The following is a 133569-nucleotide window of genomic DNA, read 5'->3' as shown; positions in this document are numbered from 1 at the left end:
CAATCCCACAGATGGGTTTGCCTTTCCCTGAAGCAGGGCTAACTCAGACTGTCTTCCCCAACATATTCATGTGCACTGTGGGGACTTTATCCCCTTCTACAGAATGTGCAGGGCCAGCTCGACTGGCAGACCCCCTAGTGTTAACTAATCAGGTGGCCTTTGCTAAATGTGTTCCCCAATGTTTGAAAGCCCCATTAGCAGTCCATTGTATCATTTGATGTTCCCAGAGGCTGGTGCATGATAGGGGATGTGATACACCCACTCAATGCCATGCTCTTTGGCCCAGGTGTCTATGAGGTTTTTTGGAAAACGAGTCCCATTGTCTGACTCAATTCTTTCTGGGGTGCCATGTCACCACAGGACTTGCTTTTCAAGCCCCAGGATAGTGTTCTGGGCAGTGGCATGGGACACAGGATATGTTTCCAAACACCTGGTGGTTGCTTCCACCATTGTAAGCACATGGTGCTTACCCTGGCGAGTTTGTGGGAGTGTGATGTAATCAATCTGCCAGGCCTCCCCATATTTCTATTAAAGCCATTGTCCTCCATACAAGAGAGGCTTTAGCTGCTTGACTTGCTTGATTGCAGCACGTTTCACATTCATGGATAACCTGTGTGATAGTGTTCATGGTTAAATCCACGCCTCGATCACGGGCCCATCTATATGTTCCATCCCTTCCTTGATGGCCTGAAGTGTCATGGGCCCACTGAGCTATAAATAATTCACCCTTACGTTGACAGTCCAAATCCACCTGAGCCACTTCGGTCTTCACAGCCTGATCCACTGCTGGTTGTTTTGATATTCCTTAGTGGCCTGACTCTTGGGTAGGTGGGCATCTACATGACGTACCTTTACAACCAGCTTCTCTAGCTGGGCAGCAATATCTTGCCACAAAGGGGCCCCAGCCCAGATGGGTTTGCCTCTGTGCCTCTGTCACCTCCTCCTCTGGCAACATTCCAAAATCTTTCCCTTCTGGCCAGTCTGAGATCACTTCTAGAATTCCTGGGAGACTGGGGTTTCCTATTTAAGCCCAGTGATGTGATCAGTGTGATCCATTTACTCCACGTAGCATCAGTTTCATGGTGTGTAGAGGGGGCCCTCTCTTTGAACATCCAGCCCAGCACCAGCAGTCAGGGTGCCAGGAGGAGCTGTGCTTCAGTACCAATCACTTCTGAAGCAGCTCAAACCCCTTGATAGGCTGCCAATATCTCTTTTTCAGTGGGAGTGTAGCGGGCCTCAGGTCCTCTGTATCCCCAAGCCCAAAACCCCAGGGGTCGGCCTTGAGTCTCCCCATGTGCTTTCTGCCAGAGACTCCAGGTAGGGCCAGTCTCCCCAGCTGTGCTGTACAGCACAATTTTTACGTCTGGTCCTGCCTGGACTGGCCCAAGGGCCACTGCATGAACTATTTCCTGTTTAATTTGTTCAAAGGCTTGTTGTTGCTCAGGGCCCCATTTGAAATCGTTCTTCTGAGTCACCTGATAGTGTTTATGATTGTAATTTGGGATATGCATCCTCCAGAAAGTTTGTGTTTCCTTTTTGTTAGTTGTTGGAGACATGGCTGCTATTTTGTTGATCACATCCATTGGGATCTGATGGCGTCCATCTTGACATTTTATTCCTAAAAACTGGATGTCCTGTGCAGGCCCCTTGACCTTACTTCATTTTATGGTGAAACCAGCTTTCAGAAGGTTTTGGGCTATTTTCTTCCCTTTCTCAGAAACTTCTGCTGTGTTGCCCCATACAATGATGTTGTCAATGTATTGCAGGTGCTCTGGAGCTTCACTCTGTTCCAGTGCAGTCTGGATCAGCCCATGGCAAATGGTGGGGCTGTGTTTCCACCCTTGGGGCAGTCAGTTCCAGGTGTACTGGACCCCCCTCCAGATGAAAGCAAACTGTGGCCTGCGCTCTGCTGCCAAAGGGATTGAGAAGAATGTATTTGCGATATCAGATGCCGAGACAAGGGAGGAAGAAAGACTCTCTTCATATTGCCAGAGTCGGCCAGCACCTTCATGTGCTGTTGGTGCCTCTTCACTTGGCTGCCTTTGACTCTAGTTCATATTGAAGTTCCAGCATGTCTGGCCTGGCAGCATTAATGGGCATCATGTCTTCATTCAGGCCACGATAGTCTACTGCCAGCCTCCACTCTCCATTGGACTTCCACACTGGCCATATGGGACTGTTAAAGGGTGAGTGGGTTCTGCTGATCACTCCGTGGCTCTCCAGTTGATGAATCACCTTATGGATGGGAACCAGGGAGTCTGTGTTGGTGCGGTATTGCCGCTGGTGCACAGCTGTGGTAGCAATTGGCACCTGTTGCTCTTCAACCTTCAGCAACCGCACAACAGAAGGGGCCTCCAAGAGTCCAGGCAAGGTAGACAACTGTTCAATTTCCTCTGTCTCCAAAGCAGCTATTCCAAGGCCTTTGGGTCCTTGAAATACCCTCTCTGGAGGTAGTCTATGCCAAGGATGTACGGAGCCTCTGGGCCAGTCACAATGGGGTGCTTTTTCCACACATTCCCAGTTAGGCTCACTTCAGTCTCCATCAGAATCAACTGTTGGGATCCCCCTGTCACTCCAGAAATAGAGATGATCTCTGCCCCTTTATAGTTTGATGACATTAGAGTACACTGTGCACTGGTGTCCACTAGAGGTTTATACTCTTGTGGGTCTGACATGGCAGGCCATCGGATCCACACAGTCCAGTAAACCCAGTTGTCCATTTCCTCCAGCTGGCTGGAGGCAGGGCCCCTCTAGTCCTGGTCATCATATTTGTTACCAACAAATGGGTTCGTGTGATGCACGTGGGTTCAAATCCCATCCTTGTTACTAACTTCTCATAAGTACGAATCAGAAGCTCCTTCCATAAGATCAGAAGTAAGATCAGTCCTCCTACTCTGTCTGGGGAACTGCACACTGGAGACTGGAGCAGCAATTTTCCTGGAAGAATCCCCATTTGAGATTGTTTTTCCCTGCCACTCATGTACCCATGCCTCTAGGGTTGAGGTAGGTTTTCCATCCCACTTTCTCATGTCCTCTCTGTGGTCACGCAGGTAAAAACCACAGAATGTCTTGTGGTGTGTACCCTCTATATCCTCTCTCTTGAGCAGAGGAGCACTTTCTCCTAGTAGCTGAGATACTGGTCTGTACAAGCAGGGAATTGGACATATCCTCTTTGAGTTGCTGGACCTGCTGGGACAATTTCTCAAACAGGCTTTCAGATTTTTCAGGTAGTCTTTCCACAGCTGAGACACAGGCCTGTAGGGAGGAAGAAAGATTTTCTTCATATTGCCAGGACAAGAGGGAAGCAATAACGGGAGATAAGCAGAGTTTTTAATCCTTTAGGGTAAGAAATTTAGATACAAAAGTAGTCTTAACCTTTCTGAAATAAATGACACTTGTCTTTTCCTATCTTTTTTTTTAAGTTTTGGGATAAGAAGTAGTATTTTTGTGCAAGACACATCTTCTTTTCACTGGGTTCAAGGTTGAGCCTAGTCATTCTTCTGGACCCACTGGTTAATTGCATTTTATATAGCGTTATTTATTGGGAATTAGCAACTCCTAAAAGCAGATGTAGATTCCCTTTCATGTTCTCAGGCCATTTCAGGCGAAAGATATAAAAACTTGTAGTACATGTTTTGTGTTTATACATAAAAACAATCCAGGAATTTTCAGTGTCACAGGAATGTTACCTAAAATGAATGAGTGTGCAGGTTTACCTGATTTCAACTGCAGCAGAGGTATGAACCTTTTAAGAGAGATATGAAGAGGTTGGCAAACTAAAGAGGTGCAGTGCAGGTGTACAGGAAGCTGGGAACATGAAGACACAAAATAGGAAGGAAGAGTAGGGAAGAATCCCAAATTTGTTTGGTTATGTAGGGTTTTGGAAGTGAGAACAGAAAGCATGACTGTAGTACTGAGAGAAAAACTGGAGCTTACGTGTGCTGTTAAGACTGGAAAAGACTGCTTCAATTAGACAAGAACAGTAGGTAAATTTGAACCATACTGTAAAAACTATACATAATCAGCATGCTATAGATGTCAGCTGGGCACCTCTTGTTCAGCTGCTGAGCTTGTGGAAGCTCTTCAGAAGAGCGCTCTAGTCTTGCAAGAAGCTTGATGCACCATCCAGCTTGCTATTAGCTTTAGCTGTTGCCAGCTGTTGTGCTACCTCCTGTAAGTCTTGGTGTTCTCCTGAACGCAGTGGACAGCTGGTGCTCTTACATTCTTACAATTAGAGGTCAATACCTGGGGGCCTACGTGACCATCTGTAAATGAGACAAAACAGATTTCTCACACTGTGACTTACAAACTTCTTTTCTGTGCTTCTAGAAATAACTTATTTTCATTGAATTATAGCAATTTCACTTTCATCATGCTTCTGGTGTTTGGGGGCCCTTGCTCCTCCTGTTATCCAAAGTGTAAAAATGAGAAAAGACTCGAACCGTTCTTACTGCCTGGGATTGTGAGGCAGAACCCTGTGATGTCCGTTTCCCTCTACTTACGTGATTCTCCAATTCATCTGCAAGTTTCTCAAACTTTTGCGAGAGGAAAGGAGAAAGGGAGCAGTGAGTAAGTCAAATAAAAAACCAGGAAGAAAGATCCCACTAGGAGTTACCTTCTTGTAAAGAATATAGGGAGCATTTACACCTTAACTTCAGGCATCATTCATGACAGCTTTTTTTTTTTTTAGCAGTGCTAAAAATAGCTTAAATTCCACTCTTCAGTTTTTCTTAGAGCAAAACATTGTCAGATATTGAGCTATGCCCACCTCTTTTCTGTTTCACTTTTTTGAGGTCATTCTGAATGACTGGCTTTGCTCTGAGCTTGAGGCTGCTTGTGAGCCCTTACTTTTCTCTGGGATTCAGAAAAGAAGGAATTTTTCTCCAAGATCTCAACTGATCAGTGTTTCAAATCTAAGCAGCCTTCAACTATGAAAGCAGACCCACCAACAAACAGGATTCCCATCACTAACATTTATACAATTAGTGTTGTTCTGAAACACTGGGCTAGTATTGGGAGGTGCAGAGATGGCTACACTGGTGTCGAATACAGTCATTCTGGATAACTGTGCCATGGGTTTATTGGCTCTGAACATTTGGCATTGGTATCTGTGGGTGCCAAAAGGGGATGGGCTCTGATCTGATTCAAATCCCTAGTTAGCTAAAAGTACACTGATGTCCCCATGGGCAGGGACACCCTCCACTAGACCAGGTTGCCCAAAGCCCCATCCAACCTGGCCTTGAACACTGCCAGGGATGGGGCATCCACAGCTTCTCTGGGCAACCTGTTCCAGTGTCTCACCATCCTCACAGTGAAGAATTTCTTCCTTATGTGCAATCTAAATCTACCCTCTTTCAGTTTAAAACCATTGCCCCTTGTCCTATCACTACAGGTAAATGTCTCCATCTTTCTTATAAACTCTAGTTCTTAAGCCCTACTGCATGTCAGATGTCAGTAGTAAGTGTTGGGCTATGAGTGATCTTCAGGCTCTGAAGCTCAGAAGTTTTGAATGCTACGAGTTAAAGCTGTTGGCCTCCACACATAAGTTGTTTTGCAGCAGCATCCAGGCTTTTGAATTGCAGTCACTGGTCATATAAGTGTACCTAGTCGGGGTTTATTTCTGCTCATAGTGCTGAGTTAATGCTGTTGCCATATGAATTGCATTCTGTGCTTTGATGGTAGATTCCTGAGCTGCTTACCCTTTTCATGCTTCTAGTACATACTGTGAAGACAGGGACAAGCTTTTTTATCTTTTCTATCCAGATTACAAGCCTTGAATTAGGAATGAAGAGAGGGAAAACAAAGCCTTGGCTGAACTCATTAATTGGTTGACAGTTTTTCCTGGTTGGGTTATATAAAACTGCAAAGATACCAAAAGTATAATCACATAAAGAATAAGACTTTTTACCCAATTAAAACATGCTTCCTCCTGTTCATCCATGCTGACTATTAATAGCCTGGTACCTTTGTTTTTTTTGAGTACTGATTTATATTGAGACTACAAGAGATGTTAGAGCTGTGCATCAAAACCTGACCAGTACTTATAAGTGTAAGTGGATGCTGGTATTTGATATTAAAGATTTCAGAAGCAATTTCTTTCATATCTGACAACCCACTTAACAGCCACTGTGATGTTGTCACTCTCATACCAAATTAGGTGTCTGTAATGAATCTGCACTTGCAGGATTATGTAGGGAGAAGATGCAGAGTTCTTCCATGAACAATACACGTGGGAAGTGGTATACCACCATCATAGAGAAGCTGATGAAGTACAGAGTGGATGAGCAGACAGTGAGGTAGACTGAAAACTGATTCAACAGCTGGGCCCAGAGGATGGTGATCAGTGGTACAAAGTCTAGTTGGAGGTCAGTCACTAGTGGTGTAGCCCAGGGGTCAATACTGGGTCCAGTCCTGTTTAACATCTTCATTAATCATTTGGATGATGGGGCAGGGTGTACCCACAGCACATTTGCTGATGACACAAAATTGTGAGAAGTGACATGATATGCCAGAGGGTCATGCTGCCATCCAGAGAGACCTTGACAGGCTGGAGAAATGGGCCGACAGGAACCTTATAAAGTTCAATAAAGGGAAGTGCAAAGTCCTGCACCTGGGGAGAAATAACCCCAGGCACCAGCACAGGCTGGAAAGCAGCTTTGTAGAAAAGGACCTGGGAGCCTGGTGGACATCAAGCTGAACATGAGCCAACAATATGCCCCCGTGGCAAAGGCAGCCAACAGCCTCCTGTACTTCATTGGGAAGAGCATTGCCATCAGGTTGAGGTAGCACTGATGAGGCCACACCTGGAGTGATGTGTCCAGGTCCGGCTCCCCAGTACAAGAGGTGTGGAGCTATTGGAGAGAGCCCACTGAAGGGCCACAAAGATAATTAAGGGACTGGGGCATCTCATGTATAAGGAAAGGCTGTGAGACCTGGGACTTGAGGGAGGATCTTAGCTAGGTGTACTGATTTATATCAGGAGGCTGCAAAGAGTATGGAGCCAAGCTCTTCTTAGTGGTGCCCAGTGACAGGACTAGAAGCAATGAGCACAAACTGAAACATAGGAGGTTTTGGCTGAACATCAGGAAACACTTTTTTACTGTGAAAATGACTGAGCAGTGACACAGATTGGCCAGAGAGGTGGTGGAGTCTCCATCCTTGAAGATATTCAAACCCCATCTGGACATGGTCCTGGGCAACTGGCTCTGCATGGCTCTGCTTGAGCAGGGGGTTGGACCAGATGACCTCCAGAGGCCCCTTCCAGCCTCAACTATTCTGTGATTCTGTGACGTTCATGGTTAAATTTGTGTATTTTCACCATGTTTGTCTAATCAGCTGCACCTGGCCCCTAATTGCCTTCACACTCCTTTAGTCAAGGGCAGAAAGCATGGAGCCAGGCCAGCAGTCTAGGTTCTTTCCTACCATCTCTGGCTGAGACAAAGCTGTGAGCAGGTGATCTTTTGCACTTGACTAACTTAGTTTGTAAATACTTCTTATCTTAGTGTATACAGTAGCTTAAGAGCTAGCTATGGACTTTATAGTTTCTTTAGTGCTTTCATTGAGATGTTCTCCCACTGCAGACCCTTTATTTTACAGTCAGCACAGGGACTGCAGTTACTGATAGAGACTTTCTGCCCAGCTTTATTCTTTCTAGAGGTAACCATGGCCTTCAATGAAAGATGTATTTTAGTTTTTGTTTAGGTGATTGGCAGAAACAATAAAAATAATGGTTTAAATTGAGAAGACTAAGGACACTTGTTGATCTAGCATGGCAGGTGTCTCAACCACCCTGCCTCAGATCTGTGAGGTTCACGTGTAGAATTGGCTTGGTCTCAAAATCCTTCAGGCATATTTCTTGTGCACCTGTGCTGGTTCTGCCCTCAGTGCTCATTAACTACTACTCAAAGGAGTAGCTAACTTGTCAAAGTCACAATATCCTACCAAACATTAGAAATTCACATAATCTTCAGAGGAGCTAAGTGAAAAGGGGCAGTGAAAACTTCCACATCCTCCAACTTCCCTGCTCAAGCCCCTGTACATTCACTAGGCTGTGGTACTGTCCTGTATGTATACCATTTCCAGCTGGATGCTTGGAACCAATTCCACAATAACTGAAGTTGAGATAGTGTTGATAATGGAAGACTGTGTCCATTTCTGTCTAATCAGGAAGCATTAGCTCCTAGTTTTTTTCCAGGCTTTTACTATAAATGTCACCAAAAATCTTACCCAGCCTTGAAGATTCTCTGTAATTGTCACCTAGGGCCTAGGATTAAAAACCTTTGAAGGATTAATCATTGTTTTACAGTCCTAAGGGTCTGAACAACAGCTATGTGGTGAGAAACAAATCCAATGAGAAATAGCAGAGGTCATCCTTGCTGCCATTTCTTCCTCATTCTTCCAGTTCTTCATCTGCTGATGATAACCTTTTACTCTAACATTTGATAAACATAATGGCCAAATCTCTGTAAGAAGATGACAAAACAGTCTGAAACTTTTGCCTGTTCTTCAGGCCTTAATGCTGGAAATACTGTCTATGCCAGCTAAAATTTGCTGAAATTTCCATGCCACCTATTGCTGATGGCAGAATCTGTATTTATTTGAGAAAAATGATGAACTACTAGCATCCTAGGGTTTTGGGGTTTGTTGTTTTTTTAAAAAAAAAAAACCCACAACAAAACACAACCCACCAAACTTACCCACAACTATATTTTACTAACTTACTGTATCAAATTGAACACTCCTTCACCCCTGTGCTGGTTTTGGCTGGGATAGAGTTAATTTTCTTCATAGTAGCTAGTACGGGGCTATGTTTTGGGTTTGTGCTGAAAACAGTGTTGATGATAACACAGAGATGTTTTCATTACTGCTGAGCAGTGCTGACACAGAGCCAAGGCCTTTTCTGCTTCTCACCCCACCCCACCAGCGAGGAGGCTGGGGGTGCACAAGGAGCTGGGAGGGGACACAGCCAGGACAGTTGACCCCAACTGACCAAGGGGATATTCCATACCATATGATGTCATGCTCAGCATATACAGCTGAGGGAAGAAGGAGAAAGGGGGTGGGCATGTTCGGAGTGATAGCCTTTGTCTTCCCAAGAAACCGTTACGCATGATGGAACCCCGCTTTCCTGGAGATGGCTGAACACCTGCCTGTGATGGGAAGCGGTGAATGAATTCCTTGTTTTGCTTTGCTTGCATGAGCGGTTTTTCCTTTACTTATTAAACTGTCGTTATCTCAACCCACGAGTTTCCTCGCTTTCACTCTTCCGATTCTCTTCCCCATCCCGCCAGGGATGGATTGAGCAGGCAGCTGTGTGGTGCTGAGCTGCCAGCCAGGATTAAAGCACAACAGTCCTTTTTGGTGCCCAACGTGGGGCTCAAAGAGTTTGAGATAACGACAGGTCTGATTGGAATGTGCTAGATCGAATTTATAGCTGTTATGGCTATTAATTGGCAGGCTCCTGTGCTTGCCATGGGGCTTGTTTGCCTTCCTGTACAGTAGAGTCTAGAGCTCATTAGGGGCTGCTCTTTGCTTTCGTTGCTTGCCGTACTGCTGTACTGCTGATCACCTTACCGTGCTGTGCCTGGGAACATTCTGATAACAGCGATGGCGATGCGCCTGGGCTGGCAGATGGCCAGGGCATCGCTGCTGTTTCTGTGCTGCTGTACTGGGCAGGCTGGGACTCCTGTGTGAGCTCGAGTCAAAGGGACTGTGACCTGTGGATGAGTCCACGTGGGAGCAGGACACCCCAAAGCATCTGTGGCCGTGGTTATGCCTGTGCCACAGCAGATATAGCTCTGAAGGGACTGTGGCCCAAGGATAAGTCCACACTGGAGAAGGTACACCTCAAAGCATCTGCAGCTGTGGGCAAGCCCATGCTTCAGCAGGTATACCTTGAAACATCAGTGCCTGCGCGTGAGGGCATGCTGGAGCACCTCAAAGCGTGTGGCCGTGGATGAGCCCACGACAGAGCAGGTACACTCCTGGAGGGACTGCAGCTATGGGTACCGCCATGTCGGAGCAGGTATGTCTCTGAAGGCATTATCACCCATGGAGAAGGCCACGCTAGAACAGGTGCACCTCAAAGCACCTGTGGATAAGTCTGTGCCGCAGCAGGTATACCCCTGGAGAGACTGTGGCTCATAGATAAGGCTCCCCTTGGAGCAGGTACACCCCTAAGGCACTGCAGCCTGCGGATAAGCCCCAGCTGGATCAGGGGCAAGGGGAGGAGTTCATTGCAATGCTAAACCTGATGGTCTGGTCCAGAGGGACCAGGGCTGGAGACTGTAATGGAAATATCTTTAAATTGTTGTAACCCATGATTTCAGTTGCATGGTATGGGAATTACTGTAGCAGGAACCATCTGAACCAATGGAGAACAAGCCTTACAGGAAGCAGTGCAAGTGCAGCAGTGACCCAACCTGAGCTGGGTTTTGTGCCCAGTAACTCCACATCATAACACATCACCTCTCCTGACCTGAGTGATCACCATAACAGATGGAGCCCAAAGGCATGGGCTAAATGAACTCAATGGACATTTTGTGGACTTTTGTGGACATTTTATGGACATTTTACAAAGGTTGTCCATAGACTAAGAGAATTATATCTGCGTATTATATCAAAGGATAAGAAGGGTGGTGGTGGTTAATGAGGTTGTGTCGGATAGTGTGGTACCTCAGCATGATGTAAATGGTATGGAATAAGGGGTGGAGAATGTGCTGGTTTTGGCTGGGATAGTGTTAATTTTCTTCATAGTAGCTAGTATGGAGCTGTGTTTTGGGTTTGTGCTGGAAACAGCATTGATAACATAGAGATGTTTTTGTTAGTGCTGAGCAGTGCTTACACAGAGTCAAGGCCTTTTCTGCTTCTCACCCCACCCCACCAGCAAGTAGGCTGGGGGTACACAAAAAGTTGGGAGGGCACACAGCCAGGGCAGCTGACCTCAACTGACCAAAGGGATATTCCATACCATATGACATCATGCTCAGAATATAAATCTGGGGGAAAGAAGAAAGAAGAGGGAGGATGTTTGGAGTGATGGCGTTTGTCTTCCCAAGTAACCATTAGGTGTGATGGAGCCCTGCTTTCCTGGAGATGGCTGAACACCTGCCTGCGATGGGAAGTGGTGAATGAATTCCTTGTTTTGCTTTGCTTGTGTGCGCAGCTTTTGCTTTACTTATTAAGCTGTCTTTATCTCAACCCATGAGTTTTTCTCACTTTCACTCTTCCAATTCTCTCCCCTATCCCACTGGCGGTGGGATTGAGTGAGCAGCTGCATCGCGCTCAGCTGCTGGCTGGGCAAAACCATGACAACTCCTTTTCTCCAAACTCTAGGTATTTAGCAAGTGTCAAAGGAAACCTTCCTGAGACAAGCAGCAGTGATCAGACTTGGAACACTCTTGAGCTAGGCTGTTGTAAAACTGCAAACCATGATGACTGTTACAGAGGTGCAATTATCCCAGTAGAGTTAATGACCATGAGCACATTTCTCCTAGCAATGTATGCATAGCAATGTACAGATGAGTTGAAATTTCCTTGATCAAGGAAAATTTACTTGTAACATGTCTGAGGAAGCAATTGATTGTCCTGATGTGGCCTTAAGATATATAACTTTGTTAAGATATATAACTCTTCATTGTCACTGCAGTTGCTGTCATGGTTGTACCCTTCAAAATCTGGAAGCTGCAGATCTCTAGAGAAATTCTCTGCTTTGGGATAATCACTCATACAATGATTAAACTGGAGGAGCCTTTCACTCAGAGAGGACTATCAGAGACTCTGGCCTCTAATGAGGAGGAGCAATAGGAAACATGCACCATAAACAGGCAGCAATCACAGAAAGCTGCCCCTTGGAAGCAGGTAAATCATCAGTGAAGCAAGTAAATCATCACAAAATAAAAATCTCTTCCTTGCAGAAGCTGGTTTCTTTGTGTTCCTGAGAACCACTTGGTCTGGCCCTCTGTTAGTTCTTCGGTTCTTTTCTAGCAATTTTGGACATTGCCTGGTTTTGTTTTTCCTTTGGTCCATAAGGAAAACCACCTCAAGATTTTGGAAATCATCAAAATAGATTATATTTATCAAGTAATAGGATAGACTTGAATGAATTTTCTGGTAGTAGAAAAAAAAAAAGTTTCTCAACTTGCCCATCAGTCTTGTGTAATGGGTTCATGTCCCTGAGTCTCCAGAATGCTCATGGACCTGCATCTCTCCTTAAACTGGTCACGCCCTGACTAAGCCCCTTCCTCCTCACAGGTAATTTGAGCTTGTGTTCCATGAAATGCCATTCAGAATTACAGAGCAACAAAGTTTCTGGTTTATGTGAATAAATTAGAAGTCTGACCACCCAAAATTATGTCATGGAACAATTCAGCTAAGGGATGAGTATGTACATCGGTCATCTGATCAGCTTTTTAGGATTATGAGCAGACTTCCATATGAACATGGAAAGACAATATCTGATTAATAATGAAATTTTTCCCCACTAGTAATATTTCTTTGGATTTAAAATATGAGGTTCCCAAGTGATGGTCAGCTAGTCAAACCAATTGCAAACCCATTTCTCTTTGCAGTTTTATGTTGACTGATGCTGGTCACATCTCTGCTATATAGCTTTCTGTGCTTTGGTTTTGTCGTCTTCTTCCCTGATAGCCATTATCTTCCTGAACTGTTGTGGAACAAACTGAACTCCATCCTCTTGGTTTGAAGGACACCATATGTATATCCACAGAAAATCACAGGCTGTTGACACTGATTTTGGGATAGGGACAATGCATGGTATTTACATTGTTTTAGGAATGCAGAATTTTTAACAAACTGCATGTAATCAAGACCATTTATGTCTATGGAGTTTCCTTGTCAGTTGTTTCTTAAAACCTAGCTTTCAGCATCTGGCTAATAAAGTGATTTGTTTCCTTGCTGCTTGGAATTTCAAAAGGAAATAATTTGAATAATTTTACTAGATGCTGTGTCACATCTTTGCATCTGAAAGATTTCAAAGATTCTAAGTTGAATGTAAACATCTATGCCTTGGTGGTATTTAGTTACAAAATAGTAACTGTGGGTTATGCATCCAATGAAAAGACTGTAGTTGACTATCTCTACCTACTTTATCTAACATGTAAGATATACTAGTTATATCTCTATCCTGTAATGGGAGTGTAATTGTAGATGTGGCAATGCTCCTAACTAGCTTGGATAGAGTACAAACAAAGATGTAGCAGCATTGACTGCAAAATTTTTCAACACCTTTCAGATCCTTTAGAAATTCCAAGTAGGTTACTGAAGTAGTTATAGTGCATAGAAATAGACAGAGCTGTATCTTAGCTGAGGAATCCAGACTAAAACCAGCAGATGTCCTTACACGTCCTGCCATTTCACCTGAGACTGGGGGGTCATCCGGCCACTGGTTCTAGGGAGTGGTCAGGAATGAGATGAGAACAGAAAAGGACTGTTTTCCAGAGCCTGTCAGTATTTCATGCCAGGGGATGTCTGTTGCTCCGAAGAACAGAGCAGGGGTGTTAGCTTATCCTTATCTGTAAGGGCTTGATGTTTGCAAGGAAGCTAAGATAAAATTTTGGCTTGAAAGAGGATATAGACGTTAACTGCTACTTTTCTCTTTTATTGCATACTACTATTTATTGTTGTCCTACCTGAATAGCAGATAATGAAGCAGAGTATGGCTTGTAACTGAAACTTATCATTGTAAAATTGTTGGCAATGAATTATCTATGTGTCTGTTTGCTCTCTGTTAATGGGAGCATAAAATCCAATCATAAAGTCTGCGGTGCTGCACCTGGGGTACTGGCAGAAGTGACTGTATCATGGCTCAGTAAAATGTTGATGAAGAGTAAACGGGAAGAAGCCTTTCAGTGCAGACAGCAGGGCCTGATCTAGCAGAAAGTAGCATAGAAAATATAGTGATGCTGTTGTATAAGTGACTTGCTTCAAAGAGTCTGAGCTGGGGAAAACTCCACATCTTTGAAAAAGGGAATGATTTTTAACTAATTTCTCACTGCTACCACAGCACATGATGGCCACACGTCGTGATCTGTGAGGAACATTTGCTCTTTGAGATGATAATCCTCATTGATTTCTATATCTGCTTTTTATTTTCATGACAACTGTTAATCTAACTCTCATTTACGACCCTTATAGTTAGCTCAGTCCCTTTTCTGGGCAGTTTGAGAAAACTGCGTGGCCGAAGAAAGGTCGAGAATTTTCTAAGTACGGGTCTTGAGGGCAACGATGCTTTCTCTTGTATTGACCAGAGCAGAAAAACTGCTCCTACAAGCTTGCATGAGGAAGTTTTAGTTGTGATATGGAATAGCCTATATTTTTCAGCCCCTGCCTCCTGTAATCACATCTGCCTTTCCTGTCAGCTTTCACCTTTCTCTCCTGAGGCTTCCTTCTCCCTCTGAAACCTTCTGTGAACTTCCTTTCTCTTCTAGAAGAGATGTTACAACACCTTTTTCTGCCAGGAGTGGTTGGATAGATTTTGGTAGGAATGTCACCACCAAGACCTGCACTGTTCAGATCTCTGTACAGTCAAGAAAAGCCAAATTTTGTCTAATGTCTTGTTGGGCCAGCAGGAAGGGGTGGCAGTGCATTCCTTACATGGCCCTAGGCAGACTAACAAGACTGAAGCATGCTTTCAAAAGGGCAGTGGCTCTAAACTGTGTGATTACAGCTATGAAACCATCGTTCCTGTAAAGTGATTGAGGGAGGATCAACTAAAAATCTGCCTACACAGAAGACAAACTCAGTAGTTTAAAAAATGATATTCACAAAAGTCCTAAGATAGCTGAGGCTATGCCTAAAGACACCAGCGCAGGGTATGCCAGAGGTTTGATGATGGATGCAGGAGATGGTGTATAGCAAGACCAGATTCTGAATTCAGCAAGACTGAATTATGGGCAACAATCTTGTTTAGACTGCAAAGAACTTCTGCTCCTTGTTTTTATAGTGGGTCTGTTTGTTCCAGCTGAGCAATGTTCAGGGGGACTGGCATGTGGCGCTTGTGACCAACACTGCATGGAGTAGTTTTGACTCAGTAAGTAGTAAGTCCTGCTTCCACGTGTTTTCTGTCTGTAAAGCCCCAGTCTAATCTGATGGATTGTCTGGAGAATAGTGTGGAGAAGAAAGATATAGCACCATAAATAATGTAAGTGCATTTATAATTGCATGATGTGAGATAGGAAAATGACCGTTGGAATTCATTCAAAAAAGTCAATGTTTTTGTCTGAAATCAGCATGTGAATGGGTCAGTGTCTGTAGTGTCAATGAACACAAAGACTGTGCTTTTATCACTTGTTCAGCATAATCCTTCCAGACTGATATGTTGAGTTGTTTTTGAAGGCCATGTGCCAGGGCTTTATCACATCAACCTAGATCAAAGGTTATGCTTGATTATTCTATTTGTATATCTTTCTGCCTTTTTTTCTGTCCAATTCTACTAAGCAGTCCAGAGGCTTTAAATTAGAAAAAGTGTTTGTTGAAATGGAACAATGAAAACTGTTTCAGCCTGGCCTTCTCTCACCCGAGATGTAGATGAGTAGAGAACACAGAGGTACAACGCTGGGACCCGAGCTCACTCCCTGTATTGTACACACACTGATTTCTGATGTGGTGGAAGTCTTAAATAATAATTGGGACAAATGGTTGCATAGAGAATCTGTCCATAGAAACTTGGAGTCAAGAAGCCTTGATCCAGCCACAAAGCACCTACTGGACCTTATCCAAAATTGGCTTTTCTGTTTGCTAGATCACAGGCAATTGGACAATGGAGTGGACCGGGAAGTCTCTAAGCAAAGTCAGAAATCAACCCAGTTGCCTGGGATATAGTGCTTCCAGGTCTGCTGGACACACTGATAGGATGCTAAACTTAAACCCTGGACCCTATCCCTCTGAGCTATCTGATTTGTGACAGAAACTCCAGAAACACTGGTTGTATTAGTGTGGTTGGGCAAGATATGGACTCGAGCACAGGCTAACAGTTCCACATGCTGTTAGCAGGCTCCCTGGCATGGTTTTGGCCCATGCAGCATCCGTTGCAGGTATTGTTTGGTGAATTAAGATGGACCAGACACTGTTCCCAATATGGTTTATGGACAAGAGCACTCCATTTTGAGGGAAAGAGGGATTAGAGGGAGTGTAAGTGTGTAGACCTGGATTATGCCCTGAGAGCAGAGACTAACCCCAGACTGTTTAATTCACAGTATAGATGTAGCCACTGCATTTGGAGGCATGAGTTAGGTTGTGTGCTGGTACTCTAGAGCCAGAAGAGCTCATAGAGCCAAGCACACTGAACGAAGCCTCCTGGCTTCCTGATGGATGGAGCTGAGATCCTGGAAGTCCTCAGTGCCCATACTGCCAAAGACAGGATCCTGATGCTTTTTCCTGGAGGCAGCAAGACATAGCAGCTGGGCTGCTGGCACTGCCTGAGTGCCCTTCCAGCTGAAGCCCTCCAGTGCAGCTCACCTCTCTTTTCCTTCAGGTCCGTTGAGCCAGTGGGAAATGTCAATCTTCTCAAGACTGTAGTGATTAAAGAACAAGTATGTAAACAGTTATGCAAGGTGAAAGAGGAGATGCTTTCCTAATAGAGTGGTTATTTTTCCATATGGCTTGTAGAAACTGCGGTGCTAATGGCAATGAAGATCCTAGTTTTACTGAGCAGTCAAATATGTGCAGATTGTGGTACATTCTAGGACATTTTCGCTTTTGAGCAGTGTAAGTCTCGTCATACATCCCTGCCCTAATTTGCCCACCTGTACACTTGCTAGGCTGCAGTATTTAGGTTGCTCACGTGGGTTGGGACACTGCTGTCAAAGTGGGCTGCAGTACTGACTGTTTTCTTGGCTTCTCCAGCACACTTTCTAATATCCCACCTGCCTTAGGATTTTGGAATTGGGAAGTGTAACACTTCAACAGGTTCAGGACATCCTTCTCCCATATACAGTCTTCCAAATACTTTGGGTTTAAAGCTTGCCTTTTTAGATAGCTGAAGCAAACAGGAACATGTGCTTTTGACAGAATAGTGAATGCATATATTGAACAAAAGTAAGTCCCAATAAAATTAGTTTCCTTGATTTCTTGACCACTCTTCTGTATGGACATAAGAGTCCTCTGTACATATTTTTCTAGTCCCCATTTCCCCACAAGTGCTTGGCTGGGGTCTGTTTTCTATGCCTTTGGCTTTCCTGCCACTGTTTTCCTCAGCATGGCTGATGAGATTCTATTAGCTTATAATGCTGGAGGTCTTGATCAGTTTTATCAGTTGATCTCTTCATTGGTTATTTCCTTTCTGCAATTCAGAGTGTTTTGTCATGACTGGCAACCATCTTGCTGATCAAGGATGCCGTCTTTTGGATAGAAAACCATTGAAGCCGAAGGGGTCCCATTGCCAGCCTTGTGCCCATCTCCACAACCACCAATGTGGGAGAGCCTGGGAGCATCTGTTCTGCCAGAATTCCCAAAATCTGCACAGGCAGTTTCCTCAAATTGTCCTTATGAGATTTCCAGAAGAGGGATGGCTCACTGAACCAGAAACTGAAAAGGGAAAGAAGTGTTTCACAGCGGCAGCGAGGCATGCTTGGGCACATGGTGGCACTAGGTGCCTGACAAAACAAGACCAGCTTTCGCCAGCTGGCCCTAACTGCCTGCGACCTCAGATCTACACCTCTGATGGAAGAGGCAAAAGCCTGAATATCACATGGCAAGACAAAATAAGAAATCTAGGTTTCCAATGGGATGTCTGGGAATACTCTCCTAGCAAGTGTCTTCCTCCGTCTGTCATCTGTCGTACGAATTCTGTTTCTGGTCATATTACACCCACAAATCCCTTGGGGCAAGCTTTTCCTGTAATGCTTTCTCATGCTTCCCTTGCAAACAAACCCAGGGCATATTTCTGCTACCTTATTAAAAGATCTATGACATAGTTATCTAAAATCTTGATCACATTAAAAAAACCCCTAGCTTTTTAAAAGGTGATGGCTTAATTTTCAGTCTGGGTCCCTCTTCAGAATCTTTTAATGGTTGGTTAACCTTACATTGGCAGCCTAAATTTCTGAGCCATAAATGTGAAACTTTTAAATTTTTTCCTTATGGCAGAGGTATTTGGGGTAGAAAATCTGAATGACACGAAAGGAGAAATTTGCCAGGGAGTTCTAAGGGGGAAATAGAGCTGAACAATCTTTTTCTAATTATCCTAATAGAGTGCCATTATCAGGAATGCTCTGTGCTCCATTGGGAAAGAAAGTTATGTTAATAGGAAACAAAGATATTTGATCCTTCACAGATCAAAGCACTTTTATGATGCTACTGTCATTATGAAAGGCTCTTGGTGTAAGAATGGTACTTAGTGGACAATGGCTTTATTGTTTGTCACTTATTTACCTTCAAAAAAAAAAAAAAATGGACCTAGTGTATCATTTATGAGGTCCCAGACTTGATGAGAAATGCTTCACTCTGCCATAAAGCAACAGCTTTTTGGACTATGCTGTAGTTCACTGCCTCCTAATGTGAGTTCAACTGTGCAAAAAGGAATATTTGGTATGGAAATAAAAACTTGCTGAAATCCACTGAAGTGCCAAATGTCCTTGCAAAGCTTCTGAATTCCCCATTGGAAAGGCCTGAGAGCTTTCTTACCCAATTTTCCCCTTTCTGTTTATGCATATTTTCATTCAGAGTTTAGCCCTGAGAATTTCCAAGCAGCCTTTTTCCTTCTGTATTTATGCAGCGCTTGGAGCAGAGGGATGCTGGTCCATGACCAAAGCTCCAAAGTGCTCTCCTAACACAGATAATAATAAAAGTAGCGAGAGATCAATACTGAGAACAGTTCACCTATGGCTCACAAAATGGATTTCTTACTGCTGTAAAACCCTCCAAGGAGGGAACAAGTGCTTAAAGACCTGGAAAGTCCTACGTACACCAGCAGTGTTGTGTAAAGAATAGTGTCAAGAGTATGGGAAAAGGAGAGAAAATGTTTTTCGAGGGAAAGCCTATCAATTTTTATAGGTGGAAAAGCGGTGTTCAGGGATAGAACTAAATAATTAATACTGATAATTTACTTTGACCTGTATTTCTGTTCTGTACAAACTAATATCACCAATTTCTATTTAAGTGCAGTGAATAGAAGAAAAAAAGTATTTGAATTTTGAATCATTTGTCAGTTCACCAAACTTAGCACTTGATGAACCCAATAAAACACAATGATTTATTGCTTGGTCTGTTTTCTACTGACCTTCATATAAAGGTGTTTTAAAATTATTTTTTCATGGAAATGCTTTGTTTCTGCACAAGTATCTTTATCCTCTGTCTTTGACTGATGCACCACAAATATTCTCATACTGTGGATGCACATACATCTCTTTATTTAAGACTGGAGATCTTTCTTGACCTTTTTGCAATACCAATAAAGGGTTCTGTCCAATCTTCCCCTGTGTCCAGCTCATGGGCATGTACACAGTTTGCATACTGCCATTTTGGTTTCTCTTTGCTGCTTTTTGGAATGAAACACTTTGTGACTATGAGATTTTTAAATTGCTTTTGCTCTGGCTTCTTCAGAGGCTATCGTTTGTTGTGTTTCTTCCAAGAGCCAAATTCCACCTTTCAACCTCTATACAAGCTGTGTTTGCTGTCTCAGAGATGGACAAATTTCTGTTAAGTGTTCCGCTTGCAGTACTTTTAAGCCTAGAGCAAGGAGGGCTCAGGCCTTTCAGTTGCAAAGTTGCTTGCTCAGGAAGTCACAGAGACTGCTGCATCCAGTCCCAGAGGTGGCATTTCCTGGGGCAGATGTTTTGGCACCACTCACTGCACAGGCAAAAGCCTCCAACACAAGGGCTTGGGCTGGAGAGCCGGGGCATGTTCTCTGGAGAAATATACTCCAAAATAGAATCATAGAATTGTTTTGGTTGGAAAAGACCTTTAAGATCATCAAGTCCAACTGTTAACCTAACACTGCCAAGTCCACCAATAAACTATGTCCCTAAACACAATACCTCCAGGGATGGTGACTCAACCACTTCCCTGGGCAGCCTGTTCCAGTGCTTGACAACCCTTTCCAGGAAGATATTTTTTTCTAATATCCAACCTAAACCTCCCCTGGTACAACTTGAGGCCATTTTCTTCTGTCTTATCGCTTGTTCTTTGGGAGAAGAGACCAACCCCCACCTGGCTACAACCTCCTTTCAGGTAGTTGTAGGGACCAATAAGGTCTCCCCTCAGCAGCCTCCTTTTCTCCAGGCTAAACCGCCCCAGTTCCCTCAGCCACTCCTCATCACACTTGTGCTCGAGACCCTTCACCAGCTTCATTGCCCTTCTCTGGACACACTCCAGCACCTCAATGTCCTTCTTGTAGTGAGGGGCCCAAAACTGAACACAGCACTGAAGGTGTGGCCTCATCAGTGCCGAGTACAGGGGGACGGTCACTTCCCTGGTCCTGCTGGCCACACTGTTTCTGATACAAATAATTTTCTTCTGACCTGTCATTTCCATTTTCCTATGGTAATTGCACAACCTTTCTGGCCCATGGGAATCTTAGTGTTTCCAGTCTGTCCTGACTTTACCTCGTTGCCAGCTACTACAGTGAAATGGTATTTTTCTCTCAGATATTGACTCTGTGATACTGAATACATACATACCAAACTCTGCTGTATGTGTTCCTGCCTATGCTTCCATCCTGTGTCCTTTGTCGCCTTACATCAGCAAAGCAAGAATGTCATCGTCCCTTAGATACATACTGTCTCCCATTGTCTCAAGGGTTGGTGTCTTTAGCTCCCCCTGTTCTTCAGAATAGGATACATCCCTCTGAATGGAGAAGCCCACTTGGGTGGCCAGATTGAGCAGGACTGGGCCTTCAGGGGAGCAGAAGCTTTGTGCTAGTGTTAGACTTTCAGGCAGTTCAAAATCAAGGCTGAAAAATCTCACAGTGAATGCTTACATACCCAAGTGATGACGAGCAGCTCAATTACCATGAACTACATCGAAAAATAGCATGCTAGGAGGACCGCTCTTTTATTTTGGAAAATGTTAGTTATGGAGGACAGATGCCTAGAGGATAAATCTGTGTCTTATATTGCTCAAGCCTGCCAATTTTCAGATAGATAAACCATACACTTCTGTATCATACCTGAGATCTACTCCTATATTCACATATGGCCCTTTCAGGAGTAGCATCAATTTAATGCAGACCTCTTTGCTTTCCTTCTCAGCAGGAAGCACCATCGCTTTTTTGCAATAGGCATAATTGCTGAGGTTTCCTCCAGATATTCCCCCCATACCACATCTGTACAACCTGATGGTTATAGTTCCCTCAATGTCTTTATTGGAAAATGCTCTGGTTAAAGTAAGCAAGAGAAGTGCGTGGTCATCAACAGGTGGCTGAGGAAGTTTTGGTGTCAGATCTTTGTTCCTTGGTAAGATCTGCAAGACTGCTGTTATTTCCAGATTGGCTCAGTGAGAACTGGGTCATCTGACTCCCTCTGTTTTTGAAGTGCTTGGTTTCACAAGGTAGGTATTGGCTGGCTCTCTTTCCTAGTGTACTCCTCCAATAAGAGAGTAATAGAGAGGAATAACTCCTTCACAAGGGATAGAAATGATGTATTAGTTGTAGTTACTCTGTTATGTGACTTAGCCCCTGGTCCTGATAACCTATCTCCTCTTTTAAAGTAATCAGTTTTGCTTACTGGAGTTATTTCCCAAATAATACCTTTATCCATCCAGTTAGGATCAGTTTACCACCATTGTGCTTCACGACCCTCCCTGTAGATTGATTCTTTGCTTTCTCTAATCATGCCGTTTGCCGATTATTTCAAGACAGGGGTGTTTAACCCGTGCAGGGGACTCCATGTTTCTGCAAGATTAGACCCTGTGCTGTGCATTTGTGCGGATTCTTTTGAACTGATTCCTGCTTGCTCATTTCATTTTCCTATTGATATGGTTTTCTCAACTATAATGTTTTTTGCTAGAAGAGTGAGAAAAAGTTTTGACTGATCTTCTTTATAGCTTAGTTACTTGAAACTAAGAGGTGATATAGGGTCCCCTTCACCTGGATAAATGCAAGCAAGAGCTCAGGTCTCCAAAACTGCAAAGCCTTCTGGAATCTAAACTGGTCAGCCAGAGGCACATCTTGGGTATTACTTAGCCAGAAGCATGAGAGGAGTAGGGCAGAGAAACAGGTAAGAGATGACAGTGAGGAAGTACCAGCATCACCCAGAGAAGCAGATTTTGTACGAAAAGGAAGGTAACAGATTTTTGGTGAAATTGGTTGAGCAATTTCCAAACAGCATTTTGGAGTGTACAGTAGATGAATCGCATAGTGCCAAAAGGTATCCTTATTCTCTCAGGATGTCCCCTCCTCACTGGGCTTACACAACCAGGGTATTCCACCATATCAGGGCATTTTACAATGCATGGGAGTTTCTGCATAGGCACAGGGGGATTGCTATTCTCCAAACAGGAAGCCTTGATTGACTTTAGTTGTTGCTGGAGTTCTACTGTGCTGTAAATGAAGTGTCTAAATTCTGCTCAAGGTGGGGAGAACTAGGCCCTGGCCTTAAGAAAGTCATACTTAAGTTGAATGGACTGTCATGAATGTAGTCCTATTTTTGTCTTTTTAAACATGAAGTTAGTGAATTGGGTCAGAATGAAAATTGCTAAATTAAAAACTGTTCCTGAACGTGAGCTGAGACGCTTTCTTGCAAGATAGGGCTTGCAAAGTTTGACTTGCTGTACTGTCTTGTATTTTGGAGTAGGACCTAGTATGATGGATTTTAGATCTTCAGGTATGAACATAAGCAATGACCATCCTGGCAGCTGGAGCATCTCAAGCCTCTCTATATTCCACAGACTGGAGATAGATGTGGGCTGGTGTTAAATTTGTTTGCAAAATGGAGACAAGTCCAGTGGAAAATTTGATGCTTAAGTGTTTTCTTCAAGCATCTTACAATTTTCAAGGAGCTGTAGGTGAAACTTGAGGTAAGTATATAAACCCCATTTTTAAGGAAATTGCTTTCTGTCTCATTCAGTTCTACAAATGGGCCTTCCACCTTGCTCATCTATTACACTGAATTTAACAAGTATCAAATATACCATGTCATCACCAAACAAAAGAGCAAGCATGTAGAACTATGGCTAGCTTAGCGGCAAGCAACGGTCAGTTTCCTTGAGGAATAGTCAGTTCAGAGAAATCTGTATATAAAATTTGTATGCAGTTACACTTTAGTATTGAGGATATGCTGAAATGTCATGAACTCCAGAATATCGCCAGTTGCCCAAACCCACCAAAAAAAAAAAAAAAGAAAGAAACCCATGGGAAAATCCAACAATATGGAGGGTTGTCTGTATACTGGGACAAGTATATATCAAATAAAGCAAAACTCCTCATACTTTGCATTCATAGGGGGGCATTCAGTTAAGTCAGGGAACTATCTCCCCACTTCATGAATTAAGATGCCAATGGCTGTCTCTTCTAGTTGGCTAGTTAGCCATGGCTTAGACATGATCTCATCAATCATCTCTTCTATGTACTTCCCTGGAACAATGATCTCGGCTCCTCTTTTGTTTGCTGACTGATGACGATGTTCAGGGAGAGAGGTGCTGAGGCATTTGTTAATGTTGCAGACTTGAGACTGATTTCATATCCTAGAATTCATTCCCTGGCCACACAAAACTTTCTGAAGTTCATTTTCATAGTTAACCAGAAAAGAGGCCTAGGAGGATTTCACAGAAGGCTGTGGTACCTCCTACAGGACACAAAACCTCTGGTTTTAGTAGAACAATCTCCCCAATTACTTTTTTCTTAGAAGGCCGGGAGAGCTCCTTCCTCCAGGAAAAGGTCAGTTCATAAACTGAAAATGCTGATAGTAACTGCAGTGACATCCATAGCTGAGAAGCTGTTGTTATGCATGGAACCAAATTAATAACTGCAAACACCTGTCAAAACAGTGATTACATATCAAGAATGACACCAGACGAAAAAGGAGATGTTTGAAACTTCCTTCAAGTATTAGTTTTGGAGTCCTGAGACTTCCAAGGCTAGTTGGAGAAGACTCTTGGTATGCGCATGCATAATACTTAGTGGAAGTCTTTAGATTCACAGATGGACAGGTTTTTTCCCTTGTTAATGAAGCATATTTTTTGCTTGACAAGTGGAAAATGTTGCCACCTGTGAAAAGATTAAATAGGGATTTTGAGTGGACTCTTTGTCTGTGACTGAGTTTTTTAGAAATCCTGGCTGCGGGCCAGGTCTCAAGAGGAATATTCTTAATGTTTGTTTTTTCCTATGACTGAGATCGGATCCTTAGATAATTTTGACAATGCCACAACAAATCGTTTTATGGAGGGAACATACTCATATTTTCTATGTCTCCAGAGTCACTGGAGCACAGGTCTGTGATTCTCATTATGCGAACAATATGTTCTTAATGTTGATGTTGCCTTTTCTTTCCAGTAGGCTTGCAAGTGGTAGGTATAACACATGGAATTCCTTCTACTTTATTTATTAGCACAGGTAAATTTGCATTTTTCTTTAAAATTTCTAATCTCATGTAGCTGGGACTCTGTTAAAGCAAAGACAGATAAAGAGTTGAATCTATTTCCTGCGCTTAGTTTAGATAATATATAATAATACCCACATTATTTTTTACAGTAACATTGTTGGAGAATGACAGATTTTTGTCCCTTGATTGGCACATGTTCTTGAAAGAGAACATGAGGTGCTTATTGCAGTTGGTGAGGATGCTGGTCCATCCTTTGCTGGTGGAAGGAGTGCAGCTATGCAGGAGTTTGAGAGCAATGTTCTGCAGCACCTGAGCATCTGCACAGTTGCTGTGTCTCATGGATCTGGAAAGGATTTTCTAACACTGTTGTTGTGGCTGCTGTGATCCTACTTCTGGTCTTTTATTGTTAGCTTTTCCGTATTCATATTCTTACTTTTCTGTCTCCACTTCCCTGTCTTCCAGTGCTTTCCTGAAGGAAGAACATTAATTTTGCTACAAATATTTTTAATTATTTGAGCCTTTCTTAAGTGGCTGAGTAATGAGGATTTCAGCAATACCTTAATTTTCATACACCAACCTAAACTGATGTCAGAGAAATGTCTGATTATGAGATTATTGTTCCAGAACAGTCAGAGGAAATAAGTAGTGCCCAATACTGTAAAGCTGAAATTCCTATTACAGACGATATGGATAGGACAGAGTTTGATTCGTTGTGCAGCAGCAGCAGCTTTCTTGCTGTCTAGCTTATGTAGGCCACTAAGGTGGAAAGCAAACATGGAGCAGCAGCAGCAGCAAGGACTGTGCAAGTGGTTGGTCTCAAATCAAGATCAAGTATGACCAGCAAATTACTAAGGGATGTTCTCTCCTGTTTTGGGAACAAGTTCCGAAGCCGCATGCCCTGCTGATGCAGCATTTCTTCTGCAGCATCGTTCTCTGTGCTTCTCTGCTAGTGTCTGCTAAGGCTCCGCCTCATCTCATCTATTTTTCTTACAGGTGATTCCAACTTCTTTATGGCTTTCACTTGTATCTCTGACTGGCTCTTTTTCCTTGGCCATTCACATATCTGCATCTTCCCTGAGGACTGAGTTCCCAGATAAAACTCAGTAATGTATCTAGTGTGCCACAGTAGGTGGTGTGCTCTGTCAGCTCCACCTGAACGACCCATCACATCAGGCTGCAGTAAACCCTCCTTCAGCTGTTATTGCAGATAACACTACATGTCTGTGGCGTGAGTGCTTTAAGGGAGAAGTCATCTATACTCATGCGTGATAGCACATTGCCCAGAACACCGAAGTTGTGACCACAGGCACTACTGCTCACTATTTAGTACATAAACTAATAAAAATCTTTCTTCTACATACCAAGATGTATAACCTTGATGCCTCTTTTTCCCTTCTGCACTGAGACTTTCACTAACCAGCCCATTCTTCCTTTATAGTTCTTCTCTTTCCCTTCCATGTTCAAGCTATAGTACTTCCCTCCTCAAATAACACAATTCCATTTTGCTCCCTGATGGCCCCCAGCTCTAAAATTGTTTATGCTGCCTGGTGCAAGTGTGTGCATGTGAAAGCATCCTCACTGCCTGCTTTTGTACCATTTCAATCTCTTCAGCCATCAGACTGCTTCCATCCTTTTGTATCCACTCCGAGCTCTTCATCCTTCACAAAACTCCACCACGCTTCTTCATACCCTATAAAACTCTGCCCCTGTTTGCATATTGTCTCTTGCAAGCCCTCTCTCCTCCCTGGCTTAATGCACTCCCCCTATGCTATCTTTGTCATGTTTCTGTTTTTTTCCTCCCACAGATAATTAATGCCTTTCTCATCCTCATTCACTGCTGGTTCTGTCCCACCTCAATAATACTATTCTGAAACTCACCCACCAAAATTACTTCTCCACTGGCCCTTCTGGCTGAAATGACCCCATCCACTCTAGCTGAGAACCTGCACACTCCCTGCTAAAATCAATTTACATCCATGACTCTTTCTCTTCCTTTCCCTTTCCCTCCCTCCTTCCTTCCTTCCTTTGTAATTTGTTACTTACCATATGGAGTGAATTCCTGACTAAATGATTGCTTTCTCACATTTTATCTCTTTCTTTCATGTACTTTACAGAATCACGGTCTCTGAAAAACCAAGCACATACAACTGTTCTAAGCTGCAGTCCCTCCCTCCTAACAAGAATACATCCGCTGTCTCACCTTTCCTCGATGCCTAGATGATGACATGACTGTGCTCAGCTGCTGCCTGTCTTTAAAATTCAACTCAGCTGTCACTTCTAGTGCAGCCTGAGCAACCTGTCTCTTGCCAAGCACCATGTTTTGGGCCTCACCTTTCATTTGCTCTTAGCATCTGCATCCTATGCATTTCATATGTGATGATGCTACTGCCTCTCTGCCATGTATCAGATGAATGTTGCCAGCTGTTCGGTAATCCCGTTTGCTTCATCTGCCACATAAGGGATTGGAGAGAAAATAAGGAAGTATGTGGGAGAATTTGCTGTCTCACCAAAAGCAGCAGCTTAAAGAAGCAGAACCTCATCTTTCACGTAGTCCAGTATGGTGTGAAGCCTGCTGGTACCTCAGGCACGTTCATTGCCTGACCTGATGCGCGCCCTTGTTGCATGGTTGGACATGCCAGTCTCGCACGTGTCAATTGTGAGAGGTCATCACTGAGATACAGGCGGCGTGCACAGGGAGCAGGATGTGTTCATAAGGGTCTGTGAGTGAAGTTTTGGTAAAAGACTTAGTCTGTGTTGAAATGAAACACTATTCTTTATATTTTTGCTCCCTGGGCACCTAATGAGAGCACGCAACCTGTAAGTCACAATTTGCCAAGAATTTTGAACATCTGGGGAGGTTGGTGTAAGTATTATAACAACTTCAGAGGGATTAATTGAGGATGCACACAATTTTGTGAGGTGTTAGGTCCTGATTAAATGCTCTTTACTGTTTAGTCACATTTTATTACAACTTACATATGTTTGGAACACTGATAGAAAAGAAAGCATGTCACCTATTTACAATCACTACACATTTACATTATATTATTTACAGATAATGAATTTAGTAATATATATGAGCAGAAAATATAGCAAATATCAATACGAAACTGTACAGGGCTTAATCTCATGTCCTTTACTGTGGTTGCATTTCACTGTAATAATAAATACAGTTCTATATTTACACATTTTACTTTAAAAATCTATTAAATGAATTTTAACAATTTCAAGTTTAAAATATCTGATCAAAATATTTCAAACATGCTTATAAAAATAAGACACAAAGCCTTTAGGACTTTCTGCAAGCTAAAAAAGTTCTGATAAAAGAAGCTTTCTTTAACTACTCTTTAGAACTATAACATTATTTTGCTTCTCAAATCACTTTACAAACTTCTTAAATATAGCGAGCTGAAAGGAATTTCACTGACATTAAGCAGTGCAGCACAGATGGACCCCGGTTAAATTAAAGCTAAGTAAACATGGTAATAGGTATTGTGCAATGGTTGACTGATCCTCTGTTTAATCCAAAGTGGTTTCAGGCATCATTCTCCAGCTGTATGCTGCACTGCTTCAAAAGCCACAAGAGATAAAGGATTAAGATAAGTACTCAGCTGACTTTATCATACATAATTTCAGCATTGGTTCATTTTTTTTTCCTGAAGGATGAACATGTCAGCCAAAGTCAACTGATGCCATCTGTAGCTGCAAAACTAAAAATATGCCAGTGTGAATGGACAAGAAAATCAAGGCATATCCATTGTTGGCAACAAATTCTTCATTGTGAAAATCTGTCCTTTGAGTCCCAGGAAGTTTTATATATAGTACCAGATGAACAACAGAGATCATCTGTAACTGATTACCTTAATTACTGGGCTAGCCTAGCCTTGGTAATGTTAAAAAATTAGTCTCATTCACCTGGAAGTTGAGTGGCCATTAACTGAGCAGTGAGTACTGGGCTATTAAATGTTACTCCTCAGGGAGCTATTTTTAACAACAAAAACAAAGTAAATTTGTGCACTTTTGTGTCCTAAATGATCAGCTTGAGCAAAAAGTGCCAGCTCTGAGAAAAGAATACTGGAATATCCCCTGATGGCTTGGCCAAGGTCAAAGACTGATATCCTAGAGAAGTGACGGTGGCTCTGTTGTCTGAGAATTTTAACAGTACACTTAGCAAAGTCCTGAAGTCTCTTCTCTGTAACTGGGATGCTTAGGATGTGTAAACATACATGCCTTGATTCAGCAGAGTACTAACAGATTTAAAGCCAGAAAGGAACTCTGTGTTAACCTAATCTAACCTTTTCCTAAACTAAAGCCATCAGAAGTCCCTGAATTCCAATAGCTGCCCCAATACCTTTTTTGGCAATATATCCAATTTGAATTTAGACATTTTTGGTGACAGATAGTTCCACTAGCTAACGTCCATCACTGTCAACCACTTGCACATTTATTTCTACGCTGCATATCCCTAATGTCAACTTCTAGTTGATCTTACCAGACTCTTCTCCTCTTGACTGTGTTCCTCTGCTTTCAAACTTCTGTTTCCCAGAAGCAGCTACTTATAAACTGTGATAAAATAACTTCTTTCTTAAGCTGCTTTAAATTTATGATATTCATATTCTTTTCAACTTCACAATATTCTTTACAGCATGCCAATGCAAGAACTGTTTGAAATAGTCCAGTAGTGCTTGCATCAGCACTAAGAACACCGATCATACAATCTCTTCACTCCTACTTGATACTGCCTTGGACACAGTGGCCTCTAAATTTTCAACCGACTAGTGACCGTGAGCTAGAGGCTTTCTAGGATCATGCTTCACAGGACAGAGATCATGCCATAAGTAAGACTACAGCTTTTGTTCCTAGACAAATGACCTTAAATGAATGTTTCTATGCGAGTGTCTTTGGTGTCCTTTCATTGCCTTCAGCATGCCAGTTGTCTTGTATTGATGACTTTCTATGCAGTATTTTCCACACTCAAATTCTACGAGTCATCTGCCAATTTTATCAGCAGTAATTCTGAGAGTAATTCTACTGGTATGGTAGCAATTCAGGACCAAACTGTGCAGAACCTCAATAGAAAAACATCCATGTGACAATGGCTTGCTATTTACAATTATATTTGAAGTGCTTAACAGGATCTTGATTAACTTCTTTCACACCATGTTAATTTTGTAGGTTTAGCTGACAATTAAAAATGCTTTGTCAAGTCAAATGACTTCTACAAACCAAACCCAATGCCAGTTAAACTATTAAGTCAGCTTTATCAAACATGGAAAGTCATCAGAGTCTCTTCTGCAGAAACCTTTAGGACTTCAACAGGACTACTCTTCCATTTAGGTACCTTGCTGAAAGAGGGTCATACATAGATGCTTATAAAAACCACCATGGCACTGAAAAACTATTATTAAAACCAAATTACAATAAAAGGGAAAAAAACCCCAACCAATCCCTGAAAATAAACTGTACCAGGTGATGCTCTGAAAAAAAGCTTACCGATTCAACATGGTATTTTTGCTCTTGACCAACTGATGCCCTTTCTGAGTAGTGCTACTTTAAAAGAGAGCAGCTGATACAACTGCACAAACTGCAGCAGCTTTCAGTTTCTCTCTTCATCCCAGCATTTTGTAAACAGGCTGAGAAGGCTCAAGTATTGAATTTTCAGCCTGCTGCAAGTTTTGTCATTGTCTGTTTTCTGATGTGTGTAACCATAATTCAGAGGCACTCTCTAGCTTGTATACACACACCCATACTTACTTTCGGGATTAAAGAAATTGTAAACATAGATATTTTCTGTATTGCCACTGAAGCTAGCGACATGGAACAAATGCGACTGATGAAAGATTGCAGCTTTCTGTCATTTGATAAGACAATGGCATTAGTGAATTGCTGGTAGGCATGTCATATGATATGCTGGCACTTGTGAAGGTTACCAATGCTTGTGTTGAGTCACAAGATTGTTTTTCTATGTCTTCTGAATTCACAGAGATCAGACTAGCATGTTTTGATCTCCTCCATAACAAGGTTTGCTTTCGCAGACTTCCCAAGTCCTCCTTAAAGTGTGGATTGAAAAGTATATAAAGGAGCGGGTTTAGACATGCAGGCAGTGGGACGATCACTAGCAGTATTGATTTAATCACTTCTGGGCTGATAAAAGTGAGGTTTAGTAAGGAGGAAAAAGATAAGAAGGCCACAGGGCAATAAAGAATGCAATTAGTAAAAAGTAGCAAGGCTATATGTTTGACCATAGAGCAATCCCAAATGTTGTCTAGTTCTCCCTTTTCTAAAGTACAGTAGAGCTTTGTATAAGCAATAGTCATTACCAGAAAACAAAGGGAGTTCAGCAATACCAATGCCACCATGTAGCCCATAGCAGTGGGTTCTCCAAATGGTAGTGGTAAACAAAGCGGGGAAACCCCATACTCACTCCCAGTGAGGAGTGGTATCACTGCAATGATTAGTGCCAACATAAAACAAAAGAAAATGGCAATTTTTACACTAGCAATGGAGGATTTTGTTTCAAACTTTGTAGCGTGCTTTACAGAGAATGCACGTTCAAGTGCAGCTAGGGTAAGGAGGAAAATGGAAGCCTCAGAAGCAAAAATGGAGAGAAGCCCAGTTATTTGGCAACCAATTCCACTTTCCCACTGCGCTCCATACTGAGCAAAGCTACCAAAAGTTGATGCATCCACGCCAGCTAGTACTCCACTGGCCAGACCCATCAAGGCATTTACGATAGCTATTAAACTGATCAAAAGTTTTATGGAGGACATATACAATGGAGATCGGAAAACTGTAGCAGACACCAGTGCGTTGCAAGTAAAGGTCAAACCCACTATGGTCCACACTCCAATTCTGATCAGCCAGCTACCAAACAGATGATCACATGGTTTGAAGGGACCTGAAATGACAAAATAAAAAGGGCAAGGGAAATCCATGTAAGTTAAAAAATAATTTTGTGCTTTCCAAGACATTACATTTCATGCTTCTTGCATGTTCCCAGCACAGTCAAGCAGTGAATTTCAGTCAAAAGGGGAGCTGGAAATTTGTTCTTCCTTTGGAGTAATCCAAGACCTTGATAACATGCTGCTTATATGCGTGCTGCATTACTGGTACATGAGTCTTTGTCCCTCAACCCAAACCCTATGGGTTTCTTTTTTTGCCTAGCAGTACAAGTGCAATGTGGATGTCCAGTCTGTAGTTTCAAGAAATGCTGTGATGGTTGTCAGTATGTGAAAAAAGCTGAAAAAGATACCTCTCACTAAACTAGGACAGGTTGCTAATGAGTCTTGGTGAAGGGTGATGTAATGGGTATGGACAGACGCACTTTGGCTACCTTATAACACAGTCCAAGAAAATTGAGGCTGTCTTTGCATTTGGAAGTGCTGCCTTTTTGGAGGGGCTTCTGATGACCTGTGGCCAAAGTCAGGTCATTAAGATTGAAGCCTGCTATGTATTCTCATAGAACTGAGGTGCACATGTTGTGTGGTTGAAACTGAATGCTCTCCAGTCTGAGAAACATTATTTATCTTGGTACGAGCCAGCTACGCTCTCTCAAAGCAAGTCCTTCACAGTGGTCCGTGCTTCTCCATGAAGACACAAACCCCGCAGCTGAGATGTGCTCCATATGACTACAGCTGCTGTCATCAAGTAGGCATAAGCATCTAGTGTGTCAGTTTTCAGGTTTTTCTAAGATACCATTTGAAAGATCAACATGGAAACTCAATTTTCTCTTGGGTCTGGTGATAACTGACCTTGAAGACAGCAACGTTTTTGTGAACTCAGTAGTTTATTTAGGCCATAGGAGAATATGTGATGGTCAAACGGTTCTTAATTCTTTGGCTTCCTGCCTTTCCTATTCCTCTTTACATAACTTAAAAATTTATTATTATTTGCTGTTACAGACAAGAATCTTGGCTTGGAATGAATGCTGAAGTTGGGTGTTTTGTCCATGTTTCACAATGAAAGAATGGCTAGGGAAGATGTTTGCTAAATCAAGCAAGCACAGCTTAGGACTATGGCTGCTAAAGCTAGAGGCGACCTTCCAAAGACATGTTTTTCTCCTTGCCTTAAAGGAGACTTTCAGTGGAATTGGTGGCCTGTAGCTTTGCAATTCAATCAAGGCATTTCTTTTTCCTTACTGCCACACTGAGAAACCAGGGATGCACTACTCTATAAAGAAAATGACAGTGTCGGGGGTCCTTTGTGATAGACTGTGTACATCAATACAGTAGTGTTTGGTATTTCCTAGGCATTAAACTAACCTGTGTGTTGTTCAGTAAGCTCAAGTGTAGAATAACTCAGTGAAGTTCAGAAGAATTACTTTAGCTTTGCAAAAGACTGCGCGAACAAAGATTCCGCTCCCCTTTATCATCTGTGAAGTGGTAGAACACAGTCTTTGGTCTCTCATTCCCTTGATAAAGGGATCAATTCCTGTGAAAAGGGGCCTGGAGTGAGGATCTGTCTGAAGACTGGCTAAAACTTTTGTTACACCCATAGATGAATTTAGTAGTGCAATAGTTTTCTGGACTGCAGTGCAAAATTTTATATTATTGTGCAATGTATTTGTATTAATCTTATCAAATTATTGAAGAACATCATGTTACTGTCCTAGTCTCTGAATGAGAATTTGTTCTGCATCTAGAACATCTGGTAGCACTGTGCTTGGATTCCTATCTGTCTGGCAGTTTCATACCTGGAGAAGGTGAGCATTGCACTGAATGATGAGCTTTCAAATCTTCTTCAAAGTCAAGAAAAAAATCTTCAAAGTCACGGTCATCTATGGGAGACAAAATACTCAGATTTGATACTGCAATTTTCAGGAAAAATTTAGTACAAATTGCAAAAATGCCTGCGGCATTTAAAGCCTGGTTTTGTCCCTTTGCCTGCCAAACTATGAGCAGAAGCAGACTTGCCTACTTGGTTTTGAATTACTGTACTCAGGATTATTTAAAAAGTTGGCACCATCACTTCTCTGAAAATAATCACTTACAGGTACATTCGCCATTATGTAATTTGCAGTGTGACGACTGCCTAGGAAGGACTTTAAAATATGAATCCTGCTGTTGTGCCAGGCTACTAAGAATTAACCCAAGTTTTTCCATGTTTCTTATGCTATCACTCTACCATGTGTTCTTGGCTCTATTCTTGCTGGGGCTAGCCCTGAACGCTGAGACTTACTGGTTTGCAGGAGCGGAGATAGCGCAGAAAGCAGCAGGATGGTGTAACATGTATGTGCGCATCTACATAACAGGTAACAGGTCTAGTAACAGACCTTATAGAATCATAGAATCATTTAGGTTGGAAAAGACCTTGAAGATCAACAAGTCCAACCGTTAACCTAACACTGCCAAGTCCACCAATAAACTATGTCCCTAAGCATAATACCTCCAGGGATGGTGACTCAACCACTTCCCTGGGCAGCCTGTTCCAGTGCTTGACAACCCTTTCCAGGAAGATATTTTTTTCTAATATCCAACCTAAACCTCCCCTGGTACAACTTGAGGCCATTTTCTTCCGTCTTATCGCTTGTTCTTTGGGAGAAGAGACCAACCCCCACCTGGTTACAACCTCCTTTCAGGTAGTTGTAGGGACCAATAAGGTCTCCCCTCAGCAGCCTCCTTTTCTCCAGGCTAAACCGCCCCAGTTCCCTCAGGCACTCCTCATAAGACTTGTGCTCGAGACCCTTCACCAGCTTCGTTGCCCTTCTTTGGACACACTCCAGCACCTCAATGTCCTTCTTGTAGTGAGGGGCCCAAAACTGAACACAGCACTCGAGGTGCGGCCTCATCAGTGCCGAGTACAGGGGGACAATCACTTCCCTGGTCCTGCTGGCCACACTGTTTCTGATACAAGCCAGGATGCTGTTGGCCGCCTTGGCCACCTGTGCACACTGCTGGCTCATAGCTGGCTGTCAACCAACACCCCCAGGTCCTTTTCTACTGAGCAGCTTTCCTTTATGCTAAAGGGGAAGAAAAATACACTAGTCTTCTGTCCTGGAGAGCAGATACACTCTGGTACCCAGGAAGTGCCAGGAAAGATATCAGCAGCCATGCCAAAGTAGCCACATAAGCTCTGTGACTCATCCTGAAGCATGTGGACAGCAGGAGAGCCAAGGATGTGTTGCTGCTTCCAAGGCTGGCAAGAAACTGGATCTTTGCTGGCCTGTTCTTGTATGGGGTTACATACCAGCACCAATTCCTTGTCTCTCAAATGAAGGGAAGATTTCCCTTCCCACATTATTATAGTTATTATTTGGACAGAAAGATGAGCGAGTGAGAATTTTGAAAGGTAGAGCTGAAAAAATGAGTTTGCTAAGCACAGGAATGCTTGAATAACATATTATCGGGCAAGAGAGAGGGAGAGGCTGCCTCTGTGACTGTAAAAGAGTACTGGATTTGTTTAACATCACAGGTTGCTCACAGCCTTCAGGTAGGTTTAAAAGCCAAAGATGCCAATTACCTTGAATTTGTAACAACCCAGCATCCTTCCTGTGAAAATCGTCAATGCTGCTATTCTCATCTTTGTTCCATTGGCTGGAGATTTTGTAGTGGCTCTCACAAACTCCAAAGGCACAGCACTGATAAGCATAAGGCATTTCCATGACCCTGTAGAAGAATAAGGAAGCACACCATGATACTGGTCTAGCACCAGAGTTACTGCATTGAACTGCTCCTCTACTTATAGCACAAAGGAACTTGTTTAAATAACCATGACTGAAAGTAAAAATACCTATGGCTAAAAATCAGTCATGATAAAAAATGAGGACTCACGAATAAAATTCCACATCAGAAATGTAGATGATTTATAGGCTAATTTTAGTAAAGGCACAATGAAGTTTCCTTATGCACTTCCATGGGAGACATGAAAGTGGGAGATACACGCCTTGTGGTTGAGTGAATGTTACTCTTAGAGCTGTATTTCTATTTTATTATTTTGAATGATTTTACAGTGTAACTCAACAGTTTCCCCATGTTACTTTCTTAATGGTTTCTTTCAAAAAGCAGATCTAAAGATCACAACTGCATCTACCTGCCTAACAGGCAAAAACAAAACATCACTTCTCAAATGGAACTTCTCCAGTGTGGGGAGAATGAGAACTTTTCAAAATACAAATTTTATCCACCTCTTTCCACATCCCACTCTTTTCACAGTAAGATGGCAAAAAGGAGATTGTCTTTTGTGCACAGATCAAGAAAGTAGTGTTCTAAACCAAAAGGTGAATGAATCAGAAAGGCACTGTGTGTGAAAACAGATGTCACTGAGGAAAAGGTTTTACTTTATTAATTGTCTTAGAAATGAGCACGGTCACTGCAGGACACTGGGTGCTCATTCCTAACTCTTTTAAGATCATTGGTATTCCTAACACCTAACTGAATATAGGTCAGTGAGTTTCAATGATTTTGAGGGTTTCTTTTGTCAGAAAATTGGTTATTTCTAGTATGTTTTGAGTTTAATTCCTTTGGGGATGTGCAAATTCTGGGATAGCATGGAAGAACTACATATATTCAAGTTCTATAGACTACTTCTACTCCTTAGATATATTTTATGCTCTGGAAGTAGAGAAATTTAATTTAGTTTGCCAATTGTACACAGAAAAACCTAACAACTCACCTTAATTCCAAAAGCCCAATAAACCAAAAACTTCAAAGATAAAGAGGTGATTAGAAGTTATTCTGACTTAACTTAAAAGGAATAAAATAGAACTATATTCTCCTATCAGATTACTTTCAACAGGTTAATCATGGAAATTAACATAATGAGCACTCCAAGCAACCTCTAACCCTCTGGGAAATCTGCAAAGAAGTTAGTCTGAATCAGGCCCAGTGCCAACAGGACTTAAACTTGTGCGCTAGCCAAAACCTTGGTACAGAAGGGAACAAATGGAACCCTAAGCTCTGAAGTGACTTTTAAATTAGTGCATTTTGGGGTACTTAGATTCTATATACTTACATTTCCATTGGGAATTAGCAACAATTATCTGTACCCTTGTACACAATACAAAAAGCTACATAAGGTATTTTTAAGGTACTCCAATAAAGGTTCAAGGTAACCAAGATCTATCAAGCAATTTCATGCCAGCAGATTTAAATACTTAATTTCTAACTCATTTCTGTGCATGCCATCTTCTAAAATAAGGAGATTATCTTGATTAAACATTTTTGAACACATTTCCCAGAAGGTCGTCTTAAATAAACTATTATTAAGCCCATAGATTACTAGACTAACAAACACATAGCTAGTCACCTGGTCTAAAACCAACCCCAATCCCCAACTAGAAATTCCCTTTTTGTGAAAAAAATCCCCACAAACAAGAATAAAAAACTTATCAAAAGAAACAATGACAGTTCTGCAAGGTGATCACTGCAACTTGTGGCTTCAGACCTTTTTGAAGACATTGGTACAGCTGGGGAAATGAACAGCTAGTGGATACTTTAGGCTCCAGGGACCAACAGAAATGTATTCTCTGGCTATTCAAACAGCTCTTGTGCTTAATAATGACAGATTTCCAGATGCTGTTGCACTTCTACCATCCTGCTGGCCTGTCATACAGTGGAAATGTGGACCTCTCACATTGTGTTGGTCCACTGCTTTGATAAAGCAGCCAAAAAAAAGCACTGCTTTTAAATTATCTTTAAAGAGCAAGACTCCAATTTCTTATCCTCTCTGTGGATCTTTCTAGCATCTTTTGTTAAATCTGCAGTGGTTTTGGTTTCTTTTTCCCCTGGGTTACCAGGACATACATATAGACGTCAAATTGGTGAATGCTTCTGATTCTTTGTGCAAACTGTAACTGCACAGAATGACTGGGACCCAGAACACAGAAGACAAAACATACTTTGTACCGCAGAGAAATTAGTATCAGCTCTTCTTGGTGACAGAGGAATTCCTTTCTTGCAAAAGCGACTTTTAACAAAAAAAAAAAAAAAAAAGGCAGCAAGTCTCAGCCATGCAGTGCTGGAAGCAGTCCTTTTTATGGCTGGCGCTTATTTGATGTGGATGATTAGATTTAGACTTTGTCAAATTAAACTCTTTTAGAAACACTGGCTAAATTTATTTTTATATACTGCTTATCTTACTGATGATATCTGTATCCTTGATAATTTTTTTCCTGCAGCAAGGAATGCCTCTTTTTTTTCTGTTTTTAGATTAAGCAGCAGAGAACACAAGGTTGTTTTCTACCTCACAAAGCTATGGGGTTGATGGTGATCGGGAAGGTACAGTTATGATGGATGGTGCAAATCACTGAGCTCTTTACAGCGTTAAATCAAAGCATCAGATAAAGAAGGAAGGAGAGGCTGGCAGCCTGACTTTACTTCCTCATAGCTTGCCATAGCAGGCTGGGCTCGGCTCTGTAGAGTGTTCTTGTGCCATTGCTGAAGGTGGGGCAGAGGATGCTCAGCTCTTTGATGTGTCTGTGTATTGAACAGCAATGACCCATTTAGATGAGCAGGAAGCTTTTATACAGGAATTTGTCTTTAATGTTGTAACCAGTGTCTAGTTCCAACAATTACAAAGGATGAAATTTCATTCTGTTTTAGATCTCTGTTCAAGTTTGGTGCTTCATGCATTGTCTGTGCAGTGATCTTGTGTGAAGTCCTGGACTCATTTTGATTCATGGTAAAAGTCCTGCAGACTCCAGGTCAGGATTTTACCCCATTCTCTCCTGACTGGATATAATTTGTTCTTGCAGATGTTAATCAACTCTAGAAATATTAATCATACATACTTTTTATACCTTTTTTTAAGACTTAAGCTACTGCCTGACATATCCTTATTAACTCCTTACCCAGAGTAAATACACTATAGTTGCATTTGAACAATGCACATAATTTTACTGGTGGAAAAATCATATAAAGTATAATTTTGATAAAAGAATCAAAAAATCTTAGTTGCATATAATTCAGTTGAATAGTGGATTATTCTAGGACTATTGCAGCACCTCTTATGCCTCTAGGTCATGGAATATACATCACTATATATTTGCTAGGTTGGAGTAATCCATTTTCCTGTGTTTACATTCTTTTAAGGAACCTTCAAGTATTTGAGAATTGTCACGTGCCTCAACATGCGGGCAAAGTCAATGAGAGAAGAAAAACTATGGCAGAAGCTCAGCCTCAACCATTCACGATTTCTTATGGAACTTGCTTCTTGATCTCTGAAACTCATCTGAAGGTTTCTAGTGTAGGAGAGGTGCTATGCCTTTGCCAATGTACTTTAAATGTTTATGTTATATTTTCATACACTGTGATGAAGTCACTGCCCAATCTCCTCTGTAACAAACCACAAATATTTGGTTTTTTAAGTCTTTTAAGGCATTGTTTCCTAACCTTGGAAGCACTTTTTGCAGCTCTTCTCTCTGTTTATATCTGTATTCTAGTGTGGATCCCTCCAGGGCTGTATGCAGAGGTTTAATCCTCTCCACACGTCTACTCATGACTCCTCTACTGATAACTCCAAACACTCCAGTCCTTTTTATTAGTGGTAACGTCTCCTTGAGTTGTCTGCCTGCTAAGACGCATGAGACTTTTCCAGTGCAAAAGGCAAATCTAGTGAGGACATAAGGATGGAGTCTCCATCCTTGGAGATATTCAATAGCCATGTGTGGCTGGGCAACCTGCTGTAGGTGACCCCACTTGAGCAGAGGAGGTTGGACAAGATGACCTCCAGAGGCCCCTTCCAAACTCAACCATTCTGTGATTCTGTGCACACTGTTTAATTGTTTCAAATTTTATGATATCAAACCTTTTACAGTAAAACATGGAAAAAATATGTGTTGCACTTGGCATCCTTTAATTAAAATATAAAAACCAAAGGAGAGTTAGGGGACACTCCCTAATACCCTGAAGTCAGAGGCAAAACTCTTTTTACTGTGATGTCTTTATGGTCATCCAGTGACTGGCAGAGCTGCAAATAATCTCTACAGAACATTTCCTTCCTGTATCAGAGAGCATCTAGCAGTAAATTACTAGCATCAAAATGTTTTAGAAATAATGGCAAAGTATTATCTGAATCTTAATCAAAAGATTACACAAAAAACGTGTTCAAACAAAAGAGGGCAAATATTTTGGAACTTCAGGAGTATATTCTTCCCTTGATATTTGCTGTGTTCTCATTAAGTGTAATGGAAGTTTTGTAAACACAGTCCAATAGAAGAACATATCACTAAGCTGCTAGCAATATTGTTTTAACAGCTTTTGAAACATATCACCAGGAAGCAGATGTGGCTCGTATTAAGCAAGTACTGGGGTTAATATTTCAAAACCCTTCATAGTTTCTTCAGTTAAAAGTGAGCATAATAAAAGAAGTCTATCATTTTAATCATATTTGCTTTAGTTTTAATAGCACAGATCAAAGACTGACAATACGAAGTAACATGCGTTACACACTGACACACCTTCCATTGCACATGAACACAAATGTGGCTTATTAGTTTTAATGATATACTCACTTGAGTTCTGGAAAATTTTCAGATGATATCAAACTTTGTAGGGCATGATTTCCTGTTAATTTTAAATGAGTTAAACCATGTAGCCCCGTCACAGGAAAAGAAGACAAAAGGTTGGATGACACATCCCTGTGTAACAGCAAATAAAAATCAGCTTACAGGCTTTCATTTTTTTTCATCAGTACTAGAAGTGTCATGTTTGAAAAACAGGTTAGACTTTTCTAACTCAATCCAAAATGACTGCATTAAACAGAGGCCCCAGTCAGCATAGCGAAGCTGCAGCACTACTCAGGAGTATGCACCTGTGTGTCTAGCAGAAAGCTAACAGTAGTACCTCGCAGTTAGCTAAGTCTCTGTTGCCAAATCTTGCCTCCAAACATTCATAGTGTCAGTTTTGAGACCAGCAAATTAATTTAAAACCTGTTCACTAGATTGTTTCAATCAAAGGGACCCAGTACCAGAACAGCTTCCCACAGTTTAAAAGATTCAGTCGGATGCTGGAGGGCACGGCGGCCCTGAAAGCTCCACAGGGAGCAGGTCAGGTGTACGGGGAAGACGTGTGTTTCAGGGTAGGATGGGTCTGGGCTGCAGCAGATGAAGGCGACAGTTCTAAGCTGAGGTTTGTTTGAGGAGCTGAAGAAAGCTCAAAGCACGGATCTGTAACAGGGCAAGTAAAACCAGTGAATGAAAAAGTGACTGTGATCAAGGAGAAATTAAAGAAGGGGAGGGCCAGAGGTATTCTATTTTCTATTTCTCCCTCTCTCCTTTATTCCCTAAGTCTTTTCAGTTCTCTTCACAATTACCTATGCTGCAATACTTAAGATGGTGAACAGTCAAGAAGGAGGAAGAAGGGGAGTCTGATGATGCTGAAATGCTTTTATGCCTAAGGGTTAATAGCAAAGTTCCCGTCTCTTGAACTATCTACTGAAGTTGAAGGGCCTAGACATAACATAAAAGCTATGTTGATAGACTGGTCTTCTATCTTTTCTGATTTAGTGTGTTTGTGTGTGTGCACTTGTGTGTCCTCCTGCTAACAACATAAATACAAATGGTGAAATTCTGCTCCTGCTGAAGGGTAAAAATGACCACTGACTGCGGTCACACCAGGGTTACAGACTAGCATTTCAGGAGACACTGGTACGCGGCGTTGCTCTGTGTGTGTGTGTGTTAAAGGGCTTTTTCTTTAACCCTCCCTGAATGTTCTGTGCTACTGACCAAAGCTACAATGTCTTGCTGGCAGTATGTTCCCTCACCCTTTCTTCCATAGGAAAGTCCTGAGGAGGGCCCCCAAAAAGGGATGCCATAGGCAATATTCTCTTTATGGACATTTTTCAGTGCAGCATTCAGAGGGGAGGCTTTGCACATCAACAGAAATGAACACCCCTTTCCAAATTTAGGTTTCCCAGCAGCTACTGGATTATCTGTGAGCAGGTGCCCACCAGTGTATCTTTGTGACAACCACGGAGCAGGATGTTTCCAGAGGAATCTTCTTTCACGTCTTTCCCATACACCCAACGCCTCAGGGATTCACCTTAAAGAGGCATTACAGTGACAGTGGGAAACAGGAACAAGTTAGTGAGGACTGAGCACTGCTTGTGAACAAGGCCTGCAATACTGGACTGCCAATGTTTTGACCACTAACTACTCTGGCTGATGTTGCTAAAGAAGAAAAACTGTTTCATCAGATGAAGAACAATGAAATAAAGAAGCTTACTGGAAAATGTTTCTTATTTAATTTTGAATCCAATTCCTTAATCCTGATACACAACAGGAAATATTCCCCACTGCTAAGAGAGACTAAACTGCTAACAAATTGAATGAAGAAAGGCAGATACACTGATATGCTTCATGGTCCCCAAATCACTCTGATTACACAGTGTTACATGCAGCTTTGCCATAATACCTATGGGAGTTGAACTACATGAAAGCAGGCATTTAAATACGGATTCAACAGACCAGAAGATTAGAATAGAGAAAGCCTCAATTTCTGCTGAGTGGGGCACTAAGTTATTAAATCTTTTGTATGCTCTTGCAAGAAAAATGTGAAAATTTGAATGTCGAAGATATACAATACTTACAGTTTGATCAGAGATGGTAAAGAGGAGAAGGCATTGGGGTGAATAATTTTAATTTTGTTCCAAGCTAAATCCCTACAAGAAAAGTGAGTGGAAAATTACATACCCACTGAGTGAATATGGAAGTTTTCATAAACTTGATTAGGAGGCCTAAATATAAAAAAGGTATTAATTACATGCAAATATTTTCAATAAGCTTCTGCATATCTCAAGTGCAAAATCTTTTTTCAGTTTTTAAATTACATTAGTCAGTTGTTAATGTTAGTTATTAAACTGACAAGTTTCTCTAGAACTTCTTAATGCCTTCTGCAGTCTCAGAGAGTTATTTTTCAGTCTGCTTCACAGCTCCCCGAGGCAGCAGAAAGAAGGGTGGGGTATATGGACTACTTCTAAGAGGTCCCCATGATGTGACTAAGAACAGCAAATGCTGTCAATAGGCTTAACTTCCTAATCTCAATCTTCACTGTCCCTGAAAAGTCAAAAAACTGAAATGAACTCTTAAAAAGATGTATGGGTTTGATCCTGCAAAGACTCTTTTCAATTTCTCAACAAAATTACTCTGCTAGCATACGCATCTGCATGAAAACTATAAACTGACACATGATTAGAATCTATTTCTTAAGCCACTGTTCTCTATAAAAAGATTTCACGCTCCCCAGAGCTGATTATTACATGAATCTGCCAATAGATACTAGCGCTGGCTCAGTGTCTCTCTCAATAGAGAGAGTAGAATAGAATAGAACAGGTCAGTTGGAGGGACCGGCAATGATCATCTAGTCCAACTGCGAAAAGTTTAGAAGTAGCAGGTTTTATAGCTCTAAGTTTACATCTTCAAATTCATTGTCGCAGACGCTAAACTTCACAGTGTTCATTCTGCTTTCACAGTTATAACCTAATGGGTGAAAGATCTAAGAAAAACAGAAACAAGCATGTTTTGGGGCAGATAGTGAGCGGATGGTGTATAATAGCCCATGTTTTTGAGAACCCGAGTGAATGGCTGCCAGGGCAGTACTCACAGAGACCGAAGAGCAGCCAGCTGCCGAAACGTGTCCGCTTTGATTTCACTGATTTCATTGTGATGCAAGTCACTGAAAAAGCAGTAAGAATCTCCTCAGTTTCAAAGGACACTTCAGGGTGTTTTAGACTGTGTTTATTATCCACTTCTATATACTATAAGAGTATGTATTTTGGATATGTCAAATTGGCCAGCAATAACCAAGTTAATGATGCTCAAACAAATTTGTATATAGATGGCTCTTTTTACACTTTTTAGGATAGTTTGGCGCTTACATTTTTTGGAGTTTTTTACATGCAGTAAAACAGGGTAAATCTTCCAGCAGGTTATAGGACAGATCCCTGTAATACACAAGAGAAATAAAAAGATTAACATCAAAGTAATCTTAAAAGAAAAAGATCTTTCATTGTCTACCTTCATGCTCAATTTAAAATAAGTTCCTTTTATCTACACTCACAGAAGAATAGAAATGTGCAAACTCAGTTACCATCTCTCATCTGTGAGATTTTCATTTCTAACTGAGGAGGAGAGAGGAGAGGAAAAGGCAGTATGTATTAACTCCGAATCCTATGTTTGCAAATTCCTTGCATTGTCTGAAGATTTCCTGCCTGAAGTGTAGACTTCTGAGTATTTTACAGTAACGATATTGGTCATCTGCCCATAGGGAATACTGGATTTGCATCACAGACTTCATATTCATCATGTTTAAATTCTGACAAATATTTAAACCATTTAAAATAATCTACTAAATATATATATCTCCATATTTTTTCAGAGAAGATCCTGTATTTTTCTGGTAATAATCACAATGAAGTGTAATCAGCTTTCCATTCTACATTTTTAATTAAGCAGTATTGCCTCTGATCTTTAGACTGTTATATCTTATAACTGAGGGAAGTGGTTAAACAAAATATTGGAACTAACTTTGAAATCAATCACTACATGGAGGAAAAAAACCTTAAAAAGACTTGAGCCAAAACTCAACAAATTACAGAATAACTGAAACATCTGGACTGATTTATAGTATAACATAACTAATCAAAACCAAGCCCAGGCAATTTGCAGAAATTGGAGGGGAAAAAAAAAAAAAAAAGGAACCAAACACCCGCCCCCACGACCCGACAGTCTCATCCTATATATACATCTTGCTCAGGGAAAACTGAATGGGAAATTTGCTAGTGAAAAGACTATAGAAAAAAAAGCTTATGTCTATAATTAGGAAATATGTCCTTTTCCAGTTATCCAATATTATCATGTAAAAGAGTAATCTCTTTTCACTCCTGTTTCAAATTCTTTAAAAATGGTTCATCTCCACCCACGTACTTCCTTGGTAAAATTTGATTTTCACTGTTACTATTCCAACAGAGGCATTTAGAATATTCTATATTTGATTTGTGGAAGTGGTGCAAGTAATGACCGTGTGTGTTTTTAAGGTATTCCACTCTGCTTTTACTATGCATGAAGGCTAGCATCAATATATGTATAATTTCTGTTAGAGCAGGGAAGATTACAGCCTCTGGGTTTGTATTTTTCACAGGTATTCAGTGGTCCAAATCAGACATGACAGAGGAGAATTCAAGTGAGCTGGAGGCTTTTAGGCCAAGGTCAAAGATGTTTGGTATGTCTGGTGGACTGCGGCTATTCTGTCATGCCCAGATTTGTGACTTAGGTCTTCTTAAAATCACATTATCAGCTTCAATTTCGTACATACACTCCCTCTTCACATTCAGAAAAAAACCCAAAATACAACCCAAAACTGAAACTCTTCTCCCCTCAGTTTCTGTTAGAGCTCCAGGAAATATTTCACTTGTTTATTTTTAAGGATTTTTTTCCCCCCACTTTGTTAATACATGCGACTCTTTGCAGCAGCAGAGGGCAAGTGGTTTTGGTCCCTGTGTTGAGATGCACACCCAACCGTGCTGAGGGTAGTCTCTCGAGGACTGCTGGGACCTTTACCGCAGGTGCACAGACACCCAGGAAGCCTCCGTGTACATTAATCCACGTTTGGAAGTATTGGTGGCTAGGTAGGATGCACAAATTCTCTTTCAAAGCAGTGTTTGCACTTGTAGTGTCTGTGCACGTGTCTGAGCCAGGAAGCCCCTTCCAGAACGCAATCTCCAATAACTTGTGGGGTTGAGTGCACCGTTATACTTCATGGCACAGGCAAAACTAATGTGCAAACCTAAATGTGGGCTTGGCAGGCTCATTCCAATCTGATGGGAATAGGGAAAGAGCAACTCTTTCATGTACTCAAGAGTACACGAAATTGCTGTCAAATTGGTTCCCCACCCTTTTAAATTTCAGCTCTAATAATACAGGGTGATACTCAAAAATAAAAAATGTGCATTTCCAATGGACAATCCTACTCTACTATAAACTGTACAAGTTATTAATTACTATAGTATTTATTTGCCTTCTGTTTTGAGATTATTTATTGGTTTTGAATAATACAGAACATATTTAAACTTAAGTCTGTGTGCAGACTTTCTTCTGGCAACAGACTCTTTTTCTGCCTTTTATCATTCTGGAAATGATTATATTGAATCCATCAACTAAAACTTAATTTTTTCTGGAAATGTTCATGACATCCATACTGGTATTCAAATAATGTGTTATAATTAGTGCTATTTCAATGTTGGCCAGAGAACTAATACCAAATACATTCCTAGTGATGTAATACATAGAGGAAAGTGCTGTTGGCTCATTCTCAAAGAAGCAGACACAATGATTACTTTCGTTAGTGATTAAGCAAACTCCAAGGAAATTTCCAAGCTAAAATAATATTGGATATTTAGTACAAAAACTATGCCCCGACTATGCCAAGGAATAGTCTATTAAAATTTCAGTCAGCTAGTTATGTCTGGTTGGAAAAGAAACTAAAAGAGGAACATAACAAGGACTCAAAACTGCACTCCTGACTCAGTTATATTTTCCATTCACTTCACTGAATTATCTGCCTCAGTGAGGAAAAAAACCCCCAGACTACTGTAGGAGAGACAGAATGAATGAAAATAAGGTAGCTCTGTTGGTTTTTAAACAAAATAAAGAACCGTTTTACCCTTTCCTAAAAATATGCAAAGTAATTATCTTTTTCCGCAACGTATGGGAAATCCTGACTGATAAGTGGGTTGTGAACTTTTTGAGTAACTCCCTGAGCTGGATTCCTAAGAAGTAACATGATACACACGAATAGCAGTAATTGGATAATTTTGAAATCATAATGATTTAATTTGTCCATTAATTTCTTGCATTAATGTAATGTTAATAATCTTACTGAAACGTACAGCATTTGGAGATTAGGTAACTGGTCACAAGCTGATTTGGGGAGAGAGGTGATCTGTGCTCCTGTGAGTGTCCTGTTGAAAGTATTTATAGGAAAAAAAAAAAGACAAAAAAAGACTACTTTTTAAAGATTGTAAACCAAATATATTTTAGGACATTCTTTAGAATAAGTCAGTATGCAAAAAAAATAAAACAAAGCAAAAATACTTCTCTAGCACTTACAAACTCTCCAGACTTGTAGTCCCTGTCAGATCAGGAAACTCTGTTATCTGTGAAGCACCATTTAAAGTCCTAGAATTAAAAACATTATTTCAATACAACTGTGGTGAGGGAAGTGTGGGACAACTCTAATATTGCAATATATAAAGACAATTAACATAAAAAAGTAAATACATACAGAGTTCTGAGTTCTGGTAAGTGTTGAAAAGCAGATTTTCCAACAAGCTGGATAGGGTTATCATAAAAACGTCTGCAGAAAGAGGATAAAAAGACATTTTATGAAAACTATTTTAAAAGATTCTAAATACATTACATGATTATACTATAAGCAAGTGAGTAAACTCTCTATGATGAATCACAGACTGTGCACCTCTGGTTGTAGCCGAGGTGCATCTCTGGGCTTTTCTTACCCATTAATCTATATCCATCAACCATATTTCACATTTTGAATATTCAAGTAGTCACTGTTTTCTTGGTTTTAAAGCCAGAAAGCAGTCAGGAAAATATTCCCTCTTCCTCCCAGGTTTGCAAAGATAGAAATCCAAATATGAAGAACTTTGTTATGACCTGAGTGAGACAAATTTAAGGTTAGCAGGTGAAGAAGTCAGAACTTCACATGCTCAGAAGAGGTTCCCTTGCACTTTTGAAGCCATGCTGCTTTTGCTCATAGAATTATATTGCTCAAGATGAGTCACTATTTTTCTTACATTTACAATTTCTTATTTTGAGGTTTGCCCATTAAATGCATTCTCATGTAAAACAATGGAAACTTAGCCTGGAATCCATCAAGAGTAATTTTTGCTAGCTTCTACATTGCCAGTAATGCTGAGGCTTAGAAAAAGTAGTTAAAATAGAAGGTCAAAGGCCAAAGACCACTACTTGCTTCCCTTAAACAGGGCATGCAAACTGCCATTTTTTCCACAAAGTTGGAAAGATATGAACTTGTTTGCTTGTGTAATGATGTGCTACACCGTACGCTGACAAGGAGACCTATTTGACAATTAGCTACAAATACAAGACTTAGTTCCACGTTCTCTAACAAGAAAAACCATTGAAAAGACTATTATCACTTACATTGTAATAAGTGATGGATTACCCACAAATGCACGCTCAGGTATTGACTTGATGTTATTGCTATGAAATCCCCTACAAAAGGAAAAATGGTTTACACAATAAGAATAAAAAAGTGAAGGCACAATCTGTATTCACAATGCAAAACATTTTTTTTTTTTGTTTGTATGTAAAGGTATGACCTTGTTTTCTGGAATAAGACAACTGAAAAAAGCAAAAGAAAAGAAAAGCGATGAAATGCTGGAATTCTGCACTTTTCTGAATGAACAAACCCATTGAGATAAAGTAAACTGTAAAAGGGCATTTTAAAATTTGGATGTCCTCAGTAGGAAACTGCTTTGTAGCTGTCTGTCATGTATCTATGAATCTATGTATATAGAGGTAATGTAAATTTACACACATACACATACACACACATCTGAACTAACAGCATTAATAGTTAAATATTAATAATTAAACAAATAGCAATAAAGTAGTGTATCTATATTTCACCCTGTACTTGTTAAACTGCAACTATTTCTTTTGCTGGGATAGTAATGGATTGCACAAGTCTATCAAGTAAATGATTTTATTCATTATATTGTAATATGTTGAGCCTCCCATGACCACCTTTTTGTTGAAATATTTTAAATGTGTACATGATCAAACTATCCAATGTAGTTGTGCCTGCTGGATGGAGGGCCAGATATTTGCCTCATCATTAATTACTGGATTTTATTCATATGAGTAATTCTCCATTGTGAAAAACAAAAGAAACAACTAAGATTTCAAAAGAACAATGATGATTTGTGTGGGAAACTCCCATTAGTTCAGTCGGGTATGAAAAAGGCTTCCCAGCTTAAATTTATGCATTTAGAAAGCCTCAAATTGTTCACTGAGGCAAGCACACTTGCCCATTACTTGAACAGGTCCCACATTATTGGTTTTACTTGTTCAGGCATCGTGCTACTGCTGATGAGCTACAGAGCAAGGCTCTAAATCCTGAGTTCTTTTGCATGCAGTAAAAACTGCACCCATGCAGATGCAGACTCTAAGCAGTAAAGGGATCCCATTTAATCTAGAACCAGTAAACAGACTGGTTTGGTGGCTGTATTGCACAGGACTCCTTCTTGGCATAAAAGCTAAGGAAATGCCATGACTACTTCCCAGGGCAGTATCTGGCCCCTCGTCACCATTCGGACTTGAGTCAGGGTGAGGAAGAAGCCCTCTCATCAGCCAGGAGCAGACTCCAGAGCATTTCTGCACAGAAGAGCCTGAAGCACATGTGAGCTGGTTGGAAGAGGGTGCGCTCACGGCTGCAGCCTGCGTCCCGGGGCGCTGTACCCGAGTGATGCACCCTGTCTGAACTGAGGGCGCTTTATGGCCCGTCAGTTCACATACTGAGCGAAAGAGCAGTAAAATCTATCTGCACCCCTGGGTAAAAAGACTATAGTAAGGCCACACTGGGAAAAACGCTTCAAAGGTATCTTCAAAATCCAGTCTGGAAAACATTACGTATGCATTAACTTTAGCTAACAGCTATACCCATATAACTACTCCTATAGCTAAGACCTTGACGTGCAGAGCATCTGGGACAATGGTGTCCCTGCAGCATCAAGCAGATATGGCCTTGACTCGCTGGCCACTTGCCAGCAGATCTCCAGCTCTGACTGGCTGCCTTGGATACCTCCAAGCTGTAGAGAAAAAGCCATAGTCTGTGTTTTCATCCCAGACACGAATTCTGAGAGAGAAATGAGGTCCCACCCAGAAACACCCTTCCTAAGGTGGCCCTGCAACGAGCTGAACCTCTGTGGGCCGGGGCTCCCACTTGGGTGAGAACGGCGCGGTGTGCACAGCCTCGTGGGAGACACGTTGCGAGTATGAGATCAGCTTCCAGGGCCCAAACAAAGCACTGAAGCACATGGTATCATGGTCTGTGCTGGATTTGGGACGTCAGGTTGCAATTTCACACTCCAAAGATTCTTGCACCTAGGACCTTATCTGAAACAACAAGTTTGATACTTAGAGGTGAAGTCCTGCAGGGCCAGTAAGTAATCTCAAGCACATCAGGCAGTTTGCTGGACTGGACAAGGTGCATTTACTGCAAACCTGGGTTATCCATGTTTGGCTGCTGATTCCAGAGGTCAGCAAAAAGGCAATCCTTTGAGGCTGCTGTTTTCATACCAATTATTTTAGCTGACAGCAGCAGAGAACAGTTGGGCTGAGAACCCCATAGCCCCAGTGCCTCCTCCAGAGCAGCACTCTCTGCCAGCACTGGAGGTGCTGAGCTGCAGTCAACACTGCCTGGGCATCCCTGCTTTGGAAAAAATCCCAGGTAGCTACTGAAAGTGGCTTTAGGATCAGTTTGTGATGTAGCAGGGGTTCAACCATGGCCAACTAGTACATGATTACCTAGGTTTGTTCCAAAATCTATGCTGATGGTACCAGTATCATGGTAACTAATTCAAATAGGAAGAATTCTGAACATATGCATTGATGTGTACATTGTGTGCATGATGTGCAAATGTAATTTCATTCACTTTTTATAATACAGCTGTTTCTTACAATAAACTTGGCTAGTTTCTTTTCATGGTTGATTTTTTAAAATGCAAACTACATCTGTGCATCCAGAAGTGTTTTATTTACAGCAGTACAAAGGACTATTTATATTGAAAAGAAACTGCTTTAATTTAATGAGGGAAGGGAAGGGAGAATACATTTAAAACTGATGGACTAATTAGATGGCCATACCTTTTCTTAGACTAGAAGACTGTGATATATTGAATTGTTTGCAAAATGCAACTGCTGTGTTTAGGACTCAAGTGAATCAATTGTGTTTATTATTTACTGTATTCCAAGGATGAAGTTCCTGGAAAACCCCACTGCACAATGAAGTATAAAAGTAAAAGTTGTCGTAACTTGAATGCTCTAAATTTAATGTTGAAAATGATGTTTTATGCATGTTGACATGTTTATTAGTTTTTCCCAGGATATCAGTTTTAAGGATTACTGATAAAATCACCAGCATTAAAAAAAAATAATCACACACTAGACAAAACATCCTCCTTCCTAATATGAGCTTTGTACTTACAGTTCTTTTAGGTTTGTTAGTGTCCTGATAGCAGTGGGGAACTCGTCCAGACTGTTGTAATTTAAATCTCTGTGTGAAAATATATTTTATTATTTAGGTTATGCACTGCATAACGGATAACATAGAATTGTTGGCATTTGTAATGAAATATCATCTCCCATGCATTGAATAAATACATACAGCCAAAAGCCAGGAAATCCTCAAAAGTGTATGGATGTTTTCCAACAAACTCTATTTAGGGCACATTATCATTCCTGGTTTTTTTTATCAGCATCCTATTTTTAGTTATATCTTAGCTATTCTGCAATAAAGAAAGATAAGTATATTCAGATACTACTAAGGGATTTGCTGTTTTGTAAATTGCCCATCCTTTTCATTACTTGAAAGTATTAACCAGAAAAAAAAGAATCCTTCAAACAAAGTATTCAACAACTTTTTATGGTGAGCTGCATTTTACATGGCTAACGCATCTCACTATAAAGGTTTCATTTGCCTCTGACTCACTGTCTAGTTGTAGTAGTCTATCTTTTTTTTTTTTTTTTCTGATAAAAAATCTCTGAAGAGATTTTTCCCAATTGTTAAGTCGTAAAAATAAGAGATACTGGACTTTGGAGGGTAAAAATGATTGGGGGAAATCTTCCTCTGGCTAAAACAAGTGGGAAAACATACAGTAAGTTCAACATTACTATTAACTGTGCCATTAATTTTAAGATTTTTCAATATTCATATGGAGAATGTTTCTAACCACACAAATTGTAAAAACAGTACTTTAGCTAGGGTAGTGACTCCTGCTTTAAGAACTGCTCACGGTGCAGCGGTAATTAGACTTAATTCTGGTAGGCTGAATGGACTATAAGCCTGCTTCTGCCCCCAGCGTGACATGTGCATCCTTCAGCATTCAGGAGACACTTGAAACTAAAACTGAGACATGCCAGTTGACTGGGATGCTCTCTGGCACTGCTTTGTGAAGAATATAGTCTGAAAAACTTGAGCAAAAGCCGTTTTGAACAGGCAAAACACAAATCACAGTTTACAATAGATTGAAATTGAAATAGTATCAGGCTGAAGTAATGCAGGCAGGAAACTGCTGTCTGAACTCAACAAGGCTTTCCTTCCTGCTTGCAAATCTCCCTCTCCTGCTTATTGACAAAAAGAGATTACAGGCATGTATGGTTTGGTTTTGCCCTCCAGTGATATGTGATTTCCAGACCTATGTGTCGATGCAAACAAATGATCTTAAAGCTGGCGTCCATCATTTACACTGAGATCTCTTTAGATTATCTTGAAACTATCTGGAAACCGGTCTACACAGTACGCAATTACTGTGCTTGAGGCAAGCGCTACATTCTCCTATTGCAGTGAAGTGGCTGCACCTACACTTAGTCCCAGGTTCATGACTGTCCTCTGTGTTTTCATCTCTCTCATGCCAGGTGGCTGGGACTGGGTTTGCAATTACTTATTCCATTGTTCTGTTTTTCCCCATTTTTGACCAAGTGCCATGTGAATCTCACTTAAAAAAACAAAGCAAATGATTACATTTTCCTTCTCCCTTTCCCGTCCCCCTTTCCGGTGCTACACTAAGGGACTTCCTCTCAACTCACAGCCGGCTAAAAGTCAAAATTATAAAATTGCAATGCAGTGCCAAGGGATCAATGTAATCAAAAGTAGTGATAAAAAAATAAAAAAGCCCAAAACTTCTTGCTTTCTGATCTTAAGGACACGTGAAAGCGGGCAATACGTAGTTCTGTGGATGAGAAAACAAATAGTCACCTTCAGACTAGCCTTATTCATGTTTGAAACTTTGTTTATTTGTACCTCATAACAGGCCTTTTAGCCTCAGTCCTGCTTGGGTGAAATATCCAAAATGTCTAAAAATGATGCAACTGATTCTGGCAGGTCCCAGGGGGAAGGATATGCAAGGTTTTACTGTCCCTGTAGCACTTTTTGGGTCTGTGGTCTACTCTAGCAGACAACATCTTTATTTGATTACTCTGTAGCAAAATACTTTGCGCTAACTATCAGCACTGTGTTCCCTATCAGCACTGTGTTCCTGTTTGGTGTTCTTCTGTAGAATTATTTTTTGCTACAGAACTGAAGAAAATTTGAATTTGTCTGAACAGAACTATGGTAAAAAACTTCACCAGTGTTACTCTTTATCAGACCTCTTTAAATACAAAAACTTGGATACAACTGAAACATTCCTCTTCCCCCCTTGTAAAACACAAGCATAATTTGGCTACCTGGCGCTTTTGCTTCTTCCAACGATAAAAAAATAAAACCATCTAATTTTATAGCCCTTCTCTATGGCAAGACAGTTTCTTAATGTTAAAGATTTTCATTGTGATAATTACCCAATCTAGCTATTAGCTTTATTGATTAAACAAGACAAATACATAATACTAAACTAGGCTAACATAACTGTTCATGAATAGCCAGGTTTTTTTTCAATGCTCAGTACAGTTTTCAACTGTCCTTCAAACAATTTATCAATTGACAATGCTTATTAAAAAGGCAAACTGATTTTATAGTCAAAAATAGGATCTGGTACATAGAGTCATTGTAAACCATCACTTAGATCCTGTAGCGATTAGGCAAGCCAAAACCCGCATTTGGCTTTTACGCGATTTTTATTCTTTCAGAATATTAATGCAAACACTGAAAAAAAAAGGGAAACAAGTAAGAGGTCAACTCACAAAGTCTCTAGGCTGTGGAGCCCATCAAAGCATTTCTTTCCCAGGGAGTAGATTCTATTGTTATGGAGATGTCTGCGGGGGAACATTAAGCACACAGTCAGGAAAGCACACTGCACACAGTGGACTTAAGCAAAACATTTTGATGGTTAAATCAAAAGAAACTCATTTTCAGGCATGCACTGATTATATGCAAGTCATGCTTTTGCAAGAGCATGTATAGGAGGCACCTCTGCCGCCTTCCCCCCTCTTCCCCACTATCTCCCCATCCACGCAGGCTTCCATTTGGTTTCATAGAAGGGATTTGTTTTAAAACCACCTAGATTGTTTAAAAAAGGGTATATACTGGAGTTCCGGGTTGGGGTTTGCATATTGAGTCCTGGAAAATTGTAGACATATTCTCAGTGGCGGTTAAGCAACAGGTAGCCTTAAAAACTGAGTTTGGGGTGTGAGGTCTATATTTGGAAGATGTATATTCAGAAGGTGTTAGAGGATGTTGGCACAGAAGAGGAGCAGGTGAGGACAATGGTAATACGGCAGACAGGAAAGGGGTGTTAGGCTTGCAGAATGAAAGAAGACACAAAGTCATAGGACAAAAAAGTCATAGATTCACTGAGTAAGCTAACCAATCTTAAAAGTGCTGTAACTTGCCTTCCTTTGAAACTATAAAAATTGACAACTATTTTCTCAAACGTTTAGCAATTGAAAGTAATTTTGTTATACGTTTCAACCACCCGCTCTACACAAAGGCTCAGAGTGCTGCCTATGTCTAAGTCTTTTATACCGGCATGGAAAAAACCCACTCTGTGCGAAACTCATTAATGTGAGTAGATACAACTTGGAGCCACTTCAGGTTGTCTTTTAAAAAGAATGCCTTTTTCCCAGATTTTTCCTTTTATTTTATTCTTGACACTCTACCCTTATAGTGGAGGGAAACAGGAGTAGCACTTTAAAAGAAAAGAAGGGCCGTGAATGAGGGGCTGCCAGGCACTTCTCCTTCAATGCTTCATTCTGCTCTGAAAATAATGTAAAGGTCAGAGGCTCTCTGAATGTTCTGCAGAACCTACAGAACTTGAGTCTACCTGTCCATAAAAGGCAGCGATTCTGATGGCAAAATGCAAATGTTCTGTGGGTTTTTCCTTTCCTAGGAAGAAAACTAATCAACTTTTTTTTTTTTTTAATGACTACACTGACCTTTAATGCTTTACTTAGCATGAAGAGTGCATCTCCAAATTCCAATTATGTTTGATCTATAATGACAGAGCTTCAAACCTGCCTCGACTGACCATGCATTTTTGCACTGAGTTGAAAATTTGCCGGACTGAATGGAGTAGCAAACAAAAGAAAGGAGAACCACACACATAGATTTTGATGAGCCAAATACATCAAATATTGTAGATCACAAGGAATGATTCAATTATTAATCAATATGAAGCCCAGAAGATTAGAAATAAGCAAGGCAGATCTCAAATAAGGAAACCTGACTGAGCAGAAGCAATCAGGGCATGAAAAGAAGTAATTTTCTCCTTAACTCTTATCACTGTATTTCTCGTAGAGATCTAGAGAATGACGTTCAAGACAGTCTCTTCTCTTTAGCATTACTGAGATGAGTCTAGAAGCTCAAACTACAAGTTTATCCACTCTTTAACTTGAATGGGATTGATACTTAATGCAAACAGAAGGCAAAGATTTTGCATCACTAGGCAGCTGTTACCTTCCAATTCCAGTGCCCTATATGCCTATATGAATATATTAAGCACTAGGCAAAGATAGTGATTATAACTGCCAGTAGAGAACCCTGGCGTGCGCCAGGTTCAGTGCTTACATTGGGGCTCGAATATGCTGAAATATGCTAAGTGTCTTATGGACTGTGCTTTCAGACTTGAAGGCAAGTAAGCCTTGAACATATTATTCTCTCTTTAATAATGCTAGCATTTTCCACAGCATACTGACATAGCTTCTCCACCTCGGTTCTCCTCCTCAGTTTCCCCAGCCAGTCTAGAATTTTTTCCACTTGGTACATTCCCAGAAGATAAAAAGCTGAAACTGCGTCCCATAGTATTCCTTCCAGATTTTGGTGCAAGCTACGCATGTTTCATTTGGTTGAACTGGTACGCAAAAATAACAAAATACAAAACTATATATACTTTCTATGAAGGGAAATGCATACTTTTTCTACTGGACAGCATTCTTTCCAAGTCACCCAGAAAGCTTACAGTTCATTTCCTTTTTCAAATCTTCCCTCATTCAGTAGAGGGCACACAAGTCATCTCTTCCTGTTTGTTTTGCTGACCAGGTAGGGTGATTTTTTTAATTCCCTGACATAGTTCTTTACTGGAGATGGAAACTTTTAAGCTAGATCAAAACAAGTGATTTAGCAAATGCTGGCTCTACTGTAGGAAGATGTAAAAAATCTGTTTATCCGAGACAATTGTTAAAAATTTTGTTTTGCAGTACATATACAATCCAGAAAATTTATTTTGCAAAAAGAAAATTTTCTGCAAGAAATGGAATTGACCTCTTAGTAAAGGAATATCACTAAGGCTAATGCAAATGTAGAAAGGAAATGGTAGATTTATAGCCCCAAGTTGTCAATTTAATACTAAGACCAAACTAACTAACCCATGTATATATCTGGGTTTATCATTTGCCAACTGGGGAGGGACTAGGGGAATATTTAATTATTAAAATTTGTCTCAGGCAGCCTCTAATTTAAATACTGTATCTTCAAGTAATTCATCACAAAATGGTCCAAGTCCTGCAAAGAAGCAGAGATTGTGGCTAAAAACAATCAACAAAACTTACAGAACTACCAAACTAGAGAGGTTTCCAAAAGCATAATCCGGTATGTAATGAATTTTATTCAGCGCCAATGTCATTGCCTGAAGTGCTGGTAAACTTCTAAAAGCTTGGACGGGAATTTCTGTCAAAGAATTATCATCTAGCCACAGGTGTCTAAGGGAGACCAACCCATTGAAGCAGTTGGGGGGCACATAGTTGATGTGGTTGGCATCCAGACGTCTAGAAGAAAAAGAAATAGAGAAAATTGACTCCGAGAAAAGAACAGTGGACTTCTTACACAATGGATATTAGAAGTTATCACCAAGAACACAACCCCAAAGGATGGACATGAGTTGCCATATCCATTTTTCATTTTCTGGAGATTCTACATTTCCATCTTGTTTGCAACCTCACCCCTGAGACCTGACATACTGTTTACAAGTCTCCTCGTCAGCGGGCTCTCCACAGGCAGCTCTCCTTTGGAGCCATCACCTCACTCACGCTGATCGTCTTTGAGCAGAGCCCCTCTACAGACCGGGTATGAATTTGTTTCCTTTCCCAATTATTTGAAAGTATGGAATAAAAAAGTGTAAGAAACTCAGGCAGAGATTCTCTTTCAGGACCTGTAAATCACTGAGCTGCAAGCTGATTTGGATTTCCACACGCTAGACATCCATTCTAAGAGCAAAAAGTAAAACTGACTTCTGAGTCTCTGTGCTCGTTTTACCTTTTCTTACATATTGTTTATTCCAACGATTCTACGCAGCACTGAGGTTCACATTTTTTAGCAGTGGAAGAAAAAGTTTTTTTAAATAGAGATTAGTGTTGCTAATGCGATGTATTTGTTTTGAAAAAGAAGTTATTAAATACAGTTCAGTTGCTGCAGAGCCAACAGAGGGAGCTCAGCTGCGCGTCGTAGCTCTTCAGAGTCTGCAGGTGATACGCAAGCTCTCACGCTTGTGTTAAAAAGGATGAAGTCTACTGAACCTTTTGCAGATATGGTGCTAGAAATATTGTCATATATTCATTGGCTTTTGCTTTTCCTCTGTTTTGCTTTACCATTGTGATGCTTTCAGGAAAATATTTAAAAGTGTGCTTCAGATTTCTGAAACTTCATGAAACATCCAGATGGTGATCTGTACTCTGATACACTTTTTCTGCTTTTAATGTGTTGTAGTGACTTGTACCTTTTTCGGAACATGAAAGCCACGCTCTAAAACTTTTCTTGAAAATGTCTCCACAGAGGAGTAATTAAGTGAATGGTGAAACAGAAATAAATTTAAATAGATGTTGGAAAACATTACAGAACAAACAGACACACCCAGGGTACAAAGAAGTATTTCTGTACAACCTAAATTTGGCCTGTTTGAGAGAAACGCAATACTCCTTGTGGCGGGCATACTAATCTCTTTATTTAAAGCTGCTTCTTCATTTACAGTCATGTACAATGTCAGGTCCATTCTATCTCCTGCTCCATGCTGCTCCTACCTACTACATGAGAACAAATAATGACCGCTAAGGCTCCGTGCCAGGCTGGCAAATAGCTGAGACAAGGTCAGTTGGAACAAATTTATAAAGTTCAGTGTCAAAGCCCTTGTACAATTAAATTTTCAATATAATAACTGACATGGCAGGCGGCAGAGACGGAGCTTCCAAAATAACTCAAGGGTCTGTCAACAAATGGGTGAGGCTGGAAATGTTTAGAAATACTCATGCTGTACCTCCTCCATTCCCCAGGCAACAACCATGCTACGCCTGTGTTTTCAAATAAGGTATAATTTGAGTAGATGAGGTTTCTTTGTGTTCAGTCAGAGGTAAATTTCTTCCCTGGGTGATGCTGGTATGTAAACTAAGAAGTTACAGTTGCCTTAGTTTGACAGCTACACTGATTAAAGAATGGAGGCTTTATTCAACCTAAATGTGTTACTGTATTCCAGCTAACATCTTGTTTAATACAAAGCTTGCCTGTGCAGCTCTGACGTCCCCATTGACTCCACAGGAGTTACTCACAGGACGCCTGCCTGCGTGGCAAAGCCAACAGTTGGTTGTTTATATGTGACCCTGCGGCTGAAATGGCAATAGTTCTGCTGTCCTCAGTGAGACCAGGATCTTTACCTTACCAATATTCGATAGCAAATCAAGGAATTGATTTTGTTTATAGCTGAAGTTCCCAAATATAAACCCACCACTGGCTATGTAAACAAAATACACAACATACATAGAAAGAAAACCAGGACTGCTGTAATATAAATGAGATTCTAGGTAGTTGGATTATTGCTTGAATAAACTTTGGAAGAAATCAAGAAGCTACGATGATTTGTGCTGCAGGTCCTGTAACTGGATTACATATCCTGCAAGTGCTTGTAAGGAGTACTGCCTCAAGTGCTCTTTTGTTATCTAATCTCTTTAAAATTTCCAAGTACCGTTTTCCCTCTTGCAGATATTAAAAGGTTTCAGCAGTGGTTATGTTTCCTGTCATGCGGCAGGTAATGCACACTGATGTATAAAGCATTGATCAAAATCGCTGTTTTCAGCCAATTGTTTTACATGTGTTGATCAAAGTTTTGGCACTTCCAGAACTAAACCCATTAACTCACAAACATGACCCTATTTATAACTGAAAATACATAGATAACATGTGGCCAGCTTGAAAGCTGCTATTATATTCCAAAGAGAGCCAGGAAAACAGAAATGCTTGATCTCTTCTGATAGGCAGCATGTAAATAAAGCAGCCAGTATGAAATTCACCATGAGCTCACTTTAAATGTCCAAACCTTTCAAAGTAAACGCTTGAGCTCTGCGGGCTGTATCCCACTGGTGATTCCTGTGACATGCTGCAAATGCTACAACCACGTGCACAAATTATGAGATGATATCATTCGTATAGAATTGTAAACAGGACTTATTTATCGGTACTCTAGAACATGTGAAGGTAGATGTTTGAAAAATATTTGATTTGCATTTTTTTTTCAATTGAGTATGACCGGATACTTAGTTTTACACCACTAGTAGGTTTCTAAGGGAATATATATTTTTTCCTCTTTCTGAGTCTCCTCTCAAGTGCAAGCCCAGCTACAGCCTGCATGTACCTTGCGATCGAGAAATTCCTTAATGTCTTGCTCGTTCATTCAGGGTTAAATCAAATGCTAGACATGGGATTAGGACATTTCTCCCAGGTCATTCTCCCCTCAGAAATCAGCAGCTATTACACGGATTGCCTCTTCTTGCAATGGATGACGGCCTGCGCACGACAAAGGGACCGGAGAAGAGCAAAGCCACAAAGACAGATAAAAAAGTCAAGGCGAAAATATTTCTTCTGACATTTAAGTTTAACACAGGAGAGGTAAAACCAAATGCAAAAGGGGCTGTATGTGACAGGCAGGGGAGACAGAGAAGTGAGAGCACGTGGCAGATTAAAGATGGGGCACGCTCCTCCCTTTCCTGCCACCTTGGTCCTCTCCTGGCCTGGCTCTGTTGCACGGGGAGCCGCAGCCAAGCCTCTCCACAAGGTACGGAGCCATGATGGACAGAGGCTGGGGACAGGGCCTGTCTGGGGGGGTGTAACAGGCAGGAGGGGGTCACCTGCAGCCCCACCATCTTTGCTAGCGTGTGGTGACACGGACCCTCTCAAGGGTTTGTTCACTTGAGTTGGGCTAAAGCCCCGTTTAAGTAATGGCTAGTGGCATCAAAACTGCCTCTGAAAAGTGCATGTAATGAAAATATAGCTGGCTATCGTGAGCCATGTTTTTCAAACATGGCCCTGTACGCAGGATAACCCCTTCATTCCACAGGCAAAAATGCTAGGACTATTGTAAAAGCTTAATTACAACACACCAGCACAGCAGTTCCCACAGCTCACTTTCAGCTCTGCCCTTCTACAGGCTTCTGGGGGGCAGATACAGAGAACCCTGTGTGGCAACAGCAAGACCAAAAGAGAAAAGTCACAAGTCACAGTTTAGGAGCATTTGTTTCTGTCCCACTGCTCAGTTTTACATGGGGAGGTCTCTGCAGCTCTGGGAGTTTCAATCCTTAGGATTTCTCTTCATAGCCAAACATGCTGCTCAAGTGTTTTGGTAAACCTGCGTTCACGATGGTGAGCCAGGACACTAGCCCATTGCATAAAGCACAAACAGCTGGTTGCAATGCTGTTTTCAGACAAAGATTGGCTCTGATAACAGGTACTGTCAAGCCCCATGGGTGAAAAAACTGGGGGCCAGCAGGAGCAGTTGGGTTATATTAGGAACCTGGCTGCAGACTCAGATCAGGAGTTAGACTGGCACATTTGGTGGGGCAGGGAACAGTCCCAGGTCCTGCAGCCAACTGACTCGGAGCGGCCCGCGCCACGCTAGTGACCTCTCCTAGCCTCCCAGAAGAGGTGGCTGTATGCCTACCGGGGACGGTCCCAGGGACGTGCCTACTGCCAGATGGCCTCGGGAAACAGGTCAAGCAAATGTTAGTTGGCACGGGTCAAAAGTGTGCCAAGGACCCGTTAACTGCAGCAGGCCAGACGGTCGTGGCCGGTGCCTGGGAGCACTCTGAAGCACAGTTTGCTTTGCTAGGCTGGCTGTAGCAGCCATCTGTGACTGTACGGTGCTCAGGAGGATCTCTTCGGAAATCTAGTGTGATGCCCCACACTGCTAACCACTCCAACAGCGGCTTCTTGTCTTCCTTCCACTTACGGTGTATGTCCTGGTGGTCTTCAGCCATACAGGATGATTTTGGGCTACCAGTTCTGAGGTTGAGAAATTTGTCTGCCCCTTACAAATGTGATAAAGACCCCTCTTTTGAGATTGCTCAGAAGACAGAAAAGAGTTAGATCCCTAATAGCTTCTACTGGATGAAAGAAAACATCACCCAGTGGCCTGGAATTGATGATCAAGTTCAGCCTATTTGCACCCCACTTTGAAAGCAATTGGCCCTACAGCTGGTTGAGTTAGGGACTGCACCCAAATAAAATAGTAGCACATGCATTTCAGGGCACCTTGCACCCCTGTCTTCCTCCCAGCTGGTTATCAAGCTAGAAAAGTGTCCGTGACTGAGAGGGGTGGTCTGATATTGTACTGGTGCTCCATGTTTCAGTGACTCTTCTGTTACTAGTGCACCCCAGGGCTCTAGTAGCTCGGATGGGTAAGATGTGCAATAAAATGAGGAGACTGCAACGGTGATTTTTGAGACATCTTCGCGTATGTGTACAGACACCTGCCTGGGTACACACAACCTTGATTTAAACTGTGGGAAATTCCTCCTCAAGGAGTTTGTGGGTACCTGTTGAGGTACTGGGTTTCCTAAGAAGGAAAATGCCTTCTGTAGGCTTCATTATCATGGGGTGTGACATGGAAAACCACAACTAAAGCTCCTGTCTTTTCATGAAAACAGTTCCCTTGGGAGAATGTGATTTCATCAAAGTTGTTTCGTCTTTTAAATAAAAATCAGGATTAGCACAAGCATCAAAATTGAAAACAAAAATGTTTAAAGTTAACATTTCTGAAAAAAAGGCTTCTTAATTTCAAGCCTGGACTGGAAGCATTTCAGAACTCTGTGCCCTCAAAGTCTTCAACTCTTTGTTCAGATTAAGAATGGAAACTTCTCTTGAAATGTCAAATATTTTGAGGAGTAGGGAGAAGATTAAAAAATCCATTTTCTGACCTGTTCCAGCCAGGCAATTACTAAGAACATCCGAGATGATTTCTAGATAATCTTTTATGTAAAACTCTGTGTCACCATCAGGTGCTCCACAAATACTGAAATGTCTTAAAAATAAAATTCAAGTGATTTACAAATTCTGTTAGGAAATTTAAAACAAATTTCATTGATACTATTTTCTTATCTTGTTACTTGTCAAGTCAAATTAATTTGCTTCACTAAATTCCAACTTTGCAGGTTGTCAAGGAGAAAAGATGGTTTATTTTCCTCCTCTATCAACTGTTTCCAGCGCTTTGGAAGACCGGCTATGTTGTATTCTGTCCTATTTTGTACTATTAAAGTAAAAGTCCTCTTAAATTTTACAGGAACGAAAGCAGGTGATGCAGTAAATAACGCTTGCTTGTAAATGTCCTTCATGACTGGTTTGGCAGGGGCAGTGAGATAGCACCTGATCTGTTTTTGATTTTGACTGTTTCTATGCCTGACAACACAGCAGTAAAAGCTGTTCATTAACACTGATGTTTAAACAGGAAAATAAACAGGGAGCGAAGTTTCACCTGTAGTATTCACTGTAAAGGGTTGTATCACAATAGTCCCAATAAAAGAATGGCAGAAGCTTTGCTTTTCCATCAGCAATGCCAATTACATTTTCCTCCTTTATTTAGCAACAATCGCGAATGGACATCTGCAACTTATCGGTTGTTAGCAATGTAAAATTTGTGTTAACATGTTCAGGGAAAAAATAAAAAGAAATTATTGATATGTCATTGCCTGCTTTACCAACCCCTTCTTGTTCAAAAATACTTAAATTATATGCCAATTCTGATACATAAGGGATGTCATTAGAAATGACAAGACAGTTACACAAGAGAAAAAAGATTCCTGTTTAAACAAGTACATACATTAAATGAAAAAAGTTGGACAGAAAATAAGCTGTTAATTAATAACGACATTTGAAAAACAAATCAATATACATATGTAAAAAGTTTTTGGACTATACAGGGATATTCAAAATCACTAAAAGGCTTCCTGATTTAAAAGCATAATGGAGATATTGATGCTGTGGGAAACACAAAATCCAGAGACCATCTGCTTGTAGTCGGTTCTAAAGAAATACCTTTGCTCAAGATGAGTAACAGGGAAGACAGCATTCAAGTGACACTTCAAACCCTGCTGCCAAGATCTACGTTGTGACACATCAGTGACTGTGTGTTTGTCCCTTTCAATCATGGAACTTGTGAACATATTTTCCTCTTTTTGGCTCAACAGAAAAAAATGCCATTTGAATTGTTAGGACTAGTAATCTAGATAATTTGTATTCACACTAGATTTCAGAGGAAAATTATAGCCCGTATCATAATTTGAAGATATCCTCCTGCTGAACTTGGAGATTAAAACCACATCTCAACATCAACATGTTCTGGTTACTTCCTTAAATCCTCCTGCCACAAAGGGAACTGGAGTCTTATGCAATCATTGTCTAAGCTCTGGTAGGTGAACTCATTTATTAATCAAAATAGCACGTCACTATTGTTGACTATTGAACTACAAAGACTTTTCCAAAATTGGAGAAGTTTTTAGTATTGTTGAATCTTATTTTTTGCTTCAATGATAGAAAAAGCCATATTGTTGTTTGTTTTTGAGGCAACAGTTTTCTCATAGATTTTTGCTGTTGAAGATGAAATTCACAACTCTTATGGGTTTTTGGGTCATTTTTTGTGCCCATTTCTCATTTTATAGTATTTATTGAATAATGTCTTCTGTCTGAAGAAGACCGATCTATTCTAGGGATAGGTCAAACCACAAGAAGTTTAGGAATATTTATCACTCAAACTCATCAGGCCATTCTGCATGCCAGCAACATTGCAACTTGGACAAGAAAGTAGAAGAAATTGTTTCTCGTTCCTGCAATACATCAGTTCTTGTTCTGTGTGCCACAGGCCATTAAACATCAATTAACGTATCTATCAGTATTGATACCTGTACTGTCATTTTTGGGCCTGGAACTAGATAATAAGGAAAGCATATCACCCGGAAATACCATTTTGTGCAAAAATTTGTGATGAATTTGCATTACAAGTGAACATGGAAAACGTGTGTGTGTATATATATGCACACACCCATATATTGTGCATGTACACACACACAATTATATATGTTTACTTATATAAAAATGATTTTAACATAATCCTCTTCACCTTGATTAAGGTAGCAAGGCAGTTAGTATGGCTTGCCCTTCTACATGACTGCCTTGAGTAAAACGACAAAAGGCAGAGATTTGAGTCCTGTCACCTGTTTTCAGTTTTTCGCATCTATGCTAACCTAAAGCAAAGGGTTAATGAGGCTTCCAGAAATCATGCCACCTGCATAGTTAAACATAATAAATACAAGAAGTTGTTATCTTATAGGAATTGCCTTTGTGAAGGCTTTTAACCTCTTAATTACACTTTTGAAAAGACTCCTGCTATTTCAAAGGTTTCAAGAAATAATTCCTATTGTAAATCAGAAACCAATGCAAGAACCACCTTGTGAACAGAAAATTCCTAGACCGTACGAAACAAGAAACCAAATCTGTGCACACCTTTATCTGACAGGCACAACCCCGTTTTAGCAAACAAAAGAATAATAGTTTTCTTTTCCTCAAAGAGGTCTCTTTTGCTGGTGATCGTCTTTCAGGTGATAGTAGCTTTTCTGTACAAACCCGTATCATTCCATCTTGGGTCTGCTACACAGCTGTCTAAAAGTTTCCACTGACCACTCCTCTCTCTGTTTTAATTCTGTCACAAAATACCGGTCCTTTACATGGACTGTACAAACTATGTTTGGTTTACTTCTTCAACTTCTTCACCCAAGGAAAAAAATATTTGCAAGAAAGCCTGAGTGAGACTGTCATTTTGTTTAGAAACTGTGCTGAAAATTCAACAGTCTCTTTCAAAGCAACAAAGGAAGTCTTGTTTGCTTGGCTTATCGTGTTTTGGTCCAGAATGTGTATAGAGTGATGTGATCTCAGCAAGATTTTTTTTGTTTGTTTAGCAGAAAGAAAATCTAATATAGTCACTAGACCAGCATTTTCTCATGACTTTTTCAAAGATCAAAGGAAAGAACTGTAACCTCAAAAGTATATGGCTGAGATATTTCAGTCTGTGTCTGGTCAATAAAGAAAAAAGGCACTGACCAAATAACAATTATAAGATAATTAATTCTTAGGTCTGTTTCACCTTTAGAAACCTTAACAAATGCTTTGTATATTAAGGAGGTAAATGTTCAAGACGGACATAAGAACCTGGGAGCTAATAGAGTATAATGTGTGTCTGTGTAGTGGTGAGTTATATACAGATGACATAATTTTGCTGAAAATCAATCCATTTCATTAATTCTGTTCTTCAGGTTTGGGCTGAATTGAATGTATGCAAAAGATGTTAACCTTCTGGTGGAACTTCTTTATACACACAAAAAAGAAGAGCATGTTCAACACAGTACATTTCTCAACCAATACATCTTAACTCTAACCAGACTGGTTAGCTTGGTACAGATGCTCACTCTATCCTTGTCATCGTTAAGACTTTTACTAGCGACACTGGTGATCAGTGCACATGGTAGCAACATTTTTTGTGAACTTCCAGATTTACCTCCACATTTGGATCTTGGAACTTTTTAGGAAAATATTTTTATTGCAATGTAATTCTGTGAAATAGAAGGTGGCCAACTAAAGCACAAGGAAGTCTGTTGACATTTTCCTCTGTCCAAAGAACCTGCCTGCCTGTCTTCGATCATCTAGATATTTTCTGCTGCACATTCAAAATCAGTAGATACGTTAGAAAATTTAGTAATTTTTTTTTGTATCGGGTGACAATGGAATTATGTGGATAATTCAGAAACATATTCTATTTATTTACTGCATCCTGCACTAAGACAGCAAGAGTGGCCTTGTGGTTGCAAAATGTGAACTGCAAGTGCAGCAGAAGCAGCTCATGATATTCAACTGACTGAAGAACATGGCAGATGAATTTCGGTACAGGTAAGTGTCAAGTGAGGCACTTATGGAAAAGGCAATTCAAACGCTTGAGCAGCTACTAATGTGCTAGAAAGAGGTCCTGCAGTTGTAATAAGTATGAAAACAACAGCTCAGTGTTCAGTAAAGGTTAAAAAAATTAAGCAAAACAAAGTTTGGGGTGCTAGTAGGAAAGCAAACAAAAAAGCATCCATAATTCCCCTCTATAAATCCATGGCGTGCAAACACTTAAACATGCTGTGCAAGTCTGATCCCTCCTTGCCTTATGAGAACTGAAAAAAAGTTCAGTAAGAGTGACAAGGATGACCACAGGAAGGGAATAGCTCCCACGTGAGAAACAATCCTAACAGCCTACATCTAAAACATGACTAATGGAGATACAACAGAGGTCTGCACAATCTGGCGTACGTCAGTAAGGAACTGCTGTTTCCACTTTCTCCCAATGCTGCACTTAGGGGACATCAAACGCGGTGGGAAGCTCCAAGTAAATAACAGTAGGTACTTCACCATGCTACACAAATGCTGCCACAAAAAATCATGAGTGTTACATTGGCTCAAAAAGCAATCATACAAACTCATAGAAGAAAATTCTTTAAGAGCTATTACATTCAAAGAAGCCACAATAGGCTCAGAGAATCCCTGAGTGCAAACCGCCAGCAGCTGGGACAGTTTACCAAGGGAGTATTACTATATTCTCTGTCTGACCTTCTAGTTTTCCTTTGGCATCTAGTGTTGAAGACTGGATACTGGGCTAGGTCAGCTTTTAGCATGACTTGGTACAACCATCCTTACGTTATGGGGCAGAAGCACATCAAAATAATTTCATTCATACCACAAAGCAGCCAATCCTCACTCCTGGTCTAGCAGTTCTGGCAGGAGTTCTGTTAAAACTGAAGCTCGTGGACTGAGTCAGCACAGCACAGTCAAGAACTATAAATACGGAGACCTGCCTGAAGCACAGAACATAATTAAGCATCCTCTAGTACACTTTGTTTCATGAGTTAATAGTGTTTTCCATACTGCTTAAAAAGAAAAAAATTACACCAAATGAGAAAAAACACCCAGGGAGTCATTTGGGATTCTTTCCTTTCCCCTGTAAAGAATCTTAACAAGAAACCATGGGAAAGACCAGTGCTCAGGGGACCATATTCTTGACAGACAGAAAGCATTGCATGGCAAGGAGTGTCTTCTCAGATGGTGAATCAGTTTATAACACTCCAAAGAAGCTGCTGGTGTCATGAAATTACTGAAATTAAATCAGTCACTTTTGATGTTTAATTGAAAGTACAATTCTGTTGAAAAGCAGCTCAAAGAGAGTTAAAAGAAAGGTGATTCAGCACATTATTAAGTGATATTAACAGGTAATTAATAGGTTATCAAATAGTTTTGTTCATGCAAGGTTACAAATTGATTTATCAAGTATACTCACAGAGATTGCAGGCTGCGCAAGTTCTGGAGTGCTTCAGTAGGAACCTGGCGGAGCTGGTTATTCTGCAGCATCCTACATTGTAAATAGCACAAAAACCAGAATCAACACAACAAACGTAATTTCCTTCTATTTTCAATTTTCTTCCAAGCTTACCTCCTTCGTACTGGTTCTACTTCAAGATTACAAACAAAGGAAAGCTACACAAACACTCCGTTCCCCTGACCCTGTCAAATGCCAGGTCTCTTCAAAGCAAACAAATACCTGCAGCATATTAGCTTTGTTAACAGCTACACATCAGCTTTTAGCAGCATTTTCAAAGCGGCCGAGGAAGTTAAAAGAATAAATCTGATTTGCTTTCAATAAGGCTTGAGCTCCTAATTGCCTCCTGTGATTCTGAAATGGTCATCCTCATGGATTGATTTTGTTTTCCTTCTGAAGTGCTTCAGATTCTTACTCTGATAAAGCTGTGAAGGATTGACTCTTGAAATCCTTACTCAGGAAAATGCTACTATGGCAAACAGAACTTTTAACTGTATGAGGAGTTTATGATTTGGTTTGAATAAAATTTTATCACTGTAAAAACTGCTGAATTTTTCCCAATGAAATCAATTTTCTCAGGTTGTTAACAATGACCTGACACACCTCTTTTCTGAAATATCACATCATTTAGCTTTCAAAGATTGCAAAAATCACTTTTCATTCCAAAAGAGTTTTTTTCTCCCTTTGAATATAGCCTAATATCCTTGTTTGGACCAACTCCTACATATATGAAAGGATTCTATTGTGGGTAAAACTGAAGTAGTACACGCTGCCTTCAAAATGAAGCACACTCGATGGGACATTGTAAATGAAATAATTTCTTGCAGGCCTAAGTCTTCTTAGGCCAACAAGAGCTACAGCTGGCCAACTTAAGAGTAGATGGAATGGGAAACTCTTCATACTTCTTTCCCATTTACTTACACATCTTTTCAGTAGAGCTTTGTATACTCTTACAGTAGAATCTGGCTTGGGTTGACGCTGCCCAGGAGGTTGGCGTTCTTGCTAATAATACAGTTTCTGTGAACTTTACATAGGCAAAGATCCCCTCTAGTATAAATATTGTGAGATGCGGCTTGCTAATAATTTTAGTAACTATATGTACTGTCTGATTACTGCAAATAATACAGGGTTTTGTCATATTTTCTTGCAATTTATCTTATAGTAATTACATTGCAAAGAACAAGATATGAAATACAAACTGCATTTTAAATTATATGGTGTTCTATAATAATGTTTTTTCCCCCAGCTCTCAAGAAAAGGAGAAGGCAATTTACCCTGTTTTGTGTGATCGTGAAAAGTCCACTATGAGTTTTAGCCTTGAAATCAGAACTTTTGAGACAATTAAAGAAACTATTAACCAAACCAATTTTTACCTTTGATATTGTACAGAGACATCTACTTGATGAGCAAGTTGTTTTTAGAATGCCATTAATGTTTTCCAACCTTTGTGTTTAGGATATTTTCTATATGAAAAAACAAAGATTTAATGATGTTCATATGTATCTTCACTTCACTTGACTTGTTCAAAATGAGCTGATCAAAATATGTAATTTACTTGATCAAAACTTCACTGGTTAATTAGTTCCCTGGAGCATTTAGGAAATCAGAAATATATCAAACAACACACAGTTTACTTACAGCACTTTAAGACTGAAAAGGCCAGCAAATGCTCCCTTAGGAATGTATGTCAAACCATTTCCTGCAAGACGTCTGCAAAGATTGAAAAAGGAAAAGAAAGAGAGTGAATACTTTTTCTCTTCATGTGGAATTAATTTGGTTGTTAAAAAGTGCAATACAGCTATGTTTGAGCGACTGATGCCAGAGGCAGTAGTTTAAGAGCCTTGTTTTGTCATTAATACACTTTTAAAGAAAAAAAAGAAGAAAAAAAAAAAAAAGAGAAGCCCTTAACTGTACATTTGATTTACTGACAGCTGGACTGCAGAGAAAGAAATGCAATTTCATTGCAAACCGAGCTTATGGTTTAGAATGCACATCTTATTCTTCATACTGTTCTTTTTTAAGGATTAGAGCAATCTCAGCAACAAAAATACAGATACACTGACAACAATTAGAATAATTGGGTTTACAGGCATACGCTTTTTGGAATTGCACATGTAGGATGTCTGCACACATTTAACTCATTTGCACTAATATCAAAATATATACACATAGTAATGACTAGAGTTCTTTTCAAAATAACTACACATAAAACTGCTGTACTGGTGGAATCATAGTTTTCCCTGTGAGCAGATGTATAATAGGCTGGCATAAAGTGTATTTGTTAAAATTTGCAGGGCTTTTTTCCCTACTTCTGTTGTATTTTCCTTCTCAGAATGCTTGAAAGTGCTTTACAGACCTAGGTAAGTACAGCAAATGCCTCTGTAAAGCGTGTTACTCAGAGAAAAAAAGAATGCATTGTGTAAGGTTTGTGCCTAGGAAAGAGATCATGTATTTGATGTGAAACCAGGTTTTAGGCATTTTCAATTTGTGGAAAAGCCCCTTCCCTGTACACACACACCTGCTGAGCGATGTGACCTGTGACTCCGAGCAAGCGGCTCTTCCTCGCTCTGTTCAATGCATTTAATTGTGCTCTGCGGAGGCGCTCAGCTTCAGACAGAGCTGCTGAGCTTGTCTCACTTTGGAGTACGCCGGAGTGCGATGTTCAGACACCGGAGAATTGGGCACGAGCACCTGAATTCCTGCAGGCAGAGGAGTGAACCGAACCTGGCTCACTTGCTCCAAGGTGAGGCACTCACAGGCTGAGCCTATCTCTTTTCAGATGTGTGAGGGGCTTCCCAGCTTCAGCCTTCCTTCTGAACAGAAATGGCAATGACTTTTGGGTTGTTTCTGGCTCAAGCAGGTGTGTGCTGGGTCAGGCACACCACACCACGTCCCTGAAATTAAGTGCCCTTTGTGGATCACTGACTGGTAGAGGCTCAGGACCTATCTAATGCTGATCTCAGTTTATGATACGAATTTTTCGAAAGACTAAAGACTGATTCACCCCTAAAGAATCTTTTTACTCTGTTATTTTAATGACATGAGCAGACATCAGTCTGGACATGAGTCCGGCATAAACCAGAAAGTGAGGAGTCTCCAAAACTGCACTGGAAAAAAAGTAAGTACAGGTACCGAGGTTTTCACTTACAGCTATGTTACTGCTTTGAGTGTCATACAGAAAGCTTGAAAAAGAGCAGAGGACTAACCTCACGTGTCTAAAGACTCAAGCTGGTGCTCTGTCAGGCCACCATCCCTTCTTAAGAGTGGCTGTGTGGCAGCAATTTTCATAATTGTTGCAGTGCAAACTGCCAAACACACTACGTGTTCATGCTGCCCCTTTGAACTGGAATACTCTTCATAAAATGGGCTAGCATTGAAAATCAGACCAGTCTAAGAGCTCCTGGAGAAGGTCTCTGGCAATTACCAGGCATGCTCCTCCCTGTTCCAAATGCAGGACTGCAGCAATTTAATTGGGACACGATGCGGCTTTAAAGTTTTGTTTCAATGTGTAATAATCACTTTTCCCAGCTTCAGAGCATCATCAAGGATTTTTGTGGTACTCTTAATGTTTGGCATTTTTTGAAAATGGACTGTCATAATTTTAAAGACATTTTTATGGTACCTGCAATGTGTATCTAATATATTTAGAAAGAAATACCTAAGTACAGAGACACATTTATACATGTACATGCCACACATCTCACTGACATTCAGGATGGTTTTAGTGAGACTGTACTGCATTGGGCTGTCTTTGAGCTAGTCTCTGATGGCTAAAACTTTTCCATGTAACTTTTTCCCCTCCTTCCTTTTGTCGCTAGTTTTTCTGTCAAACTGTCTTCAGGAGTAGATTTTTTTCAGAGATAACTGTTGTCATTCTTATTGTAACGTCCATTTGGATCATCTGGCCACCCACAATATCCCACCCTAAGGGCATGACCCCCACTGCATGGCCCTGGCTCCAACACCTTTCAGAAGAATATCCGAAGCTGACAGACCGTTGTGAGGGATGCTGAGCCGTGCTCCTGAGCTGTTCTGAGCAACAGTTTCCTGCACTGCTGAACTGAAATGTCATTTCTTCCTCTTTTCTTTTATTTGTTTCAGATTCCAACCCTTGTTTTATATTCTGCTGTTTTTCCTTTTAGATCACAACTTCTCCATTACTAAATATGTCTTGTACACTTTAGGTAGATGAAACCACATGTTAATCTTCTTTTTGGTAGACATAGCTTCTGCATTTACTCTTAATGAGTTTTTCAAACCTCATTCTTGAAGTTCTGCTTTGAATATTTTTCAGTTTGGAAACAGCTCTCACTAATTTTGCAGACAGTGATTAATGCTATTTTATATGATACTCCTCTGCTTATGCAGCAGAAGGTCATGGTCATCATGTATAGCCCTACGTATTACAGTAGAGGCCTACATCAAATGTATCACAACGCCAAAATACATATATGTCGTGTAATTCTCTCACCAAGCAAAATGACAACGTCAGCAAAGGTAGACATCTGGCAACAATTATTTTCTATGCAACGATGTCGTCTGACCTTCAGTCACCATATTAAATTCTTTCTCATGATGCCCTTTTCATGATTTTCTGTGGAACTGACTTCAGGCAAACCACCTATCTATTCCCAAGACACTCCATGAGACCACTTCTGAACACTGGCACAGCAGTAGCATCTTCCCAGCCCTTTGGAACTCCCCAGCATTGTGGTATTTGGTAAAAATCAGCAAAAATTATTCACTTGGATTGTTGTATAATTCTTTCAATATTCTTGGATGAAAGTTAGCACACCAGCTCTTTAAGGCATGCTGCAAAGCTCATTAAGTTTGGCTTATTTGTTTCTGACCACTTTTAATGCCTTCCTTGCGTTATTACTGTTTCTATTCCCAGTCTTGCCATAGGGGAAAATTAATCCCCTTGTTGACACTACAGTAACTATCAAGTTATCTGTCAGGGTTTACTCTTCTCCACTTCAGGGATTTTGTTTTCCATTGCCCTAAATTATTTGAGGGAAGCTGCCCAGTATTTTACTGAACTTTGGATGGACTTTGAGTAGTGATTTCAGTCTGGACGGGTAAATATCGCTTTCCCTGAACAGATGAGGATGGACATACTATCTGTCTCTATAGTTCAGCATTTAGTTAATGATTTCTGAGAGCAGGAATGAACTAGCTTGTTTATAGCGCTGTCCTGGTGTCAGCTGGGATAATTTTCTTCCTAGCAGCTGTTTTAATGCTGTGGTTTGGAGTTAGGATGAGAATAACATTGATAACACACTGATGTTTTTAGTTGTTGCCAAGCAGTCAAGGACCTTTCAGCTTCTCATACTGCCCTGCCAACGAGAAGGCAGGGGCACCCAAGAAGCTGGGAGGGGACACAGCCAGGACAGCTGACCCAGACTGGCCAAAGGGATATTCCATACCATATGATGTCATGCTCTGTATATAAATGGGGGGTGGTCTGGGAGGCAGGGCAGCTCAGGGTCCTGTGGAGCATCGACTTCAGGTGGTGAGAAATTGAGCTTATCATCGCTTGTTTTGTATAATAATAATAATTATTATTATTATCATCTTCCTTTTCTGTCCTATTAAACTGTCTTTATCTCAACCCACAAGTTTTACTTTTTTTTCTCCTTTTTGATTCTCTCCCCCATCCCACTGCAGGGGGAGCGAGCGAATGGCTGTGTGGTTGTTTTAGCTGCTGGCTGGGTTAAACCACTACAAGCGCTTGCATAACCAAATGGATGGCTTCTATGGTTTGAACAACTTTGAATCTCAATTTTTAAAAGTTATTTATTTTATTTCTAGCATTTCTGACATCATTTTAGAAATATCTCATTAAGTATATTCAGGCTTAAATGTATCACATCTCTTTAATAAGGAAGTAATCAAAAGTACCCAGCATTACTGATTTTGAATCATATTTTTTGAGCTATATTATTTTAGAACTAGATTTTACTTATGCTGCTTCAGATAATCTTTCAAATTAATGGAAGCTGGAAAAGTTTATGGAGAGGTGTTACCACCTGCTTCCCTCAGTACCTGCTACTTGCCACTGTTGGAGTCAAGATACCAGGTTACTTTTGGCTTAAGCATAAGCTAAGTTTTTATAGACCTGTATGTTTCTTCCTAAAAGATGTAAAATAAACGAGCTGAGAGAAAAACATGTTGCCTCCACCATTTCAATGGCAGCAATTTATGAAATATCTTTCAATGCAGTTCAGCCCAGCTGGCAATCTCTGCTCACCATTGGAAGAGCTGCAGGGCTGCAGGTCAGGTTTGTGGCCTACAGTCGGACCCAAGAAAAGGTGTGTCTGAGGTCTCCTTTGAGTGTTCCCCATCTATTTACCCCTTTGGTGTGTTCTGACCTCTCCTGCAGTGTCATAGTACTGAGAAATGGTGGTCACCAAGTCAGGAGAACATTCCCAAAGACAACAAAACTAATGAGAGACCCACAGAAAGTTCTGAAAATGATCAGAAACTTTTTTTGTTTTCCTTTGATTGTTGCTCATGTCTGCAAAGAAAAAACATTCCTCAGAAAGAAGCAAATAAACATGAAGTTGTGACTGAGCACAGTCAACTATTTCCTTTACGTTTCTAGTACAATAATTTTTCTTCACCAACTCAAACCTGCTTTATGCGTGGATGTTTTCTTCATCGGGACAAGCCTTGCCTGGTACCAAGCGTCTCCTCATCACCTTCTGGAATGGAAGGTGAACTTGAAACATGAAAAAGTCTTCTCTCTACAGCTGTCAAACTGTGGCATTTAATAACGAAAGCACCTCTTCGCTAACCATGGAAAGAAGCTGTGGCAAATCTAGCCCAGCTACTCCTCATTGTCTGCAGCGGCTAGTGACAGTATGATACAGGTAGTGACTGCTTTTCTTCTTTCCTTGAGTAAGAAGACCTAGTCCAGCAAATGCTGAACAAGCACCTGTAAAGTGTATTTCAAAATCTAGTAGTATCAAACCTGTAGGAAAGGCATGAAAGGAAGATAATAGTCTCCTTGGGAAAAAGCATACATTTACATTAATTCATATTCATGCCATGCTCTAACAGGATTAGCACAACAGAATTTTCTGGAACAGGTTACTGATCAAATCTTGCAAGGTGCTGAAACATAGGAGAATAGATGGCACTCTGGATCTTGGTGTGGCTCAACATATGACAGGAGTAAGCAATACAAAAGGGGTCAAGTTCCACTATTAAGAAGTGAAAATCAGTGAAATCTGTTGTAATTCTATTTCAAAACAGATACAGTTACGTAGAACTTAATTGCACTCAAATTTATGATCAATATATTGGACTCATTATTACGCCAGTAAACTATAACAGCAATACCAGTCTGACTCAATGTTTCTAGAGTAGTGCCAGTGCATGCCCTTTAATACAGGTGAGGTTATATATCATTGCATCACTTGTGTTGCATTATATGTAATCAGTCCACATTCACTGCAATATCCTATACAGAATGTAATTGTGAGGGCAATTTGACATCATCCTTCAACTGTGCAAAGATACTGTGGGATTTCCACAAAATAATTCCGTGAACTTCTACCTTGCCTTGATGCCCCTTTGACTCTGCATTTTACTTCTGTTCACTAACTGGTTTGCTGATTTTATATAAGGAATGAGAGCAAAGACTGCACATGCTAAGAGAATGCTATCATGAATTTGGTTTTATATATATACAGATATATATGTTTAAAGATAAGTATGTTAACATCAATAATGTCACAGTTCAGTCAGTTTTATATTTGCCTGTTTTCTTGGAAAACAGATGTTTCATTCCGTATTTGTTACATTATATACTACAGGTAACCAACTCTCCAGACAGAAAATTGAAAAGGAGTTATATAGAAGAACCTAGAGATTGGTGAAAAAATATCTTTGCCTTTGTGAATAGAAATTGAAAGTACAGAAGGCCTGAGACAGTGAAAAACCCAAACAGTTGGGACAGTTCTCTGCTACATGGCCCTAACCTTCCTGAATTTGGTGCTAAAACACTAGTATGCCGTGTAGAAAATTCCATTAAAATTCATGTAATCGTGGATTGTGTCTTTTATACCTGGGGTACAGATAAGAAATTCTCTTTTGTAATTTAAAACTTCTTTCTTAAAAGCCTGGTCTGCCTCTCCAACTGCCATAATTGTTCTGAATAACTGATAAAGATCCGTGGTGAAATCTTAGTCTCATTGATGTCTGCGGAAAAATTTGTGCTGACACAAGTAGAAATAGGACTCTCATTTGCATCCTACCCCAGTATCGTATTTGCCAGTAATTTACTCTTCTCTGAGGAGTTGTACCAATAGCACTACTACTGATCCTAAAACTATTATCTCAATTTCTAAAAAAGGAAATGGCTGTTTGTGGAGCAACAACGTGGAAGCGTAACACGAAAATATAAATTTCCGAATCTTTTTCTAAAACAACTTCTTCTGGATATAAAAAATTGCCTCTGTTCAAGGAAGAATTACTGATCTTGAATCTTTTGCTTCTGTTTTGTTTCCTGTCAAGCTTAATCAAAGATACACAAGCACTACACATATATTTAGTCCCACTACACAAATATATAGCCAATACATAATTTATACATTTCTACAACCATCATTTTCTTCAGCTTACATACACATATGTAAATAGGTAAAACAAAATGTTGTTGCTTCTTACATCAAAAAAGCTTTGACAATATGGATACTCATCAAGCACTTACCCAAAGTCAACTAAAATTTGGAGATAAGAGTTTAATTTGATATTTATTAGTGATTATTCTTGGGCCAATGCAATAGAAATGTATGAATTAATGGGTGATTAATTATTGTGTTAATTATTAGTTAATTAATGGATTATATCAACATATATATTTCAAAATGTTTTTGAGGAGTTACTTTGTTAGACTAGGAATTTAAATGTTACTATGTATTTTAATTATCTTTTTATATTTCAATCTGTCATGTTAATTAAAACTGTAATCATTATAGTAATATAAAAAGAAATGTGGGTCAAATGATATATTAAAAAATGTAATGTTCAGAGAGATCAAAGAAGAAAATGTAAAGATATTCTCCTTTCTTTAAAAAAGGGGAGGGGAGTGTGCATGTCGTAATTGTGCTGTATATTATATTTATTGCTACTTACAGTATAGTTGGAAATTCAAATATAACACAGTCTGCTCTTGCTTTAGGGCCTAATTGCCTTTTAAAATGCATGTGCCAAATTCTCATAGGGTGTAAACTGGAATAACTCCAAATGACCTCAAGCAGTTGGAATGAAATCAGCGTGTATTTGATCTCGAGCTGGCTTTGATAAAACAGATCATAGATTTTTGTCAGTTAAGGATATGGTCTAAAGCGTACTATTTCTTTCTCCGCTTATGAAAGGCAGAGACTCTGCACCTGGCACGAGTGTGATCCAATAACTGCTAAAGACAACTGATCTCCCCCTTTGTGAAGCTGTCCACGGCCAGCGCTGAGAACAAGCAGAAGGCAGTGCCCTTCTAGAGGGCTCCAACGGCGCCCTTCCTTCTGCCCAACGGGCAGCCAGGCACCTGCCTTTGGGTGGCCGCAAGACCAGCTCTCGGGACCTACTCCAGCATCAGCCAGGAAATCCCACCTTGTTCCCAGCAGAGGATCCCAAGGATACAACCAGTAAGAGACATCACTTCACTTCTGTGTTTGAAGAATGCTGTCACCAAATCGCTACTCCCACAACAATCTTACATTTGTGAAAAGTCCTTTCTCAGTGTTTAAATGTTACAGCAAGATGGAGCACCAAATGGTGGATCACAGACATTACATTTCCTAGGCTGGGTCTTCCAAGAGTCATTTACACTTCTGATGATGGTTTTGGTTTTATTCCAATAGTGCCAGTATCACCAGAAAAGTTAAGAACTAATAATCATTAATAACAGGAATTGGCTGAAGTATACTGCAATACAACACACCATGATCAAATTATCAATAATGAAAAATGTGTTAACTGTTTTGTCATTCCTGTGTGATAGGCAAAGGACACAAATTACGTAGATCCAAGTTTCGAGGTTACTACCATTCTCCAAGTGGTACAACGAAGCAACATGAAAGAATTACTGGAGAAATTATTGCTAGTCCTGTTTGGAAATTCCAAAAAAACAACTTAAGAGAGAAGAAGTTTGGTTTTCTGTGCTTGCGAACCTATTAGATACAACGTAATAGTGGCTGAATTCATTACCCATAATCCTAAGCAAGTGGAAAATTCAACAGTGTCGGTATCAGAAGTGTTCACTGCACTGAAACCAAGCAGTCCACAAACAAGCTGAACTTCCACTGACAAAAAAAGGAAATAATTTCTGCCTACTTGTTATTGCAGTACACACAGAATGTGTAAGACTTAAATTAAAATCCTGCCTCAGGATCTATAGATATATAGCATGTTTAATAAAGCACCATTTCACCATAGTTTAATTAAGTATAATTTCACTATCTATATTGATCGCAAAACACAAAAAGCTCTTCCTATGACTTTTTTTTTACATTCTAAACTAGTTCCTAACGAATATTGCTGGATAATAAATTACAAATTCCAGAAAGCATTTACAAGCTACAAGCCAAAAATAAACTTCAGCACGCGCTCAGTAAGAGCAACGCAGCAGCACTGACAAGGTTTCTTGGATATCAACCTAGAACATTTATTGTTTCCGCTTGCATGAATATCTTACTATTTTAACTTCTCTTTTATCTTCTTCCTTCCTCCATCTTCTCCCCTTCTGCCCCTTTACACCCCAGATGCACAGCGGTTCCAGTGTCAAGGCTTCTCCGGGCAATTTGCATTAACATTTCCAGAATAATTGTCTGTCAGCACAAGCTATTCAACAAGCAATGCAAGCAGCTCTGATTTAGTAAGGCATTTGCTCTGTTGTTTCTCTTTTTTTTGTTCCTCATCTTGTCATTCTTGATAAGACAGCAAAAAGGGCAGTTTGGAGGGTGCCAGGCTGACACATCCACATGGGAGAGTTCTTTGTTGTTACTCGCTTTTGTGGCATCAAAGGGACAGCAACAAAGGCAGTGACAACTCCAGAACATCAGGGCCCTTGTTTTGTGAGTGTAAAGGTTACAAGTTGGTTTATCTTGTACAGTAGGAATATTCTGCATTTGGGTTTGTTCTTTTCTAGTAAATCAAAATAACTGTGTATGCAAAAACTAGGGGAGAAAACTACCATAACTGCTTCCAACTGATTAACTAGATAAACATCTCACTGTTTCTACTGACATATGGTTAATTTCAAGGTGACCAGTGCACTTCCCTCTGTCAGGACTTTGAGTGCCTCCCTGGCTGTACTAAAGCGAAGTTGGGGACCCAGCGCCCTGAGTTATCAACAAACTCTGTCTTACAGCAACAGAATTTGAAAGCTGGAGAGGGACTGTTTACAAGGGCATGTAGTGATAGGACAAGGGGTAATGGCTTTAAACTGAAAGAGGGTAGATTTACATTAGATTTAGATTAGATTTAGATATTAGGAAGAAATTCTTCACTGTGAAGGTGGTGAGGCACTGGAACAGGTTGCCCAGAGAAGCTGTGGATGCCCCGTCCCTGGAAGTGTTCAAGGCCAGGTTGGATGGGGCTTTGGGCAACCTGGTCTAGTGGAGGGTGTCCCTGCCCATGGCAGGGGGGTTGGAACTAGATGATCTTTGCGGTCCCTTCCAACCCAAACCATTCTATGATTCTATGAATTTACCATGTGCCACGGGCCACTTGCCTGGCTGGTGACAGGTACCTCTCACTGACAAACACTACATATCAAACACAGTGGTGTAGTCTAAACAGCTCACCTCTACATGTATGCATGTATGCACTGAAGAAACCAAATTCAAAATTCAGTTGCAGGTATTTTTACTTTTTTGCCTTGGAGGTTTTTAAATCTATGCAGATTAATCTTTGGGAAAGATTTTAGTATTTAAGCATCCTGTTCAAAGATTGTTGAAGTAAATTACAAGATTCTCCCACTTTCTCCCAAAAGTTTTGGACTATGGCTGCAGCACTTTCAAGTTTTCTCCTAGCTTACATAATAGTAAAAAGTACAGAACCAGTTTTCAGTGCTATCCACAATGTGCCTGCACCAGCACAAACATAAAGACTGTACAAGACCCCAGGGGCTAATGCTCTCAGTTTTCAAAGACATAAATGACCAGGGAGCTCCGTCCCACCGCTCAAAGTCAGTGGGGAAAAGAACATCTAATTCCCATTAACAGCTTTGAAAACCTCTCTGTAGAAAGAAAGAGCAAACAGAGAGAGAAGCAAAGGGAAAACAATAAATAAGAACAGATGGCAATAGATTGTGCCTGGCAATTTAGGACTTCATTTTCACACATACAGTGGCCTCTTGACCACTTCTGCAGTGTAAAGGGATTTCCACACAAATCATGGTGAGATTCACATAATACCTCTTTTTTGTATTGTATCAGTAATTCTGCACTTTAGTATTGAAGTAAAATGCACTTTTAAAGGCACTTCTGCCTGAGTAACTGCTGTAACAATACTGTGATCAATCTGAAAAACTTTGTACACACATTTAATTCCCTTTAAGGCCATTTTAAGAAATAATACTGGTGTCAGTAAGCTTTCTTGCACCTGTATGTAGGCTGCAACTAATTTAAGGTGACTTTCTTGCTTGATTTTGTGAAATGAAAGTTATTTGGAACTGTCTTACTCTGTAGGTAAAATAATTGTAATAAAACAGTCCTTTGTTGCTGTTTTACTAAAACACCTATGTTAAGTTGCTGGAAAATAGCGATGTACTAAAAATCACTTGGAATTTTGCTTATCTGTGGAATGTTCCCGTGTTTAAAATTAAAATAAAAGCTTTATATATGTGCATGTGTGGGTGTGCGTGCATATATTTATGCATATGCATATGTATGTATGTGTGGAGATATATCTAGTTGGAGATATTTGTAGTTAGGTTTGATTCAAATAGTTTTAAATTATTATTGGCTTTCTTCCTCACTCTTCATAGAGAAAGTAATTTATAAAATGAAACAGTTTCAGTCACTGCTTTGAAGTGTTAGTAATCACAAAATGGTATGTCTACACTCAGATGTAGTTGCTTCTTAAACTCTTAAGAGTCTCACTCTAGGCAATTATTTATACTTTTTAAAAAAACTTTTTTAGTGCACTACTCTAACTGCTCCATTAATATGGGCATTCTACACATATTGTAGAATGACATACATCTAGATATACCCCATATGAGATCGAGTCTTGGACGCAGTCATACTGATAAATATCTGCAGTTATTTTGAATTTATAATGAAGAATTTGACTTAATGGTGTTGTACAAGTTCATGCAGAGCAACTTGCTGATAATCAAGCAGCCGAAGCATATTTATTTCTTGGTGGGAGTTCCATCACATGCACTTTAAGAGAACATTAGGGCTGAAAGGCTCATCATTTTCACAAATAAAAGACCTTGCTCAAAACTAATTTTTTTAGGAACTAGAACAGTTAAATTTTAAAAGTACCACAATGTTTTCCAAAATTTTTAGAGGAACATGCACCTCAAAAATACAGCATAGTTTCAATATGTTGTACTTCAGTGATCAAAGTCTTTGTTTAAGCATAAATACCAGTCACAATCATCAAGACTGCAAGAATGCTGCTTGCAGAGGTGTCTAGCCTTGGCTGGAAGAGTGGACCAGATTCAGCCTAGAAGGTCAGAACTGGCTGAACAGACCTGGCTTATACACCCCTGCTTTGGAGTCAAAACAATTGGTTCAGCTGTCTTAATAAATTCTCAGTTCTTTTGGGGTAATGACTTAGCAGTATTGCCAAACCACACATCTAGAACATAAAATCTAAGCTAAAATTCAGTGGATCAATTGTTAGCTTTTATCAGATTTTTGAACCAGCCCTCTAATAAAGGGATTGATTGGTAACGCTTTTTTCAACACTAAAAACCCCTAAGAAATGCATTTTAAGCTTCTGCTGTTGTTGCATTTCACAGAGCGAACAGACATTTCCAAGATACATTTTAATTTCATGGAAACATTGTTTTGGTCTAAAGATCTTGTAAACCCTTATTTTTACAATGTCTGCATTATGGGCTAAGTTATATTTTGCAGTAGTCCCCTCTAACTGAGTCACATAAACAAAACACAGAATTCCCAGGTAAGCTGGGAAAAAAAATCACGTGGCAACGCCTGGATGGGAAGAATAATTTTCAAATGTACAATCACTGCTTAGAAATGCGCATAAGAGGAGCACGGGAACTACAACGGCTGTTATCCCCTACTTCAAAACTGAATAGCCAGTTCCCTTTCCATTGTCTATACCTTTTTTTACATAATACTAGACTGAACTGTATTACATGCCGCTGAACACCGCAGAATCTCTCAGCACAATGGGTTTGAATCTGCATTAAGAAGAGGTAATCAGTTGCCTCACCTCTTCAAAGACTTCGTTTTTCTATGTTTATTTGAAAAGTGAATACAAACTGGAAGGGTTTCACAAAACAGCATCAGAATTAATGAGGAATGGAAATGATTGGCTCGTGTGAAACAAATGCAGGAGCTGACTGCATATATGTAAAGCAAAACATAATAAAAGAAATAAACTTCTTTCTGGTACTACCAGCAATGAAGGACTGGAATTACTTAATTTGGCACAGAGGGTTATAAGGATAATGGTTTAACATTTCCAGTGGAAAAAGTAGGCCCAACACAAGAATAAGGTAAAAACACTTTCAAAGGTGTTGATCAGGAAGATGAAGTAGACTGCTGAAGAGTTTCTCAAGCAGCGACATAAGTCTCACTAAGGGTCATCTGACTTTGGACTGTAAAATGATAAGAATGAAGGTAACTTAGCTTAATGCATTAGAATTTCCTTCCATGAAAACCCCAAACTTTTCTTTTTCTTCTTTTGTTTAATGGCTGGAGAGAAACCATTGGGTTGGAAGCTTTTAGTAGGGTTATTACAGTTGACAGGAGACTGAACGTGATGCAAAAATCCACAGGCATGATCTTTGTGGCATGATTCACTTCATATGTGCTTGATACCGTTAATATTTGGTGTGTGACATCTCTCCTCGTTATGTCCATATCTGTATGTTATTCTAAAGTTGCACCAACAGCAATACAGGTAATGATAACCAAAGAAAAGGAGCAAGTAAAGGAAGAAAGAGAATTAAAAGAAATAATGCTTTCTAAATAGAAATGCTGTCAGTAATAAAAATAAGACAGGAAAGGAAAATCTGCTTGCAAATCGGGTATTGTTCAAAGTTACCAAAATACCCACCTCAACTGCAGAGAACTGTACACATTTCATAGCTTAAAATAGATCATGCCTTTGCAAGAAGGGCAGCACCATGACTTCGCATATCTTACGTGGGTTTTATGGTGTGTTAGCAGCTAAACTTGCTATAAAAAAGGAGGCTTTCACTTTTAAAAGCTTATAAACCATGTTTCATAAGAGGCTGGATGCCTAGACAATTCTTTTAATCAACTTTTAGAGGTACTCATGCAAATGCAGGTGCCAGCTTTTTCCCACAAGATCTACAGTGCATCAGTTACAGAGTCTCCATCACTCCTCAGGAACCCAAATTTTCTTTTAAGCCTGGGCCATTATAACTAGGGTCACTGCCAAATCCAGGTCTCATGAATGCACAGTACTTTTCACTTTTGGTTAGTCACCATCACTTCAAACCAGCATTCCTCTTTTGATGTTGTGCTCGATTAGCTAGTTTTCTCAGTGTACTTTTTCCCTTCAGTGAACGTACTAGATAGCGTAACTAAGCTTTTTGCAGGATTCTGCATTTTACAGTCAGCCTTCAGGGATGCTAAATTTAAGAGTAAGGAAACAGTAATTAAAAGTGATTAGGACAAGAAGCCTTGATAGTATGAAATGTGGACTCAATTGTCCTTGACACAGGCAGAACGAGGCAGCAGGTTTTGGTTTTGATTATAGCTTTACTTGCGATTTTAATAAACATGAGCCAGTATTCAAACTTTTAATATCCTGCTGCTTAACTATTTCCAAAAAGCAATCCAGCTCTTTTAAACAGCCCTTGTTTAAAAATTTTAATTTGTTTGGCTCTGTCTCTGCTTAGAGAAGTTGTAGCCTCACGGTAACTCTTTTATAAGTTCATTTCCAGAATCACAAGCAATTGGGTTTTTTTCAACTAAGTGTTTCCGCATGTGCCAAAAGTGTCAGGCTGACAGCTTTCCTGCACCGTTTTATCTGGTTCCCACAGTAAGTATGAGAGACAAACACAGGAATGTGTCTAGTGCTGACTATGCCCATCAAGGATACAATGATACTTACAGCTCTTCCAGGAAGCGGAGATTGTGCACGGGGTTTGAGGGCAGCTTAGTAATGTTGTTCATACTGAGATCACTGTAGGGGAAAACAGACAGAGACTTAATATGGCATGCCACAACTGTGGTATCCAGCTGTTCATTCCACACATTTTTAAGTACTACATTAACAAAAATTAGTTCCTCTGCCAGAATTGATGAATCATTATCTAGTTAGCACGTTAAACATTTTCTTTCGTATGAACACAGCTTCGTCAAACCAAATACAGGCTGTATCATGTTCCTTGTTTCCAAAGATTTTGGAATGTTTTATCACGCCCTATAAATCAGCTGGAACACTAAACAACCTTTTTAGTCTACATAATTTTACTAAATCGCTGTACTATATTAAAATTTACTTGGAGTAGTAAAGAAAAACTACTACAATCTTCGCTGCTGTTGTAGCACTGTAGCGCACTGTTGGTTTGCTGAAGTAGACAGGCAACAGTGTACAGGTATAAAATATCTGCATCATTCTTTACACTTCATGAATATGGAAACACTTTGCTTCTGCTGTACAACCTGCTGCTTGGCTGTAGTGATTTGCTTGCCTTATATTAGGCACATTAGGTGTCCCCAAAACCCGACTTACTTGAGTCAAAGAAATGACATATTTTCAAATAATAAACATCCCCTTTTTAGAGTGCTTTTTTTTTTGCAGGTTCTCAAATTGCATTAAATAAGTGAAATGAACCATAAAACAAGGGTGTAATGTGATCCTGCTCTGTAGCACACTTCCTGGTGGGGTTCCACAGTAGTTCCTGGCACAGGAAACAACCAGCCATATCAGCTCTGTCAGAGCTCATTCAAGCTATGTTTTAGACTAAATTTCATATACTACCTTTTTATTCTTAACATGCTTTTTCATTGTTTTCCATTGTCTTCCCCATGCCCCACAGTATCATTATAATTGCTTTCCATTAAGTATAAAAACTGTAAACAGACTGCATAATAAAACTCTGTGTGGAAGATATGACTTACACAACTATATCAAAATTCCTGTAGACTGTTAAAATAAAAATATTGGAGACCTGCATATTTTCTGCAAATGTTATATGATAATTTAAAACTCTCCACTACTCAACCATATATATATATCTATCTGTAGCGGTGCTTATAGTTTCCAGCTACTTTGGATTGTAGTATTTAGATAACTTTATTTCTTCCAGCTGTTGAGAGCTTACAAGGTAAATAAGTTATCTGTACTTTGGTGGGTAGAGGTCCTGTTCCTACTCCACCTAGTTCTTATTACTCACAGTCTGCTTCACATTACAGAATATATGTTTTTAGTCAGCAAAGTTAATTTTGATGTTTGATCTTTTGCTGAGTTTTAAAATGTATAATTTAAAAACATAGTTCATGTAGAGATTTTGAAATAAAGGAAATGTGTTAATACTTTACAACAATTATCAAATCACTGTTGGGTAAGGTCTCTCTGCATTCACTTCAAAATCAAGGTATAATTTGAGAACTGTGTACTTATTAAATTCATTCTTTACTGTAATACTTTATCACCTAATTTTTTTCATACAGTTTAGCAGGTTATTACTCTTTCACTTTGATAAAGGCTCAAAGGATTTATTCTGGCAAAGGAGCAAAAACATGGATTTATTTGGCAAAAGAAAAACTCGTCCAGGTAGTGAATCATATACTACTGAATATTAAGATAAAGCCAATGTTTTAACAATATCATTTCGATTGTGAGATTTTCAACACATGTCTTAATGAGTTTTTGTAAATATACCAAATTGCATTTTAGACTTAAAAAGTCAGCTTTGATGGAAGATGGGAATGATTCATCTTTAGATAGACACATATTTAGGGCATTCTACAAAACCAGCATTAGTCAGTTGCTAATGCTGCCCAGGCTCTGGCTGCCCAGGGAAAACTGAAGCCCATTCTTCTAGCATATTAATTTCTGTTAGTAGTAGGCAGTACTTGTCTGCTTGTATCACCCACAGGACCCCATGATGACACCAGTCACAAGCAATCTACAGACCAGGCCCCAATATCTTAAGAGGATCAGAATACGAGAAGGTGGCTTTCATTACGTGCTTTGATGCACAATGAGAAAATCAACAATACATGCACTTTTCTTAAAAACATCTTTAGACCCCAGAGGTGGATTTACCAACAGTGAACTCCAATGTCCTAGTCTCCTTTTTGGACTCCACTCATGTGGTAAAATATGTGCTCCACATCATATGATCGAGGAGAACCTCTTCTTTTTCCCAGTCTACACTGCAGTAATTGCTAGCTCTTTTTAAACCTACCAGTTAAATAACCTCACTCAATTAGATAGGTTCCTTTTTTTCCCAGACTATTATTTTCTTGGAACATAAAGAACAAAGATGTTTTTGTGCAATAGAACTACTAAACGTTACCTATGCATATTTCATTGAATCATAGAATCATTTAGGTTGGAAAAGACCCTTAAGATCATCAAGTCCAACCGTTTATCTAACACTATTGAGTTCACCACTAAACCATGTCCCTAAATGCCATGGCTACATGTCTTTTAAAAACCTCCAGGGACGGGGGAGGTAACAGAAATTATTTCCAAATTTGCTCAATAATGTCTTTCCAAACTAGTTTTTAACTCACTAGTAACTAATACGCAGGACATTCCAGTCTATGTTGGCAATGTGTTATTGTTGTAGCTATAAGAGTTTAAGAATATAAGGGAGGCTACTGCAAAGAGAGGTAGTAACTTTGATTAGGCTAGCTTATACAGGTGGAAAAACTGAGAAACTTTCAGGCACAAAAATCAAAACCCTCTACTTCTTCCAACTGTACCAGTTGGCTAAATAGGTGACATTATTTCTCTCTAAAAACCTCACATCGCTTCCACTGGCAAAGCAGTAGCTCATCTGTACTTGCAGTTTTTAGATTCAGAATACTCTTTTGGGTCAGAACAACCATGGCTGCATTTCATTCAATTTTTGTTCACTGAAGGAACTAAGGGACTTATGAAAGAAGTCCTGTCACCCAGAGCTACTTCTGGGGGGATGCTTGGAGAAGTGAGACAAAAAAAGAATTAACGCAATGCTATCAGTTACTGGCTCTCATGTGAGCGATACTGCAAAGTTTGGGCTGCTGAGTAGAAATTCCTCATAGTGCTCCAGAGACAAATAAAGGAGGTTCCCAGCAAACTTGCCAGCCTTTGGACCATACTGCCAAGAAGACAGAGCTAGGATGAGATTTATGGCCATTAGCTAGATCAGGCACAGCTAACAGCCAGAATGAGCTAACTGGTAAATTGTAGGCTTAGATATTATTACTATGAATAACAGTAACAATTGTAATGGGTATGTCTTATGTCCTGCACCTGCAATGATTTCTTACCAAAAAGTGCTTCAAACAGCTTTTCTGATTTCTCCTTTCAGTGCTAGCCTGTCAAAGTCAGAAATTTGCTCTCTCTAGAAAATAGAAGAGTATGAAAGATGGCTTACCCATCAGGATTTGTAGTGTAATGCTGAAAAATATTAAAATCAAGGTACTGGATCTTTAACTATCCTCAGTGGAACGGTTCTGATTTTATATCAGATCCATTCCCCAATTTCCTTTGTGCATGTATACTCAGAACCAAACCTGCTGAAACTGCAAACATTTCTTGTCAAACTCGGTAGACTCTTATAAGCTACAGTGATGAAAAATCTTTAAATAAGTTAGTGTACCAGAACTACGCCTACATCCCAACTCCAAAGCACGTGCAAACCCCATCGATGTCAGTAGCAGCGGCATTGTAAGAGTACATACATTCTGAGTTTTAAAATGCTCCTGATGTAAACAGCAGTAGTACCAGATTTACCTTTATGAAAACTACCTGCACCGTGAGCTGACGTACTGTACTGGAAAGGCGATAGGGTATTTTGAACAGTCAGATGAACACATCGTCTGTTCTCCCATCACGATTCCTGCAGCCCGTTTCCAAGTGCTGACTATAAAAGCAACATGCCAGCAAACTGAACTTTTATCTTTTCAAAAGATAAAAAGATCTGCTTCAGTGACTGCATTGGCAACATGGCTCACTATAATGATACCTTAATTATACTCTGGGCCGATCAATCACCATGCTATGTCTCCGGTGACTTGCAAAAGGAATCCTACCTGTGATGAAATCTTTGAAGACTGGAAAATATTGCAAACTGCAGCATGCATCTATCTGTTTTTTCTGGGTGACTACATGGGCAAATTCTGAGCATTTGCAAAACAGAGTTCAGGAAGGCAAATACAACAGGTCTTTTTTTCCCCTCAGTTTTGTTGTCCGTGCATATACATGCTGAAAAAATATCCAGTTACCATCTTAAAAGTGAGTAGTTCACAATGAATTCCCAAAAGCCAGTAAAACAAGTTAAAAGTGAACTAGTTCTTAACTTATAGTTGAGTCTGGAGGCCAAGTTACTAGCCTGTTATTAGCTGTTATTACAAGAGATGTTTCAGTGACTATTCCTCTTGGAAGATCAGTTTTCCACATTATCTTTTAAAGGAGAACAAAAATGTGGCTTGGGATATATGCAAGGCTTCTGTTGGCTTTCACCCACCTGTTAATCTATTACTAGGCTAAACTTCTACTATACTGAATGGTACAAACTCGTCTACCGATTGCAAGGCTAATACAACAATCCGGTATTAAAGATAATAAATTTTGCAGCCTATATTTTTTCTAACAGTTGCAACCTGGTTGATTTTTAGAAAATGAGCAAGACATTATTAGGATTATTATGTTTCTTCTAGGCCTGCCTTAGCTGAACCAGATGTTTAATGATTATTTTTATGGAAGTCTTTGAAAGATAAAACATATACATAAAAATACTGACAACAGACTGAATGCATGAGTTCTTAGCAGCTGAGAACAGCTCCTATACTAAGACAATTTCCTTAATCCATTTACAGCAAAATTGGGCACTACCTTATATGTAGTAATATGAAATAATGAAAAGGGCTGAGGATTACTATTGTTATTCCCTTGCTATGTCTATCTTTTTAACACAGCACTCTTATTCCTACTGCTGGCAGAATACTTTACTAGCTTATAGAATCATAGAATCTTTAAGGTTGGAAAAGATCTCTAAGATCATCAAGTTCAACCGTCAGCTGCACTGTAGGATGGAAGAATATGCCAGCTATTAAGTACACACCATCTATTAATGCAAATGCTTCACTATGGATATTAAAAATAACTTCATCTGCTACAGCTACTTAAAGTAGATAAACCTATTTGCCAACACTGTAGTAGCGTTAGTTCCTATTTCTTACAAATAAATTCCTATAGCAAGCTTCCATACAAGAGTCTCAATAAATAAATAGAATAATAATTACTATCATTTTCCAAAAGGGAAACTAAGACACCTAATGGCGAAGTGACATGCTCACAGTCAAACATCAGATTATACGCCATGGAGGAACCAAACACTGAAGATTATTTGTCCAGTGACCTTTTCATTAGATCACACTGTCCACCCCATGGTATTTACACCAGTTTTCCAAATGGTGATGCATAAGCTGTCAATAGCCTCAGAAAACAATGACCTTACTTTCATTGTAATGGTCCTAGACTACATTATCTTCCAAAATCAACATGAAAATTGGTAGTGCTGTATTTGCATGTTTAATACACCCATGCATAGCAGCACAGGGCAGAGTAGGAGCATGCATAAATAATCATTGTAAGCGCTTCCTGACAATTAAATCATAGCATTTCTTCTCACAACTAGCTTCAAACTTAATCTGTGGTTCTTTGAAGGACTCTATAGTAAACTATGATTAAGATGTGAATTTCCACTAAATGATTCACATTGGAAGCAGTATATCTTTGTATTTGGAAAAATCTCCTGAAAAAAATGTGGTAGATTTGCAGGAAGAAGCAGTAGAGAGAGAGAGTTATAATAGACATTACACAGAGCAGGCAATGTCTCTATCAAGGTATTCACAGTAAATAACAAGTGGCAATAGCACAGATATTTCTGCCCTTCTGCATGTTGATAATGACAAATACTAAAATTAAATATTAAAAAATTCACTAGCCCATGTAATATTATTTGTAATTGCAAATTATCAGCAACTGATCCCATTCTCTACTTTCAAAAATTAGCACAGAAGTGATGCAAGGCTAAAACAGGATTGCTTGTTCCTTATTTTTTTACAGAAAATTTCTGTTACTTGATGTTGAAGTTCACTGTTTCCAGAGACCCAACACCTTTTTACTGAAATGTGCCCTGCAAAAAAGCAATTGACGTCATATGGTCACATGAGCATGGACCCTGCAGTGAGAGGACATGTGCCCGCACACCTCAAGAGAAGCTTTATGCCAGTAAATGGACATTACTCCCACTGTCCCCCTCGCACTCTCCTTCCCTTCCTTGGCACACCAGTGGTGCTTGTTCCAGCAGTGCATTTTGCTTACAGAAGATATAACCACTGCAATCGCAAACAGGTATCTATGGGAAGGATCAGGCACCTTGAAGTCAGAGAAGCCTCAAAGGTGATCCAGCAAGGTCAGGAGAGCTCTGCCTACACCTTCTCTGCTGTTGTGTATCGGCCCATAACCCGTTGGATGAATATTAAACATCAGTCCTGGTAAACCAGGCTGATAGGCCACGTCTGGATTCAACACTAACAAAATGCTGTGGCCAAAATTCTGCACTCCCAACACCTGTCAGTGGGTTCCTCTAATGTCACAGGCAGCAAAATTTGGCTTATCACTGCAGAACCTCTGTAGCAGTCATTTTAAACAGCATGCATTATTCCTGAACATAGTAGGCAATCCTGTCATATAAACAGCCATCAAAGACTTACTTAAATCTAGACTGCGGAACATTTGTAAAGCAAACAGTACGTGCATGATTAATCTTTTCATGAAACAATTTTGCCATTCAGTTTATCCAAGACTCCAGCAGAGGGAGCAGGGCAGAGCAAACAATTAGGGTCAAAAAGAAAGTAAAGATCAAAGATCAGATCAAACACACAGAGTGCTGAATTAATCTGACAAGTACCTGACATTTCATTTTAGGTACAAAGATTGTGGCTCTCTGGGGTTTTTTTGGGGTTTTTTTGTTTGTTTGTTTGTTTGTTTTTAATACATCAAATTCACGATGCTCCCTAGATGAAATTATCCATTTACTTTCAAAGCTGATTCATGGCTGTTCATTTGGCACTGAAGACTCAGTTTGCTAAATAATAATTACCAGGGTAAGTTACAAAAACATTCCAACATGTCAATCATTTACTGTACTTAACTCACATATTTTAAAGCTTAAATAACTAAAGGAATATTTTATAATACAGAAGCCAGCAGAAGCAATTAAAAGAGGACTGAATGGAATTCCTCTTCTTCCCATGCCCACAGACTGCATCAGCATTATTTTACTTTGTGAGTTATTACTTGTTTCTGCTGCACTAATTCAAACAGATTATATGAGTACTGCATACATGATTCATCTTGTTCAAATACTGAAACAATATTCAACAGGAAAACGTATCAGTTTTTATTGTAACTTATGACGACAACTACTAGAATGTTTGTTCTGTTTTTCATCATTACTTGTTTGTTTATCAGGTACTGTTTAATCTTATTTTTGATGAAGAACAGTACAGTTAAATTGAGAAAATATATTTATTAGAAGTGACCAAATCTGGAAAAAACCCCCTTGATGTCTCTTACTTTCAGAATATTTTCTGCAACTCTAGAAGTTGCTTATTTTTACAACCAGTTGTTACAAAAAATGACAAAAGTATAGGAAAACATCTTTTTTTTTTCTGAATGGACACACTCATGCAGTTTAGAAACTGGGGGTACAATTTTCTTCTAATTCCACATTTATACTTTCATCCCTCTGCCTTCAGTGAAGCTGTTCCTAAATTATGGTTATTTACATGAGAACATCTACAAAAAGCACAGCACAGTTTGCTTATTAGTGTACTACATCTTGACTACAGCAGAAACTAATTCAAAATATATCTGAGTGTAGACAAAGACTCAAAATACAAGCCTAAAGTCACAAAACAACTTTCCTAAATCAAGTATTATGGGCCACACAGCCAACTGGGCTGAATACCCAACTGGAAGTTATGCATAGCACAGATTATATGTTACACAAACCAATTTTAAAACTCATCTTCACCAAAAGATCCAATATTATTTCAGTGAGGCTGCTGAGGGTGGAAATTAATCGCGATTAGCCTGATTTCATTCCTAATAGGATACACTGTAAGTTAGTTATTCTGCTAGTCTTAATTTCCCCTAATTCAATTCCACAGCATGGATTTGAAGAATTAAAAATCAAACAGCTTTGAGAGCATCTGCTACAAACACATTCTAACAGTGATGGTGTAAATTTGAGTATCCGGAAATCTGTGTACAACACACCTGCATTTAGAGCAGGAAATATCTATTTTACATTGCACTGTGCAGAGGTCCCCAAGGTACAGATGAGTGAGCTGGGTCCAGAGCTGCAAGTTACATCACCATGTTAGGTGCCCTCAGAAAGGCTAATTATCCCAGGTACAGCAGGATGCTGCTACCCCATTTCACAGTGCAGGGTCTCTGCACAATGCTACTTTGCGATGTGATGTAGCTGCTGTCGTATACATAAACTCGGTATTTCCAAACTGGTTCACTGCAAAATACACATGCTCTAGATTGGGCGAAATTCAGGCTTGGTAAAGGAAATGGCAAAAACATCATTCCGCAAAGACAAGAGTCCACCTCTTTGATCCCAACTGATCTTTTTATCTCAAAGGAGTTTTCAGTAAAATTATGGTTAGCTTCTTCACTACTCCTATTCTATAGGCTCCCATTTTCCTATGTATTGGTGCTGAATGATTGGACTTGTTTTAACACAGCACTGCCACTTCTGCTTTTATTATGGTCTATTTGTACCTTGTGCTGTTGAAGAGTAATTGAAGACTTTCAGCAGAGAAAATGATGCTATGCTGTATCACAACCACTAGAGTTCTACTCTGAATTACTAATTTTTGTGTTGTTGCTTAGCTGAAAATTCTTTACAGAATCTTCTCTTTATTGTGTGGACAACCCAAGTGATGTCATATTACCAGCACACACAGTTTCACCCAACTTTCTACCAAAAGAATTACTCCTGATCCTCCCATCCCAGCACTGCCCATTCCTTTTGAGGATGCTGTTGAACCAGAGTTGGCAACTGATCTGGATTAAAACAAATCCAGCAGGAAAAAAATAAATCATTTTAATCCAAATCAGTTCCCTGACCTGGTTCATTGTGTTGCTGTTTGTGTACCACAAGGTAAAGTATAGAGGAGAAACAAATAAGGAAGGTGAAGCTGAACTGTTTTTCTCAGTTGGCAGTGTTAGCTTAGAGTAATTCAGGATGATCCTATGGCTAGGACGTAAATAATGTAAATCTTCTTCAGATAGACAAAGTTGTAGATTTTTTTTTACACACACGTCTTCTCTTTGTGTCTGACAGAGCTTGTTTGCTGAAATACAATGAGCCTCCAGATTTGCCAGCTCCTGGCTGGCTGACAGCCTCTTCCAACACCTCCTACAGAGCTCAGAGGAGTAACAGAGCTGTCAGATTTTTCACTGACAGATTGAACACCCAAACTTCTACAATAGTAAGTGCCAGGAAATATGTATAGCTTGATTCTTACAAAGATAATGCACTTAAAAACATTGTATTTCTCCATCAGGTAATTTTTTTTTTTTTTCTTCTTAAGTGTTCAAAATGCACTTTAATCATGGCACACCTTCACATGGGCTGGTATAAAATAGTCCAAATATACATAAGCACCAGGCCCTTAATCTTATACTGACATCACATATTCCTGGTCTCCACACATTTTGCTTGCTTGTAACTGAACAGCTGCCCTTCAGACAGGCAGAGTACTGAAATACCTGAGCCAGCTTCAAACAACTCAGGTCAGGGAGCCGGGCTGAGGTGCACTAACTTACCCTACCAAGGAGAAATCTTTGGTAGAGACGTCACGTGTTGGATTGGGCTGGCATGTATTTTTCATGTGGTTATACCAGCACAATCTTCAGGGAAAAGGGCTGAGCTCCTTCTAGTATAAAAGTGTCTTCTCCCCTTTCTAATAACTTAAATTACTGGCATCAGAGTTGTACAATTAACACATGGAGGCAAAACACTTCAGGACTATTTCTACTGAGATCAGCTGGGCTGTTCAGAGGATAAGCTAATATTTAGTATGAGTAGAGGCAGCAGACTCTGATCCAGAATAAATGATCCCTGTTTCCTTCCTTTCATTCACAGTGTTTACATAATCCACTGTTTGGCAACCTCATTTTGAGGCCAGTGACCCACCACTTCTTGTGATTGTTATGATGATCAACAGAAAATCTCTTCAGGGCAAGCAATTAACTGGTGCTGTTCAGTCAAATCCACTGCTGTTTCTCAGTTTCAGGTTTCAAATATCAGTTTTGGGTCTTCCTGGAGACAATATTGAGCAATATTGTAAAACATCAGTAGCCAAAACAAACCTTTAACAAATGCAAGCTGTTGCTGCCAACACTATTGCACCTGTGTGCATAGGTGATATAAGTGTGTCCCCTTCACTGCACCTGTCTGCTCTGCTTTTTTTGCAGATGAAATCAACTTTCCAAGATCTCATTTCTTTAGCTATTCCAAATGCTGTAAAAATGCTGGAAAGAATCAGTTGCCCCATTATTTACATGTCTTAATACTTATAACACAGCAAGTCAATGTCAGCACTAGAATAGTGCCTGGGGGTAAACACCTGGCTCCACTGATGCTGGTAGCAAAACTCCCATTGACTCCCATGGGAGCAGGACGTCATGCCAGGCCTCTGAGTGCCTAATGCCAGGTTCTACCCAATAGGCAGCATTTCACAGTTGTGGAAATCATGCAACAGCACATCATTTTGCCTGGAGTAGCAAATGTAGTACTGCTGGGTTCACCAGGAAGATTTCTATGTATTTTTTCCAGCCCTTTTATCGTATCTAAAATCTGTTGAGTTAAAGGCGGGACGCCGTTGGTTCGTGTCACTAAGGAGAGGAAAGTGTGACATTTGCTGCTGACGAAATCATCCTTATACCTTTTTTTCAAGTGAGGAGGTTAAAAAATCTAAGAAAGTGGTTTATTTCTGTTTCTTTTACTTTCATATTGTTCACTGTTAAAGCCTTTATTTCTTTTCTGTTTGGTTGTCATGCCTGCTCCAATTATTTGGGTAGTTAACTTTTCATTCCTGGTGTTCTGCTTTCAAAGAAGTGATGTGCGGATTCTGCTCATTTTTCCTTCCTCACCCTCTCTTTTCCAAAGCCACTGCTCAATTTTTCTTTCACATGAAGTTCAGCTTCCCAGTCAGCTCCATCAGGAAACCAGAAGGATTACTTAGAATAATCTGCATTGTGATGGTTCTTTCTGGGTGAAGATGTATCAATATGGAACTAGAAGGCTTAGACACTCTGGGAGATCTCTTATAGGCTTAATTTGCCTTCTGATGAACAAGCAGCACAAACGAATACAGCAACGCCCACCTCCTACACGACAGCAACCGACGACCACTGGTCTCACCTTGCACAAGAGTGCACAAGACAGTACCTGCCACATACTCCCTTTGCTGCACTGCTTCCCCAAATGGTGACAAAACGGATGCCAGCCTGAAAATGGTGCAAGGACAAATTAAACATAGGACAGAAATAAAGTCAAGGCACTCAGTAAGAAGAAGCAGGTCTTCTGCCGAGAGGTGTTATCCTATTTTCCACACTCTGCAGAATCCAGTCAGCCTTGCTGTCCCTTCATGAGAGGTTTGGAGCTGGTGGGATGCAGACTGGTGCTCCTCTTCACACCACACAAGGATATCAAGAGACTACCTCAGCCCACAGGCTGGCTTCATTCTCCCATTCCATCCTGTGTGGAGAGTGGTGTGAAGATCAGAGAGGTGAAGGATGTCCCTCTCAGTCATGGTCTTGGCACGTGGATCTCAATGTTCACATACTTGCGGCAGACTGAAGAAGATGGCACCACATGGCTCTACATGGATATCGTTGCTATTAAAAGGACTGCAAAGGGGCTTTTGTGGGCATCAGTTCTGACTGAAAAACACAAACCCGTTGGGAACTCCCTGAATAAAGATCCAATATATCCTTGCATGGTCCACCAGAGATTCCAGAGAAATCCTTTCTCCAGAACTGTCCAGCGGGTTCTGCCACTTTTTCGTTTGTGCAGTTTTATTAAGCTCTTCAGAATTTTCATCTTGAATCCTGCAGATTCAGCACAGCACAGGAAAAAACAAGGACTTCAAACCATCCAGTTCCTAAATTAAAATGCCTTTCACAAAAACATGATCATCTAAGGTGTGGTTTTTTCCTAACCTAATCCTATAATGGACATTTTTTAATAAAAGGCATGTGGTTTGAAAATGAGCTTTTAAATAACCAGAGAAAAGAAAGAACATAGAAACAGGTTTTAAAATGTCTGTGGAAAAAAGACAGAGCACTATTTTAAATAATTAAACTCAAAGCTCAGGTGATTTGTCTTGTCACATGTATAATGTATGAGGTTACTTTTCTTTATAAGCCAGTGTTAAAGAAGGAAATGGTAGCATTGTTAACAAATGCTATAGGGCAGAGAGCCTTTTCTGGGCAATTTTTCAATTCAATAAAATTTTCAAACTTGTATTTTGCCATTTCCAGCTCCCATATTAAAAATCTATTAGCAGAAAGTCTATTGAAAAGCTGACCATGAGCACAAGAGACTTTTTCTGGAAACAGTTCTATTCAGTTCTCATGCCTGAACAAAAGCAGATTGGCACATTCAGTTACATACAAACGCCTTTAAAAGGGACCTCCCCCCCTTTCCCATAGCCACGCGTTTCAGGGCTCTATACGCTGAAGGAAGCCAGTGAAAGGGGTGGGGAGACCAAGGGCTTCCACCGAGATCCTTCAAAGTCCTCATCTTCTATAGTGGGAGGATTTCCCTCTAAATCCCTTTCAATAGCATATTGATGGCTTTGAAAGCTTAAATGGCATTTGTCAACCATCAGTAAATCTTGAAAACTGTTTCTGCAAATAGCCCAACTCTGAGTCTCAGCTTTTCCCATTAATCTGTACGTAAGGCCACTGAAGACTTTTTCAGAGCCTAGATAATGCCTGGATTAAAAGGTCCATTCAGAAGGGAAAACTTTAGCATTCACCTTGTGTACATAGCCATTTCACCAGTGGTATTCATGGGTTGTTATTTCAACTCTGCATTTGTCCTGCAAACAAGACATTTTGCCACAAAGACTTGGTAGAGACATTCTTTAGTGAATTACTGAAACCTAGCCCCACTATTTGTCATGGCTTGTTATTTTTATCAAGTGTAATCAGTTCAAATAGGAACTCTAGACTGACAACTTTACAATTATGTTACTATTTTAAGAGTGGAAGGTATGTTTCTTCTAATTCAACAATGAAACTGATTAAAGCGCAACCTGATTGCTTTATCTAATGATACAGTCTGAAATTTCCCTTAATCAGATGACACAAGACTTTCTGTTTGTTTTATATTGAAAGTAAGGACAAGAACTTTATAAAAATAATTATTCAACATTTTTACTTTATTATATTTTAGAAAACCTTCATACATTTACAAGGCTTAATAATTTATAATATGTTACATACTGCCTTGTGTTCATATTTTAGGGCAATACTGTATTAATTTACCTTTCTCCAAATAAAGCAAATGGATTGACTTTAAACCCTCAGAATCTCTGCCCCTTACACACACAAACTGTTTTTTAGGCTGTTCTTACATCCTAATAATGTTTATGTTCTCTGCTTTCTCTCTTTTTTTCTATTTTGCACCCAATAAGTTATACCAAAGCCAAGATATGAGCTATTTTGAAAGGCAAAAGACATTTCATCATTATTATTATTATTATTGAAATACTATGGTCAAAATGTTTATGCATCACAGAAAAGAAGAAAAAAAGAACAAGATCGCACACTGGAGACTCCCCGCAAATTTTGAAGTGCCAATGACGCAATGCTAGACAAATTTTTTAACATTTAAAACAAAAAAATATTAGACCCCTGTCAAATTTCCCCCAATCCAGATAGATCTCATTGTTTGAAAAAAATCAACCTTTTCGTCATACTGGACAATTTACTGTGAACATCAAGAACACCAAGCTGGGGATCAGTGAAGTTCACTGGATGTTCCTCGCAAGGATACATAAAGATTATCCTTCCCTATAATACTGTTGAAAGGGAGAAGCTTAGTCAAAGATTTATATATGTGAAATCACATGAACTATGGCTGAAGGGTACATCTTGCATCTGCTTCTTTCATTTGTCCTATTGCCTACCTATGTGGACATGTCCCACTGCAATTCTCCATCATGTGTCTTGGAGATTTCTAGGGGAACTATGCCATGAGTCTCTTGGCTGATTAAAAGTAAACTAGACCAGATTTTTTTATCTGTGGGTCACTTCTTGAGATGACTTAGGGTATCCTGCCTGGCTCCCAACCAACATTCTCCATACAGTAGGGGATGCACATCCTGTAGAGGCCATATTGTATGTAGCCCATGGAAACACCTTGGATAACCTGAAGTACCTGCAATGGCATGAGATAGGCATATGTGAGCATCTAAATGAAGCTCTCGCTGCATTAAAGAATGGACACTCAATTTAGTTTGCTAAACAGAGGCATCTAGAGTCATTTGAGACATCCTCAGTTACCTGAGACATCTGCATGGGCCTGGCAAATATAACGTTGTGACCTATGACATGACCCGTTGCCTTTTGAAGGGACAACTGAAGGCCAGCTAAGACACCCTAAGGCAAATCAGGTGCACTAGATAAGTACCTATGCTTAGGCAATTCCATTGACCTCTGAGACTGGAATTCAGCTCCTAACACCCCTAAGTTAGCTGTCTGCATGTGAAACAGGCTTCTGGGCTTCTAGTGTAGTCAGTTAAATCTAGAAAGATTTACCTCATCTTCAGATAAGTGACTTTTTTTTGGTCAATGCTCTCCAATGACTAGAACTACACTATGAGGAGAGTGAGGCACTGCTTACTCTAGACAGATGTATTTTAGATCAGCATGTGAATCTGGAGCTGAATACCAGTTCAGCTGACTTCAGGAGCAACTAAATTACAAGATGAAATGTATGCTCAATATTTATACTACTGGTGGTGCAAGGAAATTAGATGAAGAAATCTGCTTCCTTGATTCCTTCTCTGCACCAACACAACTTAAGTCTTCTGACACCTGGAGCATGCCTGGTTGCTTACTGAAGCTTTTCTTTTAATGAAAGAAACTAGTTTTCTTTATGTGGGAAAGTGAGAAGTTGTCTTTACTTTCATCAGTATCTGTTAAGACTTGTGACTTAATCGTTGGTCTTTCTTTTATAAAAATATAAATAGGTGAGTCTTCCTAGAAATACAGAATACTTAGTAAGGACGATTTAATAAAAATTAGTAAAACCCTAATGAAAGTGAATGCAAGTTAGGCTGTAAGAACACTTAAAGACTTCTGAAATCTTTCTGCTCTGTAACTCAGGATGTGTTTCATGAAAGTAGAGCTTAGGGAGCCCAGCTTCACGTGAGTTTCTATCTTGTAGTCAGACTCCTCTAGGTGCAATGGGATGGGGCAGGTTTCTCTCCCATGCAGATTCTTAGGTGTCACTAGATAAAAACCATCCTTTTTAGTAAGGTTAGCGCTCAGGTAAGGTCAGGCTCAGCGCTTTGCTGATGGTTTCCAGATGGTTCAGAACATGGGCAGAGCTCACACACATCTTCCTAAAAAATTCTACATAGATGTGACTTCATACGTGCGTTGGATCCTTTGGGACTAGAAACAAGTGATATCATGGAAGTGTGAAGTATTCCTTTTAAAACTATTTTTTCTGGATCATTTTGAGAGCCATGTTTTTCCATGTCACCACAAGAATGTTATTTTAAAAACCCTTAGCCTTGTATTGAACAGAATGCTATGGAAGGAGGATAACTTTCATAATTAAGTCAGTGTTTTCCTCCTGTAAGAGTCACAGATCCTCTGATTTCCTCATGGTTTTCATTCTGAAAAACTCTAAGGATTTAGGAAACTAATTTCAGTGCAACTTGAAAAGAGGGACAAAAGCAATCCTCAGCCCATCCTCAGGTTTGTGCATAACAGCTGTAGGAATCTGCACTCTAGCTCACATCCTACAGAAAATGCGACATAATTCAAAGGTCTGAGACAGAATTGCTATCTCTTCTCTTGGGAGTGCCAGGGGAGCAACTTCTGCCCACCTACATCTACGAAGGATGTGTACTGCCAGGGGCTGAGGGGAGAATTTTCTGGGACGAAGTAATTATGTGCTTGCTGGCTTTTCCCCCCTGCACTTTTTGTACAGCAATATCCAATTATGCAATACTTTTCAAAGAACAACATAAAAAGTTAACTACTATTTAGGAGTTGAGGAGACTGTAGAGTGGGAGATGAACTAATTTTGCTGTGGCAGTAAGGAAACAGAAAAAGATATAGGTCTGAATCTCAGATCAATGCTTTATCTATGAGGTGGTGCTGCCTCCTTAAGCAAAACCAGTAAATATCCCCAGGCAAACCGCAACTCTCAGTGGTATTTCAATGAATGCTTCTACTTTTCTTTATAACTCTTCCATCAATTTTTATTTTTGTGGCCATGTTCTCACATTCAAACTAACATAGCTTTTGCAGCTGACATCACATGGATTGGAATACAAATACTGCAGATGTTCACAATGCCAACATATTTTAGGACAAAGACAACTGAAAAATCTGTTATCTACTTCAGTTTAAGAGTGCTATCATATGAGAACATAGGGGTTTTTCCTCCAAATACTATTCAATGCATCTTGCTGGCAGGGGAAATTAATTTTCCAAACTCAGTCTTTAACGGATATTATTTTTTTAATAGGAGCGTCTTTGAGATAGAACATATGCCCCTGTTTCTCTATCCACACCATAAAATGGTTTTCCCATTCATCACAAATAATAGCTGTTTTTTTCCTACGAAAGCTTTTATAGAGCCTGCCTCTGTATTTTAACTGTTCCTGACACAGTGGATCCACAACAATCCCAATTATGGCTGCGTACTGCAATACAACCGTAACACAAATGACAAACAGAGTCCTTACGCTTATCTGACTTTTTAAATATAACTTTCAAAATACAAAGAGGTAGGTGGACAGAATTATTAAGCAGGCTGGCTGTATCTGCCTGCTGAACTACTCAATTCATACAAAAGATGGGGAAACCTAGGGGAAGATGCAATCCTTAACCTTCATTTAGTACAGCCTAGGGTTACATGATTCTTCTCTGTATTATTATTGCACAGCACAAAAGTATGTACAAATGTGAGGCCCTAATGTTCATGGAAGGTCTGTCTGGCCTCCCCTCCACAAGGTATGGGTGTTTTCGGCCCCTAATGCCCCCCCTGAAATACCTCCTATACCCTTGTAAGCCAAGTTCGTGAAAGTAAGATAGCTAAAAGCTGAACAATGCAGTCCAGTAATTTCTTCTAAGTAAGTCATGTGTGATGGACAATTTAGAGATGTTTGCTTATGATAATAGGCGTGTTACTGACAGAGCACCAGACTGCTGATCGGCAGCAGTCAAACATAAAAAATTACAGGAACACATATTCTTTGAAATCCTCTTAGTTTAATACTAGTTAAGATGAATGAATATTTCCAAAACAATCTTCATTTTAAGGACAGGGACTAAACCCGAGGGATTCTGCAGCCTATGGACTTCAGTAAGATTATCTGAACAAGCCCTGTCTGCCTGGGTGAAGATGGCAGTTCTGCGTCCTGGCATTTCCTCATGTCTGCCTATTAAGGGTTTTATAGTGAAACTTAGTATCTTTCAAGACATCTGAATTTATACTTAAATGCAATTGCCAAAGCAAAGGAGGAGTAACAGCTCCCAGAAAACTCAGCCGAGGCATACTACCCCATATCGTATCCGTCAGGCTCACAGTCACACTTCGGGCCCACAGAACCGCACGGTTGTTACCTAACAGAATCAGGAGATGGAGCCAATAATTTGGCTTTGGCTATGGCTATGGTGGTTTTGATTTCATTCTGTGGCCTTAGAAACCCTCATCTTAAAGCCGTATGGTAGCAGCAGTTCCAGACTTTAATTAACCAGTGAATTATTCTAATGTAATTGTGGAGAAAGATACCAAAATGCCTTGGGAAATGAAACGGCATCCTCAGAGAATGGCAGATGTGCTGTTTACATGGGATACATTTTTTCCATAAAAGAGAACAGAACCTAAGTATACTAAAACTCACATGAAATTAATCTTCAGAATCGTTTAGCTGTGTAGCATTATATATTATGGTGTACAATGACATCGCAGCCCATAAAGCCACCTTAATCAGGGCCTCTTTCTTATGGCACCATCCTATTTTCAACTAGCACTGCTTTCAGATGAGCCGAAAAGGGGTACTTTGCTCCCACCATTAAAATTTCTACTCTTCTTTTCTTTACCCTTTTCAAAAACATGAAAGCATTGGATTGCTAATTACTTTTATCCAGCCTATAGGAAAATTAGTTTATCTTCCTGATCAAAGCAAATTAGGCAGATCATGGCTGATTAGAATGCAACAGTAAAATCTCCATACTTTCTATTCCACCCCCTTTTCTCTCAGAAATGGGGCCTGTGTCAAATATGTAGGTATTTCCCACGGCCAGTCTGGACTCTGTTTCCAACGGGCTCTGGGGCTGGGACAATGGTTCTTACACAGACACTGAAGTTCTTTAGTTCAGTCATTGTGCAAGGAAAGAACTGGTAACCCCTTAGCTAGCATTTGATGAAACATCTAGATTTACATATTTCCCTAATTGCATTTTTTGAATGTGAGTGAGATTTATCTGACCAGAGTTAAATGCCTCCTTTATTCTACTACCCAAAACACAAACCTATGCTCTCCAGGCAGAGTTGCATTTGGTTCTGAACCCAGCATTAAAATTTTGGTTTTCACTACAGTGGGACAAAGCAATGTCTACCTTTCCTTCTCAAAGCAGGACCTAAAGAATGGCTTGGCTAGCTGCTTCCAAGGTGGCTGCTGCATTACATTGCAAAACCAAATACCATTAGTCCTTCTAAGTAACTGCTTTAAGCAGCATTTTCTATCATTCCAGTATTTTACTATTCACTTTTTACCCTTCATAACTCATTTCCCTTCAATTTGTTTTCTGTGGCTTTAACAGATGAAAGCCAAGCTATACTGCTACTTTATTTATAACCAATTACTATAAATTAACAGTAAATCTCACATTTAGCTCCATTTAAACATCACTATGCAGCTGCCCATTTGAAAATAAAATGGTTGCCTTCTTTCACTTCAGTGGGCACAATACAAAACATCCATTGAGCTTTTCCTTTATTGCAGCTGCCAATGCCCAGCCGACTTTTAACAAACCAACCAAGCGGAATAACAATGCAGCTGCAACATTTTATGGTATTTCTGTTAGTTCTCTTTTGAAACTGAAGGTGTTAATTAGGAATCAAAGAATACAATCCTGCCAGCTTTCTTTCACAAACTATACACTGGCCACTGCAGTTTTCAGAAGAAAAATAAATCTAATAAAGGGACAAAAATGTTGTTTGTCACACCAGTAACGTGTATTTAAGACCCTTTGATCACAAGCTTTTTATATAGTCTTGTCAGACAGGCTGAAAATATTTTTTCCTCTCTTTTCTCTTTTCTTTAGGCTTCTCTGAATACTGATTCTAGGGTTGCCTGGAAAGGTGAAAAACCTGATAGAAACTGGAATGCTTTGCAGGTTAAAATGGCTTTCCTCAGCAAGCCAGCTTTAAATCACATCAAATCAAATCATAATTGTTCACTCTTCTGATTCAAGTGTAAGTTGTTTTGAAATACAAATGATCTGTTCCTGTTACAGAGTTTACTAATTCTGTGTATCATTTAATCTTTCAATCATTTAAATATATGCAGGTGTTTTAATATTAATACATCAATAGTTTTGTGGAATCTCATTTTAAACCATCAAAAATGACAGTTTACAGGATGGTGTAAAATATCCATTACATATTGTCACATGTGTACCATACAACATATATTTGATATTTTATTTGCACTTATTAACCATAATCATATTAGAGTATCATATATTAAAGGGTAGTAGCGTGAAGACATTATCTTTAATCTTTAGTCAAAGTTAAAACCTTAAAATAGGTTTATGAAGTTAGCACAACTGAGAATTAGTCAAGCTTGCTAGCTTACCCAGCAAGACCTTTCACTGTTAAATGCACAAATCATGCCAAAATCCATTAATCCTGCCAGGGAAGGGCAGAAAGAAGCTCTAGCTGTTGATTTAATGATAATGAATTGAACAGGCTCTTCAGGCTACCTGCAGAGTTTTCTAAACTGTAAAACAAATAAAGTCAATTTTAAGAAACACTTTTTACAGAAGTACATATAACGATGTTCTTTGCTTTAAACACTATGTAGGAGATGCAAGATTTAAAAATACAATTCTGCTTATCTTATTATACATTTAATATAATTCATTATAATGTTATCTATACAGAATGTGATTATAAAGCATATTTGGGCGATTTGCTATTTGGTAATCAAGAAACACAAAACTGTCTTGAAAATGTTAAAACACAAATCTTAGTAACAAAGAAGAAGCTTTGATCAACATTGTCATGTTGCAGGTCACATGTAAAGTGGAGGCTCTGGCTACTGTAACAGACACACAAGGAGATGATTCATAGTTATAAAGGTACATTTTCTTCAGTGCCCCAAGTGTACCATTTCTTACGTTCCTGAATATTAGAAAAATGAAACATAAAATTGGAGAATGGTTTAAGTTTTTTAGAACACAAACACATCTAACTTTTGGGGGTTTTTTTGTAAAGTGATATATGAGATGACTGTCCTATTTTTATCTGTTTTACCTGTTGAGCATTGGTTGGGGATGCAGAATTTGCCTTGATCTTCAAAGCAGGCAATGGCAGCTGGGAGGCAGAAGAGGATATTCCCTTTATGCATATGAAATAAGGTAAAACCAGCAAATATATTTGAAATAGGCTGCTGCAATCACTTCTTGCAATGCTTTTTTTCTGTTATTGCATCATAATAGTGCCACAGTGTCTAAAGGAATGAAATTATTCTTGTAGGAAGATTATACACACAAGCCATACTTCTCTCCATAGGGTTAATAATAATTATTAGAGTCTTGTTACTAATAATTTGTTGAAGTTCTGCTCTGGATGATATGTTTCATAGCTATTTCAGAGTAAGGTGGCATTTTCAAATGTAAGCTCATATCTGATGAGTCTTCTTTCACTCTCTTAAATACGGTCTCATGTGGTCTATAGGCTAAGGTTATCTATACCTTGGGTGAAGTTTGCCATTAAGCAGACAAAAGGCTTTACCTGTGGGTACTTCAGTATGGAGTGAAGGGGTCAATTTTTTTCCAGTTTTGCAAAAGTTTTTTACCCAGTCATTATTTTGAAATTGTTTGGTGTATATTTATTTGACTTACAAATTCAAGAACTGTTCTGTGCTGTTCTTACAGAGCTACATCTGGGTGAAAAATTTTCTCTCAGTTGACTACTAAATTGAATCACTACAAATGAACTCAAGTTCTCCGAAAATGTTTATATCTGCTCAGTTTTGTTGAATTCTAAACTCATCTGGAACAGTCTGAAGAATTAATTTTGTGCCTATTATAAGCACCTCCAATGGAATTTTTACAAAGTGCTATGTTTATCAACTATACTCAATTAATCAAGGCAAAAGACTTTTATTAATGAGCACATGACTACAACTAAATCAAAGATAAGAAAATCCCATCCCTATGGTTTTCTGTGTGTTCATTTTTGCATTGGAAACTGCAATGGTACAAGAGCACTCGAAAAGTTTTCCAGTCCCCTTCAGTTGCTCACTGAACAACTCTCAATCAGTTGTCCCTGTCTCTTCAGCTGTGATGGTTCGGCTGTTTCTGAGGCTACACTCTGAAAAAGATCAGTGAAATGAGATATATATTTTTCAAAAAACAGAAATGTGTTTCTTTTTAAAATGAATTATTTCACAGATCTGCTTAGGAGCACAGCCCAACAAACACCTGAGTCAGCACAGCCAAAAGAGTCGAAGCCTAGAGCAGGAGGGTGGGAACAACTGGCTTCGAGGGGGGGAAAGCCAACACGAACATCTTAAACTGTCTCTGTTGCAGCAGGACTCTTAATATGGAAGTACATTCTTTTTCTGAGTTTTCTACTCCAAATCCAGTCTTCCAGAAAATTCTGAGCACTATCTTCCTCCAATTCTGTGAATTCAGAACCTTAACTAGCAAAGACAAGCAGCTCCTACTCAAGGAATTCAGCTGCAGAAAGCAAGTTCTCTTCCCAGTGCTCTGCCCTGCTAAGTGGGATCAGCAACTGGTCTTGAGCAGGAGTGTTGGGAGTCGGCACACATGCTGGCACCTTGGAAGTTCGCTTTTGGACATCTCCCTCTAAGTTGTTTTTCCTCAAAGATCTAGCAAGCCCTAAATCGGTTACCTTTCACAGCTTGGAGAAAAAGTCCATTTTGGTTTCTTACGGTATCTCGCATGAGGAGATTCTGTGCTGACAGGACCAGAAGAGAAAGTGCAGAGATAAAACATACCAGAAAAAATAAAGCATATAAATCAGGCTTTTACTACTGTCTTTCTCATCTTTTTCACTAAACCATCAATGTTGTAAGATTTCATGACTTACCCTCAAGAACAATCTTTGGACCGAACCCAGCATGCCCACTACGTCATTATTCTGTTGTCCTTTCAGGCACAGGAATTATAACAAAGAGCAAAATTGGCTCTCAAAGTTGGCTTCTGCAATGGCACTGATTTTGGATTACTTTGTATTTTTTTTATTTTTGTAAGCAAAGAATTGAAAAAAAAGTATTCACTGAACATTCACTATTTGTTTTGAGAACTCAAATTTAAAAGAATTTAAAAAATAAGAGCATAAAAAAAAAGATTATGACTGTGTTGTTTGCAGACAAGATGAATACAATGGTTAGACTATACATATACCTCCTTTTCAAAATGAGAAACAATCCTCTTCATAATAAAGAGATTCCTGTAATAATAAAGCTATCAATATTTAATACTTTAAAAAGCACTCAATTTGTATCTGTAAAAACTGTTGTCTTGATGCAGCTGAAATTAGTATTTTGACAGCATTTAGAAAGGGGCAGTGTGCTCTCAGGAATAAGCATATTCACAACTATATTAAAATGTCATGGAACACAGGGATTTGTTTTCACTTACAAGGTAGCAATTAAATATCCTACAAAGCAGCTAGGCGTGGCTGCTGTTAGAATGAGATACAGATTTAATCACCTCGGTGTAATCTATTTTGCAATCTCTTATTTTGCCCTTCAGAACACAGGTTGCCTAATAATTCAGCTCTGATTTTCCCCACTTTAATTGCTTTATAATTTGTAGACTCTTCAATAATTTGATTCTATTTTATCAGAGCTTACACAGTTCACTGTGATAACAGGACCACTCAATTTTCATATTTATTTGACAATAACTACTTCCACAAAGAGGACAGACCTAGGAACATGACATAAATTTAGTCAATGATCTGAGGATCAAATTTAGGCACCTGTCTTATTCTCTACTGCCTGTACTCTTGCAGTCATACTCTTGTCGTTAATCAATGTAGTCGAATAGGTTTGCAGATTTCCAAAGTGACTTCCAGGCACATTTAAGTGATATAGCATATAAAAATTAATGTAAAAATAATTTTTTGTAAGGTCTAAATATTTGCCAGAACCTCTTTCCCAGCTTGTATACAGGCACACACAATATCTGTATGTGTTCTACCAACTGTAACTTAGAAACAAAATAATCTTCTTCATCTTACAAGTTAATGTCTTAAAAAGTGAGAGATGTAATTCATACTCAATAGCTAGAAAAATCTTATGAAAAACCTCTTCCTAGATCTGTAATAGTAAGCTGAGAAGCTTGAAAAAGCTTTTTTTACCCACGTAAGGTGTGTCTTTCCTACTTTATAGCTTAAAGATGGTAAGGATAGAGGTCTTAAAAGCTGTATAGGCACCTAGAGATGGAAACAGCAAACACAGACTTACTAGGAAGGGACCAGGCACCAGGGACCAGATAACGTGGAGGTAATAGTCCCCACAGCTGGATTGCCTGATGTCACACCACTCACACCATGATGTCTTTCCTTCCAAACACAAAACAGCTAGGTCTGGAGCTGTATCCAAAAGTATGCAACTGCCACACTCCCATGAATATAGGATAACTTGGAAAAATTTAATGTATAACAGAACTTCAAAAGTATTTCCACTTTGACAGAATCAGAAATTCAGATACTGAGAAAAAATACACTAATTTCTATATCTTAATATATTTTACACTTTAAGGGCAAGACTTAATGAGCATATGGAGGTTCTGCACCATACAGAAGCACTGCAGCTGAAATCATCAGCCTGAAGATGCACACATTTACATTAGTTGCATTTGTTTATGTCTCCAGAAAACATAACATGCATAATAAATCCAATCATTTTACCTCTACCTAGACCTAGCAAAGCTTGCAGTTATATTGTCAGGTCTTCTAAATGTGAAAGTTTAAGAACATAGATACATGGTTTTTGAGAATGAAGAAAAGCCAATGATTTCAACTACTGAACTAAACTGTTAGTTCTGACAGTTCTTCATCCTTTTTCATAGAACTGGGGAACAGTGCTTCACTGACCCAGCCGTGGATAAGTCCAAATGGGGCTCACTTGCCTCTAAGTAGCCCTCTCAGGATGAGGCAGACAATGGTATATGGAAAACCTCCTCAGAAGCCAGAGGAGGACACTTACATTCTTTGTGTGACAGTTCTGACTAGTGGAACACTTCCCAGGGTATCTATGAGCGGACTGCTTTTCTAAAGAGTAGCCTTAGGACTTTTCTACTTTCTTTGTAAGCTGTGTTGCTGTCCTAAGTAACCTACAAAGGAAAGTATTTTAAAATGGCATAAGGTACCTCTAGGCACCCCTGCCAGGCCTGGATTTTAGAAGCACCAAAAACTCTACTCCGATACCCCTTACTGAATTCTTCTTAATCAGTATCTTTCAGTGTCAACTGCATCATGTGCTTTGTGAAATACTAAAAGAGTAGCATGAGGTACAGAACTGGTATTAAAATCAACCTTCTACTCATTTTAATATCATAAAATGGTTTGGGTTGGAAGGGACCTCAAAGATTATCTAGTTCCAACCCCCCTGCCACGGGCATGGACACCCTCCACTAGACCAGGTTGCCCAACGCCCCATCCAACCTGGCCTTGAACACTTCCAGGTTCACTCAGCCCCATGTATATACTTATGTGGTGACATCTCAAACTTATCTCTCTACACAGGGAAGTTTAAGTGTTATTTATTTATTTATTTAGAGAAAATTGCCAGTCTATTCCATGTCATATATTTGAAGAAATTATTTCATGGTCCAACGTGTACTCTCATTTGTCTAGTTTGAATTTTTATCCATCAATATTGTGTCTTATGTTAATTTGTTAACACTCTAATATATTACATTAATGCAATCTGTGCTCCAAGTGCTTTACAATAATTTTAAAATTAGTTTATGATCTCATGCCAGCAGTAAACCTAACCATCATCTTTCCTGTCAGAACATTTAATCATGTATTTTTACTAAATCTGGCAGTCAAAGGCAATGTTGTCAACAAGATTATTATGAATATGACATAAATAAAAACTATTCATAGGAAGTAAAACTCTGGATTTTAAATGACCTGCATTATATATTCTGATGGATGATGACCTAAAATGAAAGATAGATATCAGAATGTTGTTGGGGTTTCTTTCTCCACATTTAAACCCCTGTGCACTGAGATCAATCTCTGTGCACAGTTATTTCTTTATACTTGCCCTGACACATGACAAAAATATTCAAAAATTGTCTTTTTTTTAACTAGAAGTGAAAACCATACATATATAGCATCATTAAAATACTTACTCAAGAATGATATGTTCTGGAGCAGCACTGTAGAGTCATCTTAGTATGCAACTTCAAAGCCTCTTACTCATACTGTAACTAGTAAGAAATTCCACCTCATATTTCATCTTCATCAATAATGGTGCCACAGTGCATAGAGAAAAATTTCCAGCTTTGGCACAAGGATCCCTTGTGTCATCCTTCCCACCTGCCGCAGCCCTGGGCTGTTTCCTTCAGGTCAGCTTACACAGCCTTGAACTACACGTTCCCGACGTGCACCCAAGGTCACTGCGGTAGCAACAGGCCTGCTCTAATTGCACCCGAGTGGACTGACTCAGGCATTTGCCTGTAACACGGTTTGAAGACCTCAGTTTGCCTAATAAGCCAGGAGCTGCTCCGTGAGTTAAACAGCATACAGTAACACTAGTTGCTTTGTCAACTCTTTACACCCATCTTCCAAAGTTTTACATTGGCTAGTACTGCTCCAAGGCATTTCATTGTGAATGGACTTGACAGCACAGAGGAATGCTCAGATTAACATCTAAACCTGCTAATAAATGTTAGATTACCAAATGTTTCAATTTCTGGAATTGTTTCTGATGACACCATTTTACAGATAGAGAACAAACAAAAGGCTTATTTCAGGTCTGATTTTGTTTCACACTGTTACAGCTAGTCATGTATTTCATTTATCTTTAATGCTAGTAGTGAAATTACTGACTAAAAGAACACAGACATAATGCTTTGCTGCTAAGGTGTATTTTTTTTCCCTTTATGTCTTTCTGTTATTATTCTCTTGTGGCTAGGACATCCATCTATTTACCAAATTCATATTGTTACATGATGATACACAGAGTGCTTATTTTGATTTGGTCTAATCTTGATTAGTACATATTTATTGAACAACCACTTTAATGCTGCCTTATAAAAGCTGTGAACACTTTAATGGAAGCTCTCCATACTGAGATAATCAAAACCACTAACGAATGTCATTTACAATTAATTACTATCATTGTGTACTTAGGCAATTATTCATTCACCAAATATGAAAAACAAATCTGTTTGTGTACTCAGCATATGGTGATATTTGGATAAAGAGTAATTTCCTTTAGATTAGGCTCACCATGACCCTCTACAATAAAACTAACTGCGACATACCAGGAGCTCAATCCACATCATCAAAAGGAGTTTCAGTTCTAGCTTCACTGGGAACCAAATTGGCTCATAATTAGTTTCCACAAACCCTTATCAGAATAGATTAAAATAGCAGCATGTTGAGAGCATGCAGCATTTCCCTATATACTTCCCACACAGAGATACAACACTGTAAATAATACCATCCAGTGAATCTGGATATTACAAATTCCTTGTGAAATTCGATACTCTTCCAGCACTGCTCTATGGTCAGACAGGCAGGAACATAGAGCTACAGGACTGCAAGATGCTGTATCCATGATTGATGATAAATGTAGAGAACAGACCACATCTGGCTTCACGTTTACAGAATTCTTCACAGATTGACCAGAGACAGCCATTGAAGACAGAACAGCTGAGGCACCAATATGTACAGAAATGTGATTTTGATAACTCTATTTGGTATGACAGTTCTTTTGGTCTGCGATAAATAGAATGAATGTATCACAGTGCTGCGTAAGCATCCTTCAGAAAAATCTGTTGCTCTTTTCACTGAATGCCATCAACAATGACAACAAAAAGACTGAAAACCAAAAGAAAATACTTCCTTCCTCAAACTGTGGCAAAGTCTCTACAGTTGACCACAACTCCCTGATACAACCCAACTCTCCTGCTAGAGTCTACATCCTGACACAAACAAGGCAGTAATGATCACTTGACTGTATACTTAAAATCTTTTTTTTCTAAAAAAAAGTTTACTTTTATTTCTTTCAGAAAGACAGACATCAGGTCCAATAATGGCATATTAGAAGCTTTTCTGTCAAGAGTCAGCACATTAGAACGGAAGTGAATGCTTCATTTTAATTATATTGATTAATGCTTTTCCAAAATCTTCAAATTAAATTTATTTAAGCAGTACCAATTCCACAGAATTAAGTTAGTTCCATTAGTATAAACAAAGCAAAAACTACCTGAAGTCTGTCTTGGCAGAAGTCTATTACATTACACACATGGAATGACATGCAGAGATGAATCTGGCACTGAGTCTTCCTCCATTCCCAATAATGATTTATTTTAAATACTCTATCCAAATAACCTAACAAATACTTCTGCTATAACATTCTTCCACATATATATGTTTCTGCATAATGGCTTTTTCTATTCCGGATGAAAGTTTTTTGCCTTATCAGTATCAGGAAGCATTTGCTTTATTCTAAAAACATGTACTTCAAGATTTCAAGAATGTGTTCAGCTATGCTTCGTACTGTCTCTGGCCTTCAGGCAGATAGGATGTTCGTTCCAAGATGCTGGTCCTTCTCTTTCTTTTCACATCTTCTGCCTTGGCCAGAAAGTTCTGGCACTCAGTAGTTCACACTACTCTACATATGTACAGGCAACAGGTAAGAGGCAAAGTGAAGCCTTCATATGCTGAGGAACTTACAGCCTTCCCAGATGCTATTCTCAGATCCTGAGCTTTCACATTGTCCTTTTTCAGTGCTAGGGCTAAATAACACCATGTGAACCCCTTATTCTGCTACCAATTACTCTTCTACAGTGCCACATACTCAATTTTTAGAAACACTCGGCAGCAGTACTGCAAACCCTTACTCTTCACCCCACCACAACTATATGCTTACACCTATCTCCACTAGGGCCAGCTAGTCACAAACGTTTCTGATAATAACTATGCCAAGGTAACTGTACCCTACAAAGTCTTATTGAAGACACATGGCACAAATGTAAACTGTGATTTGCATTACTGCAACTTCTCCTGAGGGTTTAAAATTGGTTGAGCTGCCTGATGAGAGCCATATTTCACTACTCTATAGCACCGATACAGATGGATTCCCAAGCTACCTGCCATTTCTTTCTTCACAATGCACTTTTTGCTTCTCTGTTAATCTTCCTGTAATTATGTGTGCCTGTTGCAGGTTAAAGTCAAAATGGTAAGACTTTATGCAGGGACACTGTAGGACTGGAATTTACTCCCTGAGACCCTTGTCAGGTCATGAAGTTGAACCTGCACTTCTTTTGGAACTCTTCCAAATCCTTGTCTTTGCACAACTTCAACGCGAGTGCAGGCAATACTTCCATATTGCACCAAGCATATGGATCCTGTATTTTCTTGTCAGCAGGTCAAATATTGCTTTCAGACGCCTGCATAGACGTCACTTGTTCCAGTAAGAATCTTACATATCACAGAGTTCAGCCCATGTAGGCAGCCACGAGCAAAACTGAAAGGCAGACGTACATCCTTATGAAGAGAAGAAAATCCTTCAGGATTTCACTTTATTTTACCATGTCATACTCATAATTAGCACCTCATTAAGTGTTTTTAATTTACAGATCTGCAATGTTTATCAGTCACACAAATTAGTCACACTCAGATGTAGGTAGTTGTCCCAGCCATCACATATATAGAGTAAGACTACAGAAAAGTTGCACAATTTGCTTAAATTTGTAAACTACTTCATTACTGTATCCAGGAGCAGAACTCAAAGGTCTTGCTACCTAGATCCCAGCTATAGCTATCTGATCATACTCCCTGTTCCCAGAAGCAGTTCCTGCTCCTTCCTCAGGCTTCCAAAATGGCAATCTCTGTGAACCAGAGTTTTTAAGAAACTTTGGTTTCTATGCCTTCAGAAGGATGAATCTCATTTCTGGACACTGCACAACTTGGACTGCCCCCCACCACAAACATAGTTGCAACCTCATCATGTGCAAGACCAACAGCAGAAAGATGTAATTTCTGAGGCAGCCTCCAGGCCAAACTGATCAAGGATAAAAGACGCAAAGGCAAGTTACTCATCAAGGTGGTTCAGAACAGGTAACTTTCAGTGATGGGTGAGAAAGAACTTTGTCTTATCCTACTTGCTTCCTTTGCCAGCTATGACCTACTTCTCCCCTCAGGGTACACAGAGACTCATTTACAAACTCAGTGAATGCCAAATCAGTGCAGTTACACTTCCCTTAATGCTGACATCATCTCACATCTGTTCTCTCATTCACTTAGACTAGCATTTATATTATCACAGGATCCAGAAGACATGGTATAACTGGCATTGTAAGATGCCTACTGCTGCAGAAACAAGGGCTAGGAAAGTTTTATTTCTGTGTAATACCAATGTTGTAACTATTCCATCCTCAAGCAAAGCAGACTGAAGTGTCTGGTAAAGGAACTAACAGTAAAGTTAAAAACAAACAAAAAAGAGAACTAGTGGTACTAAACACCAGCTTTACTTTTCTACCTCCTACCTCCCCTCCATAAATACCAGCATCAAATTATTGTCTGCTTTTCAAGAGAAAAGTTGTATGACAGAAGCACAAAAAAAAAAAATTATAAGACTTAAAGGGTTAAGTTTATACACATTCATTATATAAATTAAGTCCCAATCCAGCAAATATTTCTGCATTACTTAAGTACTTAATGCTTAAGTTGGGTAACATTAGTAAGCATGGTTACTCTCAATAAAAAAGCATTTATTCAAGAATCTGCAAAAGAGGGGAGAGATTTTGTGTGGTGGGAGCTATAGTTGTTTGTACTGCTTTAGGCTGATAATAGACACTTTAATTTGTCCAAAGCCCATCTATACCCATACATCTCCACATATACAATGTCATATCTCCTGTACAAAAAGACTATACTTTACACTATAATGCAAAATTTTAGCAATTTTTTATCAAAAACATGTCCTTAAAATTACTTAATTACAATTACATAACTTAATCCTGTTAAAAAATAGTGCATTTCAGATTAAAGTAAATATTCATTTTACATAAGGTTTTGAAAACATTTGAAAGAAAGGCTTTTAAATGATTTATGATATACATAATGCTTTAGGCTGTGTAATGAGAAAGTCTAGCAGAATGTCTTAGTGAAACTATTCCAGGCAAATGAATTGATAATTAGGGAAGGGGGTAATTGTTTTAGAATTATTCAAGGCCTTGATCTGACAAACATTTGCACATGTGATTTCAGTGGAACCACTCCTGACACTAAAGTTAAGTATCTGCGTAAGTATTTGCAGGACTGGAGCCAAATCATACAATTGGGCCCAAACTAAAAGCCTATTTGTTACCAATAAAATCTTAATTTGGGAGTGGCTGATTATTATAATTATCACTGTTGGATAACACTACACTTCAGAATAATTATTTTTTGCGCAGTGTTTAGCCATGAATATACAACTTGTCCTTTCTGGGATGGACCTTAGTGCTGTGTCCACTGCCCCAAACCCAAAGGTCATAGTTAAAACTTAATAAAACATAGCAAAATAATAAAACTGGAAGGTGATACAGAATGCACCATCTTAGCAATGGCCTTATCAAGCTGGGCACGTACTGTACCAGCTCCTGGGAATCTGCACTGCTATCCCATTTCATTGCTGCTTGGAGTTCCAGGTATTGCTGGTGCCTCGTATAACACTAGCTGGCTTGTGCATTCTCACCTTGAGTGATGACACCTCTCTGAGCAGCAGCTTATGACTTTTTCATCTAAATGGCAAAGACGCTCCAGGATGGTATTTCTTCTTGGGGGCTGCTGCTTTAAGACTCATTCCAAGGTCTCTAATTCAAAAATTCCAAGCTGTTGTCCCTAGGTTTTTAGGAAAAAAGCATGCTTCTTGGGACTAAACCCAGGGGTACCGTGAATAACTATCATATATAGTCAAAGCTGTTCATTGTCTTAGCTTTGTGCATTTTTCATATAAACCTTGATTCGAAGAGAGAGAAGGGGGTAGCACTCCTTCAACAAGTAACAGTAACATCGTTTCAGGCCCTACTCCTCCCTAACTGCATTTATTTCTTTTATAATTCTCCAGGTATTAAATTTCTCACATCTGATGAGTAAAATTGTACAGAAGTTTCTCAGGTGTTCTCGGTAAACAGTACAGAGAATGTAGCGTAAGGATTTGCCACATGCACTGCTAAATCTCTGAGAAGTAAGCAAGATCACATCTCATTCTTTTTAAAGATGTTAGGGTATTTTCTTCTAACTGAAGTCTAAATCTGTTTTGGTATGTCAAAAACACCACGTCACGTTCGGCCCTCAGTCAGTTTATTTGGAGCCAAAGGAACCACACCTTATTTACCGTGATTTTTACTGGGAAAAGAATCAGATCTGCTGGACAGTTCAAGGAAAGAAATCAGGGAAAATACCATAAATTTTATTAATCAAGACCATTTAAATAACCAATAGAGAATTAAGGCAGCAGTGCATGCAGATGAAATATCGTCTTTGGCCAACAAATGGAATAAAAGAAAGCAATCATCTGGACTGCTGCAAAATTGGTAGCAATTTTAAGCATTTGAAAGACAAATGACAGCAGAGAAAAGACTGAGTTAACAAGGGAGCACTTGAGGAAAGCCTAATCTCCGTTGGCATGCTAACTGGGAAGGTCAGCCCAGTGCACGCGTTCTCAGCTGGAGTCAGGCTCCCTCTGCCCAGCCAATTGTCCTATGCACTTCAGATACCAAACCAAACTGAAGGTGCCTTCACCCTGCCACCTCCTTATGTTCTGCCAGCTTAAAGACAGCTTCCTATTCCCTGTCGATCTATGCAGCGTTTCCACCAAGCAAACGCTACAAAGGAGAGAGGCAGTGTGTGAGTGCCTTTCTTCCCTCTTCTGAGCAGCACAAGGCTCTTTAGGGAGCAGTGTAAACAGTTATTTTTAGCACTGTATTCTCAAGTGGGAAGAGTGACATTCTCTTCTTAAATACATTTTTAATCCAAATTTTTCACAAAGAAACTAACTTTGAGTTGACACATTGTGTTTTGAAATTTCAAGCAAATCCCTTGAAAACTGGCAAACATGAACTTTAAATAGTTTGTTACTTCTTCAGTTTTTATGTACCTCTAATTTATCTATGCGTACATTTTACCTTTGCATACCTGCTATTGCCATGAGTAGAGAGGAAATGCCCTGTTTTCTTTTCAAAAGGGGGATTTAACACTAAATTCTAAATCCAGAACCTGGATTCTCCTTCATCCTCAACTGGGACAAGACTCAGATTATTAACTGAAACCACATGGCAATAATTTAATTTATTTCAACTAGAAAGGCACAAAAATGGTTTATAAAGTTTGTAGCTATGTAAAGAAGTACTTTCTAAGAAAACGTAGACATTTTACTAACTACATAACACCTAAATCTTGTCAAGGGATCTGGAAATTGTAGGAGACTTTACGAAGCTTACTTCTTCATAAGAAGATAGCTTGCTGTTTGGTCTCTTTGAAAAACCATGGTCATTCCCACAATACCTTAGATGAAGATGCAGACAAGACTTGAGATTGCACTGTGAGATCAGAATGACTAAAATAGTACGAATTTACCCTAAAGGGTTGGCCGTAATGTTTTTCGGTATCCCTGACACAAACAACTATCTCTCTTATTTCAGAAGCGTAGTTAATTTGTGGGAATATACTTTTTAACCTTCAAAAAGTAAATAATTTTTTCTCCCAAATTCTTCATGATTTTTTTTTCCTGTTTAGTAGTCTTAAAAACTTTCAGATACCCTATAGAGTTTTGACTGTGCTCTTCAGCAATATTTATCATCAAATACAATATTATCACAATGAATGAAGGAGAAAGCCAAAATTTATGTAAAGACTAATATGTTAGGAACCTTATAATATGTATTGATTTCTTCTTCATAGGTTTTACTGTAATACTGTCAATGGTATTGTAGTTTTGAAAAATATTTTTTTCTTAATCGATTATTTCTATGAAGAATTAAAATGATATGAACCAGATTTTCCCCAATGTTACTATGCATATTTACAATGTACTCAATGCAAATAACACGTATACCAAAATAATTCATTAAGTATGCTATAATGTAAAAGGCAATATACCATATGCTGCAATATTTATGCATGTATGCATGCATGTCTACGTCAATCTAAGATGGTAACATTATGAAAATATTCCTCTTAATTTTCCACTTAAAATATTCCACTAAGTTTATCATTAGGCATTTGACGTGGTTTAGCCCAGGACAGCATTTTTGATCACAACACAGCATCTGAACTGTTAGACAGCCCTGGCATTTATAATCAATTTACTTTTCTGTGCTATCCAGGCACATAATACAGACCCGTAAAATCTTTAAGAGCTATCTTCTCTATTATCATCCCAAGAGATATGAAAACAATTTTTTTTTTTTTTATATTTAGTATGACAAGTGTTTTTGAACAGGAGTTGCCAGATTTTACGCTATTGTTAATGATTAATTATTTAGGAGAAGTTGGGTGAGCCTGTGATTGAAGAATGGAGTTAGGATAAGGCATTCTGGCTTTAATTACTGGCTTTGTCATAAACTACCTCTAACTTTGAGCAAGCCCTTCTTTGCTGCAGTTTTCCACTTCACAGTAAATGGTAACAATATTTCACTAACTCACAGGCTTGGTCTGAGAATTAATGAATTTTGTCCCATGTACAAAAGACCTGTAGATCCTGGCTTCTTCTTTTCACGGTGTACTGATAGGAAAGTGACATGTTCTTAATTTGAAACAGAGACTCAGTGCTGCCCTTCATCAGCACATGGAATTCACATTTATGTCAACTGGAATTGCCTAAAATACATCGAGTACGTTATTTAGCCTGAAAGTAAATGAAGAAAAAGGAATGGAAAGAAACTCCTGGATTCTCCTTGCCTGCTCTTAAAAAGTCTAACAGTTCATGGCAGAAGGCACATAATCATAAATAAAAAGATTTTTGATGGGAGGCAAGAATTTCTGCCTGGGAATATAAATGAGAATGCAGAAATGTATAGCAGGTCCATCTGTAGACTACATATTCAGCTCTGCTGCAAGAGCATCATAAAAAACATGGAAAATTGAGCCACCATAATATATCATGCTCTGTATGCATTTGTCCCAATATAAACCAAACCTTAACGGCCTTGGCATTTTAACTTTTCACACAATTTCCAGTGCACATCAAGAAAACATTTACCTTTTTTTTTTTTTTTCTATGCAAGTGTCCAGATAAGATAAAAATGACAGAAGTTTAGAAAAAAAAACCACCTTTAAAAGCCCAAACTTAACACAAGGCCGTACCACACACTGGTTTTGGCCAGATATGTCTACTGTGCAAGAACGGAATTGACTAGAGAAGACGGTGGTTTTTTTGTTGGAAAGAGAATTAATGTGAGTACATAGTCTTAATCTCCTGCTTTGATCTGAAGTAAAAATTGTCACAACACAAAAAGACATTTCTGTTTTTCTAGGAGGAAAAAAATAATTTAAAAAATCAAGGAGCATCTGCTTGGCCACTACCAAGCTCAGGGAGGCAAACATCTCTATAACAAGCAGGCATGTTTTAAAATTTGCCATTGCTTAGCCATCTACAGAAAATGAGACTTGACAGTTCTTTATGAAAGGCAGGCAGGAGCTACAACTCTGCATAATTAGGCAATAATTAATCAGTCCAAGGATAACAGCCTAGTAAATTTGGAAAAGGGTAAGTGTAGCTGCCTATGTGTATGAACCAGTCTTTTATACTGTTATACCGTCTGTCTTTTATACTGTTATACTGCCTGTATGCAGACTTGGTCATTTAAAAGTCTGCCTGTCCCACAGTGGGGCTTTTTTTACTTCAGGGTGTACGCTACTGAACAGCACAGAATTCTTGACCACAGAAAGACATTCCCTTGCTGAAGGACAAGAGGATTTAAAAACAAAAGTGTGGACCAGATCACAATCCTACCAAGAAGCACGTTACTGGAGATATATACATACATATATATACACTTTTCAACAGCAGAGGTATTTTGACATGATCATGCATATTTATGTTCTCCTCATGAAACAGTCAAACAGTGGGCTCTCTAAAGTTCTTCCAGTTTTAGCATTCCTCCAAGCAACCATGAATTTAGGGCATCTACTTCTTTACACAGTGTATGTACAGCTTAAGTATGCCTTTATAGCTTCATTATCTATCTTTCTGCTTACGACTTTCCAAAGCACCAGGAAACATTGTGTGTTGAGTACATCCAAAATCCTGACCTCCTCCTTTTGAAACCAGTGGCAGACTTTGTATGTATCTTAAACACTGTATCTTTAAAGTTCTGCTGTACTGTAAATGGTCATTCAGTAGTGCTGACTGCTGCCTCTTAACATGACTAATAGCTTTGGCTTTGAAATGCTTATGATAAAATAAGCTAGAAATGATCTTATTAAGATAATTTTCAGAACAATATTTGCATGCATAACATTCAGAAAAGTCTTTCAGCTGCACATCTGCTTTCTAAACCAATGCTGTTTTCACTAAACTAAGCTCTCTCCTAACATATACTTAGTACTTAGATTTTATTGGTTGCACTTCATTTCTACCTTGCCTATGCTGTCATGTTTATACTTAGACCATTTCTAGTTTAGTTTCATCTGCTTTCTCAGATGCAACGTATGTTTTATGTCCTTTCAAGTATGGTATTAACAGAGAAGTGAGTTCAGAATTATCACTTTAGTGCCCCGGACGCACAACACTGTGAAAGCATCTTTACAGTAACCATAGTAGCAAGCATGTCAACAGCATGTCAGAATATACAGACAGACAAACACATTCAGAAACTGGCATATCGTGTGCTGGATATGGAGGATAAGTATTAAATTAACAAGCTACTGGCCACGCAACCACAAAGAACAGTATGAAATCAGTAAGGAGGGCACTAAAATACACTTTTAGTGCACCAACACTTTCAACGCACAAAACCAAGACAGGCTAAACGATGGCCCTTCTGCCAAAAAGAAGGAAACAAAGAAAAAGTGTCCCCACGGTTTTGGGTGGGGTGGGGTTTTTTCGTTGTTGTTAATACAAAGTTTCTTCGTTCTCGCCGTCCCTGTCCATACACGCTGTAATTCAGCGCGCCCGAGATGCAGAGGAGTTTCCGAGCACCGGAGCCCAGCCCGGCGGGGATGCCCCGTAAGGCGGGTGCTTTCAGGCAGAGGGAGGGCTCCGGCGGGGTCGGGAGCGCCGGCCCGGGCCCGGCTCCGGGCACAGCCACCTGCCCGCCGCGGCGGCAGCGCGGGGCCGCCCGAGCACCGCGCCGGTGTCCGAGCGCTGCCCGCCTCCTCCTGGGCGCTCGCTTTAATTTATTGCCTTTCCTCAACCGGAGGGGAGATCTGTTAAAGATTAAATCAGCAGCAACCGCAGTTCAAAGCCCTGTCCCGGGAAGCAAAGGTGAAGATAACGTCCCTGCAGATCTAATCGAGTTTCTGCTGTTGCAATCGCTTTTAATTACCCTCTGAACGGCACATCACACAGCGATCCTCCAGACGCCGGACCGGGCACTGAGATAGCGAGATACCCATAAACGCTTTACAACCCGCCCGCTGATTAAAAAGCGATTAGAAACTTATTTGAAGTCGAGTGTTTTCTATAGGCAGCGGCGCGGCAACGCACCGACCCCCGCGCACCTCCTGTCACCGCCGGGGGCCGGCCCGGGCCCTCCCGCGGGGCCGCACGCCGCTGCCGGCTCGGTAGCGGCCGCCGGTGCCCCCTCCCCGGCCCGCCCGCTCGGGCTGCCCACACTTACAGGTAGGAGGTGAAGACGCTGAGGTTGGAGGGCACGGCCGTGAGCCCCAGGTCGGAGCAGTCGGCGCGGACGAGCATGCCCTCCTGCTCGCAGCGGCACGGAGCAGGGCAGCCCCGCGGGCGCTGCCCGCCGCCCCGCGCCCCTCGCCGCAGCCCCGGCAGGCAGAAAAGGAAGAGAAGGAGGAGGGCGCGGGCAACGCGGGACGTCGCCATGGAACCCGGGGGGTACCTAGAACCGCGGGGCGGCCGCTCTCATGCCCCACGGCGCGGCGGGGGCGAAAGGCGGGCGCCCGTTTGGGCTCGGGGAGCTGCTGCGGCCGCCGCCGCCGCGCCGCTGTCTGTGGTAGCATCTCAGCTTACACGCTGCTTTAAAGCCCTGGAGCCGGCACTGCGCGCCCGCTGACGCCGCCCCAGCCTTGCCCGCCGTAGCGCGGCGGGCCCTGCCCGCGCCGCCGTACGAGCGGGCGGGCGGGGGCGGCCGCGGGCCCGGCGGGCGGGGAGGCGGGAGGCGGCGGGGGGGGAGAACCCCCCCCGCCGCCTCCCGCCTCCCCGCCCGCCGGGCCCGCGGCCGCTGTGCCCCGGAGCTCCCCTCAGGGCGGTGATCTCTCCTCAGGGCAACGGTGGACGTTTCTGGAAGGCGGCGGGGGAGAGAGGCAGAACCTCCTTCTTATCCCCCCGCCCCCCCCCCCCCCCCCCCAAAAAAAAAACCAAATTACATTTGAAATCAAAGCGTCCGTCCTGAGGCAGTGGGGTTAGCGGAAGGTCTCTGGGGTGGTGGGACACAGCCCTCACCCGGTTTCTTGTGAGAGATTTCCATTCAGGTGGTGTGGAAAGCGGCCTTCACACTACTCTGAGTATGCCAAAGCCATTGGTGAGGGAAAGGTGAGGATGGCAATTCTTTCAAACCTTTTTTTTTCCCTCCAAATCAGTTTTCAGTGTGAACGAGCTCCAGATTTGAGACTAGCTACCAGTTTAAATAACCCAGTCCCAGCCCAATTCCTGTTTAAACTGATGACTAAATGGTTGGTCAGGCTACTTGGTATGCATTGGAGAGCATTAGTTAAAGGTTTTCTGCTACACTGTCTTCGAATCTACAATTAAGTCTGAAATGAGAGCTTAATGAAAAGGCTGGCAAAATAATGCTTTTGTATTCTACGTAGTTTATAATCCCTATTCCCACCTCTGGTCCATCATTTGGTGTAATCTGAGCTGCAGAAGTATCTCGCACTGGAGCTCAAGTGCTTTATTTAAAATAATAAAAAAGGAATCTGCTGTCTGGCTGGTTATCCAGGCCAGAATGTTTTATAAATCTAGGCCTATGTGGCTGCTGGGAAGTTTTTCCCCAAGCATCACCTTATCCTAAGCTAATAAAAACAATGTTTGAAAGCATAGATTGTCCGGAAGAAATGGCTGAGGAGAAAAATTCTGCAGGAAGCAGAGTTTTCATTATGTACTATGATAACTGTCCAGAAGACATGTTCCTCCAAAACCCTCTGACTGTTTCTTACCCATGTCTAATGTCACTGCAAAGCAGCAATACTTTTGCCACTGAATTTCATGATTTTTAAGAAGTTTCATGCTGTGCTGAGTAGTTACATGCTACAGGCTTGAGAAATTGTGAATACTTCACTTTTTTCTAGGCTGCAGTAGTTTCTGTTAGGCAACTCTACCACATGATATTAAAATCCTTAATGTGCACTGGCAAAAGACATCCGAATAGTTGTAGTTAACAAATAAGTAAACATTTTTCATAACTGTAGCGAAATAGTATTTATATAACCGGAGGCCATTACACGCATATTTTGTTTGTTCTAGAAAGCAAAGTGTATACTGTTTGTTCATTTTCTGTTGAGGATTTGATCAGCTTGCCTAAGATATCTGAAGTTAGACAGAAATAGATCAATTAGTAGTGAGGGTTTAACTGTAAAAATCCTCCTTTGAGTGTTGTTTATTTTGCATGAACACATTTGTTCAGCTATTGACTTTCTTTGAAATATTTAATGTACTTCAATTTCACTTAAAGATTTTTTGAAAGAAGAGTAACTTGAAGATTAAAAGGATTTGATAGGAATGGATATGGGTAATTCCTGTCTTTGTACATTTAAATTAGGCTGTACAGTTATTTCCTTTTCATGTTTCTCATAGGTCTCTGGTTCTCCATAAAGAGAAAAGGAAAAACATCTGTGAGTTTGGTTACGTCTCTGGGAGGTGCTGTTACTGTTCCAAAAGGCCACTGGGACTGTAGGATTTCCTGCAGGTTCTGACATCTCAGCATAATGTCCTGGTCACTCGGAGTGACATCCATGGTACAGCCATCAGTGGGCTTTGGCTTCTGTCAAGGTAGTAAACAAACCTCTTAGGGATCTCAGCAGAGTGCTCTCTTGAATCTCTTCCTGTCTTATTGATATTCAGGCAAAAAACCCTATCTTCTGAATGTGACATATAGTGTGACAGCCCTCCAGCCTAAGGTTTATCAGTGTAAAAGATATCTTCATGGAACGTTATGTGCAAATAAACTAAATGATACGTTGGGTTACATATTGTCAGCACACAAAAAGCATACCAATTCCTATGTCAAGAATGCACAGCAGATACATATTTAACGTGCATCTTTTAGATCATTACTTACAGCATGACAGATTTTAGACTTTATGGGAAATCTGATTGTAAAATATAGGACTGTAAGAAGAAAATTGGGTATACAAAATATTCACTGCTATTTCTGTTTTGTAAGCTTAAACTGGATGAATTGATTTTTAAAAAGTATGTGGGTAAAGCATTTAACGATGGAAATTTATGCTGAATCCTGAAATGATCAGTTGTCCCAGCCAAAGTGGAGTTTAAAGCAGAAATGTTAACAGATCCTGCACTAGCAAAGGTAGCAGCTAGTGCTTAAATATTAAGGTAAGTCCAATACAGTGCCAAAGTAAAAAGCACAGCAGAAAGGACGAGGTAGTTTACAGTTGAATGTAGCTTGTTTTTCCCTTTCCTGTGTATGGATAAAGGGTAAGTTCCCAGAAGGCAGTGCAGCCGTGTGGTTACACTGTGGAGAAAATAAAGGTCTTGTGCAGGGTGGAATTTCTTTTTCTGTCCATTGGGGAAGAAATTCTTCATTGGATGTGTTGAAGTCATTACACTGAAAGGATTCATTAGGCAAGTGTGAAGATCCTCTAGCCCTTAGGCTGTGCTACCGTAGAGCAGTACTGCAACTGCCCACTGATCAGGTTTTCATGCTATTTAAGGGATTCTGTCATGCATCTTTAGAAATCGTCTTTTTATACTGATTCTTTCGTTTGGCGCACTGCCACCTAGCTGCACTCTTCCCTCAACAGCTCTGTAGTTAGTGTGCTGGTAGGACCAAGATCAAACATTCGACAGGTAAGATTCACTTGGGTTCACAGGAAATACTCTTCAATAGTCAAGTTGCTGTTGGGGAGAAGAGACAAAAATAGCAAAACAGTGTTATTGTTACAGTTACAATTCATACAGTGACAGTTGACTTATCTATATAATTTTGAAGCAAATGCTGATATGAACATTATTTTTAGTGTGAAAATATCTGATAGTAAAGCATGCAACATTAATGGAAAAGTCAAGATTACCCAGGCAGATTTTAATAGCTAGACATTTGGGAAAAGAAACAAGGAAAAAATGTAAATACATAGGATGCAGATTTACTGAATGTTTGTTTGGAGGGAATGAAAGCTGATCATTACAGTAATTCTCTGTTTAGGAAATAAAACCCATGTGTTACAGTGAAGATGTGGAAATAAGCTATATGAAGAGAACCTTCTATTATTTTGAGTTGAGGTGGATGTGACATCATTTAGGGAATTATAGCCAGGCCGCAAAAGCATTAAGTGGATATTTCACCAACGTAGGAACTGTGTACTTTAAACAATACTTTAAATTATGCTTTTTAACCCTGACATTTACTGGTCTGTTACCTTATCCTTATATGTCTCACAAAGCCAAAAGAAGAAGGAGAAGAACATGCAGAACTATGTGTAAAGGTACATGAAGAATGGTAAGGCATTAGATGAGGAGTAATACCTTTTATCACAACAACTAATATTTGAAAACAAAAAAGAGCTCTCTTCAGCTCATCAGTCTTTTTCCTCAAGATATATCTAACTGCCCATTCAAAGCTTGTTTCACTTGTAGCCCTAGAGAATCATGTCAACAGCTACGATACAATTTCTTAAGAACTGTGTCATGTGGGAGTGTGGCAGCAAGGCAGGTCAAATCGACTGTAGCCTTCCTCTAGTCAGGTGTTTATATTGTGGTCTTAACTGTGCCTTCTGATAGTTACTAAATCATTGCATCAGGTCTCTGAACTGTTTTGTCCTGTTTTTACATGCACAGACAAACACACAGTAGGTTTGAACTCAAATGGCAAGTGGGCTCAAATCTTTCTCAGAAAAGACTTAAAGAAGGATGTGAATTTTGGAAGGGTATGTTATGATGGATGAATCCCTTCGACCATTTCCTGAATTGCACAGTCTTGGGACTCTACTTTCTCACCCCACAAAAGTAATCAATAGGTACTTGTTCCATGTAATAGCAGATGTCAGAGCCAAACAGTTAAAAATGCATTACTGGGCATTATAGCACAGTAGTAAGCCCAGAGAGTCCTGCATTCTGGGGTGCTTGTCAGTGGGACTTTGAGGAAGGTCTCCAAAATATAGTTCACTTAATGCAACAAAAGTTCAGTACTCCCATGGAAAGTCAATTCCTCCACATCTGTGAGGAAGTTAACTTCAGTTCATAGAGGATTGCAGGGATTTTTTTCCTTAACAGTTGTAAAACATAAAACCTTTGAATATGTGTGCGTGTGGAGATGCATGATGTATTTCTGTGTCCTCTGCGTGCTGTGGTGATCTGCATTCTTCTCTGGGTAAAAGACAAGAGCTGATACATACCATGTGCATGCGTAGAGTCGCTTCTTAATTTAGCAGCTCATATAGAAATTCTGTCCAATTCTTTTCATCCTTCCTTCTCTCACTGTGCCTGTGTGGCAAACACCCTGGGGTTCCTGTGGTTTTTGAAGTGTATTTGCATGATACTGTATAATGAGCGATTACATTGTTTTGTAGTTGTTTGAAGGAGGTCACAATAATTTTTTTCTTTTTTGTGGTGGTTGTAATAATTTTAGTCATTTTAGGATCAGCTGCCATGCAAAAGGAAGAAATGTGTCTAAGAAAGAAGCACCTAATTGTGACAAATTGTCAGAAGGCTTTAGATGTGGTCTAATATGTTGTTTTCTTGTAAATTCTTCTCTAGAAGGGGGGAAGAGGACTGTATTTTTATTTCTGCCTCTGTATACTTGGCTTCTGAGGTGTAAGCACAGAAAAAGGAGATTTCTTTGCAGAGATAGACATCAAGATTTTTTCAGTAGTGAGTAAGACCAAAAGATTTCAAACATCTCTTATCATCATGATAGCAGTGCTTGTCTTATTCTTGACTAGGACTTGGGAAAAATGAAGCAGGAAATACCTCATAGGACTTCATTTTTAAGAAGTTTTTTTAAAACTCTTTGCATATTGCCCAGTGCAAAATTAATCAACAAAGCTTTTTAGTACATACTTAATCAGACCAGATGTTGAAGTGTCCATATTTCTGTGGCTCACACGCTTCATCCTTACTTTGTACCATGGTGAGAAACTGGCAAGATATGTTACCCACCTCTGTTGACTCTTCGAAGTTGATGCAGTCCCATCTGCAGTAATGCAAAATGAAACAAAGGGAGGGAAGGAGCAAAATGTAGGTCTGTGACCTTCAACACATGCACAAAGCCTCCACCAGAGCCTGCTGGTGACACAGGTCATGTAGAATGCATGTAGAATGCTTACATGAATGCAGAAGAAATGCTATTTCTTCTGCATGGCTGGCGATCAGGAACTGTAGGTGGAGGAAGGGAACTGGTTGAGAATTTGGGCAGAGCAACCAGCAGGAAGGAAAAGTGGGATTGTGTGCCTACAGCTGCCAAGGAGCTGAAGATAGAAGGAGCATTATGCAGGGGACCATGGAGCAAATGGAGGAAGAATGATTGCACCACAGATGTTTATAGGAAGATGAGAGTGGGTGGGTTGGAGGAGCCTTTGTATTTGAAAACAAGAGAATGGGGACACTCAGAGCTAATAGATTTATTTCCAACTCCCCGTCCCTGCCCCCCCCACCCCCCGCCATGGCAGGGGGCTTAGAACTAGATGATCTTTGAGGTCCCTTCCAACCCAAACCGTTCTATGGTTCTATTCTATGATTCAGAGCAGGGGAGTGACAGAGCAGTCTTTACAGAGAAGAGGAGGGAAGGTGGTCCACAACAAACTTGCAAGAGAAAGAGGCAAGAAGTCTTGGTACCTTGGTACCTGCTGGTACTCAGCCAGTTGAAATACACAACTCTGAAGTTTCTATGCCCTTTCTTTTACAAACACTACCCCTGATAGTGTTAATACTTTGTGAATTGCTATGCATTTGCATTAAATAGTTTTGAAAGATATAGAGATATATTTCTGGACTGAATGTTAGAATCAGGGTCTTACATAACATTAACATGTTTATAACATGCATTGGGTTGCTCTCTGGTTCCTTGGCAAGGCTGGTTAGCTGACTTTAGGGCAGGCACATTTATCTGGGTATGTGTTTGCCTTTGAGGCAAACTCTGTTTGAAAGAATTTTATATTTATAAACCCCTCCTTAACAGAGTGTCAGCATAGACCCATGACATGTAACATGTTCACAAGAGCAGGGAGCAGGCTGTTGCATCATTTAGCTTCATCTGTCATCACTGAAGATAAAGAAGACACTTGCTGGCCCCTTGCGTCAAGCTGAGAGAACTCTTATCTCTGTCCATTGATCACACAGGGAACCTGAGAGCCTCTTACAAGGCTGATACAGCTGCCCATGCTGGATGGTTTGAATATCCCTCCAACTGCTGTCATTAGCACTGAAATTTCCAAACGCATGGTTGCTGCAGGACTTTCTTTTTAAAAGAGTGTCTGAAGTTCAAAGTTATAGTTTATAGACCTGGTTCAGATCTGTTAAACTCTTGTAAATCTAGACTAAGGTTCATTTTGTTGTAGTAGCTGAAAAGGCAAGATTCTCAGTAATACAAAATTAGCACAGTTTCACGGAAGCCAACGTATTTATTTCTGTTAATAACTCAGGCCTCTGAGGGTTTGGCTACTTTTCTTTAGTAATTAACGGAGTCAGTAGGAGATGAGGAGAGAGTATTCATACCACCCAAATTTAATCTCCCAGGCATCTCTCTGAAGCTGATTAGGAGTAACAGACTCCTCCGGAAGGTGGTTCAAAGCACCTATATTGATTGTTTTATGTATTTGTTACATCAAGATTGCTATGCAAAAGTATCCTTGCATTGATTATGATTACAGTTACTGTTACACTAGACCGGAGCCCTAAGAATTATATGCAGGAAAGAGGAAACTTTGGCAAACAAGGACTATGGAAAGCCCAGGCTTAGTATATTCTGTTTATGTGTATTTTTTGGTCTGCCTTTGGCTCAATGTGTGAGCCCCCGAGATGGGTGAAACAGAAGGTTGAAAGTAAATCAGTACTAATCGTTTTTGTCTAATGCCACTTGGAATCTGTCAGAAGCAGAAGTGGTACAGAAAGCAGCATTTGGTGAAATTTAATTTTTCTCTGAAATATTTCTGTCAACTATGGTAAAAACAGATGGAATTTAAAATGTACAAAGAGAAAGAAAATGACACAAGGAGAAAGCAATGCATTGTATTGAAAAATAATTACTTTTAAGTTTGACCACTTGGAATGGGTTTCAAAAGGACCAAGTCAAAAGCAATGTATTTGTACTTTTTCATTTTCATTTCCATTATAGGTTTTCCTTTTCAGGGAACACATCTTCATCTGTAGAACAAATACGCACTTAATGCACTTAATATTAAGAATAATAATGATTAATGCAGAATTTTAGAAACTGCTATTATTCACAGGTGAATTTGAGTCAAATCAGATACTACTCTTTACCTAGAAACCTTCAGAATGGGGTGTTTCTATTTATTTACTTTTCAAAATGTAACTGCTAATTTCGAGGCACTGGTAGTTTTTGCTGTCCTAACTTTGGACAACTTAATTACAAATTGAGAACAAACTGAGAACAACTTAAAAACAGTTTGAAAAGTTAGACTAACAACTAAGCTATTTTGAAATCCTAAATTCAGATTTACTGTGGTAATCAAAGAAGATTATTTATGGTATATTTTACTTTGGGGCTTTAATGTTTAGAATTTCCTCCAGTTTTACAGCTGTCCAGCAGTATATCAGCAGTTTTTCCCACTGCATTTTTTAAGAGAACCTTTTTCCATGCAGTAAGATCTCTTACTTTATATTTCTTGAGAATATGTATCTGAGAGACAATGTCAAATTAAACTTTAAGTTAATTTTATAAATAAATTATATTGAGGTGTAGAAGTTGGGAGTAATCTGGTAAGACTCAGTTATTTCAACTCTTACTATTGCTGTGGGTTGACAGACACAAAGAAAATGTATTATCAGGTGCATAGATGTTTCTCAAATACAGCTTATTATTTACTGTGGTCTGTCCAAGTAATAGAGGCTTTTGTGGCAGTTCCATTGCATTTAGCATGCACGGCTATCTTCCCCTTTTCTATCCCAGTACCTCGCCAGAGTAAAACCTAAATTTAGAATTGTGTTCAGCTGAATTGCAACTGTTCAAAGGCATTTCTGTAAAAACATACGCATAACACTTGAAAAATATAATACCTTTCACACAAAGAGTAATTAACATGAGTTATGATAGAGGTATTTGGAAAAAAAACAAAAACAAACAAACAACCCAAACAACCCTAAACAACTAGATTTCAGAAAGACAATAAAAGGACAAACTACTCTTTGGAAAAGTCACAGGTATATACTATAAATAGATTTCTTGTACATTGCACAATTCTTTGAGACTCTTCATATGGACAAAGTGAAGTGTATATATTTGTTTGCAAGGCTGGAGTCTAAAGCAGTGGTTGAAGGGAAGAAGATAACGTAGTAGATGAAGACATTATTTTGACTTTTGAAAAAGTAATGACAGAGGAAAAGGCATATGAGGCCAAGGGTTAATTAAAAGATTCCAACCGTATCTACAAGTTGATCTGTGAAAAAGTTGAATGGATTCCCAGGCATTTGTGTATTCACCCCAAATAATTTTTTTACTGCTTATTACTGGAAGGTATGGATTTTTTTTTTTATTGTTTTGCCAAAAGCACGCACACCCAAGAGATAGATATTTCTGCTTGATTTAAAAGGTATCTTGGCTACCATCTCTTATCAACACTTGAGTTTATCCGTACGGAAGCTGTAGGCTTACAGTTACCTTTTTACGTTGCACACCGATTTCAGTACGTCGAGACGAAGCTAAAAGCGTGGGCTCCCTCTGCTGGCTGCTGGTGCGACTCCGAGCCCTTCTCCGGGCAGTCGGCAAGGCGCTCCGGGCAATAAAAGTGAGAAGACACGAGTTGCAGCTTATTTTAAACAGTTACACTTTGAGGCAGAACTATAATCAAGTGGCTATTAAAATAGATTTAATCTAGACTTTAAAATACGCAGCGATATAAAATTTGCATTTGAAATGACCAGACACTCTGAAGTAATAACAGTTCTATGGTGAAAGAGCATCAGACACACTGGAAAAGAAAATAAAAGGAAGAAACAAGTTTTTACTTTCTGTGATGTCAGGTACTAAAAGAGATGAGGGGAGTGGAGAAATGAGGATGCAGTCTAATCGATCCTAACTCCTGTGTAATACTCATCAGAAAACTAATATTCTACCTCTTACGTCTTTTTAGCCATTCCCAACTATGGGGCATCATTTATGTCAAGATCCTTTGATTTCTTTTCAGATCTCCACAGATGAGGTCTTGAGCCACCTGATCTGAAGTTGGTCCTTGAGCTGGAGGTTGAACCAGATAACCTCTGTAAGTTCCTTCCAGCGAGCGTACATTGTTCTATGCTTTTGTCTTAAACACGAGAGAAAGGTTAAACTTATGAAAAAGAGTTTGTATAACCCCATGTTCATCTTGAAAGGCATTTTATATTCCACGGTAGAAAATTACATTCTACCTGTGTAAAGACAGAGGCCTGGATCCACTTGCTGAACTTTCACTCTTTGCGTGCCAGCAGGCCTTTGCAAGATGAGAGGTGTAATACAGGTGCAGAGTACGAGGCTACAGATTAGGGAGCTCCTCAGGCATTAAGGAAAATGACTGCATGTCCCCTATACCACCTAATAGCTATTAATAAAGCTGTGGAAACCCACATACAGCTCATTTCAAAAGGAATCCTGGACACTATCTCTTAGACTGAGGGCTTGGTGATTGTCTCTGACATGCCTGTACAATGATGGAAGGCTGCACAGGCTACATGAAAGTAAGGGAATGTTTTTAACTCCTCTGTGTTGTGACCAACAGTGACAGCAGAACTGCCTGACAAAACCATTCACTGCATGGGAGGGAGAGTGGGATGAGTGTGAACTCTCCAGAAGATGGTTCAGAGCAAAAGCCATAATCTAGGCATTCTTGATTTTTTTTCCCCAAAAGTACAGTTTATCTCCTTCTATCGGCAATGAAAGTAGCCTAGCAAGTCTGGTCTTTGAAGGCTAAACCTAGCCTTTGTGAATACTTCCTGCCCTTTCCTCACTCCAGTGTCCAGTGTGATTTTCTCTGGTTTTTAGGCCATGGATGGATATGGAATTTGTTTTTTATTTGATGAGTTTGAATTATATGTGAAAAAGTGGTGAGATCAACTTGCCACAACAGGTTCCCATCATCCTGCCATGAACATGTCAGATGCAAGGTTTGTTTGGGCCTGTGTTGTGATTTCAGTTAAGGGTAACGGTCAAAAAAAGGACTATACTTTTTCTACTAGTCTTCTGGAAAACTACCTTTACAAACATGATGCCAGAATTATTATGAGACAAATTTCAAGATTTTTTTTTTTTTTTAATTACTAAAGCCCAATCTACGAAGTGCAATTCTGAAAGAACAGTCTGAAATTTTTAAGAAACAAGGTGACCAAATCAGTCACATGATAGTAGTGATGAACCCAGCTACAATGTAAGTAATATGAGGAGGAAGGTTAAAAACCAATACGGTAGTTAGTTCTGTAATGATAGTCCTGACTAAGTGACTGTATCCTCAATTAGGCCTCCCTGGTCAAAATACCCTTGATTCACCAGACTATTTTTCAGGAAATAGAAAAAAATCATAATCGGAAGCTACAGAGATAACCCGGAGAAGCCTCATGTGATTCTTTTTACAGGTTGCCCCTCTATTTTGCCAGGAGGACTTGGCATTGGAAATGTCATTGGCAAAACTGTCTTTGAAGTCAGTGTATCTTTTACAGGTTGTTTTGTTCAGGGATACTTGCTGGAAATGCTGAATGTATAATGTAGTCCAAGAGATTAATGGTAGTAGTGGCGTGTGCCTCTGGTTGAGCCTATCCGAAGAGTGAAGGAAGGTGTGTAGTTGATAGTGCCTTTCTTTCCAGATACTGTTGTAACACCTCCTAGATGTTTTCCACAGAGAAGTCACAATTGCTCTTTGACTTGCTTTGTATCATGATGTACATTATTTAAAATAATTTTAGTTATAATATCACATCTGTAACTTTTCATCATTTTGAAACTTAAATGGGCATGATAGTAGTAGTACACAGAAACAGGACTCTATTCCTTCAGGATTGTGAACCATCTGCTTCTTCAGTGTTTCAGTAGTCACCCCGACAACAGAATGCAGATATAGTTAGACTTTGTGTGATACATATATAGATTTACTAAACTGGAGATGTTTAGAACTCACTGGTTTTATGTGATTACTTTAGAAGCGCCCCATATAAATAGCATTTATTAGATAGCTGTGCACAATTCACTTGCATTCAACCCATTAAGGGACTGTCAGTAGACACCATTTACCGCTTGAAACTATGCAGGCGAATGAATGGAGCAAACAACCTGCTTTGAAAGCATCCTCACATTAGGAACTTCTCTCTACTTTATACTTGCCTTTGAGACACGTGATGGACAATATTGGGATTTGAGGGGTGAAGTTTCAAGACTTGGTTTTTCTGCCACCAAAGAAAAATCTATTAATTGAGCCAGGATGTAGTTATAAACGGTAGAGGGGTCAGCTCACGTTGAGCCAAATGTAAGTTCAGGGACTCATTCCCTTTCACTGTTATCTTAACTCTATAGCTGTAGGGGCCAATCTTTCAGTTCCTACTCTATTTTATTAATTTTAATTGAAGTCAGTGGACATTTTGACTCACAAGGGGTATATCATTACACAGAA

General features: G+C 39.8%; 1 protein-coding gene across 3 annotated transcripts; it reads right to left on the bottom strand.

The window, feature by feature from the left end:
- Nucleotides 1-27404: 27404 nt before the first annotated feature.
- LGR5 (leucine rich repeat containing G protein-coupled receptor 5) lies at nt 27405-121576 on the bottom strand. 3 transcript variants are annotated; one of them, XM_075746765.1, is made up of 19 exons: nt 121236-121576; nt 83562-83633; nt 68904-68975; nt 68639-68728; nt 67227-67298; nt 56167-56382; nt 53365-53436; nt 50672-50740; nt 47605-47676; nt 46709-46780; nt 46534-46602; nt 46314-46385; nt 43305-43370; nt 43031-43102; nt 42018-42089; nt 39943-40068; nt 34953-35098; nt 33187-33270; nt 27405-31392 (listed from the first exon to the last, which is right to left on the bottom strand). In XM_075746765.1, exons 5-19 carry the CDS (start codon nt 67295-67297, stop codon nt 30302-30304), a joined length of 2370 nt encoding a protein of 789 aa, XP_075602880.1. In that variant the 5' UTR covers nt 67298; nt 68639-68728; nt 68904-68975; nt 83562-83633; nt 121236-121576; the 3' UTR covers nt 27405-30301. The 3 variants fall into 3 exon arrangements, with proteins under 3 accessions (XP_075602880.1, XP_075602865.1, XP_075602873.1); XM_075746750.1 differs by lacking the exon at nt 68639-68728; XM_075746758.1 differs by lacking the exons at nt 56167-56382; nt 68639-68728 and having other exon boundaries at nt 121236-121560.
- Nucleotides 121577-133569: the final 11993 nt, after the last annotated feature.

The sequence above is a fragment of the Balearica regulorum genome, chromosome 1, assembly GCF_011004875.1.
Source record: "Balearica regulorum gibbericeps isolate bBalReg1 chromosome 1, bBalReg1.pri, whole genome shotgun sequence".
NCBI lineage: Eukaryota > Metazoa > Chordata > Aves > Gruiformes > Gruidae > Balearica > Balearica regulorum.
Note: the sequence above shows the minus strand (reverse complement) of the source record. Positions and strands in the feature narration are given on the sequence as shown.

Coding starts and splice junctions, on each gene's coding strand:
- LGR5 (XM_075746750.1), bottom strand. CDS start 121,447: ATGGCGACGTCCCGCGTTGCCCGCGCCCTCCTCCTTCTCTTCCTTTTC. Junction 43,103..43,304: donor TGTAAAAAACTCCAAAAAAT/GTAAGCGCCAAA, acceptor CTGCTTTTTCAG/TGACTTGCATCACAATGAAA. Junction 42,090..43,030: donor CTGGCTGCTCTTCGGTCTCT/GTGAGTACTGCC, acceptor CTTTTCTTGTAG/GGATTTAGCTTGGAACAAAA.